Source organism: Dendrobates tinctorius, unplaced genomic scaffold (genome assembly GCF_039654945.1).
Source record: "Dendrobates tinctorius isolate UK_male_01 unplaced genomic scaffold, ASM3965494v1 ptg000237l, whole genome shotgun sequence".
Classification (NCBI taxonomy): domain Eukaryota; kingdom Metazoa; phylum Chordata; class Amphibia; order Anura; family Dendrobatidae; genus Dendrobates; species Dendrobates tinctorius.
In genome coordinates, this window is record NW_027361904.1 from 8,587,862 (window position 1) to 8,732,040 (window position 144,179).

At 47.2% G+C, this 144,179-nt stretch overlaps 1 protein-coding gene across 1 annotated transcript; it reads left to right on the plus strand.

Annotated features, from left to right (window-relative positions):
* The first annotated feature begins 33,959 nt into the window (after positions 1–33,959).
* PRAP1 (proline rich acidic protein 1) lies at positions 33,960–97,230 on the plus strand. Its single transcript, XM_073556644.1, has 5 exons — positions 33,960–34,041; positions 67,562–67,622; positions 81,819–81,862; positions 95,041–95,123; positions 96,973–97,230. Exons 1-5 carry the CDS (start codon positions 34,034–34,036, stop codon positions 97,110–97,112), a joined length of 336 nt encoding a protein of 111 aa, XP_073412745.1. The 5' UTR covers positions 33,960–34,033; the 3' UTR covers positions 97,113–97,230.
* The last annotated feature ends 46,949 nt before the right edge of the window (positions 97,231–144,179 follow it).

Genomic DNA, 144,179 nt, shown 5'->3' on the forward strand with positions numbered 1-144,179 from the left:
GCCTGCCTCCTGAGACATATATTTTGAATGTGTACGCTATCCATACATGTTACCCGGGGATACGGTACCCTTTCTCACCTTTGTGCAATCACGTGTAATCCATACTGGGCGTGAGAACGGCTGGCGAGCTGTTAAGCAAGCTACAGCACCTGTGGTTTGCGCACGTAAGTTTTTCATTTTTTCAGGAATGACGGTTAGGCCTAATTCCGGAACTGCGGTTGACCTGCACTTACTGGGAAATCATTGTTCGCGGGTAATAATTGTAATCAGTGATCCCCATCACTAACGTTGTTCAGCGGGTTATCTGCACCTGTAAGCGACAAACGCTGGCCTTTTCAGTGTAGCGCACATGCAGCCACGGACATGTAAGGGCATGACACACCAGTTATTGGCCAATCTCATGTGCCAGAGCCTCACGTGTCCCTCTAGTAAGCCAGACTCGGACCGCGGGGCATGACGGAGTCTCGTTCGTTAACGGAATTAAGCTTGCAATGTGTGCATCTGTTCTGTAGCTGGCATGGTTGAGGTTTCCCAGGTGGAGTCGAATTTAACCGTAGGCTCCACTCCTGGTGGTGCCCTTCTGGACATTCCTTTAAGGTTCAGCTTTGCAACCATACTGCCCACGTAAAACAAACACTTTGCCTTCATGAACGCTGTTTGGAGGGTCATGACTCGTGGGAATAACGCCGCCCAATCAGTTAACCTGCTAGAGAGATCCTTCGTTGCTCCCAAGCATGACATCACACTCCCTAGGAAGAAGGTAATGCCACTGTGGCGACCGTACTCCTGGGGGCGACACAGGTGCACTGATGCCCAGCCACTGCTCGATGAATCTGCTGGTACATTGACCCAGACCACTACATTCCCCTCGCACGCTACACGACCTGAATCTGACCCTGATGAAACTCAGGTTACCCTTCCCATATACAGTTCCATCTTACACGGTGACAAAGAGGAAGCTGCAGATGAAAGTGCAGGTTCGGCCCACCCGCCATCAGACACACCACCGTACTATCAGGGGCCCTGTGCCAGTGCCGTCGCCAACGAGTGGGCCCCCCCTGCTTGCTCAGGATCACAGCACTTGCAAAGTTGAAATACTGTGCAGTGAGATGGAAGATGGGGACGACGAGGAGTCCAGACAAGTACAGGGATTCCCTAGCGAGGAGACTTATTTGATTGTTTTCAATGTTGGGACAGCAATTTTTGGGGAGCACTATACTCTGGAGAATGATAGATGGGGCCCACCATACACTGGAACATTCCAAAGGTGGACATCAGACACTGGAGCAGCATTTACAGGGCCCATTATACACTAGAGCATTAGAAATGGGGCCCATTATGTTTGGAGCATTATTTGGGCCCATAAGACAGTGGAGCTTCATCCATGGGGACCAACATATACTGTAGCATTATGTGGAGCTCATCATATACTGTTTCAAACATTATATGGGACCAATGATTCTGTATGGAGAAATAGATGGGCCTCGTCATGAGATGTAAAAAGTGAGGTATTTTTCATTGTACTATACCGCTATTTCTCTGCCGTATCGGAGCATGATGAGTTGTGGTATGTGTTAAAGGGGCGCTCTTTCGCCCAGGGCACATGAAAACCTGCAGCCAGCCCTCCCCCCCCACAACTTTAGCCAAATAACCCCCATTTTTCAGTGCGTAACTTGTATTATGAAGTTAATTAAGGTTGACAAGTTTAAGTAAGAAGAATTGATGCTTTTGGCATTCAAATGAGCACTGTAGGTGTGTTTCCTGTCCTCCTCTCACTGCCGACTTTTATTCCCCATTGACTTACATTGGGTTTCGTGTTTCGGGACGACCCCGACTTTTCCCTATAATCGGACGATCTTGCTCGACCCGACTTTTGGAAAAGTCGGGTTTCACGAAACGAAACACGACCCTAAAAAACCAAAAGTCGCTCAACTCTAGTGGTGAGCACTTTGAACCCCCCAGTGCTTCACAGAAGTTTATAACGCCCGGGCGTGAAAATAAAAAATTTGTATTTTTTCCACAAACATGATCAATTAGTCCCCAATTTTTTCATTTTCCCAAGGGTAACAGGAGAAATTGGACCCCAAAAGTTGTTGTCCAATTTGTCATGAGTACGCTGACACCCCATATGTGGGAGAAAACTACTGTATGGACACACGTCGGGGCTCGGAAGGGAAGCAGTGACATTTTGGAATGCAGACTTTGATGGAATGGTCTGCGGGTGTCATGTGCGTTTGGAGAGCCCCTGATGTACCTAAACTATTGAAACTCCCCACAAGTGACCCATTTTGGACACTAGACCCCCCACGGAACATATCTAGATGTGTGGTGAGCACTTTGAACCTCCAAGTGCTTCACAGAAGTTTATAACGCTCGGACGTGAAAATAAAAAAATCATTTTTTTGCACAAAAATGATATTTTTGCCCCCAATTTTTTATTTTCCTAAGGGTAACAGGAGAAATTGGACCCCAAAAATTGTTTTTCAATTTTACCTGAGTACGCTGGTACCCTACATGTGGGGGGTGAAACACTGTTTGGGCGCATGGCAGAGCTTGGAAGGGAAGGAGCACCATTTGACTTTTTCAACTCAGAATTGGCTGGAATTGAGATCAGATGCCATGTTGCATTTGGAGAGCCCCTGATGTGCCCAAACAGTGGAAACCCCCAATTCTAACTCCAACCCTAACCCCAACACACCCCTAACCCTAACCCTAACCCTAACCCTAGCCCTAACCCTAACCCTAACCCTAGCCCTAACCCTAGCCCTAACCCTAATGGAAAAATGGAAATAAATACATTTTTTTAATTTTATTATTTTTCCCTAACTAAGGGGGTGATAACGGGGGGTTTGATTTACTATTTATGGCGGTTTTTATATTTGGCAGCTGTCGCACGCTAAAAGACGCTTTTTTTTGTAAAAATAGTTTTTGCATCACCACATATTGAGAGCTATAATTTTTCCGTATTTTGACCCACCGAGTCATGTGAGGTCTTATTTTTTGCGGGACGAGTTGACGTTTTTATTGGTGCCATTTTTGGGCACGTGACATTTTTTGATCGCTTTTTATTCCGATTTTTGGGACGCAGAATGAACAAAAGCCAGCGTTTCATGAATTTCTTTTGGGGGGGTGCGTTTACACCGTTCCACGTGCGGTAAAATTGATAAAGCGGTTTTATTCTTCGGGTCAGTATGATTACAACGATACCTCATTTAGGTCGTTTTTTTATGTTTTGTCGGTTTTATGCAATGAAAACTATTTTATATAAAAAATAATTATTTTTGCATCACTTTATTCTGCGAGCTATAACTTTTTTATTTTTTTGCTGATGATGCTGTGTGGCAGCTCGTTTTTTGCAGGACAAGATGACGTTTTCAGCGGTACCATGGATATTTATATGCGTCTTTTTGATCGCGCGTTATTACACTTTTTGTTTGGCGGTATGATAATAAATCATTATTTTTTGCTTCGTTTTTTATTATTTTTTAAGGGGTTCGCTAAAGGGGTTAACTAATGGGATAGTTTTATAGGGCAGGTTGTTACGGACGCGGCGATACCTAATATGTGTACCTTTATTGTTTTTGTTTTTTTTTTGTTTCCAAAAAAAAAGGATTTATTTGGGGAATATTTTTTTTTTTTTCTAATTTATTTGGCGATTTTTTTAAATTTATTTTAACACATTTTTTTATTTTTTTTTTAACTTTATTAAATAGTCCCAGGTGGGACATCACTGTCCTGTGACAGATCGCTGATCTGTCACATCACAGATCACTGTGACAGATCAGCGATCTGTCACAGGCAGTGCCGAAGGCTTCCTCATGCCGGCGCTTTGCAGGCACTGAGGAAGCCAGCTTCCTGTAGGCCCCCGAAGGCCCCCGTCGCCATCTTGGATTCGGGGGCCTGCAGGAAAGGAGTCCCCCGCAGCAGCGCTGCACATTGCGCTGCCGTGGGGGGCACAGGGAAGCACGGAGGGAGCCCCCTCCCTGCCGATGCTTCCCAATAACCCCCGGTACACCGCGATCGTGTTTGATCGCGGTGTGCAAGGGGTTAACGTGTCGGGGGCAGTCCGTGATAGCTGACACCCGGCCGCGATCAGCGGCGCTCACCACGTGGGCGCCGCTGATCGCGGTAGACGTACTATCCCGTCCATGGGCATAGGGGCCCGGGTCCCATGGACGGGATAGTACGTCTGATGTCAGAAAGGGGTTATGGACATTACATTCCACTTTAATTTTGTGTGGGACTCCAAATCCAGGCCTCCATTGGTTAATAAATTTGATTTCCATTGATGATTTTTGTGTGATTTTGTTGTCAGCACATTAAACTTTGTACAGAACAAAGTATTCAATGAGAATATTTCATTCATTTAGATCTATGTAATATACTAAAGGAACAGAAAAGCACAATAGGGTCTTATCCGAGTTAATATTAAAAGATTAAAAGAAATTCACTCACCTATTTGTAGGAGAGATCAAGCACATAGGATTCGTGGTGAGCTGCTGCACATCCAAAGGTCAAACCGAGTGACCGCTGATACATCAATTCTTATGGAAATAATTTATGGACTTCCATGCGCTGCTTGACAAAATACAGAATCCCACTTATGGTGAAAGATTAATCATTTATTCCCCAATAATAAGGGAATAAATGATTAATCTTTCACCGTAAGTGGGATTCTGTATTTTGTGAAGCAGCGCATGGAAGTCCATAAATTATTTCCATAAGAATTGATTCATTCAGATCTAGGATGTGTTATTTGAGTGTTCCCTTTATTTTTTTGAGCAGTGTATATGGCAATGCAATAAATCCAAAACACATTTTATTATTTACAGATGGAGCCATTCTTAAATCTACAAAGTTGTCCCGATATTGGAGGAATTTACTCAACAGCTAACAACACAGCAAAGGCCATCGAACTTGTATTAGGTGTTAATTGTGAATTCTCAATGTTGTGATATCTTCATGTATAAAGAGGTTGTCCACCCTATCCTTAGGATAGGGCATCAATGTCTGATCATCCGGCGGCCACCAGCCGGAAGTACTTACGGTACTTGTGGAGCTTGGCTTTCTACTTATTAGTGCACATCCTCCTCCTATTGAATAAGAGGCGTATGTGTCTTACCCAGCGACGGCCACTACAAGTAGTGTACAACCTGTTTAGGAAAGGCTTCACCCGCACATCTAGTTACCCATCTCTATCTGATCTTTCTTTAAGGACATTATAATTATATGTGAAAATCCCAAAAGATCACCTGAAAATGAATCATTTTATAGCTTATTAACTGTCACATACATAAAATCGCTTCGTTCTGCCTGGTAATCAGGGCTCAAAATAGAGCTTAAGGGGTTAAGTGATTAATATTTTCATGTGCAACTTTGATCATGACATATCGTCTGTAAGTTTAATGACTACAATGGTTAAACCTTTAACAGACGACCTTGGGTTTACTTTACATTAAATCTTTATTCTGCTAATCTCTACCGTCCTAGGAATGGATTAGGGCGGACTTTCTCGTTAAATACAAGAGATTATCGGTGTAATATAGGAAATCAATTGTGCATTTATGATAATAAAGTGTGCAACAATGTTGTCTAAGGAAAAGGTCTCTTTGCCCCAGTGTCAGGCGCGTTTGTATCTCGTATATTGTCACAGCCCTGCGCCACTACTGCTCAGAATCCCTGCAATCACTGAAAAACAATGTCAGGTATTAGGCCTGAGGTCGGGGTGTGATATCAAATGCAAAACCTAAGATTTGCTCCTAAATGCTCCAGTGTTTCAGAAAGAAAACATTCTTTAGCCCCTTAGAGACAGAGGACAGTAACCTAATGCACTGCAATACTGCAGAACGCAGTGTAATCAAGAACTTGTAAGTTCAAGTGGACTCAGAGCAGTATAGGTTTTAGTAACTCACTGTTTACCCCAAATGTAATAGCAAAATGTAAAAAGGACACATTTTGGTACTGTTGAATTAGTAATTGTCCAAATCAGTAAAATATAAAAATAGTTATCCTATACAACTTGGACCCTGCAACAAAGAGAAAAATGAATCTCCAGAACTGTAATTTTTGGTTCCTGCAAATACCCCAAAATTGCAGTAAATAGTGATAAAAATGTCATATCTACCCAAATTTATGTGAATTAAATCATGAAAACGTTAGATCGCCAAGCAAAAAAACAAGCCTTGAAACACCTCCATTGAAGGAAAAAAGCAACAATTTTTTTTTTTCTTTTTTTACAAATTTCTCAATATTTATTTTTTAATCACTAAAATATATCAGAAAACATTGTTTGGTATTGCTGTGTAATGACCTGGCGAATCATGTCACCAATTAATATTTACTACATAATAAACATAAAAAAAAAAACAGTAAAAAAAATTGCACTTTTGTATTGTTTTTTCACCATTTCACGACACTTGGAACATTTTTTTTCCCATTTTTCATTACATGATATGGTAACAATAAAGCAGCGACATCATCATGCAGAACAATATACTCTCACAACTTTATCGATGGTAAAATAAAAAGGTAACCGGTCTCAAAAAAATAATAAAGAAACCAATTAATAAAAAATAAACTTCTGAACTTTTTATTCACCACTTAAATAAAAAAAACTATGTAAATTTGGTATAGCTGTAATCAAACTTGCAAGGGTGTTAGCAGGTCACTTTTACTGTGTAATGAACAGTATAAATATGAAACTCAAAAAACTATAGAAGGATCGCATTTTTTTTTACCATTTTATCACACTTGCAGGTTTTTCCCATTTTTGATACATTATATGGTAAAACATCCAACGTAGAAACAACCCCTTGTAACAAAGCCACACAGGCTAGGGTTAAATCCTAGCACTGCAGGTGTTAGGGCTGGCGGAACGCCCCAAATAATAAACAGATGGTAACAAGGTGCGTTTGCAGCTCAGGGTCCACCGTGCAGAGATGACAACTGCTGCTCTGTAATGGCAGACGCTATATGGCAGTTGTAACGGGGTCTTCCTATGTCGGGTGCCTCTTTCAGTACCACCCCGTGTTTCCGGAGGTCCACTCTGCTTTGGCTGGAGTCTGAATGAATGACGCTGGCTGGAATTCCTTGGTTACATGGGCGCATATAACAGATCACTGCTTCTCCACGTATTTCCAGTCTGACAACACTTTACTCACAGGACACAGAATATATCACACAGACACAGAGGGCAGGCCAATAGAAAAGCGGCAGGCCAGACATACATTACAATAGCCGCAGGTGGCTGGAGCCTGCCGATATTTACTGTGGGAATTACTAAGGTGGGGGGGCGGACAAAAGGGGAATATCGTGTCCCCTCTGCCCAGGGGCGCAGCCTGTGGGCTGATCCATTAGGGACATGCATCTCCCATGGAACCTATTATACATACATATAACTGCACAACATATTCTGGGTGCTTAGTGGTTCCGTAACACGGCTCTATGTGCTGGAATTCCGGGACCGCCTACAGGAGAACATGCAGGCGACCCAGCGGCACCAGTGCGTATGGTACGATCGGAGGGCCAGAGAGCGCACCTTGGAAACAGGACAGAAGGTCCTGGTGTTAGAGCCCACTAAACAGAACAAGTTCCAAGCTGCATGGCAGGGGCCCTACCAGGTAGTGGGGAAAATAGCCGACACAACCTATAATGTCGCCGATTGTCACGACCCCAGGGTTATCCGCATGTTCCAACTGAATATGCTGAAGCCCTACCGGGAGCGCCCTAAAGAGGTAGTGGCCATCTGTGCACCTAAAGCAGAGGATTTAGCCAGACTTCCCTTGCCGGATGTCTTAGGGGAAAGGACTCAGTCGAAAACATGGGACCAAGTACACTTGGGTGAAGACCTAGGCTTCCCATGGGGACGCAGAACAGTCCCCTCATTGTGCAACGGTGCACTGCAGTCCCGGTAGTCCATTGTATAGGTGCTCCAGGCCACCTCCTGGTGGCCGATTTTTCACCAAAACAGGGGACTCCACAGCCGTAGAGTCTCTGGAATGCCAGCAGTAGCTCTGGGCCTCGAGTGTCCCTGATGCTCAAGACCCAGGAGTCCTCGTTTCTTTATGGAGGCTTGTACCCCTCAGGGTAGGCGATGACGGCCACAGCATAGTAACCGCGGGGACAACCGCGGGGTAGCTATCCCAGGAGACCAGGAGAGGTTGTATTTTATATCCACTCATAATTTTTTACACTTTTTCACATTGGTTCTCTTTTCCTGGTCCAAAGGCATTGTCGTTTTATGGTGATACACATTATGTTTCCCTTTTTTTTATATTATATGGATGCACTATATGGGCATACTGTGATATATACTGGCTCATTGTGGTAGTGGTTCACACTTAAGCTTATGGTCACACACTGTTGTTATTTTATTTTTTTGCATGTGTATTATATGCACTGTATTATTGTTTTTTTATTATTATAAACAATAACATTTGAGTTTTGTTATCACTTTTTTATGATTTTATATTAATCTACACATATTGTATGCCTTATATCTGGGTGGCATGACCTCCCCTTTTTTTGGAATAATGGTTCAGTGTATGTATCATACATTTATTTTAATGGAATGTTTTTAATAATTATTTCAATAATAAATAATATTTTCTTGGGACTTATGGTCGTTTGTGCTTTCGTAAGGTTGTTTGTTTCTAACACGACTGTCCTATAAACAGTCCAATATTGGTCAGCGATATATTATTACTTATTATTGCTTATTAACATTATTACAAAAACATAAGAAAATTTCGCTGTCTCTCCTTATCTTTTTCTTTTTTCCTTTTATGTTTTTTTCTTTTTATGTTTATAATAGGAGACTAAGTCTCCCACCCACGGAACCCGGCCGTGTTTCATGGAGGCCACACTTAAATAAATTTTATAGCCGGTGGTGAGATCTCTAATAAAACCGTAGCCTTTGCAGGTATCCATATACACCAGCCGCCCGTATGACCGAGGAACAGACATGGCGGCCTCCCCCTTTTCATGGAGTAACGCCCACACCTCCCGTTCCTTGGCCTTATTTTCAATAATTTCTGCAACCCAAGCAGAGGGTCCGGTATAGGCCGCAGAGTCCGGTGGGCGGGCCGCAGCCGAGAGTGGAGTTGAAGCGGCCGCAGACATTGGGTGGCAGGCCGAAATCGGAATAGCAAAGGGGCAGAAACGGCCACAGGTGTCATCGAGCAGGCTGTGTAGTCGGCTGCAGCTGGAATCAAGGCGGCCGTGGGCTCCGATGAGTAGGCCGCAGCCATGGCCGCGGATGGGACAGCGGCGGTCGCAGGGGTCGGTAAGTAAGCCGCGGTGACCTGCGGAGGGCCCGAAGTGACAGCAGGCTCTGGTGAATAGGCCGCGGCTGAAAGACAGATCACGGCAGGGGCAGCCGTAGGTTGGCTCCGCACTGGCGTCGCCAGCGGGGCAGATCAGGACGGATATCAAGAGCCGTGAAGTCACCCAGGGCATAGTCACTGAAGAGCGGGAGGTCAGCTGGGGAGATCGAGGGCCGGCGTCAGGGTCTGGGGGCCTATTTTGTGCACTGGGCATGGGGGCGGGTTCTGCTTGCAATGCCGCCGGCTGGGCCGGGGGACCGCTCACCTTCCCCAGCGTCGCGGCTCCCAGCAGGCTTTCCCGCAGCTCCTCCAATCGCCATGGATCTTCATCCTGCCATCCGGCGGGGGCTGGCCTCCAGGCCCGATGGCTCCTTCTTCCACCGGCGGTTGCATCGGGGTACGGGGCACCGAGAATGGCTCCCAGGGGCCGGTCTCCCAGCGGGTTTCAACCTCCTGACGCCATTTCCACTCCAGTCGTCCGAGGCCACGGCAACTGCAGCGTCGCATATCGCCCGAGTTCCCGAGGCTCAATGGCGCCAAGCAGCTACACTCAGTTTCTTCACCAGGGCCACTCCCGCTCAGGGCTGGGGTGTTGGTCAGCCTCTCCACCCATTTTCCAAGGTCCAGCATGGGAGGGCGGCTGTCTCCTGATGTGAGCCGCTCCCCCAGGGGCGAATGCAACACAGTCCTAGATTGTCCGTGACGGCTGCAAACTCCTGTGTCTCTTCCTGACGCTTAAATGCCACAGCCATTTTAACAGTACACTTTTCTGCTCCGGTTTTACTTATTAGCAGCCAGCAATCCGAAGCACAGGCCCAAATTGTAATCCACAGGAAAAGAAGGAGAGAGAAAAACACTAAAATTCTTCATCCCGCACAGCTTGGGGCCTGTGGTACTTGGGAGCAGGCTTGCCACTGAAGGTGTTGTATTTGCGGGAATTATCCTGCCGACTACGCCAAATGTACAGTAGGATAGGCGAGGGTGTGATGATCCAATAGGAATGGGGGGTAACCCACTTCTTGCCGCCGACAGACACGAGACTGAGACACGGGTTATATTCAACAGGTCCGTTTTATTGACCTCCTCTCTGACAACCGATGCAGTTCAACACAGGAATTTCAGTCCTATTGCTCACAGATCCGGGTACCTTCACTTATTTTCACAGTCGTGGCTGTTGTGAGTTCACTTTCCCCTTCACTACTGAGGCCCGATGAACTCCCTCTTCTGGTAAAGAAAGGTAGTGAGCCTGATTATCAAACACCTGAGCCTAATGATGATGACTGGCTGAGTGGAGTGACTGACTGGATATAAGGCCGCCGACGCCCTTCTGCCCTGCGGGTGATTTCTCTGTGGGATCCTTGGAGACCAGTCTGAATTCCTGCTCTTCTAAAGCTAAGGTTTCTGCTCTGCCTTTTGCATTTGTGCTTTGACTTTGTTTTGCTTTGTTTTTCTGGATTTCTGCCATTCCCTGCTGGGGTGAGCTGAATTCCTTTAGCTCTGTCTTCAGAAAGTACCTGAGTGCTGATATAGCTTTTGAAGCCTAGCTGCTTCAGGGTCTTTTTCCATATCAGCCTGTTGGCTTATTTCTTTGATAGGGTTTTGGCAGATTGCAGACAGCAACCTTCCTTTCCTGTCCTGTATTAGTTAGTTTGGGCCCCATCGTTTGCTCAGCCTATCTTTCTGTCTGTGTGAATGTTTTTTCATCTTGCTTCACCGTTATTATATGTTGGGGGCTGCCTTTTACTTTGGGGTCTGCTCTGGGGCAGTTTAGATTTCCTTTTCTGTCTTTAGGCTATTTAGCTCTCCGGCTGTGATCGAGGGGTCTAGGGCACCGTAGGAACCCCCCACGGCTACTGCTAGTTGTGTTGATAGGTTCAGGGGTCTGCAATCTGATAGTTGCCAACTTCTCTGGTTTTCTGGACGTAGCTTCTATTTTTGTGTCTGCCTCCTACGGTGACTCTTTCATAACACGTGGCGTACTTTGTGGCTCTTCTCACTGTGGCTGCCCTAGGCACATCCACCACAGCGCTTCACCATTCAAAATACACCGTCCACTTGGTAACCCCAGACCGTCTCCGTCTGCAGCTACTGTCCTCGGGGTCACCCCCCGTGACCGTCTCAACTGTCAGTTACTCTCTGAAGGCTTTTACTGTCTTTCTCTCTACGGCAGATCCTCCTCTCCCCTGGCTGACTGGATCTTCCAGAACCTTCCCTCAGCCTTTATACTCCTAGTCCTGGTAGCTCCGCCCACAATCACCTGACAGTTACCTTTGACCAACGGCAGTTACACAGTCACTCTCCTGCACTCCCCACTGCCCTCTAATGGTCAAGCTGCAACACGGCACCCCTTTCTCTTCATGTCAGCGCCCCTGTACCTACACTGCGCTGTCCCTCTGCCTCTCACCACAGGCAGACCTGTCCGTCAAATCAACCTCCCCACACATAGACACCCACGGGAACTAGTCAGAGGAAGACTGGTGTGTTTAGTGTCTGTAAAATGGAGGATGGCGTCTAATATATATTCTGCAAATGGTGAAATGGATACTAGTTATATGCACTGAAGCTATATGCACTTGAGCGAATTGGACTTTAATGCTGTGAGGAAACACATTAAAGGGACTTTTGTGTTTGAACTTTGTGGGTCACTGCCTCTTCACTGCGTACGGTGCTACCGCTGCCTTACATATGGTGGAAAGAATGCGGGCAGTGTGAACTGAGGCATACCCCAAAGAGTGCTGCAAATCATTGTGCAGGTCTGCTGGAGAAATGGAGGAACTTTTGGAGCAGTTTGTGCTCAGTCAGCAATGGCTTCAGCAAGAGGCGCTGCAGTTGCAGCAAGAGGTTCTACAGCAGCAGCAAGAGGTTCTGCAGCAGCAGGAGCTGCAGTGGCAGAAGCAGCAACAAGAGGTGCTGCAGTTTCAGCGGTGTAAAGAGGAGACCCTTAAGGTGAGGGACGATCAGCAGAGTCATGCAGAAACTCCAGAGGTAAGGGGTGATCATTTGGTGTACCAGTGGACCTATGTAGAGTCTCAGCCTGCCAGGTCTAAGGCAAATGACGTGTTGCAATTGGTGGAGGAGTGGCTCCAGCTTGAGTTTTTTTCCCTGATCGAGTTGGAGAGAGATGTGGCTGATCGGATGGTGCGGGCTCTTCTGGCCACCATGCAGCGATGGGTCAGGCAAAGGGACCTGGGCAACCTGGACCTGCTTATAGAATTGATTGAGCGGTATAAACCCACTCAGGACATTGTGCCAGAGCCTGGACATGGGGCTAGTAACTGTTCTGTGACATCTGAGCCCATGGACTTCGGATATACTCACCATGAATCTATGTGGGCCCAGCCGGTCTGTACAACCACTATGGGCACTGCTGACAACGAACAGCGATTGCCAGGTACTTATGAACGGGTGCTGCACAGAGACTCTCCTGGACACAGGGAGCAGAGTGACTTTGGTCCATAGGTCCTTTGTTGCCAGGGACAGCCCCAAAGGACGGAAAGTGGAGATGATGGGTATCCATGGGGAAATCCGGGGTACCTGACTGCTGAGGTCAATATTTCTACACCATGTGGGGACTTTAAACATGTGGTGGGAGTGGTGAAGACCCTTCCATATGGGACTGTGTTGGGGAGAGACTTGCTCCTGTTTTGGTCCCTGTGGGAGACCAGGGTCAACCCTCTCATGGTAAAGGTTGTGCCGGGCATAGAACCCAGAGATGTTGAGATACCTGCAATAGGGGTCGCCAACCTAGGGACAGAGTGCAATCCCGATAGGCTCCCCCTAGAGGTGGTGGCAGGAGAGGATGAAAATGTGCCTGGTGCAGAACCCGAAGATGTCAAGTCAGAGATATATGCCACAGGGGTTGCCAACTTAGGGCCAGAGTGTAACCCCGATAGGCTTCCCCTAGAGGTTGTGGCAGTAGAGGTCATGGAGACTCCACTGAACCCAGAGCTGGAAATGTCCCCTGGTAAGTTTGGGACAGCTCAGTTCCAGTGTCCCACACAGAGAAACTGGTGTAAAAATTGCAGGTTTAAAAAGAATGCCGGGAAGAACCGGGAGTGTTATGAATGAGTCACCGATGGAGGTAAAAACAAAAATACAAGCTAAGTCCAGAAAACCGGAGGTTGGTAGCTATCGAATTGCAGACCCCTGATCCTATCCACAACAACTAACAGTAGCCGTGGGGGGTTCCTACGATGCCCTAGACCCCTCGATCACAGCCGGAGAACTAAATAGGCCTAAAGAAAGAAAGGGGAAATCTAAACTGCCCCAGAGCAGACCCCAAAGCAATAGGCAGCCCCCAACATATAATGACGGTGAAGCAAGATGAAAACACTAACACAGATAGAAAGATAGGTTGAGCAAACGATGGGGCCCATGCTGACTAAAAAGGACAGGATAGAAAAGCTGCTGTCTGCAATCCGCAAAAAACCCTACCAAAAAATGTCCCAACCGTCTGATAGGAAAAACAGGCCCTGAAGTCGCTAGGACTATATCAGCACTCAGGTAAATTCTGAAGACAGAGCAAACAGACAAACTGATCAGAGACAAAAATGGAACTCAGCACACCCCCGACCGGGGATGGCTGAACTCCAAAAAACAAGGTAAACAAAACAAAACTAATAAGTTCAATAGCAGAGCAAAAACTTATCTTTGGGAAGCAGGAATCAGACTGGTCTCCAAGAATCCAGCAGAGAAATCACCAGCGACTCAGAAGGGCGTCGGCTGCCTTATATCCAGTCAGCAGTTCCTGTTACCCAGTCATCATCTACCAGATCAGGTGTTTGGTAATCAGCCTCACTACCTTCCTTCACCAGAAGAGGGAGTTCATCAGACATCGATGGTGAAGGGGAAAATGAACTCACAACATGGGAGTGTGTGGTCGCGGAGGCGACTGGGGATGTGCACACAAGGAACCCTCTGGCACTGGCCAAGGATGTGGCCAGGGGTCAGGGTAAAATAGAGCGCTCACTAGACAGCAGTGTCGGGAGGCTCAGGTTTGGGTGCGACGCAATTAAGTTGGATACTCAGAGTTGCCGGCGCGGACCGCGGTGTTTTACTGTGACGTAGTCACCGAGGCACAGGTAAGGGTACGGAGGAGGTACCAGAGGCCCGAAGGCGAGTACTTAGGTGACAGGATGAGATGCGGGGTTACTGAACCCTAAATAAACAAGGTCAAGACCACCCAAAATCGGCCTAAATCTACGGTTAAACGTGAAAGTGAGCGTGGCGTCTGTAATGGAGAATGGCGAGGTGGGTGGTCATGTAATGAAGTAGGGAGGAGAAATGCAAAGGGGAGGGATGCATGCGCCGATCAATGGTTCCGGTCTGTTGTGAGTTCATTTTCCCCTTCACTACTCAGGCCTGATGAACTCCCTCTGCTGGTTAAGAAAGGTAGTGAGCCTGATTATCAAACATCTGAGACTAATGATGATGACTGGCTGAGTGGAGTCACTGACTGGATATAAGGCTGTCGACGCCCTTCTGCCCTGCGGGTGATTTCTCTGTGGGATCCTTGGATACCAGTCTGAATTCCTGCTCTCCTAAAGCTAAGTTTTCTGCTCTGCCTTTTGCATTTGTGCTTTGACTTTTGTTTTGCTGGATTTCTGCCAGTCCCTGCTGGGGTAAGCTGAATTCCTTTAGCTCTGTCTTCAGAAAATACCTGAGTGCTGATATAGTTTTTGATGCCTAGCTGCTTCAGGGCCTTTTTCCATATCAGCCTGTTGGCTTATGTATTTCATAGGGTTTTTGCAGATTGCAGACAGCAGCTCTCCTATCCTGTCCTATTTTAGTGAGTTTGGGCCCCATCGTTTGCTCAGCCTATCTTTCTGTCTGTGTGAGTGTTTTTTCATCTTGCTTCACCGTCATTATATGTTGGGGGCTGCCTTTTACTTTGGGGTCTGCTCTGGGGCAGTTTAGATTTCCTTTTCTGTCTTTAGGCTATTTACCCCTCCGGCTGTGATCGAGGGGTCTAGGGCACCGCAGGAACCCCCCACGGCTACTGCTAGTTGTGTTGATAGGTTCAGGGGTCTGCAATCTGATAGTTGCCAACTTCTCCGGTTTTCTGGACTTAGCTTCTATTTTTGTGTCTGCCTCCTACGGTGACTCGATCATAACAGAATCACCCGCCGAACCGCAGATCCTAGGGTACTCAGTAGCAGGAAAGAATTGTAAAAAAAAAAAAAAAAAAAAAAAAAAAAGTGTGTATATTTTTTCCTCTATATCTCTGAGGCCGTAGGGGGAATTTTTTTTTCTCTCAATGGAGATAAAGCAATTGTCTGATCGCGTGGAGCAGCTCGCTGCGGAAGTGCGGGGAATTTCCGCCTACCTTGCTCATTCACATGCTGCTGAACCAAAGATTCCCACACCTGATGTATTTTTTGGGGATCGGTCTAAATTTTTGAATTTCAAAAATAATTGTAAATTTTCCTCATTACAGGAAAACTACAACTATAAATGGAAAAATATATCCTTGACATACCTGGGGATACAATTAACATCTAAGTATAAGCTATTATACCAGCAGAACTATCCTAGTTTATTTACTGAGATAAAAAAGCTCCTGCTCAATTGGAACAGGCTCCCGTTGTCTCTGTTTGGCAGAATCTCTGCAGTCAAAATGTCTGTTCTGCCAAAGCTACTTTACCTATTTGAGACCCTTCCGGTGTGTGTGCCATACAAAGAGCTGCGCAACATTCAGTCTAGTATACTTCAATTTGTTTGGGCCCACAAGAGACATAGAATCAAGAAAACCACTTTATTTGACAGTAAACTGAGAGGAGGCTTGGGGGTCCCAGATATTACTAGGTACTACTGGGCAGTACACTTACGTCACATCCCTGCATGGTCTAATCGCTGTGCCTTCTCTAGATGGATGGAAATAGAGAAGTTATGGCTTGCACCAATACACCCCAACTCCTACCTCTGGGGCACCTCATCTAACAAGCTTGATCCACATACCCTGGGCCCTATAGCCTTCACTAAGAGGATATGGGACTGTTGTGTCAAAAAGTTTCCACTTAAATCCGAACGTTCTCCCTTGACTTCTTTTCTTTTTAATCCCAGAATGCCAGACGGTATGCAGGGTATAGCGACTAAAACATGGTTTGACAGGAAACTCTTTTGCTTTGCTGACATAGTAGACGCAAGTTCCAGAGTCCTTCTCCCCTACGCCAACATATCTGCTAAATTCAATCTCCCTGGCAATTTCCAGTATCGGTATTTACAAGTAAGACACCTGATGCATTCCCTTTTTGCCTCCTTAGAAGTCTCTATCCCTACACTATTTGAAAGATTATGCAGAGCTGGGGTTTCTACTAAAGGCCTCATCTCAGATATATATCGTATTTTAGTTGCCCCATGCCCAGAAGACAAGCCAAATCACACCTATATGAGGAAATGGGAAGATTTCCTTGGTGAGACCATTCCCTTGTGTACGTGGAAACGGATCTGGGATACTGCCTCAAAGACATCTTCGTGCTATGTTTATAAGGAAAATCAGTATAAATTAATTATGTATTGGTATCACACCCCATCACTACTACATAAACTAAACCCAACTATACCTGACAATTGTTGGAGGTGTGGAGCTACAGGAGGAGACATACCGCACATATTCTGGGTATGCCCCAATATCCAGGGTTTCTGGAGGCTGGTGCAATCTCTTATTTATAAAGTAACTAACCTTCGGTTTCCCCTGGATCCTAAATTCTACATATTAAATATACCACTTGTTCAGCTGGGGAAGAGAGTGAAGCGGTTACTATTGCATATGACCACAGCCGCCAGGTGTCTAATTGCCTGTAACTGGAGGTTAGCCCACCCACCCTCACTTGCCGATCTCCATTCTCGGATCCAAGATGTGAGAAGGATGGAGTATCTATCTGCCTTGTCAAATGACACGGTAGATCTTTTTGAAAGTGTTTGGTCACTCTGGGACACTTATTGGGCCAATAAAGAATAACAGTGAAACTTGGCCTTGATGGAAGCCTGAAATATTCACCTTCCCCGCTCCTTCCCCCCCCCCTTATATTTCCCTGTCTAGTATTGTATTGTTCGTCTTGTCATATTCCCTGTTTTCATTGTATTAGTGGATATTAAGATATGTATACTGATTTCTGGTTTACAGTTATTGCTAACAAGCTTGTGAGACATATCTATACATTCATGTACTTTTTCTGTATCTGTTTAAAAATGTTAATAAAATACACAGTTAAAAAAAAAAAATAATAATTGTAAATTATTTTTTGCCTTGAAGCCTAACTCGTCGGGGAGCTCCGCGCAGCAGGTTAAAATTGTCATCTCTTTGCTGCGTGGCGATCCCCAGGATTGGGCGTTTTCTTTGAAACCTGATGATCCTATTCTGACTAATGTGAACGCATTTTTTCAAGCCTTGGGGTTGTTGTATGACGAACCTAATGCCATTGATCAGGCTGAAAAGACCCTGCTGGCATTGAACCAGGGTCGAGATTCTGCAGAATCGTACTGTCAAAAATTCCGAAAGTGGGCGGTACTTACTACCTGGAATGATAATGCCCTGGCTGCTCTCTTTCGGAAGGGTTTGTCAGAAGCCGTAAAAGATACTATGGTGGGATTTCCTGTTCCCTCTGGTCTTGACGATTCTATGTCATTAGCCATTCAGATTGATCAGCGTTTGCACGAACGCAAAACTGCACGAGAAGTGTTGCCACTTGTTGAACAAATGTCTGAACCTATGCAATGTGATAGAGTTTTTTCCAGTGAGCAGCGTCAGGAGTTCAGAAGGCGTAATAAGCTGTGTTTTTTCTGTGGAGATGCCTCGCATATTATTTCTGTCTGTCCTAAACGAGAGAAACGCTTTGCACACACGTTTTCTGTTGGTGGTGTTCAACCTAAGTTTCTTCTGGCTATTACTCTGATCTGCTCCCTGTCCACATTTTCCGCCAAGGCTTTTGTGGATTCGGGAGCAGCTCTAAACCTAATGGACTTGGATTTTGCTAAACGTTGTGGATTTCCGATGACACCTCTGCAGACGCCTATTCCTTTGAGGGGGATTGATGCTACTCCTTTGGCAAAAAATAAACCTCAGTTTTGGACCCAGGTGGTAATGCGGGTCGCCCCAGACCATCAAGAAAATTGCAGATTTTTGGTGTTGCATAATCTGCATGATACCATTGTTCTGGGGTTTCCCTGGTTGCAAATTCATAATCCAGTTTTGGATTGGAAATCTGTGTCTGTGGTGAGTTGGGGTTGTCGGTGTGCCTTTAGTGAGGCTCTGGTGTTTTCCACCTCTCCTCAGTCGCATGATGTTCCTGACTATTTGGCGGACTTTTATGATGTATTTAGTGAGAATGAGTCTGCGTCTCTGCCTCCTCATAGGAGTTATGACTGTGCAATTGAACTGAGCCCGGGGTGTAAAGACCCCAAGGGTCGGCTCTTCAATTTATCTGTAACTGAGCATGAGGCTATGCGATCCTATATTAAGGAGGCGTTGAAGAAGGGTCATATTAGACCATCCTCGTCACCCTTAGGTGCCGGGTTTTTTTTTGTAGCCAAAAAGGATGGATCATTAAGACCTTGTATTGATTATCGTGCCCTCAAGAAAATTACTGTTAAATATCAGTATCCGTTACCCCTGATTTCGGATCTATTCTCTAGAGTTAAAGGTGCTTGCTGGTTTACCAAGCTTGACCTCAGGGGGACGTATAATCTTATTCGCATTAAGCATGGGGATGAATGGAAGACGGCGTTTAATACTCCAGAGGGACATTTTGAGTACCTGGTGATGCCTTTTGGGCTCACTAATGCCCCTTCTGTCTTCCAGTGCTTCATGAACGATATTTTCTGAGATTTTGTCGATAAATTTTTGATAATCTATCTGGATGATATTTTGATCTTCTCCAAGGATTGGGATTCTCATGTGGAACATATTCGGACTGTGTTCCGGATCTTGAGGGAGAATTCCCTGTATGTCAAAGGATCTAAATGCCTTTTTGGAGTACAGAGGATTTCTTTTTTGGGATTTATTTTGTCTCCGTCAACTATTGAAATGGACCCGGCCAAGGTACAGGCCATTTACGATTGGGTTCAGCCCACTTCTTTGAAGGCCCTTCAGAAGTTTTTGGGTTTTGCTAATTTTTATCGGAAATTTATAGCAAAATTTTCTAGTATTGCCAAGCCATTGACTGATTTGACTAAGAAGGGTGCTGATGTGTTAAATTGGTCTCCTGAGGCTGTTTCTTCCTTTCAGGAGCTGAAGTGAAGATTCACCTCCGCCCCGGTTTTGCGGCAACCTGATGTCTCGCTTCCGTTCCAGGTAGAGGTGGATGCTTCTGAGATTGGTGCAGGAGCTGTTTTGACCCAAAAGGATCCTGTGACATCTAAAATGAATCCCTGTGCTTTCTTTTCCCGAAAGTTCTCTCCATCTGAACGTAACTATGATGTGGGGAATCGGGAACTGTTGGCCATGAAATGGGCATTTGAGGAGTGGAGACATTGGTTGGAGGGAGCTAAGCATCAAGTCGTGGTCCTCACTGACCACAAGAATTTGATTTACCTAGAGTCGGCTGAGCGCTTGAACCCTAGACAGGCTAGGTGGGCCTTGTTTTTTACACGTTTTGATTTTGTGGTTTCTTTTCTTCCTGGAACTAAGAATGTCAAGGCTGACGCCCTCTCTAGGAGCTTCTTTGCTGCTTCTCCTGTGGTGACCAAGCCTGCTACCATCTTAGGCGAAGGGGTAGTTCTTTCTGCCATCTCGCCCGATTTGAGACGTGCTCTGGAGGAGTTCCAGGAGGACAAGCCTGAGCGTTATCCCAGTGGAAAGTTGTATGTTCCTGACCAGTGGAAGAAGAGAGTGATGTCTGAAGTTCTTTGCTCTGCTTTGGCTGGTCATCCAGGTATTTTTGGTACTAGAGATCTGGTGAGTCGGTCTTTTTGGTGGCCCTCCTTGTCTCGTGATGTCAGGAATTTTGTGCAGTCCTGTGGGACTTGCTCCCGGTCTAAATCGTGTTCTCGCTCTAGTGGGTTGTTGATGCCTTTGCCTGTCCCCAAGAGGCCATGGACCCATATTTCAATGGATTTTATCTCTGATATGCCTGTCTCTCAGAGAATGACTGTTATTTGGGTGATTTGTGATAGATTCTCTAAGATGGTCCATCTTGTACCACTCCCTAAGTTGCCATCTTCCTCTGAGTTGGTGCCATTGTTTTTGCAACAGGTGGTTCGCTTGCACGGGATTCCCGAGAACATTGTATCTGACAGAGGAGTTCAGTTTGTGTCTAGATTTTGGAGAACTTTCTGTTCCAAGCTGGGAATTCAGTTGTCCTTCTCCTCTGCTTTTCACCCTCAGACCAATGGGCAGACAGAGAGAACAAACCAGACCTTGGAGTCATATTTGAGATGTTTTTTTTCCGCTGATCAGGATGATTGGGTTTCATTCTTGCCCTTGGCCGAATTTGCTTTAAATAATAGAGCTAGTTCTGCCACTTTGATGTCACCTTTTTTTTGTAACTTTGGGTTTCATCCTCGATTTTCTTCAGGGCAGGTGGAGCCCTCTGCCTGCCCAGGTGTTGACACTGTGGTGGAGAGAATGCACCAGATCTGGGACCAAGTGGTGGATAAGTTATCTCTCTCCCAGGAAAAGGCCCTGCGGTTTTCCAACCGACATAGGACCATGGGTCCCCAGTTTAAGGTTGGTGATATGGTGTGGTTATCGTCAAAAAATATTGCTATGAAGGTGGCTTCTCCTAAGTTTAAGCCTAGATTTATTGGACCTTACAAGATTTTGGAGATTATTAATCCGGTCTCTTTTCGTTTGGCTCTTCCTGTCACATTTAAAATCCATAATGTGTTCCATAAGTCTTTGTTGAAGAGGTTTGTTGAGCCTGTTGTTCCGGGGGTGGCACCTCCAGACCCTGTATTGGTGGAAGGTAACATGGAATATGAGGTAGAGAAAATACTGGATTCCCGTCTGGCTAGACGGAGACTCCAGTATTTGGTTAAGTGGAAGGGTTATGGTCAGGAGGATAATTCCTGGGTCTCTGCCTCTGATATTCATGCCAAAAGATTGGTGCGTGCCTTTCATCGGGCTCACCCTGATCGCCCTGGTGGCTTGGTTGAGGGTTCGGTGACCCCTCCTCAAGGGGGAGGTACTGTTGTGAGTTCATTTTCCCCTTCACTACTCAGGCCCGATGAACTCCCTCTCCTGGTTAAGAAAAGTAGTGAACCTGATTATCAAACATCTGAGACTAATGATGATGACTGGCTGAGTGGAGTCACTGACTGGATATAAGGCTGTCGACGCCCTTCTGCCCTGCGGGTGATTTCTCTGTGGGATCCTTGGATACCAGTCTGAATTCCTGCTCTCCTAAAGCTAAGTTTTCTGCTCTGCCTTTTGCATTTGTGCTTTGACTTTTGTTTTGCTGGATTTCTGCCAGTCCCTGCTGGGGTAAGCTGAATTCCTTTAGCTCTGTCTTCAGAAAATACCTGAGTGCTGATATAGTTTTTGAAGCCTAGCTGCTTCAGGGCCTTTTTCCATATCAGCCTGTTGGCTTATGTATTTCATAGGGTTTTTGCAGATTGCAGACAGCAGCTCTCCTATCCTGTCCTATTTTAGTGAGTTTGGGCCCCATCGTTTGCTCAGCCTATCTTTCTGTCTGTGTGAGTGTTTTTTCATCTTGCTTCACCGTCATTATATGTTGGGGGCTGCCTTTTACTTTGGGGTCTGCTCTGGGGCAGTTTAGATTTCCTTTTCTGTCTTTAGGCTATTTAGCCCTCCGGCTGTGATCGAGGGGTCTAGGGCACCGTAGGAACCCCCCACGGCTACTGCTAGTTGTGTTGATAGGTTCAGGGGTCGGCAATCTGATAGTTGCCAACTTCTCCGGTTTTCTGGACTTAGCTTCTATTTTTGTGTCTGCCTCCTACGGTGACTCGATCATAACACTGGTCCCTACTTTGCTTGCATAGTGTGGGGATGTCACAGGGGCATGCGAATGCCCTGTATCGTGCCCGTGTGGGGTGTCAAGTGTTCAACCCCACAGGTTTGAACGAGGAGGGGGATATGTGAGGCAGTGACCCCTGTTACAGCTAGGGGGGGCTGTGTGTTCTCCCAAGGATACGCTCAAAGGCATATTCAGGCTATGGGAATGCATTGCGGTCACAGGCGTATCTGGGATTGCAATGTTGAAGCAGTGACAGATGTCACTAGTAGGGGTCGCTCTGTAGTCTCCCCAGGATATGCATGGAGGTGTATGAAGGTCATAGGTGTGCATAGCAGTCACGGGCGTAGCTGTGACTGCAATGCAGACTGATAATAAAAGTAAGTGTTAGTCTTGGACATGTTAGTGTCCAAGACAGAGTTAGGGGAAACCTGCTCTGGATATTGTGTTTGAAACAGATTGCAGTATGATAAAGTTGCAATCTGTTCCATTCCGGATCCAGGCTTTCCAGTGGCTGAAAGCCACAGGTTTCTGTGATAAAAGCCCTGCAGGAAAGGGTTAGAAAAAACTGAGTGAGTGCTTACTGAGTCTCAGGTGTGTCAGGACCAGAGTGAGGCCTGGCAACCTGCAGCGTACACAGAGATGCAATTCATCCATGGTGACTGGTCTCGGATGTGGACAGTCCTGTGCCCGGAGGTGGATGTCCTATGCCCGAAAGAAGACTGGCGTGTGTAACGATTGCAAAACAGGTGGATATGGTGTCCGGCTGCGATCCGGAGGATATCCTGGACTGTGTATGGCTGTGTGAGTAAAGAGACTGTGATGCAGCAGTGCAAGACACCCACGGGAACTAGTCAGAGGAGGACTAGTGTGTGTAGTTCCTGCAACATGTAATGCTGTGTGAATAGAGTCTTTGATATAGCGCATAGATACCCACGGGAATTAGTCAGAGGAAGACTGGCGTGTTTCTTGTCTGTAAAATGAAGGCTGCCGTATAATATATATTCTGCAAATGGTGAAATGGATACTAATTATATGCACTGAAGTTATATGCACTTGTGTGAATTGGACTTTAATGCTGTTAGGAAACACATTAAAGGGACTTTTGTTTTTGAACTTTGTGGGTCACTGCCTCTTCACTTCGTAGGGCGCTACTGCTGCCTTACAGGCACCTCCTGGAAAATTTATGAAGGAGCGACTCTGAGACTCACAAAGCCTATGTGGACAATGTAAGAACTTCCAAACATTAGAAGGACGAGGGACTCCGATACACCCAGTATTAGACATAAAGGAAGCCTCATACACATTATGTTATAATTGTTAGGTAGTGGGACTCCTAGACTCATAAAGGCTATGCACTAAGTGCAAGAACTGCCAAAAATTAGGAGCGACTGCAATACACCCTGAAAGAAACGTAGAGAAGGGCCTCAGAAAACATTGTTTTCCCATTTTTAAGGAGTGGGACTCCCAGACTGGGAAAGCTTATGCACTAAGTGCAAGGGCTGAAAAACATTTACACCTGTGGGTGTGTATATTATATATATATATATATATATATATATATATATATATATATATATACAGCATATATTAAGAGCAAGGGTCGCATGATGACCTTGTAAAAGTCTGTAGCAAGGGCCGCCTGATGACCCTGTGGATATGGTGGAGAGGACGTGGTCCCTCGCCTGTGCACTGCAGTATTCTGCTCTGCCCTCAGCTGGAGCTGCGACGGGAAGCAAAGAAGAGGACGTCATCGCTAGAAGATCGGAGGCGTTGGACCCGGACCGCGGCACCTATCAGACCCGGAACGTCCCTGGGTGAGTATAATATAACTCGTTTTTCTTATCTTTCAGGTTACATCGGGGGCTTATCTACAGCATTACAGAATGCTGTAGATAAGCCCATGATGGCGGTGGCTGCATCTTATAAGCCAAAATATAGGTGACAGATTCCCTTTAACCAAGGGTATACTGTTTATGGTTTCTTCTTTTTCTTGACCTCTTCCTCCACCATATCCACAGGGTCATCTTATATGCCAAAAAATAGGTGACAGATTCCCTTTAAGTAGGAAGGAGTGCATGGGTATAGGCCAGAAAAAAAGGAACATTTGAGTTGGCTTCATGTTCCTCTGCTGTCATCCTGAGGGGCTCAGAAGTCTGGGCCAATCCAGGCCTTTTTTATTTTGATAAGTCAGCCTGTGAGAATTTCCAGTTGACAGGCAGATTCATCTATCAGATATAGCACTAAATTCCTGCTTGTCCCTTTTCGTCAGACTTTCCCATGCATCACGACCTGGGCACTGAGAGGGTCTAATGAGACTGTCCTCTGCCTCTGTTGGACCTAATGCGTGATTCCCTCATCTCTTCTCCTTGGTTGCCCAAGGATCTATGACCTCTGCCGCCAGCGTTGTATTGCACATTTTACTAGCCCTCTCCGCCACAGGAAGGAGAGATGTAAAGTTCTCCATGTACTGTAGCATGGGTCGAGAATGGTGAACAACCAATAATCAGTTCTGACCAAAATGCATATAATGCGAGGTTGACAGGAAAAGCAGCGGGACATAAAGTCAGCCATGTATGCCAGACTCCCAACAAGCAAGACTCCCTGACCCCACTAGAAGGATAACTCTCCAACTCCCTCTCCTCATATTGAGCATGTTCATGCTGATGGGATTAAGCTGGTGTGGGTAGTTCCCTCTGTAGTTAACGCAACCATCTCCTGTTCCTCCTCCTCCTCATGATCACCCAATCGGCGCTGAGAAGATGAGATGAGGTTGGGCTGTGTATTATCACCCTGTGTACCTTCTTCCTCCATCCTCCACATGCAAAGCTTCACATTTAATTGTGAGCAGCGAGCGTTTGAGTAGACATAGGAGCAGGATGATTATGGCATGATCGCTGCTCACCATATTATTTGATTCCTCAAAGTTTTGTAGAATCTCACACGTCAGGCACCCATGCCACTGGTCGGTTGTTATGTGCAGAGGCTGACCGGAATACAGATGGGCATGTTGTAGCTGGTATTCAACTATTGCTCTCTGTGGCTCACAAAGCCTTGCCACCATGTGAAATGTGAAGTTCCAGCAAGTGGTTACATCACACACCAGTCAGTGAGCTGGCACTTGCAAGCGCTGCTGCAGCACTGCCAATTCGGCGGCAGCTGAAGCTGACTTTCGGAAATGAGCGCATGCATACACAGCATTCCTTAGCAAGTAGCTCAGGTAAATCTGGGTAGGTTTTCAGAATCGTTGAACCACTAAGCTGAGCATGTGGGCCAGGCGTACCATGCCTGGCCCACATGCTCAACTTAGTGGTTCAACGATTGCGAGCTTGCCAAGCTTTAGAGCCACCATCAATTTACGGCTGTTATCACACACGGCCATGCCTGCTTGTATGTTCAGCGGCGGGAGCCACATACAGTTGTGGCCAAAAGTATTGACACCCCTGCAATTCTGTCAGATAATACTCAGTTTCTTCCTGAAAATGATTGCAAACACAAATTCTTTGGTATTATTATCTTCATTTAATTTGTCTTAAATGAAAAAACACAAAAGAGAATGAAGCAAAAAGCAAAACATTGATCATTTCACACAAAACTCCAAAAATGGGCCAGACAAAAGTATTGGCACCCTCAGCCTAATACTTGGTTGCACAACCTTTAGCCAAAATAACTGCGACCAACCGCTTCCGGTAACCATCAATGAGTTTCTTACAATGCTCTGCTGGAATTTTAGACCATTCTTCTTTGGCAAACTGCTCCAGGTCCCTGATATTTGAAGGGTGCCTTCTCCAAACTGCCATTTTTAGATCTCTCCACAGGTGTTCTATGGGATTCAGGTCTGGACTCATTGCTGGCCACCTTAGAAGTCTCCAGTGCTTTCTCTCAAACCATTTTCTAGCGCTTTTTGAAGTGTTTTGGGTCATTGTCCTGCTGGAAGACCCATGACCTCTGAAGGAGACCCAGCTTTCTCACACTGGGCCCTACATTATGCTGCAAAATTTGTTGGTAGTCTTCAGACTTCATAATGCCATGCACACGATCAAACAGTCCAGTGCCAGAGGCAGCAGGTTCCTAAGAGCACAGTGGCCTCCATAATCCTTAAATGGAAGAAGTTTGGGACCACCAGAAGTCTTCCTAGACCTGGCCATCCAGCCAAACTGAGCAATCGTGGGAGAAGAGCCTTGGTGAGAGAGGTAAAGAAGAACCCCAAGATCACTGTGGCTGAGCTCTACAGATGCAGTAGGGAGATGTCAGAAAGTTCCACAAAGTCAACTATCACTGCAGCCCTCTATCTTTCGGGCCTCTATGACAGAGTGGCCCGACGGAAGCCTCTCCTCAGTGCCAGACATATGAAAGCCGCACAGAGTTTGCTAAAAAAAGACATGAAGGACTCCCAGACTATGAGAAATAAGATTCTCTTAGAAAAAAAAAAATCGAACTTTAGTCAGCTCACCCTTCTGTCCTTCTGTGAAGTCTTCATTAGGCAGCTGGCACTCAGCACGGTTCCCTAGAGCAAACGTACTTGGGAAAAAAAAAAAAACAGCGAGTAGATCGCAGACTAAAATATAACCTTTAATCCATTAGGTTAAAACATGAATGGCACAGGACTGCCATCAAGATCTTGATGAAGACTGTTATTTCGAAACGCGTCATCTGTTTCTGAAGTGTTTTTCTACATGCCCGGCAATCCTGTGCCATTCATGTTTTAACCTAATGGATTAAAGGTTATATTTTAGTCTGCGATCTACTCGCTGTTTTTTTTTTTTCTTGCAAAAATCAATGTCAAATTTCAAGGGTCTCAAACCAAAAATCATAAGAAAAACCCTAAATACAATACTTTATTAATAAAAGACCCAAAGGTCACACCACAAAGTGAACAAGACTAAACAACACCGTGTCCAATGACATCCAATTACATAAAAACATGTAATGGGGAAATTCTAGGAGTCCCTAATACAGTCTAACGCTCAATCCTTCCTTGCCGCGGAGGTTGGCACCCTAGGGCGCCCCCGCTCAACGATGGCTGTCCCTAGGGACCCTATTGAACCCTGCAACCACTATGGGATCCCTTCCCCGATGCTAAAGGGACCCCTATCATTAGACAAAGATCAACTACAATAAGGAGGACCCTAATCCCCAAGAGGATTAAAAGCAAAAGGAACACATTAATATGATGGCATTATAGTGATGGCATTATAGTGACACGAGTCAAACAGATAAAGGCAAAGAGGTCCACAGCGTATAATGTATCAAATTTCATTTACATGAAGTAAAATCCAATGGCACCAAAATGCAAACATCAAGATAGATCCACAATTGGTAATAATTATATGATAAGTCACTAGATAACCAAAAACTTGCATGAAAGGTGACAATAATCATGCCACTAGATTAAATATCAGGTACCATTAAAGACATAATTCAACACTCAGTAATCAATGCTGCAGATACTCATCATGTCACACGCCATCTGCCATATACGTGAAGCGCCTCAACGCGTTTCGCCCCATCTGGGCTCATCAGGAGGGCCGATCTCAACAACAATTGTGTCCTGATGTGGTATAGTAGATGTGCTGGCATGATACCCCTTATTTTATAATTACCGCCACAGCGTTCGCCAGCTCCGGACGCTATGTAGGGACACACCCCCTTAACCCTACTGCGCATGTCCAATCTCGAAAGGACTCACCCATTTGTTATACAGAGTGTCTCATTTACTTCCTCTCATCGAGTACGCATATCATTCTTTGATTAACGCCCCTGTCACGGGGGTATAACCAATCCCACCCAAACCCCGTCATTATACTGCGTTTAATGATAAAGAAAAACGCGCCAATTCTCGGGGGATGCATATGTATTAACTGGAACATATATTAGTGTTTCCGGGTCAGTTTGCCCTAGTTCTTACTGCGCATGTCGCTCACCAATAATACACATAATGCCAATGCACGGGGCTCACGTATGTACAACCCGGAACTAATTGTATTATTTCCGGGTGAGTCAAAGGTGGGTCTCACCGTGCAGACTCACGGCCTCTCGAAAGCACAATCACTGCATCTATGACACACAAGTGTCTACCGTGCAGGCTCCGGCTGGAAGGCACCACCATTATGAATCCCTATTGCTGCGCATGTCCCCCACCGGCCATTCAATGCCCGTGTTCAGAACGTGTGCACAGCACCCAGTGGAAACCGGCAGGATGCATCCATAACCAAGCACAATTTCAATAGGTGAACCCAATCTTTTATTTTTAATTAGCAAAACAAGGACAATATATACTACCAGCCCCATAAACAACATACATTTGATGCCCGTGTTCGTCTCTTATATACAGTGCCAAATGGGACACACACAGGATAAATCCATGATCAAGGCATCATGTTGATAGGTGCATTATATCCTTTATTTATGTATATTTGGCTAATACATACATCTATGATCGGCCATTATCAGACCTCAAAACATCTTGATCATCTGGGTGGTCCCATAAAGCGGGGTGTCAAGTCCCTCATGATATAAGGGAACAATAATCGTCAAAAGAATTTGTCATGGTAGATCCATGAGGGTCTTTGTCCTAGACCTTAACAAGAATTTGGAAAACAGTCCAGTCTCACATATTGGTCCTCATAGGAACTATATCTGGGTTTAGTATAAAAAATAATATAGAGAAAACCCATGAAAAAGGATGAAAGATCACAAGAAACAGGCAAAGGACAGTTGTTCATTTAATCCCCTTGGTTCAAGACTCTCCATCCTAAAGATCCATTCACACTCTCTTTTCAGGATGGTTTTATCCGTATTGCCTCCTCTGGGGTTAATATTCACTACCTCAATAATCGTGAACCTGACCTCAGCAAGGGAATTATTATGGAATAAATGCATGCGCTTAGCCAAGGGGGTGTCCCTCCCATTCCTGATGTCCCCCATGTGCTCACCTACTCTACGTCTGAATTCCCTCTTCGTCTTCCCAATATAATCCTTAGGGCAAGAGCAAGTGGCCAGATAGACCACTCCAGTGGTCTTACAATTTGAGAAATTGCGTTGGTAGAAGGTCTTCCCCGTGGCAGCACTACAAAAGAACTTATTGGGCTTCATCCATCTACAAAGGCTACAGTCCCCACACTTGAAAAAACCAATAGGTTTCCTCTCAAGCCAAGTACCCTTCGGTTCCGGTCTCTTGTATTGACTATGCACTAACATGTCTCTAATGGACTTCCCTTTCCTGAATGTAATATTGGGGCGTTCGCCTATCAGACTTCCAATATCCGGATCTAATCTCAGAATATCCCAATGTCTTGCAATAATTCTCCTAACTTCTTGATGTTTATCATCAAATGTGCCTATAATTCTCACTATTTCAGATGTATCCCGTTCAGTACGTTTCTGTAGGAGTTGCTGCCTATCCGCTCTTTCGGCAAAGTTTAATGCTGTATCCAAGACATGTGTCGGATATCCCTTTTCCCTGAATCTATTATACATATCCCCAGCCTGACTATAGAAGAGGTCATTCCTCGAACAATTTCTCCTCAATCTGAGGAACTGGCCTTTAGGGATTCCTCTCTTGAGAGGGACAGGGTGGTGACTCTGCCAATGAAGCAGACTGTTAGTACTTGTAGGTTTACGATGAATTCTCGTTGAAATATTCCCGAAAGATTCTCTCCTGATTTTAATATCCAGAAAGGCCAATTCTTGCTTCTCAATTTCAAAAGTAAATCTGAGATTAATAACATTGTGGTTAAGCTCATTGACAAACATCTCAAATTGTTCTTTAGATCCTGACCATACAACAAAAACATCATCTATATAGCGATACCACATAGAGATGTGTTGCTGCCACCACTTAGTGTCACTTCCGAACACAATAGTCTCCTCCCACCAGCCCAGGAACAAATTAGCATACGACGGGGCACAGGGACTCCCCATCGCGGTGCCCCTGAGCTGGTGGAAAAACCTACCGTCGAAGGTGAAAACATTATGTGTAAGAGTGAAATTGAGAAGAGATGATACGAAGCTATTGTGCTTTCTACAAGCAATTGACCTTTGCTGTAAATAGTGTTCAACACTGCTGTTCCCTTCCTGGTGTGGGATACTACTGTATAATGCTTCTATATCAATAGACCCCAGCCAAGTACCTTCCTCAAGATGAATAACTTCCAATTTTAGTAATAGGTCCGACATATCCCTCAAATAGGAGGGAAGAGAAGTAACAAATGGACGCAGGATTTGGTCTACATAAATCCCACAATTTTGTATCAGGGAATCCACCCCTGAGACAATTGGGCGTCCTTTCAAAGGATCTATACCTTTATGCACTTTTGGAAGTGCATAAAAGGTCGCCATTGGAAACTTAGGTACAAGGAAATCAGATTCAGTTTTCGAGATTAATTTATTCAAGAGAGCCTCATCAACTAGAGTTCTAAGTTCTGCCTTATAGTCCATTAGTGGACTCACCTTCAGGACCTCATAGGTGAAGGTGTCCTGCAGAATATTTAGGCACATCTTGCGATATTCTAGATGATTCATAATCACAAGGTTACCACCTTTGTCAGATGATTTAATAATCAAATGATCATTTCTCTTCAGACCCATGAGGGCATCCCATTCCCCCATCGCCAGATTCTCCTCATCATCCCAGTTAGTTCTTTTCATAATAATTTTGAGATCTCTCTCAACTAGTGATGCAAAAATGTCAATGTTCTTAGTATCCCCTTGGGGTGGCATCTTTTCACTCTTATTTTTAAGTTTAGTAAAGGGACCTTTTCCATCCTCTGGGAGATTCTCATTCTCTCTGAGGAGACCCATGAGTGCTTGATAACTCTCAATGTCCTCATCACTGAGGCCTTGTCTATGGCACTCCTCCCGGTCATTATGTCTAAAAAATTTTTCCCATTTTAGTTTTCTGCAGAACAGATTGAGGTCCTTAACCCACTCAAAACAGTTGTAACTATTAGTGGGGACAAAATTCAGCCCTCTTGATAGCACATTAGATTCTTCTTTACTTAAGGTGTGCGAGGACAGATTTATAATTTGACCCTTAATTAGTTGAACCGGGTTCTTAGATGATAACCTGCCCTCGCACCCCGCTCCAAAAAAGAGGAAGAAGAGGATAAGGGTGTAATGGAGGAGGGGGCAGTCAAAGAAGACGGTCCTGCAGGTACCGATGACATATTTACTTTTGAGTAAGATACTTCTTGTCTCATACTGCCCCTGTATGACCCCCTTCCCTTTCTCCTCCCCCTTCCACCCTGCCATCTTTGTTTCGGGAAAGTACCTCTGAATGATGGTACACTCTCTGCTCTCTCTGTATCTGAGGCTTCCAAGTCAGACGACGATGCCTCTGACTGTCTTTCTGTTTGAAAATTGAAAACTTGGTTCTCACTGAAATCCCTCAGATCCCTTTGAAACTGAAGGTGTTTTCTTTCCTTCAGAAGGGCCTGATATCTTTCCACAGAGGTTTGTAACAATCCTTCCCTCCTGGCAAAATCAGAGTCTGTTTTATGCTTGAGAGTTTGCTCAATTAGTGTATTGAGTTGGCTATTAGACCTCCTTATTGTAGTTGATCTTTGTCTAATGATAGGGGTCCCTTTAGCATCGGGGAAGGGATCCCATAGTGGTTGCAGGGTTCAATAGGGTCCCTAGGGACAGCCATCGTTGAGCGGGGGCGCCACAACGTCCCCCCTAGGGTGCCAACCTCCGTGGCAAGGAAGGATTGAGCGTTAGACTGTATTAGGGACTCCTAGAATTTCCCCATTACATGTTTTTATGTAATTGGATGTCATTGGACACGGTGTTGTTTAGTCTTGTTCACTTTGTGGTGTGACCTTTGGGTCTTTTATTAATAAAGTATTGTATTTAGGGTTTTTCTTATGATTTTTTTTTTTTTTTTTTTTTCTTCCCAAATAAGATTCTCTGGTCTGATGAGCTGAAGATACAGCTTTGATAATTCTAAGGGGTATGAGTGGAGAAAACCAGGCACTGCTCATCACCTGCCCAATATAAACCCAACAGTGAAACATGGTGGTGGCAGCATCATGCTATGGGGGTGCTTTTCAGCTGCAGGGACAGGACGACTGGTTGCTATTGAAGGAGATATGAATGCGACCAAGTACAGAGGTATCCTGGATGAAAACCTCTTCCAGAGTGCTCTGGACCTCAGACTTGGCCGAAGGTTCACCTTCCAAGAAGACATGACCCTAAGCACACGGCTAAAATAACAAAGGAGTGGCTTCAGAACAACTCTGTGACCATTCTTGACTCCCATCCAGAGCCCTGACCTAAACCCAACTGAGCATCTCTGGAGAGACCTGAAAATGGCTGTCCACCAACGTTCACCATCCAACCTGACGGAACTGGAGAGGATCTGCAAGGAAGAATGGCCGAGGATCCCCAAATCCAGGTGTGACAAACTTGTTGCATCATTCCCAAAAAGACTCATGGCTGTACTAGCTCAAAAGGTGTGTCTACTCAACACTGAGGAAAGGGTCTGAATACTTATGACCATGGGATATTTCAGTTTTTCTTTTTTAATACGTTTCCAAAAATGTCTACATTTTTTTTAGTCAAGATGGGATGCAGAGTGTACATTAATGAGAAAAAAATGAACTTTTTTGAATTTACCAAATGGCATTTACCAATGGCATTTTGCTAGGTGAGGCAGGACTCCAGGAGTGGACCCTCTGGACCGCGGCATGGAGGAGCCCCGGGCGAGCAACCAGGTGGAGCCGACCCCTATACAGGGACCGTTAGGAGCAGGCCCAGGGGTTCGAATACCACGGCAACCGGTACCAAGAGGGGCGGCTCGGGATGGACTGGAGTAGGACAGAGTACCTGGTACCACAAGCACGAAGAAGGCGTAGGGCTCGGGTGGAGAGACTGGAGTAGGGCAGCAGAAGACAGAGAGGGACAGGCAGGACGGAGCAAGGACACAGGACCGGAGTAGGACGTCAGGAATCAGGAACGGGCAGGCAGGACCGGAGTAGGACAGCAGGAATCAGGCACTGGCAGGAAGGACTGGAGCAGGACGACAGGAATCAGGCACAGGCAGGACCGGAGCAGGACGGCAGGAATCAGGCACGGGCAGGACCGGAGTAGGACAGCTGAAATAGGAAGCACAGGGAGAGGTGAGGACATGGCACAATGCACAGAGCAAGGGCACGGGGGCCTAGCGTGCGGAAACTAGCACGTAGATCAGGCACCTCGATTACAGGAGGGAGGCATGAAATACCCTGTAAGTGGCCCCCATTGGTCCGGCAAAGCTTCCGGGTCAGGGCACCGCCAGAGCATAAGAGGAGAAGGCAGGATGCGGCCGCGGTCTACGGCGCATGCGCAAAGCATGCAAGGACGTCGCAGGCCGCGGGCCGGTCACAGAACGCTGTGGCTGACGGGAGAAGACAGGCTGCGGCGCGGGAGCGGGCAGGTGAGTACAGCGGGGCGCGACGGGGGCCGTGACAGGTTGCAATGGAACAAAAAGTGAAACATTTAAAGGGGTCTGAATACTTTCCGTAAACACTGTACATGTTCTTTCCATGCTGAGAAGTGATTAAGAAAGCATTTATTGACACAAACATAAAATACTGTAAAAACTAGTAATTGTTAGATCAGTTATGTATACAGTGCAATAAAACTGCAGCATTCAACCACTTTTCCCAGAAATCAATAGAGCGGTCACCTGATGACTTCTTATCAAGTCAAGTTCAAAGTTCCTTATATTAAGTTAGTGTTGAACTTTGTCTTCAAGTTAAAGCTGAATCTTCTGTCTCCGAGCTCTTACCGGCAAGTTTGCTCCCAGTCTGACACAACATGAGGAGGTGAATATACAGATAACACACTTAGAATGTTAGATTGTAACGATCTGTGATTTATGGGGCATCTGTACAATGATGGGAATATTACTTATTACTATTTTACTGAACAAATTCTTTCATAAACATAAAGTAGATGGAGATGAGGATGGGATCATTTAAGGTGGATACCATAAAACGATATGTCTTGTAGTTTAACTTAGAAAATAGGTGACGTGTTCAAAACTTATTTGATCCACTGTGTGTGTGTATATATATATATATATATATATATAGTATATACATTGATCTACTGCATATTATATACTGTATGATACGTACACACAAACATGTATACATACTGAATAGTTAGTTATATGTTTATTATTTTCTATGTTGAGATAATCTATCATGTAGGAAAGCATTTTTCTATGTAAATCTATTTGTAAATGTCCGGTTGACATGAAATTCTCACCAGATGTCGGTAACAATCCATCCAATCCACAGAAATCACCAGAGATGTCCATAAATTATGTGTAATTATGAGTAGTGATGAGCGAGTATACTCGTTGCTCGGGTGTCCTCTGAGTGTTAGGGTTCTAGGTAGAAACCCGAGAGTGGACCCTCTGAGTCGTGGCTCCAGAGCCCCCGAGGGCGAGCGGCCCAGGTGATGACCACCCCCTATACAGGGAGTGTTAGGGGCAGGCCCAAAGGGGATGGGACCACGACAGCCGGAACCAAAGGGACGACCCGGGGAGTATACAGAAGAGCAGATCAGAGAATGAGAGGGTATATGAGGAATTGAGTGGACCCGGGACGGGAGGAGACAGGCTGCGGAAACCGGGCAGGATCAGGACGGAGCCGCGACCAAAAGCTGGAATGGGAGGACACAAGGAGATTAGGAGACACTGACCTAGGGGTTCGGACAGAACACCAGATAGGGGAAGGAAGCGAATTATGCCGGAGACAGACCGTTACTGAGACAGAGGACCAGGCGGGGAACAGGCACCGGGGAATACAGGATAGCGAAACAGAGGACCCGGGGAGAGAAGTAGGAGGACAGAACGAAGAGGAAGGCAACTGCAGGGAGAACTGGAGAGAGATCCCAGATGGAAAACCGGGCAGAGAGCAGAGCGCAGCAGGGGGTGCGCAGGGACCTGAGAGTCGGGGGTGACGCTGTGCAGGAAAGCTAAGCGCCACGGATCATGACAAACAGGCGTCTTACCTGTCAAGACGCCACGCAGAAATACCCGGTGGGCGCCGCCATGATGGGGCGGAGCCACCGGGTCACGTGCTCCCAGGATGCCCAGCGGTCGGTGACAGGCGAGCGCGCATGCGCGGGCCTCTGACGCGCCGTGACCCTGCAAAGCCAGACAGGGGACGGCGCGAGACTGAAGAGGGAGGGCGCCGGGAGGAGGAGGACCCAAGGTGAGCGTCGGGGAGTGTAACACTGAGTATTTTGGCGTGCTCGGAGATTTAGTTTTCGTCGTCTCAGCTGCATGATTTGCGGCTGCTGGACAGCCTGAATACATGTGAGGAATGCCTGTTTGTTAGGGAATCTCCACATTCCGAGCACGTCAGAATACTCGACGGACACCCGAGCAATGAGTATACTCGCTCATCACTAATTATGAGTATTTACTTGTACTTTGTCATATTGCAAAGTTTTAACACTAATTTATAGGTCATCTACCTCCAATAGTAAAGATGAGACAATCTTCACGGGGAGTGCACCTCACCTAAAATTAGTAAAAAATTAAAATTTGTAAGAATTCAGTTTTATGAGCTTTGCTTCATGCAAATTCAGCAAAATTGGCGACCAGATGGCCATTATTTGCTTAACCCCTTCACAAAGGCTGTTTGCACATTCATGATCAGGCCAAATTTTACAATTATGACCAGTGTCACATTATGTGGTAATAACTTTGGGGTTTTAATGGATCCCACTTATGAGGTTGTTTTCTCATGATAGTGGTAAAACTTATGTGATATGACTTGTGTTTATTTGTGAAAAAAAATGGAAGTTTGGCAAAATTGAGTAATTTTCATACTTTGAATTCTTATGGCCTTAAATCAGAATCATGTCAAACAAAATAGTTAATAAATAACATGTCCGACATGTCTACTTTACATCACCGCAATTTTTTTTAAATATAATTTATTTTTGTTAGGAAGTTATAAGGGTTAAAAGTTGACCAGTGATTTCACATTTTTCTAACAAAATTTACAAAACCATTTTCTTTTAGGGACCACATCACACTTGAAGTCACTTTGAGGGGTCTATATGACAGAAAATACCATAAAGTGACACCTTTCTAAAAACTGCACCCCTCAAGGTGCTCAAAACCACATTCAAGAAGTTTATTATTCAGGTGCTTCACAGGAATTTTTGCAAAGTGGAAAAAAATGAACATTTAACTTTTTATTATTATTTATTTATAAAGCACCATTGGTTCCATGGTGCTGTACATGAGAAGGGGTTACATACAAATTACCGACATCAGGCTGGTTTCACACTTGCGTTTTTTTTTGCGGGATTTTAGTGCTAAAAAACGCATGCGTTTTTTTTTCCTATACTTTGCATGGGATGCGCTTATGTGCGCATACACATGCGTTTGTATGCGTTTTTCCGCGCATGCGTTTTTTTGCGGTATGCGCTCGGGCGCACAAAATGCATCCTGTTGCATTTTTTGTGCGTCCGACTTGCCTCAAAAAACCGCATGCGCGCGCAATGCGTTTTTTTACAGCAAGACACCCATTATAAGTCTATGGGTGCGCATATGTGAGCATTGGCATGCTTATGTATGCGTTTTTTTGCGCATGCGTTTTTTTTTTACCATTAGTTGGACAATGGAATTTAGGGGTTTGGGTTAGAGTTAGGGTTAGTTAAGGGGGTTTAGGGCTAGGGTTAGGGTTAGCTAGGGTTTAGAGTCAGGGTTAGGGTTAGGGTTAGTATGGTTTGGTTAAGGGTTAGGGTTAGGGTCAGGGTTAGGGTTAGGGTTAGGGTCAGGGTTAGGGTTAGGGTCAGGGTCAGGGTTAGGGTCAGGGTTAGGGTTAGGGTCAGGGTTAGGGTTAGGGTCAGGGTCAGGGTTAGGGTCAGGGTTAGGGTTAGGGTCAGGGTCAGGGTTAGGGTTAGGGTTAGGGTCAGGGTTAGGGTTAGGGTTAGTAAAGTCATGGTTTGGGTTAGTGTGAGGGGCCACCTAATGTTGGAAAAAAACGCAAACGCGGTAAAAACGCACTAAAAACGCATACAAACGCATAAAAACGCTGTGTTTTTTTCATGCATGCTCATAAAAATGCTTGAAAAAAACGCAGCAGTTGTATGCTTTTGTATGTGTTTTTTCAATGCGTTTTTTTGTGGGAAAAACATGCTGCAAAAAAAAGCAAGTGTGAAACTAGCCTAACTTACAGTAAACAAACTAACAGTCACAGACTGATACAGAGGGGAGAGAGGACCCTGCCCTTTCTGGCTTACATGCTACAGGATGGTGGGAAGGAGACAGTAGGTTGGGGGGTTGCAGCAGCTCCAGTGATGGTGAGGCGGTGGCTCCAGTAGTGGTGAGGAGGCAGCGGGGTCATTGCAGGCTGTATACTTTCTTGAAGAGGTGGGTTTTCAGGTTCCGTCTGAAGTGTGGTTGATAGTCAGACGTGTTGGGGCAAAGAATTCCAGAGGATAGGGGCAAATCTGGAGAAGTCTTGGAGGCGGTTGGGTGAGGAGTGAGTAAGTGTGAAGGAGAGAAGGAGGTCTTGGGATGACCGGAGATTACGTGAGGGAAGATATCGGGAGATTAATTCAGAGATATATGGAGGAGACAGGTTATAGATGGCCTTGTAGGTCAGTATTAGTAATTTGAACTGGATGCGCTGAGGGAATGGGAGCCAGTGAAGAGATATGCAGAGGGAAGAAGCGGAGGAGTAGCGAGGAGAGAGATGAATTAGTCAGGCAGCAGAGTTAAGGATGGCCTGGAGAGGTGTGAGGGTGTTAACAGGAAGGCCACAGAAAAGGATGTTGCAGTAGTTGAGGTGGGAGATGATGAGGGCATGCACAAGCATTTTAGTAGATTAAGGGTTGAGGAAGGGACGGATTCTGGAAATATTTCTGAGCTGGAGGCGACAGGAGGTGGAAAGAGCTTGGATGTGTGGTGACAGGGCAGAGTCAAGAGTTACTCCGAGGCAGCGGACTGGGGGAAAGCGTGATGCCGTTAATTGTGATAGATAGGTTGGGTAAGGAAGATCTTGTTAGGCGTCGGATTTCTGAATTTGCTCTGCAGGGATCCAGACACTCACATTCTGCAGTCTCCTGCTGTTTATCTACTGCAGAGTAGATTGCCTTGCAACAAATCTTTCCTGAGGCTAAGTCCTTCTGTCCTCCTACTGAGCATGCTCATGGGACGATCTCCCATTGGAGATCGGGAGTCATGTGCTCAGGTCCCGCTCCAGATCTCATTGGTCCATCTCAGAGATCTGGAAGTTTGCGGAAGGTCCCGGCTGCTATAAAAGGCACGCATGGTTGTTCTGCCATGCACTAGTATAGACTTACTTGCTGCTGTATGTATGAGGACGGATGTATGATTCTGGTGAATGACTCATTATAAAACCCCTTCCCTCTGATATTACGTATGTGGTTAGGGACTGAGTTTAGAATCAGCGCCAGCGCTCCTCTGCTGCAACATCCACAGCTGCTAGCGTCCGACATTGCGCTTGCACCTTGTCGTTTAGCAGCAGTGTCCACGCCGCTCTGCAGTATCGGCCCCTTTGCGTCCGCAGCTGCGACGCCGCACACACGGTAGGTCTAGACGGACGTAGTGCCGCCGTCTTGGGCTACTCCTGTGACCTGATACCGTGTGTGTACTTATACTGAGTACTGTGACCTCAACAGGCTCAGTCTTTTGTATTTGTATTTATTTGGCATTCATGTGACTTAACAGAGATTGCTCTGCGCACCTGAGTGACGTTTAACCTTGTGCGCATTACCGCCATGTTGCTCCTGCCACCACTTAGCAGCAGTTATATCACCTACTGCACGGTGGACCCCGAGCGGCGAACGCACTTTATCATTATTTTTATTTAGTGCGTTCCGCCGTTCCTAACAAATTTGTGAGATGGAGGAAAGATGATGAGTTCAGATTTGTCACCATTGAGTTTGAGGAAGCGAGAGGAGAAGGAGAATATGGCTGATAGACACTCCGGGATTCTGGACAGCAGAGAGGTGACATCTGGGCCAGAGAGGTAGATCTGAGTGTCGTCAGCATACAGGTGGTACTGGAATCCATGGAACTTTGAGTTTTTTCACAAAAATTTTAGTTTAGACCCCAATTTTTTTATTTTTACAAGGGTAACAGGGAAAAATGGACACCAAAATCTGTTGTGCATGCCTATACCCCATATGTGGGCGCCTCAGAAGGGAAGGAGCGCCATTACAAAATTTGCTGGAACAATTAGCGAAAACCATTTCATGTTTGGAAAGCCCCTGATGTGCCTAAACATAGGAAACCCCCTACAAGTGACACAATTTTGGTAACTAGACCCCTCAGGGAACTTATTAAATACAAACACATGGGCCATGCACACAGTGAATGAGTCTGTAGGACAGTGTTCACACCACCAAAAGACTGAAACACAGAAAAACACAGTATAACAAACATATAAAAATACTCTGTTGTAATGAAGTAATAGTAAACAGCAAGTGCTAGTAAAAAGATGATAAAAAACAGGGTATCTGGTTGATACGTTTTTTGCAAAAAATGTATATTAAGCCGCTCTACCAAACGTCAAGATAACCCATATCAGAGCAGTCCTCAGGGAACTTATCTAGATGTGTATTGATTACCTTGATCCCCCAGGTGCTTCACAGAAGTTTATAGCTGCCGTGAAAATAAAAAAAATCGTATTTTCCCCACAAAAATTATTTTTAGCTTTTGCATTTTCATAAGGGTAACAGGAGAAATTGCCCAGTACAATTGGATGTGCGACTTCTCCTAAGTACGCCGATACCCCACATGCAGGAGAAAATGACTGTTTGGGCACACAGCAGGGCTCCGAAAGGAAGGAGAATCATTTGACTTTTTGAATGTAAAACTTCCTGGAATCATTAGCGGATGTCATGTCCCATTTGGAGAGCCCCTGATGTGCCTAAACAGTGGAAACCCCCCACAAGTGACTGCATTTTGGAAACTAGACCTCTCAAGGAATATATTTAGATGTGTGGTGAGCACCTTGAAGCGACAGGTGTTTCACAGACGTTTAGAACGTTGAGCTGTTAAAATAAATAAAAATCACATTTTCCCCACAAAAATGTTACTTTAGCCATTTTGCTTCTGGAGACACGCACCTGTAAGTTAGCCGAATTTAAAACGCTACAGAAATGCCAAATGTGGACGCTAATTGTGAATTAGGTACACAAGGAGGCTCAGAAGGGAGGGGTGGCATTTGGATTTGGGAGCGCACGATTTTCTTAATTTCTGTTTGCGGGTGAGGAGCCATTTCGCTTTTCCAGATCCTTTGTGCTACCAGTAAGGTGAAAGCCCCTATATTTCCGTTAACAAATGATGGACCTGTGTAGGGACTTGTTTTTTTGTGGAATGAGTGGAAGCTTTTATTGGGAATATTTTACATAACGTTTGGGATCACAGTTATCTTGCTCTCTACATTGACCACTTACTTTGGTGTTTCCATTTAAATCTCTGAGCGACGTGACAGATGAAACCCCCGAGGGATCCATTCACTATAATGAGGCAGCATGAGTTACTGAATTACTCTCGACTCAGTCTGGCCTCTGTTCAGCGTTGTCCTTTTCAGAAGTGCACAAAACAGTGGCTGATGGCACTTTTATGTTCATCTATAAGGACGGGCAGCATCCACAGTGCCTCCATCTTCCTCATTATAGGGAATTTTCCACCAGAGTAGTCTGAATCACGTATTTCCGATATTTACATGGAAATCCCTGTGTAAGCTCTCAGTGAAGAGTGCAGGATAAATGTGTACCGAGCCTTACTGCGATCTTTGGGAGGCAGAATGAACAAATCATCAGCAGGTTAAGAATTGGTTTTGTTTATTTTTTTATGCTGTTCGTTGTGCAGTATAAGTAATATGATATTTTTATTTTCCGGGTGGGTGCGATAACAGCAATACCAGATTTATATTGCGTTTTTATGTTTGGCTGCTGTCATACACTAAAGATGCTATTTTTTAATCAAAAACTTATTTTTGCATCAACAAATATTTTGGGAGTTAACATTTTTCCATATTTTGGCCCACAGAGTCATGTGAGGGCTTGTTTTTGGTGGGACAAGTTGATGCTTTCATTAGTATAATTTTCAGGAAACATGACATTTTTGATTGCTTTCGATTCCAATTATTGAGAGACAGAATGCTAGGCGCCGGGATTCTCCTGTTGCACAGGATAGATCCCAAGCTTTGTTTGGTGCAGTGGTCTCCCATTCAGGCTCAGCCACTGGGATGACTGCTCAGCACAGACTCTGGACCCAGTGCCTGGCCCAGGCTTGTGCTGCATGTGTAGTTACTGCTAGCCCTCCAGCTAAGCCTATGGTGACTACTGGTATACACGTGCAGCGTTATACTTTTGAGCCTGAGTCCAGATTTTACCCTACTGAGCATGTCCATGATGTGGCACCTTCTCATTGGTGCTCGGACGTCAGCTGCTCTGGTGATGTGGCAGCTTCAGATTGGTCCACAGGAAATTAGTGCTCCCGCTCCTCGATGGCTATCCCAAACAAAAGCCCTATTGGAGTAACTATGGAAGAGATACTGCGATCTGTAAAGTGCTGGAGTGCTTTAAGGTAGCATAGCAAGATAATAGAGACCATGGGCTCTAACAGATATAATATATAGCTTAAAAAGAGCTCAAACATTAGGAAGCATATGGATCATAATGATATACAGGTGTAGTAGATATAATGCGAGGAGGAAAGGTCCCCCAAATTAGTCCCCACACAGCTTCCCTAAATCACACCTCCATGATTGGAGCCAGAGCCAAAATATACTGTAGAAATCAAAAAATGAAGAGCACCTTATATCCAAAAGCCACATAGCATGTATATAAGAAAAACTAAACTCAAACTCGACACGTTTCCCCTCTCACATGAGGTACATCAGGAGTAATATACAGTATACATGTTAGGAATGCTACTTAGCTTGGTCATGGCGAATTGTCAGTAGCGATATGATCCTCAGCACATAGGGTGAATCCCCTCTAGATGCCATGCTAGAGGTGAAGTGCCCAGTTCCACCAAAATACAGACTCTTTAATTGCTAGAAGTTGGAAACACATGGGTGGCTCTGCGCGTGTACCAAAATAGCGGAAACACGCTGGGTATTATCCCGTCTGCGTTCCAAGGAGTGCGCAGAAGCGGAAGTGTGTGATGAAAACTTCCGGATCACACGTATTTCAAATGCGTTCCACCGTGTATGCTGGCTAAGGCTTTCAGTGGATGCGCAGACGCAGAAGTGTAACAATGGCTTCCGGTATACGTGCGTCTCAAGAGCGTTCCACCATGTGCACAAGTGCAGCAAATCTGCACTAAATAAGATGCCATTGGGGACGTATAGGTGTAGGTAACAGCAGGTACGCAGGATGCAGTGATGAGACGCGAGACTGAGCTGAACTTTGGGAAGAAAACTTTTATAAATTTAATCCGCTAGGGCTATGCTAAGCAACCAAAACACAATAACAGCTATTGTCCTCGTAGGGACCCTGCACAAACACTTTCAAAGAGAACACGACTAACCCGGCAAAGGCCGGTTGCTATAGGGCCGCGATATGGCCGACTACGGGTCCTTATTTCCTATAGTGTCACTTATCCGTCCTGACGTCCCTCGGCGTCTCTGATGAGGCTGCTTTGGTGTCGCAGCCGCTGGGCTCAGCTGCTGAAGATCTGTCGTAGTCTTCGGGCACCCCAGCGCCCAGGAGGAGTTGGGGCACAACAGGCCCTGAGGGAGTCCTTTGATGAGGTAACCCCCTGTAGAAACAGCTGGGTTCCGCTCGTAAGCGAGTTCGATGAGACTCCAGTCCCCAAGCAGGGTTGTGTCTCAGTTACCAGGAGTGGCGGTTAGCAGACCACGTGCACGGCCTGGGCCTAGGCAAAGAGTTTCTCTGTAGGCGAGGAGTAGGCCCCAACTGCCGACTGCAGCGGGGTGACGGCAACTGCGGGCGATGAACAGGCCGCAGCCGCGGGCTGAAGCGGGGCGGTAGCGGGCAGGCCTCAGCCTGGAGTGAAGCGGCAGTGGCTGCGAGAGGTGGCGGACAGGCCGCAACAGTCTGGAGCACAGTGGTAACAGCTGCAGACGACCATGGGCAGGTAGTGACCCCGGATGGGAGTGAAGCGGCAGTATCTTGTTGGTAAATTCGGCGCTTACTCTCCGCAGGCCACTGTATGTCTCCCCTCTGCCGCTGGTCTCCTCTCTGGTCACCATCTGTCACTCTGGCTCTCTCAAACTCCCAGTCTCTTGCTTCGTGTCTGCCGTTCCGCCAACTTACTCCCCTGTGCGCTCCCTGTCCCTTTTATACTTGCCCCTCCCCTTGCTGTCCTGTCACTCCCAGCAGTCCACTCTCCTCCTCCGTTCCCCGGGTACAGTTCCCTTAGGAACCTAGATGGCGGTCCCCTTGGTTCCGGCCCGGACACTCTGTGGGGGCCCATCTCCCTACACTCCCCCATCCTGTATGCTCGCCAGTCCTCGGGCGAGGGCCTCAGTATACTTGGGTTGGTCTGCAGAGATGTCAGTTTTTGTTGCCATATGAACTGGTCCTGTTCATATCGTTCGGGGGGTTTGCCAGCTGTTGACCGCTCGGAGCGTCTTAGTTCGACTGTGGTGGTGGGCTAGCTGGTTCGGGCAGGCTAATTGTGTCAGTTGGTTTGTCATTGAGTGGAGAGCCCCTGGATATTGGGGGGAAGTCTTCTTCGTCGTCCAGGTCCCAGAACACTGGCAATGGTTCAGAGACCTGAGAAGTAGGTTCAGGTTGTATCGGGTCGGTGGAAGTACATGGGCATAACATATTACTGTGCACAATGCGAGTAGGCAGTGTTCCGTCTTTCTCGGGTCGTATTTCGTACACAGGTCCTTCAGGGTTTATACAGCGTAGGACCCGATAGGGACTCTCTTCCCAGCGTGGCTCTAATTTGTTCTGGGGGCATTGGTCTAGTACGAGTACTCCGCTTTGGAGGTTGGGAGGTGATAAATGGAGGTGTTGGGATAAATTCTTTCCTGGGTGTTCTAAGTCTTGGAGTTTGGTATGTACAATTCGATGGAGAGTTCGCAGCCGGTGCCGGTGATTTCGCACCCATGATGATATTCCGGTCCAGGGCTGAGGTTCCTCTGGGTCCAACTCTACCTCCGTGATCCCTTTGCCTTCTCGTCCGAATAGCAGGGAGTAGGGGGTATTGCCGGTAACTCGGTGTACCCGGTTGTTATAAACCCATACTAATTCAGAGACATATTCGGGCCAACGGGCCTTCTTGTCTCTCTCCAGAGTACGCAACATTTCGATTAATGTCCGATTAAATCGTTCGCAGGCCCCGTTTCCCTGCGGGTGGTATGGCGTGGTCTGGGATTTGTCAATACCGTAGAGATGGTGTAGTTCCTCCATAATTTTTCCCAAAAAACATGCTCCTTGGTTGGAATGTATCCATTGAGGGCAGCCGTATACTTGAATGAAGTTTCTACAAATTGTGGAGGCGGCCAACTCCACGATCTGGTCTCGATTGGGAGTGACCACTTAGTGAAATGGTCTACCATGACGAGGCACTGTTCATACCCCTGGAATGCGGGACCAATGGTCAGGTAATCCACCGTCAGAAGTTCGAGGGGCGCTGAGATCACAATTGTTTGTACTGAGGCTCGGCAAGTCTCGTCCACAACAGCATGTAAGCATGGATGGTAAATTATCTGTTGTAACCATTGCAAGGTCTTTTGAGCTCCGAAATGAGCCCCTTGTTCGTGGGCTTCTCGAGCCAGTTCGTTAAGTTGGGCTCCAGGCGCAACTACCTGCCAAATCGTCATAGATGTTGTCCTTGATGTCATTTTACGATACAATAGTCCCTTTCTGATAACCAGCCTCTCCCATTGTCGTAACATCAGCGACATGTCCTGAGTCAAAGTCTGTCTTTGGGAGTCAGTGGGCAGTTTGCCAGCGGCTACCCATTTCCGGAGAAGCCCAATTTCTTCGTCTTTTTGCTGCTGTTGGATCCATTTATCACGGGATTGCCCAGCATGCCCCTTAGGGTCTCCGAGGGGAGTACTTTCTGGGTGGCAGCTGTGAGCTCGGCAGCGGTGAGGGCGAACGGTATCACTTCCCCTTCCAGTTTGTCGTCTCGACTCGTCCCTGGGATTGTATGTCGAATCCTGGAGACGGCGTCAGCGTGTACATTCTCGGCCCCTCTTTTATAGATGATTTTATAGTTGAATTTCTTCATCCGGGCCACCCACCTTTGTTCCAGAGCTCCCAGTTTGGCGTTCTCCAAATGGGCCAGCAGGTTATTGTCGGTCCGCACCACTACTTTGCAGCCCGCCAGGTACTCTGCGAACCGCTCCGTCATGGCCCACACTACTGCGAGGAGCTCGAGCTTAAAGTAGCTGTAATTGTCAGGGTTGCGCTCGGAATCATGGAGTGAGCGGCTTCCATACGCAATCACTCTCTCCCGGCAGTCTTGAACTTGTGACAACACAGCCCCCAGACCGTGAAGACTCCCGTCAGTGTGCAGGATGAACGGTTGCGAGAAATCCGCATAAGCTAACACTGGGGCACCCGAGAGCGCAGCCTTAAGGTCTTTGAAGGCCTCTTCTGGGGGTTGTAGCCACTGGATTTTTCGTCCATTTGCCCCAGCGGGAGCCCCCTTCAGCAGGTCGTGCAGGGCTCGAGCTCGACATGCAAAATTCCTTACGAAATGACGGTAGTATCCGGCCAACCCCAGGAAGGCCCGCACATCTTTTATCGTCTCGGGGGTAGGCCATCCCTGAATGGCAGCAACCTTTTCCCGGGACGGCCTTATGCCCTCTGCCGAGAAGATATGGCCCAGATATTTGATCTGGGTGCGAAATAGGTGGCATTTTTGGGGTTTTAACTTCAACCCGTACTTTTGCAGCCAGCCGAGTACCTGCCCCAACCGCTTCAGGTGGCCCTCAAACGTGGCAGCATATATGATGATATCGTCTAGGTATATCAACGTGGCCTCGAAATTGAGATTTCCCAGACACCGCTCCATCAACCGCTGAAAGGTCCCCTGGGCGTTGGCCAGTCCGAACGGCATTCGATTGAACTCAAATAGTCCCATAGGAAGTATGAACACCGTCTTAGCCCTGTCTTCTTCTGACAAGGGCACCTGCCAGTACCCACTGGCCAGGTCCAAAGTCGAAAAATACGTCGCCTTCCCCAAGGCGGACAAGGATTCTTCTATACGGGGTAGTGGGTACGAGTCTTTGATGGTGCAAGCATTCAGCTTTCGCTAGTCCATGCAGAACCGTAGGGTGCCATCCTTTTGGTGGACCAATACAATGGGAGCCACCCAGGGGCTTTGGCTTTCTCAAATAACTCCCTTCCGTAGCATTTGGGCCAGCAAAGTTTTCACCTCTTGGTAGAGCTGTGGAGGAATCTGTCGATATCGTTCGCGGATGGGGGCCGCTCCTGCCATGGGAATTCCATGGGTGATGGCGGTGGTACATCCAAAATCTTTCTCATGACTAGCAAATACCTCGTGGTACTGTCCGAACAGTGTTTTTATCTGGGAAAGCTGAGCTGAAGTTAGTCCGCAGAGCTTGGCCCGCATTTGTTCCAGGATGTTTCGACCCTTCTCCTGAGTCGAGATTTCGGTAGCCTGTAGAGTCCGGAGAGTTACTTCCCAATGGTCCTCGGATTGCACTCTCAATTGAACCGCAGGGGCCGGCAGCACTTCTTCTAAAGGCCTTACTAGCTTGGCCAGTTCGGTCCCGGGCTTCAGGACAATGTCTTGGTCTTCAAAGTTGACGCAGCGCACCAGGACGGTCCCCTTTTGCACTGTGGTCAGGGAGCGGGCCACCAGTATGCCAGGAGGCAAGCGCTCCGAGTAGCATGGCTCCACCTGCATCTCTACGCCCTCCAAGGGTATCAAGGCTCGAATTGGCAGGGCCATCACCGTCTGCCCAGGGGGCAGTACAAGCAGGGGAGCCGCTGGCGCGATGACTTTGCCCAGAGCCTCGCCCTCTCGGCAGTCCTGATGTACTCGCGCTTCCCGCACCAAATGCTGGAATACCTGTCCTTGGGCTGTGCAGGAACCCCACTGCTTCAGGATCTTGTGCGTGGGATCATTGAGGAGCAGATTGCCGAACTCCCGTAGTATGCTCATGCCCAGAATGACTGGATGCTGCTTTTCGGTTTCCCCTTGGGTCAGAACTAGAGTTGAGCGATACCGTCCGATACTTCAAAGTATCGTATCGGATGGTATCGGCCGATCTTTAAAAAAAGTATCGGTATCACCGATTCCGATACCGGAAGTCCCATTCAAGTCTATGGGACTTCCGGTATCGGAATAAGAAAAACCCTTTCCTGCCCTTGTACAGCCTCTCTGGGGTCTGTACGGGCCTTTCGGGGGGCTGTGCCGGCCTGCCAGGGGGTCTGTGCAGGCTCCGGTGGTCTGTGCCGGCCTGCCGGTGGTCTGTGCAGGCTCCGGGGGGCTGTGCCGGCCTGCCGGGGGGCTGTGCCGGCCTGCCGGGGGGCTGTGCAGGCTCCGGGGGGCTGTGCCGGCCTGCCGGGGGGCTGTGCCGGCCTGCCGGTGGTCTGTGCAGGCTCCGGGGGTCTGTGCAGGCATCGTCCGATGGGACTACAAGTCCCATCGGGCGATGCCTGCTACCATGACAGTGATTGACACATTAGCCAATGATGGGACAGTAGTAGTCCCATCATCCGGCTAATGTGTTAAATGTAAAAAAAAAAAAAAAAAAAAAATTACATGCTACATACATACAACATGCATACTACATACATGCTACATTCATACTACATACTACATACATGCTACATACATACTACATATATACTACATGCATGCTACATACATACTACATGCTACATACTACATGCATGCTACATACATACTACATGCTACATACTACATATATACTACATGCATGCTACATACATACTACATACATACTACATATATACTACATGCATGCTACATACATACTACATGCTACATACTACATATATACTACATGCATGCTACATACATACTACATACATACTACATATATACTACATGCATGCTACATACATACTACATGCTACATACTACATATATACTACATGCATGCTACATACATACTACATGCTACATACATACTACATATATACTACATGCATGCTACATACATACTACATGCTACATACATACTACATATATACTACATGCATGCTACATACTACATGCTACATACATACTACATATATACTACATGCATGCTACATACTACATGCTACATACATACTACATTCATACTACATACTACATATATACTACATACATACTACATACATACTACATACATACTACATACATACTACATGCATGCTACATACATACTACATGCATGCTACATACATACTACATACATACTACATGCATACCACATATATACTACATACATACAATACATTCATACAATACATACATAGACATACAGTACATATAACATAGAGTAACATACTTACCAATACTTGTCACATTGTTCCCCGAAGCCATTGTCTTTTCCGGGATAAATATTAACATAACAAACCACAAAAATACTCACCCACGATCCGAAGCAGTCCACGAGTGTGTCCCACGACGATCTTGGGTAGAGAACTGCAGCATCAGATGATGCTGCCGTTCTCTACGGGCTGCAGGAATCCAATGACGGAAGGTAGGTATCCTTCCGCACTGTATTCCTCCGCCACTTAAAAAAAAAAAGTCCCTAGTCTCACTTTATGCCATTGCTGTGTGGGAAATTCCCACACAGCAATGGCATAAAGTGAGACTAGGGACTTTTTTTTTTTAAGTGGCGGAGGAATACAGTGCGGAAGGATACCTACCTTCCGTCATTGGATTCCTGCAGCCCGTAGAGAACGGCAGCATCATCTGATGCTGCAGTTCTCTACCCAAGATCGTCGTGGGACACACTCGTGGACTGCTTCGGATCGTGGGTGAGTATTTTTGTGGTTTGTTATGTTAATATTTATCCCGGAATAGACAATGGCTTCGGGGAACAATGTGACAAGTATTGGTAAGTATGTTACTCTATGTTATATGTACTGTATGTCTATGTATGTATTGTATGAATGTATTGTATGTATGTAGTATATATGTGGTATGTATGTAGCATGTAGTATGTATGTGGTATGTATGTAGCATGCATGTAGTATGTATGTAGCATGCATGTAGTATGTATGTAGCATGAATGTAGTATGTATGTAGTATGTATGTAGCATGTATGTAGCATGTATGTAGCATGCAGTATGTATGTAGCATGTATGTAGTATGTATGTAGTATATATGTAGTATGTATGTAGCATGTAGTATGTATGTAGCATGCATGTAGTATATATGTAGTATGTATGTAGCATGCATGTAGCATGTATGTAGTATGTATGTAGCATGCAGCATGTATGTAGTATATATGTAGTATGTATGTAGCATGCATGTAGTATGTATGTAGTATGTATGTATGTAGCATGCAGTATGTATGTAGCATGTATGTAGTATGTATGTAGTATATATGTAGTATGTATGTAGCATGCATGTAGTATGTATGTAGTATGTATGTAGCATGCAGTATGTATGTAGCATGTATGTAGTATGTATGTAGTATATATGTAGTATGTATGTAGCATGTAGTATGTATGTAGCATGCATGTAGTATATATGTAGTATGTATGTAGCATGCATGTAGCATGTATGTAGTATGTATGTAGTATGTATGTAGCATGCAGCATGTATGTAGTATATATGTAGTATGTATGTAGCATGCATGTAGTATGTATGTAGTATGTATGTATGTAGCATGCAGTATGTATGTAGCATGTATGTAGTATGTATGTAGTATATATGTAGTATGTATGTAGCATGCATGTAGTATGTATGTAGTATGTATGTAGCATGCAGTATGTATGTAGCATGTATGTAGTATGTATGTAGTATATATGTAGTATGTATGTAGCATGCATGTAGTATGTATGTAGCATGCATGTAGTATGCATGTAGTATTTTTTTTTTTTTTTTTATTTTTTTTTTTAACATTTAACACATTAGCCGGATGATGGGACTACTACTGTCCCATCATTGGCTAATGTGTCAATCACTGTCATGGTAGCAGGCATCGCCCGATGGGACTTGTAGTCCCATCGGACGATGCTTGCACAGACCCCCGGACATCAGCACAGCCCCCCGGCAGGCCGGCACAGCCCCCCGGCAGGCCGGTACAGACCCCCACAGGGTGCACAGACCACCGGCAGGCCGGCACAGCCCCCCGGCAGTCCGGTACAGACCCCGGGCAGTCCACACAGCCCCCCGGCAGGCCGGCAGAGACCCCCGGAAGGCCCGAAATGACGGCGCATCATGATGCGCACACACCGCGCATCATGATGACGTCAGGCCGTCAATCAACTGAACTTCCGATTCCGATGCCGAATTCCGATATTGAAAAAATATCGGAAGTCGGTATCGGAATTCCGATACAGCAAGTATCGGCCGATACCCGATACTTGCGGTATCGGAATGCTCAACACTAGTCAGAACCACTTCTCTGCGGCCGAGGGATATACCGCACAGCGTCACCTGTACCCACACCACCCCGGCAACAGGGACCGGTAGTTGATTGGCAGCTACTAGTCTGATCATGGGTCCCCACTGGGGTCTCGCTGCCTCAGGGAAATTCTGCCGGAAATAAGTTGCAGGCATAGTTGTAACTTGTGACCCCTTGTCCACTAGGCACTGGACGGCACAGCCCTCTACTTCTGCCCATACCACTGGACATTTTGCGACCAAATCTTCGGGACTTCCACCACCCCTAATCGTGGTTTCTGGCTCCGAGCGGCATCCCCCCCCAGCCCGGAGCCCTCTAGCTTAATGGCCGCCGAGGTGGGTATCTCCCATGCCGCTGACACTCTCGGGCGAAGTGGCCCGGCTCCCCGCACTCATAGCACCGGGTCTGCGAAGACCGACCGCTCCAGGTGGAGCGAGGCCCCCAGGGGCCGGGATTGAAACTAGGCCGTCCAGTCCCGGACTCAGTCCTTCTCTTCGGCCAACTCGCCCTTGATGTTCTTCAATTCTTGTTTCATCTCCTCCACCCACTGAGGCTGCGTTCACGGATCCTCCACACTCCGGACCTTCCCCACGGGGACCGCCATCCCCTGCTTCTGCTCTCGAGTGCGTGCTTGACTTCCCACCTCTGAAAAGTCCATACAGGGATTCATTCTGACCTGCTCCCATAATGCCTGCTTTATTAACTGGTCCCACAGTCCAGTCACCAACAGGTCGCGTAGTGTAATGTCAATAGGTCCTACCCCTACGCCGTCCTTCCTTTCGATGGCAGTATGCAACTCTTGGAGGACATTCATATACTGGGCGATGGTCTCCCCCTCTCCCTGCATTCGACTGAACAACCAGGTCAGGAGTCATCGGGTGCATCTGAAAGAGCCCCCACATCCGTTCTGTCCAGCTCCATAGCATGGTATTAGAGCCGGAAAACCTAGGCAGGTTGCTCAGCATAGCCCCCGACGAAATGCTGGACCGGGGGCCCTCACTATCTGTCGAGTTCACGGCCCTGCCCTGGGGCATCGTTGTCCGCGCTCGGAGACTGCATCCTGCCGACTACGCCAAATGTAGGTAACAGCAGGTACGCAGGATGCAGTGACGAGACGCGAGATTGAGCTGAACTTTGGGAAGAAAACATTTATAAATTTAAGCTGCTAAGGCTATGCTATGCAACCAAAACACAATAACAGCTATTGTCCTCGCAGGGACTTCTGCACAAACAAACACTTTCAAAGAGAACACGACTAACCCGGCAAAAGCCGGTTCTATAGGGCCGCGATATGGCCGACTTCGGGTCCTTATTTCGTATAGTGTCACTTATCTGTCCTGACGTCCCTCTGCGCCTCTGATGAGGCTGCTTTGGTGTCGCTGCTGAAGATCTGTTGTAGTCTTTGGGCACCCCAGCGCCCAGGAGGAGTTGGGGCACAACAGGCCCTGAGGGAGTCCTTTGATGTGTACTCTGAATTGCGAAGCGCTGTGGTGGAAGTGCCTAGGGCAGCCACAGTGAGGAGAGCCGCAGAGGACACCAAGACGGTGACACAGAGAACGCAAAGGTACCCGGGTGTGTGTAAAGAGGTAATGTAAACAGTCCTGCATTGAAGTGTCGGCACAAAGTTGGTGAATAAATCTGGACCTGTTGAACCCCAGTACTGTCAGTCTTCAGTCTGTTTGCGCTAAGGAGTGGGTCACCCCCCCAGTTCGGTTGGATCAGCACACCTCCCCCGCCTATCAGCAGCACCACCTAAATTACCTTCCCTCGCCACCCCTACACTTGGCGTAGTTGGCAGGATCGTTGCTGCCAATACAACATCTTCAGCGGCAAGCCTGCCACAAAGTAACAAAGGCCCCTCAAACTGTGTGGGGTGAAGAATTTTTTTAGTTTCCTGTGGATTACAATTTGAAACTGGACTGTGGATTACTGGCTGCCAATAAGTACACGAAATGGCTATGGTGATTTGGCATCCAAAGAGAGAGATACAGACATTGCTGATTGTACTGGATTATCCAGGGCTTTATCCAATCCGCCCCTGGGGGGAGTGGTGTTCGTCTGAAGAGAACTGTTCCCTCATGTTGGACCCTGGAAGATGGGTGGAGAGGCCCACCGCCGCACCCCCCAAGAACGGGAGTGGCCCGGGTGGAGAGACTTGCTGCAGCGGTTTGGCGCCATTCAGCTACTGGACCTCGGACGGCATGAGACGCTGTAGCTGTCGGGGTATCAGACGCCAGGAATGATGGTGGCGCCAAGAATCGGAGACACGTCGGGAGACCTGCCCAGGGAGCCACCTCGCGGAGCTGTCGGGCCTGGAGGCCGGCCCTGTCGGACGGTGGGGTGAAAATCAACGGCCGAAAGAGGAGCGGTGGAAGAGCCTGCTGTGAGCCGAGGCGGCTGGGAAGGTGAGTGTGTCCCCTGCCCCGCTGGCGACACCCCAGGCGAACCCCGTCCCCACGCACCATGCAGAGGACAGACCACGGGGCCTTGACACCGGTCCTCGGCCTCCCCGCCCACCTCTTTATGTTGTGGTGCCTCCCACTCTGCGTGACGGCGTGGCCCCCGTCAAGCTGACTGCCACCGCATCAGTCCCACTCCCGGTCACTGCTGAAATTGGGCCATCGGCTGTAGGGCCTGCCTCACCGACAACTGCGGCCGCTGCTTCATCTGCGGCCCTACCTGTGTTTGCTCTCCCGGAGCCCGTAGACACCTTGGTACCAGCTGCGGCCTCGCCGATGTCGCTGTCAAAGCCGGCTGCGGCCTACTTATCAACCGAGACTGCGGCCGCTTCTGTCCCCCCCCGACCTCGGCCTGCCCATCAGACTCTGCGGCCTATACCGGACCCTCAGCCTGGGTTGCGGAGGTCATCGAAGGAAAGAAGGCCAGAGAGTGAGAGATCTGGGGGCTACTCCATGAAAAAGGAGAGGCTGGCATGGCGGCTCCACATTCTATCGAGAGGCTGGTGCACGCAAACCGGGAGAAAGGGTATGGTTTTATCCGGGATCGCGCCACTGGAGAAAAAGTTTTTTTAAATGTGGCGTCCATCCGTCACAGCCGGGCTCTACAGGAAGGAGACTGGGTCTCTTATTATAAGCAGTACTGCCCCCGAGGCTACTACGCTGTGGCAGTAATTGTGTGTCCTGAAGATTACGTGCCCCCGTAAATGGAACTCTCAGAGACACCCCAAAAGTCCCAGGACTTTAACCCCTTAAGCCCCAAGGGTGGTTTGCACGTTCATGACCGGGACAATTTTTACAATTCTGACCACTATTCCTTTATGAGGTAATAACTCTGAAATGCTTGCATGGATCCCGGTGATTCTGACAATGTTTTCTCGAGACATATTGTACTTCATGTTAGTGGTAAAATTTCATTCAAATAACTTGCGTTTATTTGTGAAAAAAATGGAAATTTGGCGAAAATTTTTAAAATTTCGCAATTTTCCAACTTTTAATTTTTATGCCCTTAAATCACAGAGATACGGCACAGAAAAAAACTTGATAAGTAACATTTCCCACATGTTTACTTTACATCAGCACAATTTTGGAACCAAAATTTTTTTTTGTTAGGAAGTTATAAGGGTTAAAAATTGACCAGCGATTTCTCATTTTTGCAACACCATTTTATTTTTACGGACCACATCACATTTGAAGCCACTTTGAGGGGTCTATATGATAGAAAATACCCAAAAGTGACACCATTCTAAAAACTGCACCCCTAAAGGAGCTCAAAACCACATTCAAGAAGTTTATTAACCCTTTAGGTGTGTCACAGGAATTTTTTGAATATTTAAAAAAAAATGAACATCTAACTTTTTTTCACAAAGAAATACTTCAGGTTCAATTTTTTTTATTTTACCAAGGGTAACAGGAGAAATTGGACTGCAAATGTATTGTGCAATTTGTCCTGAGTACGCTGATACCTGATATGTGGGGGGAATCACTGTTTCGGCGCATGGCAGAGCTCAGAAGGGAGGGAGCGCCGTTTGACTTTTTCAATGCAAAATTGGCTGGAATTCAGATCGGACGCCATGTCATGTTTGGAGAGCCCTTGATGTACCTAAACAGTGGAAACCCCCCACAAGTGACCCCATTTTGGAAACTAGACCCCCCAAGGAACTTATCTAGATATGTGGTGAGAATTTTGAACCCACAAGGGCTTCACAGAAGTTTATAACGTACAGCGGTACAATTAAAAAATCATTTTTTCCACAAAAATGATCTTTTCACCCCCAATTTTTATTTTCCCAAGGGTAACAGGACCCTAAAAGTTATTGTGCAATTTGTCCTGAGTACGCTGATACCCCACATGTGGGGGTAAACCACTATTTGGGCGCATGGCAGAGCTCGGAAGGGAAGCAGTGCCATTTGATGTTTTTGGCTGGAATTCAGATCGGACACCATGTCGCGATTGGAAAACCCCTGATGTACCAAAACAGTGGAAACCCCCCACAAATGACCCCATTTTGGAAACTAGACCCCCCAAGGAACTTATCTAGATGTGTGGTGAGAACTTTGAACCCCCAAGGGCTTCACAGAAGTTTATAACGTACAGCCGTACAATTAAAAAATCATATTTTTTCCACAAAAATGATCTTTTCACCCTCAATTCTTATTTTTCCAATGGTAACAAGACCCTAAAAGTTATTGTGCAATTTGTCCTGAGTACGCTGATACCCCATATGTGGGGGTAAACCACTATTTGGGCGCATGGCAGAGCTCGGAAGGGAAGCAGCGCCATTTGACGTTTTTGGCTGGAATTGAGATCGGACACCATGTCGCGTTTGGAGAGCCCCTGATGTACCAAAACAGTGGAAACCCCCCACAAATGACACCATTTTGGAAACTAGACCCCCCAAGGAACTTATCTAGATGTGTGGTGAGCACTTTGACCCCTCCAGTGCTTCACAGAAGTTTATAACGCTCGGGCGTGAAAATAAAATCATATTTTTTCCACAAACATGATCTTCTAGTCCCCATTTTTTTTATTTTCCCAAGGGTAACAGGCGAAAATGGACCCAAAAAGTTGTTGTTCAATTTGTCCTGAGTCCGCTGACACCCCATATGTGGGAGAAAACTACTGTATGGCCACACGTCGGGGCTCGGAAGGGAAGTAGTGACTTTTGGAATGCAGACTTTGATGGAATGGTCTGCGGGTGTCATGTTGCCTTTGGAGAGCCCCTAATGTACCTAAACAGTGGAAACCCCCCACAAATGACCCCATTTTGGAAACTAGACCCCTAAGGAACTTATCTAGATGTGTGGTGAGCACTTTGAACCCCCAAGGGCTTCACAGAAGTTTTTAATGCCCGGGCATGAAAATAAAAAAATCGCATTTTTTCCACAAACATGATCAATTAGTCCCCAATTTTTTATTTTCCCAAGGGTAACAGGAGAAATTGGACCCCAAAAGTTGTTGTCCAATTTGCCCTGAGTATGCTGATACCCCATATGTAGGAGAAAACTACTGTATGGGCACACGTCGGGTCTCGGAAGGGAAGTAGTGACGTTGAGGAATGCAGACTTTGATGGAATGGTCTGCGGGTGTCATGTGTGTTTGGAGAGCCCCTGATGTACCTAAACTATTGAAACTCCCCACAAGTGACCCCATTTTGGAAACTAGACCCCCCACGGAACTTATCTAGATGTGTGGTGAGCACTTTGAACCCCCCAAGTGCTTCACAGAAGTTTATAACGCCCGGGCGTGAAAATAATAAAATCTTTTTTTCCACAAAAATATTTTTGCCCCCAATTTTTTATTTTCCTAAGGGCAACAGGAGAAATTGGACCCCAAAAGTTGTTTTGCAATTTGTCCTGAGTAGGCTGATACCCCATATGTGGGGGTAAAACACTGTTTGGGCGCAAGGCAGAGCTTGGAAGGGTAGGAGCACCATTTGACTTTTTCAACTCAGAATTGGCCGGAATTGAGATCAGACGCCATGTTGCATTTGGAGAGCCCCTGATGTGCCCAAACTGTGGAAACCCCCCAATTCTAACTCCAACCCTAACCCCAACACACCCCTAACCCTAATGGGAAAATGGAAATAAATACATTTTCTTTTAATTTTATTATTTTTTCCTAACGAAGGGGGTGATAACGGGGGGTTTGATTTACTATTTATGGCGGTTTTTATGTTTGGCGGCTGTCACGCTAAAAGACGCTTTTTATTGTAAAAATAGTTTTTGCATCACCACATATTGAAAGCTATAATTTTTCCGTATTTTGACCCACCGAGTCATGTGAGGTCTTATTTTTTGCGGGACGAGTTGACATTTTTATTGGTGCCATTTTCGGGCACATTACATTTTTTGATCGCTTTTTATTCTGATTTTTGGGACGCAGAATGATCAAAAACCAGCATTTCGTGAATTTCTTTTGGGGGGTGTGTTTACACCGTTCCGAGTGCGGTAAATTGATAAAGCGGTTTTATTCTTCGGGTCAGTACGGTTACAGAGATACCTCATTTAGGTCGCTTTTTTATGTTTTGTCGGTTTTGTGCAATGAAAACTATTTTATATAAAAAATAATTATTTTTGCATCGCTTTATTCTGTGAGCTATAACTTTTTTATTTTTTTGCGGATGATGCTGTGTGGTGGCTCGTTTTTTGCGGGACAAGATGACGTTTTCAGCGGTACCATGGATATTTATATGCGTCTTTTTAATCGCGCGTTATTGCGCTTTTTGTTCGGCGGTATGATAAATCAATATTTTTTGCTTCGTTTTTTATTTTTATTTTTTAAGGGGTTCGCTAAAGGGGTTAACTAATGGGACAGTTTTACAGGGCAGGTTGTTACGGATGCGGCGATACCAAATATGTGCACTTTTATTGTTTGTTTGTTTTTTTATTTCCAAAAAATGAATTTATTGGGGGAATTTTTTTTTTTTCTAATTTATTTGGCGACTTTTTTTTAAATTATTAACACTTTTTTTTTTTTTTAAACTTTATTACATTGTCCCAGGTGGGACATCACTGTCCTGTGACAGATCGCTGATCTGTCACATCACAGATCACTGTGACAGATCAGCGATCTGTCACAGGCAGTGTGCAGGTTTCCTCCTTGCCTGCGCTTTGCAGGCACTGAGGAAGCCGGCTCCCTACAGGCCCCCGTCGCCATCTTGGATTTGGGGGCCTGCAGGGAAGGAGCCCCCTGCAGCAGCGGTGCACATTGCACTGCCATGAGAGGCTCAGGGAAGCACGGAGGAGCCCCCTCCCTGCCGATGCTTCCCTTTAACCCCCGGTACACCGCGATCGTGTTTGATCGCGGTGTGCAAGGGGTTAACGTGTCGGGGGCGGTCCGTGACCACCCCTGACACATTGTGCCAGGTGTCAGCTGTGATAATCAGCTGACACCCTGCTGCAATCAGCGGCGCTCACCACGTGGGCGCCGCTGATCGCTATGACGTACTATCACGTCCCTGGTAATTAAGTCCCAGGGCACATGGACGGAATAGTACGTCATATGGGATTAAGGGGTTTAGCCCCATTGCTGAGTTGGCGAAACACTGGCCTCAGGAGATGGCCCGGAGTACCGGGAATTTGATGCACCGTTGTGCAATTCATCAGACAGTTTCACGTCCGGGTTAATAGAAACGTTTTTGTTGCTGTTCATCTCCTGACATAGTAATGGCGTATATGGGGGATGCTCAGGTCAAAGGAAGGGGGAGTATGTTAGTATGACAGTTCTTGATGTTTGAAAAAGAAAAGGGTAAAAGAAAAATATATATGTATCTGTTTTGATAAAGACGTATTGCAACAAATATGAAAAAGTGTGGAGAGAAGTTGAAATGTTAAAGTGTTATTTAAAAAAAAAAGTGTATTCAGCAAGTCCCAGGTACGTGGAGTATGCCGACCCTGACTCAGTTAAGTTGACAGGACGACGGGACAAGAAGACAGACGGACCGGGTACCTGAGCAAGAGTCTGTGTGACAAAGGGTCTGTGTGACCGAGAGTGTGTGACAAAGGGGTCTGTGTGACCGAGAGTCTGTGTGACAAAGGGGTCTGTGTGACTCAGATACAGACCTTGATTTGTTGTTAAAGTGCCAGGCCCCTGACACCACTTATACCCCAGGACGAGATTGTCGAGGACGACAGTGGTTAAAGGAAGGAGGAATGTGGGGAGGTTGGCCTGACCGATGAATCTGCTTTCAGTGAGAGGCAGAGGGAATAGCTCAGTGTAGGAATAGAAGCACTGAGATGAAGAATAGGGTGCCGTACTGAGTGTGACCATTAGAGGGCAGTGGGGAGCACAGAAGAGAGTAGTTATGTAACTGCCACAGGTTAAGGTCACTCTCATTGGTCAAAGGTGACTGTCAGGTGACAGTGGATGGGGCTATCTAGGTTGGTAGTATAAAGGCTGAGGGAAGGTTTCAGAAGTCAGCCACTGGAAAGGAGGGTCTACTGTTAGGAGAAAGGCAGTGGAGAGCCCTCAGAGAGAACCTGACAGTGGAGACGGTCATGGGGGTGACCAAAAGCACAGTAGCGTCAGACGGAGACGGTCTGAGTGGAATAAGTAACTGTACTCTGAAAGGCGAAGTGCTGTGGTGGAAGTGCCTAGGGCAGCCACAGTGAGGAGAGCCGCAGAGGACACCACGACGGTGTCACAGAGAACGCAAAGGTACCCGGGTCTGTGTAAAGAGGAAATGTGAACAGTCCTGTATTGAAGTGTGGACGTCGGCACAAAGTTGGTGAATAAATCTGGACGTGTTGAACCCCAGTACTGTCTCAGTCTTCAGTCTGTTTGCGCTAAGGAGTGGGTCACCCCCCCCAGTTCGGTTGGATCAGCACACCTCCCCTGCCTATCAGCATCACCACCTAAATTACCTTCCCTCGCCACCCCTACATACACTAGTTTCCTTAATATTGCGCTGATGCAGGGAGCTAGTCTGATTGCCGTACGTGGAGTCAGGAAGGGATTTTTTTCCCCAATGTGAAGCTCATTAGTTTGCAAAAGAGAAGACTGAGAGGAGACTTAATAGCTGTCTACAAATATCTAAAGGGCTGTCACATTGTCGAAGGATCAACTTTATTCTCATTTGCACAAGGAAAGACTAGAAGCAATGGGATGAAACTGAATGGGAGGAAACACAGATTAGATATTAGAAAAAACTTTTTGACAGTTAGAGTGATCAATGAGTGGAACAGGCTGCCACGAGAAGTGGTGAGTTCTCCTTCAATGGAAGTCTTCAAACAGAGGCTGGACAGACATCTGACTGGGATGATTTAGCGAATCCTGCTTTGAGCAGGGGGTTGGACCAGATGGCCCAGGAGGTCCCTTCCAACTCTACCATTCTATGATTCTCACTGTTTGCCACATGGGTTTTTTTTCCATCCTCTGGATCAACATGTTTGGGCAAGTTAGGACAGGATATGGGTTGAACTAGATGGACTTAAAGTCTTTCTTCAACCTTAATAACTATATTACTATGTTACTATGTTTGTATGCATGGCTCCTTATCCCCAGCCCTGTCTGCATGGCGCCTCATTCCTATACTTGTATGTATGGCCCCCATAAGAAAAACATTCTTTGATTGCTGAACTTACCCTCCAAAAATGCAATAAAATGTCATATCGAGTCGACCCCAAAATGTTATCAATAACATTACAGCTCAGCACACAAAAATATAGATCTAACACAACTCCATAGAAGGAAAATTAGAAAAGCTACAGGTCTCAGACATTTGGGACACAAAGCAAATATTTTAATTTTCACAGTTCAAAATTTTTGGTAACCGCTAAATTATGAAAACAAAGGAAAAAAAAAACAGATTGGGATTGTGGTAGCGGCATAATCATACTGACCTGGAGAATCATTGCACCAGGTCATCTTGTTTAATGAATACCGTAAAAACAAAACTGCCCCAAAAAATAGCAGAATTGTATTTTTTCATAATTTCACTGCACTTGGAACTTTTTTCAGTACTTTATATGTTAAAATGAAAGGTGTCATTCAAAACTACAACTCGGCCTCAATAAAAGTTTACATTTGGCGATGATTACGGAAAAATGAAAAAAGTTCTGAATCTTGGAATAAGAGGAGGAAAAGATATAGAGTAAAAAATTCAAAAAGAGGAAAAAATCCTCCAAAAAAAATACCCTGTGTGGGTATTACTTGGGTCCGCTGCACCCTGGTTAGTGCAGATGCATTTAGGCCTGTCTGGTTTTCTCTGGATTTTTTGGGAGGATTTTTTCCTCTTTCTGAGGTTTTCATGTTAGAGTAGGACTGGCAAGTGTAAGGAGCTTTGACACGGTTTGCCAGATTCCGTATTATGGCCATAATATCAACCAATACCTTACATATATTGATATGTTTTTGTGCACTGTATATTTTTTCAGGGTGCAGTTGGGCCCGAATGGTTCTGCTTACTGTGGCCTCTGTTCACATGGGATGCATTCTAGTTAGCACTGGGCAGCCCCCCTATATGGTGTTACTAAGAGGTTGTGAACCAGAAGCTCTGCATACCCTGTGTGAACACTGCCACATGCGGATTATTTTTTTTTGCAGTGGTGTACCACATGGCCAATCCCAGATTGTAGGCTGGCTGTTTCATTTGGTATTATTGCACCTGTGCAGCTGCCATTTTACTTGGGTCCGCTGCACCCTGGTGAGTGCAGATGTATTTAGGCCTGTCTGGTTTTCTCTTTATGTTCTGGGGTCTCTCCAGATACCAGAGCATAATAAACGTAAGATGTAGAAAATGAAAAAATAACTACTTACACTGACTTTACCACTTCGATCTCCGATAGCTTATGGTACCGCTTACATCTCCAGCACCTTCAGGTGCCGCTTACATCTCCGGCAGCTTCAGGTGCCGCTTACATCTCCTGCACCTTCAGGTGCCGCTTACATCTCCTGCAGCTTCAGGTGCCGCTTACATCTCCTGCAGCTTCAGGTGCCGCTTACATCTCCTGCAGCTTCAGGTACCGCTTACATCTCCGGCAGCTTCAGGTGCCGCTTACATCTCCTGCACCTTCAGGTGCCGCTTACATCTCCTGCAGCTTCAGGTGCCGCTTACATCTCCTGCAGCTTCAGGTGCCGCTTACATCTCCTGCAGCTTCAGGTGCCGCTTACATCTCCTGCAGCTTCAGGTGCCGCTTACATCTCCTGCAGCTTCAGGTGCCGCTTACATCTCCTGCAGCTTCAGGTGCCGCTTACATCTCCTGCACCTTCAGGTACCGCTTACATCTCCTGCAGCTTCAGGTGCCGCTTACATCTCCTGCACCTTCAGGTGCCGCTTACATCTCCTGCAGCTTCAGGTGCCACTTACATCTCCAGCAGCTTCAGGTACCGCTTACATCTCCTGCACCTTCAGGTACCGCTTACATCTCCTGCACCTTCAGGTACCGCTTACATCTCCTGCACCTTCAGGTGCCACTTACATCTCCAGCAGCTTCAGGTACCGCTTACATCTCCTGCAGCTTCAGGTGCCGCTTACATCTCCAGCAGCTTCAGGTACCACTTACATCTCCAGCAGCTTCAGGTACCACTTACATCTCCTGCAGCTTCAGGTGCCGCTTACATCTCCTGCACCTTCAGGTACCGCTTACATCTCCAGCACCTTCAGGTACCGCTTACATCTCCTGCACCTTCAGGTACCGCTTACATCTCCTGCACCTTCAGGTACCGCTTACATCTCCAGCACCTTCAGGTACCACTTACATCTCCTGCAGCTTCAGGTACCGCTTACATCTCCTGCACCTTCAGGTACCGCTTACATCTCCAGCACCTTCAGGTACCGCTTACATCTCCTGCACCTTCAGGTACCGCTTACATCTCCTGCACCTTCAGGTACCGCTTACATCTCCTGCACCTTCAGGTACCGCTTACATCTCCTGCAGCTTCAGGTGCCGCTTACATCTCCAGCAGCTTCAGGTGCCGCTTACATCTCCAGCAGCTTCAGGTACCACTTACATCTCCTGCAGCTTCAGGTGCCGCTTACATCTCCTGCAGCTTCAGGTACCGCTTACATCTCCTGCACCTTCAGGTACCGCTTACATCTCCAGCACCTTCAGGTACCGCTTACATCTCCTGCACCTTCAGGTACCGCTTACATCTCCTGCACCTTCAGGTACCGCTTACATCTCCTGCACCTTCAGGTACCGCTTACATCTCCTGCAGCTTCAGGTGCCGCTTACATCTCCTGCAGCTTCAGGTGCCGCTTACATCTCCTGCAGCTTCAGGTGCCGCTTACATCTCCTGCAGCTTCAGGTGCCGCTTACATCTCCTGCAGCTTCAGGTGCCGCTTACATCTCCTGCACCTTCAGGTACCGCTTACATCTCCTGCAGCTTCAGGTGCCGCTTACATCTCCTGCACCTTCAGGTGCCGCTTACATCTCCTGCAGCTTCAGGTGCCACTTACATCTCCAGCAGCTTCAGGTACCGCTTACATCTCCTGCACCTTCAGGTACCGCTTACATCTCCTGCACCTTCAGGTACCGCTTACATCTCCTGCACCTTCAGGTGCCACTTACATCTCCAGCAGCTTCAGGTACCGCTTACATCTCCTGCAGCTTCAGGTGCCGCTTACATCTCCAGCAGCTTCAGGTACCACTTACATCTCCAGCAGCTTCAGGTACCACTTACATCTCCTGCAGCTTCAGGTGCCGCTTACATCTCCTGCAGCTTCAGGTGCCGCTTACATCTCCTGCACCTTCAGGTACCGCTTACATCTCCTGCAGCTTCAGGTGCCGCTTACATCTCCTGCACCTTCAGGTGCCGCTTACATCTCCTGCAGCTTCAGGTGCCACTTACATCTCCAGCAGCTTCAGGTACCGCTTACATCTCCTGCACCTTCAGGTACCGCTTACATCTCCTGCACCTTCAGGTACCGCTTACATCTCCTGCACCTTCAGGTGCCACTTACATCTCCAGCAGCTTCAGGTACCGCTTACATCTCCTGCAGCTTCAGGTGCCGCTTACATCTCCAGCAGCTTCAGGTACCACTTACATCTCCAGCAGCTTCAGGTACCACTTACATCTCCTGCAGCTTCAGGTGCCGCTTACATCTCCTGCAGCTTCAGGTACCGCTTACATCTCCTGCACCTTCAGGTACCGCTTACATCTCCAGCACCTTCAGGTACCGCTTACATCTCCTGCACCTTCAGGTACCGCTTACATCTCCTGCACCTTCAGGTACCGCTTACATCTCCTGCACCTTCAGGTACCGCTTACATCTCCTGCAGCTTCAGGTGCCGCTTACATCTCCAGCAGCTTCAGGTGCCGCTTACATCTCCAGCAGCTTCAGGTACCACTTACATCTCCTGCAGCTTCAGGTGCCGCTTACATCTCCTGCAGCTTCAGGTACCGCTTACATCTCCTGCACCTTCAGGTACCGCTTACATCTCCAGCACCTTCAGGTACCGCTTACATCTCCTGCACCTTCAGGTACCGCTTACATCTCCTGCACCTTCAGGTACCGCTTACATCTCCTGCACCTTCAGGTACCGCTTACATCTCCTGCAGCTTCAGGTGCCGCTTACATCTCCTGCAGCTTCAGGTGCCGCTTACATCTCCTGCAGCTTCAGGTGCCGCTTACATCTCCTGCAGCTTCAGGTGCCGCTTACATCTCCTGCAGCTTCAGGTGCCGCTTACATCTCCTGCACCTTCAGGTATCGCTTACATCTCCTGCAGCTTCAGGTGCCGCTTACATCTCCTGCACCTTCAGGTGCCGCTTACATCTCCTGCAGCTTCAGGTGCCACTTACATCTCCAGCAGCTTCAGGTACCGCTTACATCTCCTGCACCTTCAGGTACCGCTTACATCTCCTGCACCTTCAGGTACCGCTTACATCTCCTGCACCTTCAGGTGCCACTTACATCTCCAGCAGCTTCAGGTACCGCTTACATCTCCTGCAGCTTCAGGTGCCGCTTACATCTCCAGCAGCTTCAGGTACCACTTACATCTCCAGCAGCTTCAGGTACCACTTACATCTCCTGCAGCTTCAGGTGCCGCTTACATCTCCTGCAGCTTCAGGTACCGCTTACATCTCCTGCACCTTCAGGTACCGCTTACATCTCCAGCACCTTCAGGTACCGCTTACATCTCCTGCACCTTCAGGTACCGCTTACATCTCCTGCACCTTCAGGTACCGCTTACATCTCCTGCACCTTCAGGTACCGCTTACATCTCCTGCAGCTTCAGGTGCCGCTTACATCTCCAGCAGCTTCAGGTGCCGCTTACATCTCCAGCAGCTTCAGGTACCACTTACATCTCCTGCAGCTTCAGGTGCCGCTTACATCTCCTGCAGCTTCAGGTACCGCTTACATCTCCTGCACCTTCAGGTACCGCTTACATCTCCAGCACCTTCAGGTACCGCTTACATCTCCTGCACCTTCAGGTACCGCTTACATCTCCTGCACCTTCAGGTACCGCTTACATCTCCTGCACCTTCAGGTACCGCTTACATCTCCTGCACCTTCAGGTGCCACTTACATCTCCAGCAGCTTCAGGTACCGCTTACATCTCCTGCAGCTTCAGGTGCCGCTTACATCTCCTGCAGCTTCAGGTGCCACTTACATCTCCAGCAGCTTCAGGTGCCGCTTACATCTCCTGCAGCTTCAGGTGCCGCTTACATCTCCAGCAGCTTCAGGTGCCGCTTACATCTCCTGCAGCTTCAGGTACCGCTTACATCTCCAGCAGCTTCATGTGCCACTTACATCTCCTGCAGCTTCAGGTGCCGCTTACATCTCCAGCAGCTTCAGGTTCCGCTTACATCTCCTGCACCTTCAGGTACCACTTACATCTCCTGCACCTTCAGGTACCGCTTAGATCTCTGGCACCTTCAGGTACTGCTTACATCTCCTGCACCTTCAGGTACCACTTACATCTCCAGCAGCTTCATGTGCCACTTACATCTCCTGCAGCTTCAGGTACCGCTTACATCTCCTGCAGCTTCAGGTACCGCTTACATCTCCTGCACCTTCAGGTACCACTTACATCTCCTGCACCTTCAGGTACCGCTTAGATCTCTGGCACCTTCAGGTGCCACTTACATCTCCTGCAGCTTCAGGTACCGCTTACATCTCCAGCAGCTTCAGGTACCGCTTACATCTCCTGCACCTTCAGGTACCACTTACATCTCCTGCACCTTCAGGTACCGCTTAGATTTCTGGCACCTTCAGGTGCCACTTACATCTCCTGCAGCTTCAGGTACCGCTTACATCTCCAGCACCTTCAGGTACCGCTTACATCTCCTGCACCTTCAGGTACCACTTACATCACCTGCAGCTTCAGGTACCGCTTAGATCTCTGACACTTCAGGTGCCACTTACATCTGCAGCAGTTTAAGGTGTAGCTTAGATCTCCAGCACCTTCTGGTGCAGCTTACATCTCTGGCACCTTCAGGTACCACTTACATCTCCAGCAGCTTCAGGTACCGCTTAGATTTCTGGCACCTTCAGGTACCGCTTAGATCTCTGGCACCTTCAGGTGCCACTTACATCTCCTGCAGCTTCAGGTACCGCTTAGATCTCTGGCACTTCAGGTGCCACTTACATCTCCTGCAGCTTCAGGTACCGCTTAGATCTCTGGCACTTCAGGTACCACTTACATCTCCAGCAGCTTCAGGTACCGCTTAGATTTCTGGCACCTTCAGGTACCGCTTAGATCTCTGGCACCTTCAGGTGCCACTTACATCTCCTGCAGCTTCAGGTACCGCTTAGATCTCTGGCACTTCAGGTGCCACTTACATCTCCTGCACCTTCAGGTGCCACTTACATCTCCTGCAGCTTCAGGTACCGCTTAGATCTCTGGCACTTCAGGTGCCACTTACATCTTGAGCAGTTTAAGGTGCAGCTTAGATCTCCAGCACCTTCAGGTGCAGCTTACATCTCCGGCACCTTCAGGTACCGCTTACATCTCCAGCAGCTTCAGGTACCGCTTACATCTCCTGCACTTTTGCTCTTCACTGTCTCCTGTGGGGTCCTCGGCACATTTTTGTAACGCCGCTACTGAGTGCCGAAATCTCGGTTCTCTTCATGTGTGACGAGCAAGGTCTCAGTGCACATTTTGATGTCATGACGTTGTGACCTTACGTGCTCTTGGACATCCCTGGTCTCCTCAGGGCAAGAAGTCCCAGCCCAGCATGAATAGGCGTGGGGTTTCAGTGCTTGGTGGTGGTGATAAGAAGATGCACGAGGATCAGCCAGGGCACAGTGAAGAGCGAAGTGGAAGAGAGGTGAATGGTAAACTGAGCATAAGGGTTTTTTCCTTTCCACATCTTATATTTATTATTCTGTGAGGTCTAAGAAGACTCCGGAGCTTAATAAGGGACATTCAGATAGAAAAGAATCGAAATTCACAGGAAAAAATGCGCGATATGGAAATATTATAGCGGTAAGATAATACTCTATCTGTTTGTAACTTTATGACTCTTCATAGTTCAGCAAAATGGCAGCCGGGGCAAAACTTTTCTGAATCCATGGAGATTTTTGTAATATTGGAGTAGAATTCAATTCCCCTGGAATATATTTGCCCATCTCTACTTGTCACCGGGGTGGATCTCTGCCAGCTCTGGATGGTTGACAGGTCTCTCGCTGTACATAAACAGGCAGGGACCCTCCACTAGTACAGAGCTGAGTGCGGAGAAGCTGGTGGGTACCACCTCGGAGATCCCATCTCGGGGACTAATAATCTTTCACGTTGCTCCCGGTCTCCTGTTTTATGAAACGCACATTGGTAATAAGGGAACCTGTTCCTGCTTTGTGCTCCATGATTTTTTCTGAGCAGGTAGAAGTCTTCATACGACCTGTAGGATTCACTCATCTTCTCTCTTGTGTTGCAGACTCCCGCTCTTACTGTCCTGTGTTCTGCTGTTATTAGCAGTGATCTCATCCACGTCTAAGGTAGGCTTCATGCTGCAAAGTCAGAGTAAACTAATGATTAACTGCTGCTTTAATGTTTTTCCATAAATCAATAGAAATGAAAATAAGAAACTGTCTAATAGATCTGATCAGAGAAATCTGCTCTTTCCTGCTCCTCCTCTGAACCTTCACTTTGTGAACTCTGTATTCAGTGTAAACAGGTTTTTGCCATTACTGAGATAGGAAAAATGACAGTTGGTGCTTTTAAAGTTTTATGGAGGAGGGAAGAACTAGGGACAGACACAGGAGGAGCTATAGACAAACAGACAGAGGAGGTGCTAGAGGCAGACACAGACATAGAGGAGGTGCTAGAGGCAGACACAGACATAGAGGAGGTGCTAGAGGCAGACACAAACATAGAGGAGATAGAGGCAACAGACATAGAGGAGGTGCTAGAGGCAGACACAAACATAGAGGAGATAGAGGCAACAGACATAGAAGAGGAGGAGATAGAGGCAACAGACATAGAGGAGATAGAGGCAACAGACATAGAAGAGGAGGAGCTAGAGACAAACATAGACATAGAGGAGGTGCTAAAGGCAGACACAGACATAGAGGAGGTGCTAGAGGCAGACACAGACATAGAGGAGGTGCTAGAGGCAGACACAGACATAGAGGAGGTGCTAGAGGCAGACACAGACATAGAGGAGGTGCTAGAGGCAGACACAGACATAGAGGAGGTGCTAGAGGCAGACACAGACATAGAGGAGGTGCTAGAGGCAGACACAAACATAGAGGAGGTGCTAGAGGCAGACACAGACATAGAGGAGGTGCTAGAGGCAGACACAGACATAGAGGAGGTGCTAGAGGCAGACACAGACATAGAGGAGGTGCTAGAGGCAGACACAGACATAGAGGAGGTGCTAGAGGCAGACACAGACATAGAGGAGGTGCTAGAGGCAGACACAGACATAGAGGAGGTGCTAGAGGCAGACACAAACATAGAGGAGATAGAGGCAACAGACATAGAAGAGGAGGAGATAGAGGCAACAGACATAGAAGAGGAGGAGCTAGAGACAAACATAGACATAGAGGAGGTGCTAAAGGCAGACAGGAGAGAGGAACTAGAGGCAGAAATAGAAGTGGAAGAGCTGGAAGCAGACACAATGAAAGTAGAGGTAGAAGTAGACACAGATATATGGTGAGGAGCTAGGGTCAGGCAGACAGAGGAGGAGCTTCAGACAGGAGGGAGGAGCAAGATGCAGACATACAGGGGGAGGAGCTAAAGGCAGGCACAGAGAGGGGAGGAGCTATAGGCAGGCACAGAGAGGGGAGGAGCTAGAAGCAGACACAGACATTCTGCTTCAGGTTCTCCTGAAATGATTTACATTTTGACTGTATAAAGAAGCAAAAAGATGGCTGACACCGTCTGACATTGCTATTATGTTTAGATATTGCAATGTGATATTCTAGTGTATTCTTGTATGTTGTTTTATGTATGGTTAATCTATATGACTAGATGGAGGCCGGATGTTATCGCATCAGGAGGGCGGTAATGTCACGATGGGGGCCGGCTTTGCAGTGTTGAGAATCTCTCCCCCCATGTGCTCACCCACCTATCCACTCTCTCTTTCCCCATGTGCTGACTTCTCCCATCAGTGCTCTCTTCTTTGACATGTCTACCCCATGTGCTATCCCCCTTGTCTGCTGTCTCTCTCCTTCGTGTGCTGTGTTCTCCCCTCATGTGCTGTCCCATTTGAGCTGTCTCCCCCCTGTGCTCTGTCTCTCTCACCCCTGTGTCTGGCTGTGTACAGAACATACCACAGCTCCTGGGCAGGGGAGGAAGCAAAAGCCAATACTGACATTACAGCAGGAGATCGCGGAGGATACATTTTGTGAGATAAAATATTGTTTAAAAACAGTCGGTGAAATATTTTACCTCACACAATGAATCCTCTGTGATCCCCTGCGGTAATGTCAGTATTGTCGTTTGCTTCCTCCCCTGCCCAGGAGATGTGGTATGCTCCGTACACGGTCAGAGACAATTTTTAAAATGAACTTTAGTTTGTGGGAAAACCACTTTAATGTGACCGGCTTCCTCTGCCTGTAGACATGTTGTGCATTTACCGCCGGGATCAGCCGAATGATTCACTGTGCCTGTGTGGAATACACACAGGCGCAGTGCGACGGTGTTCCGCTGGTGGTACCGCGCAAGAAGCTGCGTGAGTGTGTGTGGTGCGTACGGCGTATAGTGTGTGTGTGTGTGGTACTGCGCAATAGCTTGGTACCAGCAGCAGTTTCCATATTGAGACACCCATCACTGACATTACAAGTCAATTATATAAATAAATTACTGCCTCTTATGGAATTGTACTGGGGGAGAAATGAAGGTAACATTGAAAGACAAGGAAGAGTTAATCAGCCCTGCGCTGGAAAGGAGTTTTGGGGAGTAAGAAGAGAGTGACTTCCTAATTAGAGTGTGAGCAGTTAGTAGTGATGCCAGTCACAGAGGTAGCGAGTCCTGTAACTGCATTAGTTAAAGTTGCCGACTCAATATGACAGAATATCCTGGAGCAGAGGGCTCATCTGCACTGGGTATGGCCAGGAGTCTAAGCATGTGTAGCTGGGGTTGTGGGTAAGCCTGAGACAGCTCAGGCGAAGAAGTGCGGCAGAGGCAACGTGTAGGCCGGACCTGGGAGTTTTAGTGAAGAAATTCCGGACTTGCCAGGCTGGGGCATAGTTACCACAGAAAGTGGTCTGTGTTCAGAGAAGGGTCAAAAAGTAAAAATGAAGTATTCAACTCCAGTGTGCGATTTGCTGAAATGCTGCCAAAAAGACTGGTTTGTTTCTTGCTTCTGCTTTACATTGGGGAATCCTGTGTCATCTGAGGGTTTACGACCTGACTGAGAAGTATGGACAGCAAATAACACAAACCCAGAGGAACCGCACTTACTGATGCCGAGGGCCAGGACTGGAGATCAGCAATTGTACAAAGATCCGAATTCTGGAAGATACAGATTTTTTATTAGCTGCACGTTCACACTAGGCTGGGATTCCTGGCCACAGGTAGGCTCCAGAGTTCACAGCAAATGTTCATGGCTGGAAGCCTCAACACATGATCATGGCTGGAAGCCTCAACACATGATCATGGCTGGAAGCCTCAACACATGATCATGGCTGGAAGCCTCAACACATGATCATGGCTGGAAGCCTCAACACATGATCATGGCTGGAAGCATCAACACATGATCATGGCTGGAAGCCTCAACACATGATCATGGCTGGAAGCCTGAACACATGATCATGGCTGGAAGCCTCAACACATGATCATGGCTGGAAGCCTCAACACATGATCATGGCTGGAAGCCTCAACACATGATCATGGCTGGAAGCCTCAACACATGATCATGGCTGGAAGCCTCAACACATGATCATGGCTGGAAGCCTCAACACATGATCATGGCTGGAAGCCTCAACACATGATCATGGCTGGAAGCCTCAGCCTAGATTGAACACCGGGCGGGAGATGCAGAGCGACCGAGGATCCGACATAGGGTAGACAGCACTGAGGGCGGCCATAGAGGTGAGTGGCCAAGTATAAGTTGTTTTTTTCTTGTTACATCTTAAGTTTATTATGTTCCGAGGTGTGGAGAGAACAACAGTATTGTAGGTAACATTCAATTCATGGAGAATAACAGCAAATCAAAATTCCTTGGAAACTCCTCAGCCGGTGTAATCCTTACAACTGAAGCAATCTTCTGCAATGTGGTGATGGGAATTGTTTGGGTGGTTTATGAAAATTGAATTAAAAAATTGCTTTGAATTCCCTGGGTCCAGTGAATATCCTAAAATTCGGCACGAGTTTGATCCTTGTCGAACAACACTGGGGTTGTACTCCACTCTCTTTAGCAGTCATAACAGAAACACACGAGCAGCCACCGCTCCAACCCTACAGGGAGAGTTAGAGCCCGACTAGTAGGATCGGTGGGGGAGCAGCATTTGAGCCTTCACTGATCAGCAGCGATGGATGATAACTTGCAATGTTGGGAGTAACCCTGTAAAATGAAGAGTTCACTGCACATGGAGTCCTATATAACAGATTCATTCAGGATTCAGACAAAGGTCACAAGCTGCACATAGTCTAAAAAGATGGACGACACTACTCTAGTTTTTCATTATTCCATACAGAATATAGAAATGGCTACAAATCTTCAATTATAGAAAACAAAGGAAAAAATTCATTCCCTGTTAAAGGGAACCTGACTGCTAAGAACCACGGGGACATGAGTAAGACACTGGCTTTATAATTGTAGCCAGGCATGTTTTACTCTGACTTTGGGGTATTTCATAGATGATAAAACACATCCATTTAAAAGCGGTCTGAGGAGCATGCCAATCAGGTGACCAGTCCATGAGGCCTGACCCAGCACTTCTCCCCTTGAGTGACAAATTTCTCTATATACGGTATCTTGAAAAATTCTTCATACCATGTTAACTTTACCACATTTTTTCATATTACACCCTCAAACTTAAATTAATTTTATTGGAATTTTATGTGATACAACACAAAGTAGAGAGATTTTCTAAATATGTGAAAAATAAAAATTTGAATATTGTGAGATGTGTTTGTATACAGCCTCCTGTAGTCTGATGCTCCTAAATAACATCATTAGTAACCAATCACCTCCAGAAGTAACATAATTAGTACATTGTGTCCACCTGGGTGTGATTTATTCTCAGTATAACTACAGCTGTTCTGTGAAGGCCTCAGAGGTTTGTGTGAGGACATTAGGGATCAAACAGCAACATGAAAACCAAGGAGCCCACCAGACAGGTCAAGGATAAAGCTGTGAAGAAGAGTAAAGCAGGGTTAGGTTATGAAATATAACCCAAGCTCTGGATATCTCATGGAGCACTGTGCAATCCATCATTCAAAAGTGGAAGGAGTATGGCACAAGTGCAAACCTACCAAGACATGGCCGTCCACTTAAAATGACATACCAAGGAAGGAGAAAACTAATTAGAGAAGCAGCCGAGAGGACCCTGGTCACTGGAGGAGCTGCAGATATCCACAGCTGAGGGAGGAGAATCTGTCCACAGGACAATGTTAGTTGCATTCTCCACAAATTTGGCCTTTATGCAATAGTGGCAAGAAGAATTACATTTGTGAAAGCCAGAAAAAGTCCTGCTTGAAGTTAGCAATAAGGCATGTAGGGGAAACAACGAGGATGTGAAGGAAGGGGATCTGGTCAGATGAGACCAAAGGAAAACTGTTGTGAGCTCATTTTCGGGTTTGCCTCTGGCTTCTGGTGAGGGTTATGGAGCTGGCTGTGCTGACAGAGGAGTAGTGAGTTCTCTATCTGGACTCCTTCTGTTGGTGAAGGGAGGTAATGAAGCTGATCTAAATGGTAGAGACCGGCCACCTGAGGAAGAGGACTGTGATTGGACATCAGGAATTTCTGATTGGATTTAAGGCAGCCGGCTCCCTAGTTTCTTGTTTGTGATTTTTCCTGACTGTGGCTCCTGGTTTCCAGTTTGGTTCCTGCCTTCCTAAAGCTAAGTTTTCTCTGCTATTGTTCATATGAGTTTTCGTCTGGTTTGCTTAGTTTTTGTGTTCAGCCAGCCCTGGCTGGGACTGGGCTGAATCCCCATTTTGTCTCTGATTAGTTGATCTCTTTTGCTCTGTCTTCAGAATATACCTGAGTGCTGATATAGGGAATTGAAGTCTAGCGACTTCAGGGCCTTTTTCTATCAGACGTGTTGGACATTTTTTGGCAGGGTTTTTTGCGTGATTGCAGACAGCAGCTTTTCTTTCCTGTCCTTTCTAGTTAGTGAGGGCCCCATCGTTTGCTCAGCCTATCTTTCTGTGATTGTTTTTTCATCTTGTTTCACCGACAATACATGTTGGGGGCTGTCTATTGCTTTGGGGTCTGCTCTAGGGCAGGTTAGATTTTCCTTTTCTTTCTTTAGGCTTATTTAGTTCTCCGGCCGTGACGAGGCGTCTAGGACCACCGTAGGCACGCTCCACGGCTACTGCTAGTTGTGTGTATAGGATCAGGGGTCTGCAATCCGCTAGTTACCAACCTCTCCGGTTTTCTGGGCTTGGCTTGCTTTTTGTTTTTTCCTCCTCGGTGACTCATTCATAACAGAAAACTTTGTGGGCTAAATGGAAAACGCTATGCGTGATGGACAACTAACCCTGCACATCACTGTTAAAACACCATCCCCACTGTCACACATGGTGGTGGCTGTGATCCGCCAGCGGCTGTTAACATTTTAAATGCTGCTGTCAATCTCCGACAGTGGCATTTAACAAAGTACGTCAAAGGACCCGCCCATCGTCATATGATCCCGGAGGACTGATGAGTTGGCATGACAAGGCAGGGTCTGCAGAAGACCCCTGCGGTTGTCATTGTTGTGGAAGGTGCTCATAGCAAATGAGCATTTCTAGTACACATAGCAGGGCTGTAGCTGAAGCTCTGTTAAGTGTATCACATGTTATTGGATAATTGCCGCTTCTATTCTTCCATGAAGCAAGTGAAAAGTGTAAAAAAAAAATTGAAGTCTAAATTTCTACCCTTTACCCCATTCAAAATAAAACAATACATTTTTTTAAAAAATACACATATTTGGTATTGTTGCGTTCAGAAACACCTCATCTATCTAAATATGAAAATAAGTTGTCATGGTGTCCTCCTCCGGCATCACACAATCAACAGAGCAAGGGAAGAGTGAACAATCCCAAGATCTTTATTTTAGGCAAAAATATGAAAGGTCCATATACAATCCACCACACAAAGGATAAAATAATCCAGAAATCGAATGCAGTTCAGTAACAGGGTAAAAGCCCTAGGAAAAATAAATGGGAGTCCAACAATTGAGCAGAAGATAAAATAGTCCATATACTCTCTGAGGTGCTGTGTTCACATCATCATCCCACACAGGATCTCTTCTCTCACCTCCCTGATATTTTAAAGGTCCCTCTCCTCATTCACAGGTCGGGGGGGGGGAGGTCGCAGGAGCTCATTGTTTCAACAAGCTAGTTCAATATGTCATTAGCATATTAGCAAACAGCATTATCCACTGACCCTGTGGAAATATAAGAGTACAGTACTGTCTGGGCTGATATCAGATGGCAACAACAGCCATTCAACAATTAGCAAATAACTCGCCCTACAAGAGAACACCATGAAAATCATTAAAATATTAATACAAACAAAATGATACCCACATACCATATACCACCATCACAATCTCTCCCCCCTCTTAATAAGTGAGGACGCATGAGGTCTTACAATCAGGGGCAGCCAAGACTTGAGCAGTGATGAAGGTGGTCTTTAATGCTGGAAAAGCATCCTCGCATTCGGTCGTCCACGTCACAGTCCTAGGGATGTCCTTGCGGGTCAGTTCGGTTAGGGACTGGTCCAAGGTGCTGAAATTAGAAACAAATTTTTCTATAGTATTCAGCAGTTCCTAAAAATGCAAGTACCTGCTTCTTAGTCTGGGGTCTACGCCAGTTGCTGATGGCTTCCACCTTAGCAGGCTCGGGCCTTAGGGTCCCACCCTGTACTCTATGCCCGAGGTACTGCACCTCAGCCATCCCTGTTATGAATGAGTCACCGGAGGAAAAAACAAAAATGCAAGCTAAGTCCAGAAAACCAGAGAGGTTGGTAGCTAGCGGATTGCAGACCCCTGATCCTATTCACAACAACTAACAGTAGCCGTGGAGTGTTCCTACGGCGGTCCTAGACGCCTCTTCACAGCCGGAGAACTAAATAAGCCTAAAGAAAGAAAGGGGAAATCTAAACTGCCCCAGAGCAGACCCCAAAGCAATAGACAGCCCCCAACAAGTATTGTCAGTGAAAACAGATGAAACCACAAACACAGACAGAAAGACAGGCAGAGCAAACGATGGGGCCCAACTAACTAGATAGGAAAGGACAGAAAAGATGCTGGCTGCAATCCACAAAAACCCTACCAAAAATGTCCCAACACGTCTGATAGGAAAAACGGCCCTGAAGTCACTAGACTTCAAAATCCCTATATCAGCACTCCGATATATTCTGAAGACAGAGCAAAAGAGATTTAACCGATCAGGGACAAAAATGGAAATTCAGCAGAGCCCCAGCCGAGGCTGGCTGAACACAAAACTAAGCAAATCAGACAAAATCTCATGGAACAATAACAGAGCAAAACTTAGCTTTAGAAGACAGGAACTGAACTGGAGGCCAGAGCTCAGAGCAGAGAAATCACCAGCAACCCTACAGGGCGTCGGCTGCCTTATATCCACTCAGAGATTCCGGATGTCCAATCGCAATCCACCTGTTCAGGTGACAGGTCTCTCCCATCCAAATCAGTTTCACCACCTCCTTTCACCAGCAGAGGGAGTTCATCGGACATCAAAGGTGAATGAGAAAATGAGCTCACAACACATCCCCAACTGGCATTTATCAAGGAAAATGCAGTAAGGATATGGTCCTGCACTATACCCAAGTGTTTAAGATATTCTTCCCAGCCAGATTGTTTTAAAAATGGCAATGTCATCACAAGATCTCCTTCTCTACTCCCCTCTTATCTCCTCTTCCCACAATTGCATACAAGATTTCTCTCGCGCATCACCCCTACTCTGGAACTCTCTACCACAACATATCAGACTCTCACCTACCATCGAAACCTTCAAAAAGAGCCCGAAGACCCACCTCTTCCAACAAGCCTATAACCTGCAGTAACCACCGATCGACCAAACCGCTGCACGACCAGCTCTACCCTCGCCTACTGTATTCTCACCCATCCCTTGAAGATTGTGAGCCCTCGCGGGCAGGGTCCTCTCTCCTCCTGTACCAGTTATGACTTGTATTGTTTAACATTATTGTACTTGTTTTTATGTATACCCCTCCCTACATGTAAAGCGCCATGGAATAAATGGCGCTATAGCAATAAATAATAATAATAATAATAATAATAAGTAAGCCCAGGCAAAGTCCTGACATTGTTCTACCAGTCTCTGGAAAATAGAGGGGGAATTTTTTATCCCAAAGGGCATTCTCAGGAACTCAAAAAGCCAAATGGAGTAAAGAAGGCCAAGCGCTCCTGAGCGTCCTCTGTTAAGGGTATCTGCCAGTACCACTTGCTCAAGTCTAACGTGGTCACAAATTGGGCACTGGCCAGACGATCCAATAGATCATCAATCCTGGTCATGGGATAAGCATTACTCTTGGTGGCATCATTTAATCATCTGTAATCAACGCAGAACCGCGTTGTACCATCCTTCTTGGGGACCAGAACCTACAGGAGAGGCCCAGGAGGTGTGAGATGGCTGGATAACTCCCAGTTGTTTTATCTCCTACAGTTCGCTCTTTATCATGCCTTGAACAGCCTCTGGAACCCGGTAGGCATCCTGCTGGATTGGGCAATGTCCGGAGGTTTCCACATTGTGGCTGGTGAGAGTAGTATGACCTGGCCTTAAGGAGAAAGCAGCAACCCTCGGTCTTAGGACAGAGAAGACATCGTCCTTTTGTATATCCGATAAATGAGAGCCCAGAGACACTTGTTCCAGGGATCCTCCCTCTTTGGTAACCTGGAGAAGATCAGGGAGACACTCGTCGTCGGCGGTATCACTAGGGGGTGGCAGACGGCTAGAACAGGCAGAGATTGGTCATGATATTCTTTCAGCATGTTGATGTAGACGTTCTTCTATCGCTGACGACTAGGGTCCAAGGCAATATCGTAGTTAGTGTCATTAATTTTCTTGACAACCTGATAAGGGCCTTCCCATGTTGCTTGAAGCATTTTGGCAGGAGAAGCAGTAATCATGAGCACTTGTCTTTCCATAAATTCCTGGGTCCTGGGGTTACGGTCATACCAGGTTTTTTGTCTGGACTGGGCCATTCGCTGATGTTCATTAGCCAAGGTAGGTAGATGGGCGAGAGCGTCTCTGAACTCTGAACATAGGGAATGATGGGCGTTCAGGTGTCTGCAATATCTCCCTCCAAGTGTTCTTTCAGAAGAGCGAGAGGCCCACGAACCTTCCGGCCAAACAGTAGTTCGAAGGGAGAGAACCCTGTGGACTCTTAGGGTACCTTCCGATATGCAAAGAGGAGATGTGGCCAGTATTTTTCCCAGTCTTTTTCAACGTCAGCAAAAGTCCGCAGCATATTTTTAGGGTTCCATTAAAGTGTTCACATAGTCCATTGGTCTGTGGGTGGTATGGGGTAGTGCGAATAGCTCGAACACCACAGGTATGCCATAGAGACTGGACCAGATCTGAAATGTTAGGGCTAGCGGAACACACCAAGAAATAAAGGAAGATAATGAGGTGCATTCGCAGCCCGGGGTCCACCGTGCAGAGATGTTTCCTGCTGCTTGGTAATGGCGGAGGCTGACGGCAAAATAATTGAAGAACACACGCGGGTTAGCGTCACCCGATGTTTACAGGAGCGAGATCTGTTGCTTCACAGAACCGCCTTGCCGGAGAGAATAAATACCAAAGCCTGTTAAGCTCACAGGGCTTGGCAGGGTGAGCGCTAAACAGTCACAGGACTCTGCCCCAGAGACAAATGGCTAGAGTCCCAGTCCCAGTCCCAGCAAGAAGGTAACTTATATGCACCAAGTGCGCACTGCACCGCTCTGGCGGACGCAACTAACCACCCAGACTAGGGAGGAAAGCACTTGAATTGCGCACGGCGCCGCACTGGCAGATGCTGCTACTTAATGCGGTACTGAGGTGCCTTGTACTCAACAGCATGATATGGCGCTAAGTAAGGTGCTGTGACTAGGAAGCACAGTGGCGCAAGACAATGCCACTAGTAGGAGCTAAACCCTATAAACAAGCACCACCAGAGGGAGGGAGTCATAATGAGTCAGTCACCAGTCTCAAGCATCCATCATCAGACACACAAATAGCTATGAGTCTATACTAGCGCATGGCCGAGCAGCCATGCGACTCTTTTATAGTGGCGTCCTTCCGGAATCTTTCCAGTGGTTCAATCAGAGCAGCAACAGGACCGGCGCATGTGACCTCCGACCTCTAATGAGAGGTCGTCTCACGGGCATGCTCAGTAGGAGAAAGACAGGACTTAGTCCCAGGAGCGTCTGCTCGCTGCTGACTCAAGCATGGTACTATAGCTTAGCCTGGAGTAGCAACCAGACGCCTAGCATTAGCTTATGAAGGCAAGACGCTGGGACTGATGTCTCCGTTGAGCAGGAATCTCTGCGGCCACAGAAGAATGGAAGACCGCAGAGGATTTGGCCCGAGATTCCCCCTGTGCAGTGGGGGAAACTGGATGCCTAACACTTAATCTGAGTCCCTTGATCTGATAATATTTATCTAGGAAACCCTACCCGGGTAAAGATGGTAACAAGGGCCTCGGCTACCTTTACTGCTGTAATACTGGAAGAGGCCACGGCTTCAGGATATCACGTGGCATAGTCCACCACTGTCAGGATATATTTTTTCTCTGACCGGCTGGGGTGGGCCAGAGGTCTACAGCTACACGCTGAAATGGTTCTCTAATTATGGGCAGCGATTGCAGGAGCACCATATATCGAGCTCCTGGATGCTGCTGGCACACATCGCAGGTGCAGCAATAATGGGCTAGCGACTGTGAGATGCCAGGCCAGTAAAAATTTTGGGTGATGTTATGGGCCATTTGGAGTAGCTGTGCCCTGTACTTCTATGGGACAATGAGTTGCCTGGTAGCTGCATCAGGGTTGCCCTTGTTACCGACTTTTGTTACGTGATAATACAGTCCGTTTTCTCGAGTGAAGCCATCCTCATTATCTCCCACGAGCCCAGTTTCTGCCTTTCGACTAAGGGCTGCTAAGGTAGTGTCACCCTCTATTTCTCTCATAAACTCCCCTCTGTCCCAAGACTCTCCCAATGCTGTAGCAGGGAACGTATTGCTTACCAATTCTGATGCAGTTTGTGGTGGTTGTTCCATGGCAAGGTCCGCATGTTGTGATAATGTAAGGGGACGCCAGGACTGTAGTCATGGCCAGAGACACTGAAGCATCTGTGTGCCGACCTTCCCTCACAGAAAACTGTATTCCACTTCTCAGCGTACCTGCGTCTCCAGTTTCAGGTCCCCTGGGCACTTCCGAGGCGGAGATAGCCCCTCTTCCAGGCGACCCCCAGTAATGGAGACACAGTCCAGGATAACTTGAACATTATCTTTACTTAGCACTTCACACGTTACATCCACAGTTGGCACATCATGGAATTCCCTTGTTTCCTCATCTTTCCCAACTTCGCTGATGCTTCTGTGCGGCGTCGGGTTCCTGCCTCTGCACAGCAGAAATCCCGAGCCTTGCTGTCTGCAGCGGAGCCTGCTCAGCAAAGACGTCATTCTCGGCGTCTTGCTCAGTCTACTACTGTTGGCTTGGTTACTGCTGCTAATCAGGGTAAAGCTATAGTAACTTGCAATAGCCAGCAGCGAGCAGCTCCTGGGACGAAATCCTTCTTTCGGTCCACTGAGCATGCCGGTGGGAAGTCCTCTCATTGGACATCTGAGGTCACATGCTCAGGTCCTATTGCTGCTCCCACTGGACCACTAGGAAGGTCCAAGAAGGACGCTGCTATAAAAGAGTCGCATGGCCGCACGGCCATGCGCTAGTATAGACTCAAATGCTTATGGTGTGTATGATGATGGATGCATGTATCTGGTGACTAATTGGAAATCCCCACCCTTGGTTGCGTCTGTTGTTAGGGTCTTGTGGTTAGAGTCAGCGCCTGTCAGTGGTTAGGCTATACACCACAGTGCCTCCAGGTCAGCACCTCACTTAGAGCCATATTGTGCCATCCAGCAAAAGGCACATAAGTACCACATCTACTGCAGCATCTGTCAGAGCGGCGCCGTGCGCACTTCTGTAGTGTTAAAGTGCACTTTCCAGTCCTAAGTCTAGGCTGATTAGTGGCATCCGCTAGTGCGGCACTGTATGCACTTTAGTGCGGCACTTCCTTATCTAGTCCTCCCTGGCACCGCAGCTGCGGCGCCGAGTGCTGGTGAGTCTAGAGGGACTCCGACCCTGTGTCTTGGGGCAGAGTCCTGTAACTTTACACCAGCACTCACTTCGCCGAGCTCTGTGAGCTTAACAGGCTTCAGCATTTATATTCAGCGGTAGTGCGGCACTGTGAGGCAACAGAGTCCGCCTTGTACATACCGAGTGACGTTAACCCGCGTGTGTTCATTTATTATACCGCCATATAGTGTCTGCCATTTCCGAGCAGCAGTTACCATCTCTGCACAGTGGACCCCGGGCTGCAAACGCACCTAAATACCTTATATATTATTTGGTGCGTTCCGCCAGCCCCTAACACATGTCCGGACTGGACCATCTTAGACTGCTCCCCAGATCCTTCCTAGCCTAACCTCGCTATGATGACAATTCCTTCTGCCTGTTTTTCCCCAGACTAGAAGTCATCAGCCACCGGTTTTGGTTGCCTCTGGAAAAGCATCCGGCCCATCTGAACAGTTCCCTTTGAAGCTCGAACTTCCTTCAACTCCTAACTCCAACCGACTTCCGCCCTAAAGGCATCTGCCCAGGTTGAGTCGCCACATCTTCCTACTCCTGTACTGGCCCACTGCGATAATGCCCAGTGGCTGTGGATAATGTGGGCTGCAGCTACCTAACGTTGTGTTGCTGCCGAGCAGTCCTGGGCCTGCAACCCATGCGGACACTTCGGGCACCCTGTCCCTGTCTCTCTTAACTTCCTAAAACTCCTTACTTAACACCCGGCAGCCCATCCTATTTGAACCCCATACAAACTAGCTATAACCTATTCTAACCGTGCACACTAGTATGCCCCTATCTAGTAGCCCCCCAAAGGAAATAGACTTATCCTTAGCTATGAGAACTATAACACTAAGGTGCCCCCCTCTAATGTCCGAAGGGTGCACTTTACTTTCCCTAACTTAAGAGTATTACATTACAGGAACGCATATACAACATTGTACATAAAATGCTAACACTGAAAAGATTATATCCAAGAAGTATCATTTCTCCTTGCGGAGAACAACAGTTTTTCTCAAAAACCATAATCCAAATGCACAGAAACTCGCAGTATATATTTGAGGGCACCTATACATGTTTGATATCTACGGAGCTCATAATGACCTGGAGAATCATAATGGCAGGTCAAGTTATAACTCTGGGAAGGGGAACAAAAAACGAGAATGCAAAATCCCAAGATATTGAAGGTGTTAATATTGTTACGGTAACAGAATGACTTTTTCTTTCCAGGCTCTGACAGAAGAAGAGAAGCAGAGAGCCATGAAACGTGACATGTAAGTCTACAGGACACCTTTTATCGTTTTAGTATTCATTACTAGACTATAATAGTGGAATTGCCTTATCGAGACAACTGGGGTCACCTGTCAGGACGTCCAACCATGATCGAGGACAGACAGACACAATTTTACTATATGAAGGCAAACCAGGAACTCTATATACAGACACTCGTTTTGGTGCATTTGCCCCTCATCAGTGCACAGCAGTGGGTGAGAGGCCAGAAATATGTCTGTGAATTGAGTTTCTGGTTTAGCTTCCTATCTTCAATTCTGTGGAAAGGCCTTTTATAGGGCCAATATTGACTTTTAGGATCGTTATTTCCAACAAGTGGCGCTAGAGTTGCTGTCGTCTTCTTTCCCATGTAGCGGCAGTTCCAGTGTCTCACCGCTCCGATAGTCAAGTATTCATAGTAACCTACAAATGATAATACAACTAGTGTAGATACTCAGTGGATATCCCAATAATAATAACAACCTGAAGAAAATCCAATAACCAAAAATCAACTATGAGAGTATTCATTCTCACTACTTGTACAGTAAATAATCCATAGTCTTACTGCTCTTACAGGAAGGAATCCACTGTTAATATTGTTGAAATCGGATTTTCTTTAGATGATTTACAAGCCCAGTTCCAAAAAGTTGAGATGCTGTATAAAATGTAAAGAAAACAAGAATGTGACGATGTGGAAATGTCTTATAGCTTTATTTTACTGACAACAGAACATAGAATGAGTCAGAAGTTGAACGTTGGACATTTTTATATTTTAATTGATAAAATTATCTCATTTAGAAATTGGAGGTAGAAAAAAAGTCAAAAAAGTTGTGTTGGACCATGTCCACCATTGTGCAGCACCCCCTCTTCTTACAACAGTCTGTAAATATATGGGAAGTGCGGAGACAATTTCTTAAGTTCTGTGTGACAAACATTGTCCCTTTTTTGTCTGATGACAGATTTTCATTGCTCCTCAGTTTGGGATCTTTCCCAGAATTTTCATGTCATAAAGCGCCAATTGTTTTCTATTGGTGAAAGGTCTGGAATTCAGGCGACCGATTCACATCCCTGGACTTTTCTCCTGTCCTGCTGAAATATATCAAGTTTTCCCTGAATTAGATGTCTGGATGGAGCAGATGTTGTTCTATCACCTCTTTATAACGCTTAGCATTGATGGCACTTCTCGTGTGTGCTGCACATGCCATAGGCACTAATGCCCCCTATACATCAGAGATGCACAATTCTGTGCTGATAACCAGCGGGACGGCCTTCTCCTTAATAACAAACTGGATGATCCCTGTCCTCGATAATAAACTGAGTGATCCCTGTCTATGATAACAAGCTAGACGGTCCCTCTCCTCGATAATAAACTGAATGATCCCTGTCTACGATAACATGCTGGATTATCCCTGTCTATGATAACAAGCTGGATAGTCCCTCTCCTCAATAAACTGGATGATCCCTCTCCTCGATAATAAACTGAGTGATCCCTGTCTACAATAACATGCTGGATTATCCCTGTCTATGATAAGCTGGATGGTCCCTCTCCTTGATAATAAACTGAATGATCCCTGTCTACGATAACATGCTGGATTATCCCTGTCTATGATAACAAACTGGATGTTCCCTCTCCTCGATAAACTGGATGATCCCTGTCTATAATAACATGCTGGATTATCCCTGTCTATGATAACAAGCTGGATGGTCCCTCTCCTCGATAATAAACTGGATTATCCCTGTCTATGATAACAAGCTGGATAGTCCCTCTACTCAATAAACTGGATGATCCCTCTCCTCGATAATAAACTGAGTGATCCCTGTCTACAATAACGACCTGGAAACCATCTGCAGAGACTTTGAAGACTTAGGCAAGAAAGTGAAAGAACTGGGAGCGCAGGTGGTCTTCTCTTCCATCCTCCCAGTGGATGGCCATGGAACAAGGAGGTGGAATAAGATTCTGCAGGTGAACAACTGGCTACGTCGATGGTGCCGTCAGCAACGATTTGGATTTCTGGATCACGGAGTGAACTACTTATACGATGGACTACTTGCTAGAGATGGGGTGCACCTTACGAAGACTGGAAAGCATGTATTTGGAAGTCGCCTTGCTACACTTGTAAGGAGAGCTTTAAACTAGAACAACATGGGAAGGGAAGCAAAAGACCAGAAAAAGCCATACACCTGACAAATGCTACTGAGAACTCTGCTATTAGAAGTGGAAAGGAAGAACAAAGACGAAAGAATCTAATTAATAAAAATATTGGAGAAAGAGAAACCAATCACAAACTAAAATGTTTCTATACTAATGCACAAAGCATGGGCAACAAACAAGGAGAATTGGAACTACTAACACAGGAAAAGAAATATGATGTCATTGGAATCACTGAAACTTGGTGGGACAATACACATGATTGGAATACAAGACTAGAAGGATACAACTTATTTGCAAGAAACAGACTTGATAAACGAGGAGGGGGTGTCGCATTGTATGTTAGAAACGCGTATATCTGCACAGAGATTGAAGCTTCAGAGACTGGGAGTTCTGTGGAAACTGTTTGGGTAAGAATACAAGGACAGAACAATGGAAAGGACACCATTGTAGGCATTTACTACAGGCCGCCTGTGCAAGCTGAAGCTATGGATGAACTCTTTATGCATCAAATGGCCAAGTTCTCCAAAAAATATGACATAGTTGTCATGGGAGATTTCAACTATCCAGACATTTGTTGGGAACCTCTCTCAGGCAAAACTAACAGGTCAAGGAAATTCTTATCCTCTCTTGCTGACAACTTTATCTTCCAAAAGGTAAGGGAGAAAACAAGGGGAACTGCTACTTTGGATCTAATCCTTATAAACAGGGAGGAAATGGTTGAGGAGGTAAAAGTGGCTGGGACCCTAGGAGGTAGCGACCATGCTATTTTAGAATTTTGGATAACTAGAGGCGGAAGACCTGTGAAGACTCAGACTTCAAGGTTAGATTTCAGAAAGGCAGATTTTAAGGGATTCAGAAAGAGAATTGGAGGGATCCAATGGCTGGATATCCTTAAAGACAAAAATGTCCAGGAAGGATGGGAAATCTTGAAAAATGAAATTCTCAAAGCACAGTTGTTAACAATTCCGAAAAGAGGGAAGAATAGGAAGCAGTTAAGGAAACCAGGATGGATGAACACAGAACTTAAGCACATGCTAAAAAGGAAGAAAAAAATGTTTATAAAATGGAAAGAGGGAGGCATATCTAAAGAGGAATATAATGCTGTCTGCAGAACCTGCAGGGCACAAATCAGATTAGCTAAAGCTGAAAATGAATTGAGGCTTGCAAGAGATGTCAAAAGCAATAATAAAGGATTTTGGGGATATGTCAAAAGTAAAAGAAAAGTCAAAGATGCCATAGGATTTTTACAGGATGAAAATGATGAAATGGTAAGACAGGATGTTGAGAAGGCTGAACTTTTAAATTCCTATTTTGCATCTGTTTTCTCTCAGAAAGGAAATGTAACATCAACTGTTATTCACTGTCCTATTAAGGGAATAGAAGAATCCAGGATATCTATAAACAGAAAGATAGTGAGGAAACACTTAGCTAGCCTAAATGAATTCAAGTCTCCAGGTCCAGATGAATTACACCCCAGAGTACTGAAGGAGATAGCAGAAGAAATTTTTGAACCCCTCTCTATAATCTTTGAAAATTCTTGGAGAACAGGAGAAGTGCCAGAAGACTGGAGAAGAGCAAATGTTGTTCCAATCTTCAAAAAGGGGAAGAAGGTGGACCCAGGTAACTATAGGCCAGTGAGTCTGACTTCTATACCAGGAAAGATCTTTGAACAAATTATTAAACAACATGTATGTCAATACCTGGATAAGAATGAAGTGATTAAACATAGTCAGCATGGGTTTGTAACTAATAAGTCATGTCAGACTAACTTAATTTCCTTCTATGACGGTATCACTGATTGGGTGGATCAAGGAAATGCTGTAGATATAGTATATCTTGACTTCAGCAAAGCATTTGACAAAGTCTCTCATACAATCCTTATTGAAAAAATGATTAAGTATGGAATGGACAAGGCAACTGTTAGGTGGATTCATAACTGGCTTAGTGATCGGACCCAAAGAGTGGTCGTAAATGGCTGCACATCCAGTTGGAAGAATGTCTCAAGTGGGGTACCACAGGGCTCTGTCCTGGGCCCTGTATTGTTCAACATCTTTATCAACGATTTAGATGAAGGAATTGAGGGTAAACTGATTAAATTTGCTGATGACACAAAGCTAGGAGGGATAGCTAATACTAGAGAAGAGAGAGAGAGGATTCAAAAAGATTTAAATAAACTGGAGAAGTGGGCAGCAACTAACAGAATGGTTTTTAACAGGGAGAAATGCAAAGTACTACATCTGGGCAATAAAAATGGAAAAAGCATATATAGAATGGGAGGAATAGGGCTAAGTGACAGCACATGTGAAAAAGACTTGGGTATACTAATAGATCACAGACTGAATATGAGTCAACAGTGTGATGCAGCAGCAAAAAAGGCAAATGCAATTCTAGGATGTATTAACAGAAGCATACAGTCTAGATCACGTGAAGTCATTATTTCCCTCTACTTATCTTTGGTCAGACCTCATCTGGAATATTGTGTCCAGTTTTGGGCACCACATTTTAAAAAAGACATCAACAAACTGGAGCAAGTTCAGAAAAGAGCGACCAGAATGGTGACCGGTCTGCAAACCCTGTCTTATGAGGAAAGGTTGCAGGATTTGGGAATGTTTAGTTTGCAAAAGAGAAGACTGAGAGGAGACTTAATAGCTGTCTACAAATATCTAAAGGGCTGTCACATTGTAGAAGGATCAACTTTATTCTCATTTGCACAAGGAAAGACTAGAAGCAATGGGATGAAACTGAATGGGAGGAGACACAGATTAGATATTAGAAAAAACTTTTTGACAGTTAGAGTGATCAATGAGTGGAACAGGCTGCCACGAGAAGTGGTGAGTTCTCCTTCAATGGAAGTCTTCAAACAGAGGCTGGACAGACATCTGACTGGGATGATTTAGCGAATCCTGCTTTGAGCAGGGGGTTGGACCAGATGGCCCAGGAGGTCCCTTCCAACTCTACGATTCTATGATTCTATGATTCTATGCTGGATTATCCCTGTCTATGATAAGCTGGATGGTCCCTCTCCTTGATAATAAACTGAATGATCCCTGTCTACGATAACATGCTGGATTATCCCTGTCTATGATAACAAACTGGATGTTCCCTCTCCTCGATAAACTGGATGATCCCTGTCTATAATAACATGCTGGATTATCCCTGTCTATGATAACAAGCTGGATGGTCCCTCTCCTCGATAATAAACTGGATTATCCCTGTCTATGATAACAAGCTGGATAGTCCCTCTACTCAATAAACTGGATGATCCCTCTCCTCGATAAACTGGATGATCTCTGTCTATAATAACATGCTGGATTATCCCTGTCTATGATAACAAGCTGGATAGTCCCTCTCCTTAATAACAAACTGGATGGTCCCTCTCCTTGATAATAAACTGAGTGATCCCTGTCTACGATAACATGCTGGATTATCACTGTCTATGATAACAAGCTGGATGGTCCCTCTCCTCAATTACAAATTGGTTGCTCCCTGTCTACGAAAACAAGCTGGATGGTCCCTCTCCTCAATAACAAATTGGCTGCTCCCTGTCTACGATAACAAGCTGGATGGTCTTGTTCCTTTTTAGTTCACAGGGCACGATATTCATGGTTTATATATGAAATCTCATATTTTGATTCATCCAACCACAGAATAGTTTTCCATTTTGACAATGATTTCTGTAAGTGGTTTACAGTTCATACAGTGATTTCTATGACTGAATCATGCCTGTATTTAAGGCAGTGGAGCCAGAAGGCCCGTAGATGACAAGCATCCGATATTGAATGTCAGCCTTGTGTACATAGATTTCTCCAGAATTTCTGCCTTTTTTGATGATATCATGGGCTGCAGATCATGGGATAGTCCAGCTCATTAATATTTTACATTGAGGAACATTTTTCAGAAATAGCTCCCCAATTTTTAGACAGTGTTCACAAATTGGTGACAATCTTTGGCTTCTGAGAGACTCTGCCGCTTTAAATTAATTGAAAATTGACCCTCTGGGTGTTTTTCATTAGGACCTCTTACTTTTTCAGACTTTTATTAACTCTGTACCAACTCTGATCAATTTCTAAATGAAGTAATTTTCACATCCCCAACTATAAATTACTAAATATTTTTAAAAAAATGTTAAAATATAAACATTAAATCGACACCCTTTATCAAATTAGAAAAAAAATAAAGGAAATATTTTGTATTTTTGCAAATTTCAAAAATAAAAATTAAAAATGCCAGAATTGCCATCTTTCTGGTTCCCTCACTAAAAAGTGATGAAGGAGTCATATGTGCCCCAAAATGGACTAAATAAAGCCTAAAGCTCACCATGTAACAAACAAGTCCTCACACAGCTCTATTGACGGTAATAAAAGAAAAGTCAGAGGTTTCATGAAATGGCGACACAATTTTTTTTATATTATTCAATTTTTTTTAAAATTTCTAAAATAATAAAAAAATACCTCTACAAGCTTGGTATCACCATACTCATATTGTGATCGAGAATCATATTGCCAGGTAATTTTTGCCACACATTAAACACGTAAAAAGGAAATCCACAAAACAAAGGTGGAAGTGAGCTTTTTTTCCTCCATTTCACTCCACTTGTTTTTTTTTCCCAATTTTTAAGTACCTTATATGGTACAATGAAAGGTGCTGCTTAAACTTACAACTCGCTCCACAAAAAGAAGCCCTCACATGGCTGTAATGAAGGAAAAAGAAAAAGTGATGGCTCATCGAGGTGGACCCCAACATCACTTCATTGCCTAGTTGTGTATTAATGGCAGGTCTGTCCTTCTTTATAAGAGACTACCGGCGAGGAGAAGCCTCGTGACCGGTACAAAAAGGAAGCCGTGTCCTGGTTCCTGCTGGTCATGGTTCCTTCAGCATAAAACCCTTGAAAAACTCTTCTTTTTCATTTCTGTTGGAAAACCACCTTGCTGATCATACCTTTGGTCTGTTGAATATTTTTATTCCACTTCAAATTTTGAAAAACACCAAGTGGTAGAAAAGAAAGTAGACGTCACTTCTCTGAAGCATCTACTGATTAAAAAGGCTCCAAACCAGGCAATGGCCATTCAAAAGCCAGGAAAAAAAAACTACAAAAATGTTTGAAAAACGCTTCAAAATGCTTCAGGAAACAAAAAAACAACGCTCCTAAAAACTCCTTATATAAGGAGAATTTTATGATGTGGTTTCCACTAAAAAACATGTCATTTTTAAATGCCTAAAAAAACTCTGTGCACAAAAGATTTTTTTCAGTGACTATAAACAGAGATGTTAAAAATTTTGTAACATTGATATAGAAAGTACAGTCCTGGCCAAAAGATTTTAGACTAATAGAAATTTTGCTTTTCAATAAAATTTGCTGAGTCCTTGTTTTTTTTTAATCTTTTAATCGGATTTCTCTGGTTACAGACAGACAATTATAAACATTTCGGAAGTTTTTACACTTTTATTGACAAAGCCATGAAGCTTATGTAAAGCCTCAATATTTCCAGCGCTGACTAGAGATGAGTGGATCATTTTTCGTAGCCATGGTCCACGGTAAAGGTCAATGCTCTAGGGTTGTGGACAGGAACTCCGCAAATTTTCTTACCCTCTGGGAAACCAGGATCGGCTTATGATTAGCTGGGCTGACAAGATGTCACCTATGTACCGCACAGATGACATCACACCAGGCCTGGAAATTAAACATAGCGCTGGGGAACCAAGAAACTCAGGAAGATTGCACAGCTCCTGTCCACAGCCAGAGAGCATTGACCTTGACCGTGGACCATGGTTGCACAAAGCGATCTGCTCACCTCTAGTGCTGACCCTTATTTTTCCAGACTTCTGCCCCTTGCCCCAGCAGCTGGATATCAGGTGTTGGGCCAAATCCTGACTGATAACTGCTCATTCTTGTGTAATCAGTGCTTGGGGTTTATCACAATTTCTAGGTTTTAGCTTCTCCACCTAGTTTTAGAAGATTCAGCACAAGTTCACAACGGCATTAACATCTGTAGTTTCCTGGTCATGGAGCCAAAACTTCAATGTTCTAGTTCACCGAGCCACTTAGTTATTAGTTTTGCCTTGTGAATTGGTCTCTGTCATTATTCATCATCACATTGCTCCTGGATCATTGGAAGAAGTTGCTCTTGGAAGATGCTTAGATCCAATTCCTTATTCATGGCAGTGTTTCTCAGCAAAATAGTGAGTGAGGCCACTTGGATGAAAAGCAACTCTACACATGAAGGGTCTCAGGATGTGTTACTGTTGGCATGACATAGAACTCACGATAAACCCAAACATCGTGAAGTGGCTCCATTAGGGAATATTGCACTGCATTGTATAACAGTCCAGTCCCTGCAGAATATTAGTCTGTCCTTGAGGTTTTCCTTAGAGAGAGCTGGCTTTTTTGCTGCCCTTCTTGCCATCAGACCAGCCTCGAAAAGCCTTCTCCTCACTGTACGTACAGATGCCCTAGTTTCCTGCTGCCATTCCTGTGCAAGCTTGGCGATTGTGTTGAACTGATCCAGTAGCTGAATCCTAAAAAAAAAGGATTCAGCTACGGGATCCGGGCGATCATCTTATCCCCAGCACCAACACATAGAATCTGATTCTCAAACTCACGGAGACCGCAGCTAGAAGTTGGAGGTCGGTAGCACCTCTTCTCGCCCCATCCCCTTCCCCATTAAATAGAGCCTCAGATATTATAACCCAAGACTTGATGGAACTCAAACTCTTGGACACATCCCCACATCTAGATCAGTTAAGCAAATGTGGTGCTTTTGAGTCTTACTAGGAGTTAAGAGCACTCCCCACAATGTCACACTGCACCTTCATTCATTATGAATCCCTCAAGAAGAATATATGCCACCTAATAACCACTGGGGATTTAACAAGAACACTTACTATTTATGAAACCTTGTGCTCCCAACAAAAAACACAGAAAAAAGTAGTCAACACTATACAACATCTTACAAACAGGAGGAACCTCTTTAAAAAGGGCTTTTCTGTTGAGGTGGGAAAAAGATCTGGGCCTTACTTTTACTGAACACCAAGTTAAACTCATCTATAAATACTCACACGGACCCTCACAATGCGTAAGGGCACAATAAAATAATTATAAAACAATTACTCTCTGGTACACGTCTCCCTCCCAATTGCATAAATGGTTCCCTACTATGTCAGATGAGTGTTGGAGGAGCGGAGAAAGGGAAGGCTCATACATTCATATATGGTGGTACTGCCAGAGTATACAAAAATTTTGGGACGAGGTGACCCTCATTTTGAATGAAGTACTACAATCTAATTTTACATTGAAACCTGAGCACATCTTCTTGAATTTCCCTATTGCCCGAGATAAGAAAGATGTTTCTAGATTGGCTTCCTTTATCCTAACAGCCGGTAAACTTCTCATACCTACTCTATGGCGCTCAACTGACATCCCAAGTAAACAACAATTGATCCTGAAAATAGACCAACTATACCATATAGAAGAGATAGTAGCCCTCTCCACACATAATCTTGTTTCTTTTTCAAATATCTGGAAACCTTGGACTTGATATTGCCGATAATTATAATGTTATACCACAGATTGCATAGCTCCTTCTCCAAGACTGGTGGATACACCTTGACGCTTCTGGTGTAGACATGTTTTAGATGATGTTCGCTGTTGTGTTGAACTAGCCTAGCTTTATATTTGTATTATACAGTCAGATGCCATGTAATATGCTGTTTGTTAATAAATAAAACATTAAAAACAAACAGCTACGGGATCAATTCAACAAAGATTGCCAGGAGACAGTCTTGGCACTTGCTGGAATTTCTTGGATTCCTTGAAGATGTCTTCACAGCAAATGAACCTCTCTCTCTGAAGTTCTTGATTATCTGAAAAAAATGGTTAATTTAGGGACAATCTTACAAAGCAGCAATGTCCTTACCTGTAAAGACTGTTGATGCAAAGTAATGACGACAGCCATGTTTATCTTCAAGGAAACACGTGCAAACAGATGAAGACCATGATTTCAAGAACCAGACACCCTTTAAAGGGAATCTATCACCCCATTTTAGCCCGATCAGCTGCCGGCACCGCCATCAGGGACTTATCTACAACATTCTGTAATGCTGTAGATAAGCCCCCGATGTAACCTGAAAGAGAAGAAAAACAAATTAGATTATACTCACAGGTGTGCGCGGTCTGGTGCGGTGGGTGTTGCGGTCTGGTCCAGTGCCTCCCATCTTCTAGAGATGCCGTCCTCCTTCTTACTTCTGCCGCGGCTCCGGCGTACGTTATCTGCCCTGTTGAGGGCAGAGTAAAGTACTGCATTGCACAAGCGCCGGGAAAGGTCAGAGAGGTCCGGCGCCTGCACATTGCATTACTTTACTCTGCCCTCAACAGGGCAGATAACGTACGCCGGAGCCGCGGCAGAAGTAAGAAGGAGCACACCATCGTATGAAGATTGGAGGCGCCGGACCGGACCGGACACCAGGGTGAGTATAATCTAACTTGTTTTTCTTATCTTTCAGGTTTCATCGGGGGCTTATCTACAACATTACAGAATGCATTACAGAATGCTGTAGATAAGCCCCTGATGGCTAAAATGGGGTGACAGATTCCTTTTAAGGCATCTAGATAAATACAGACCAAATGAGGAACCATTGATGCAAGGACGCTCCAAATTTGAGTATGTTTAAACAGGAGAAAAATATGGAGCTTAAGTCCAAAAATAGTAAAAGAGTTATAGATTTATTCCATAGAATTTCATAACATACATTTTAATACATATGACATATAGTAGAACAGTACAAGAGATATGTTCAGCAGAGAAATCAGGTAGATAAAGACATGTAAACCAAATTGTACCACATCATTTATATAATAAAGTGCTTATTGCAGTCCCATCATGTCAAGCAAAAGAAGCAAGGCAGTAGGGTGGTGAGTAGCGATAATAATAGTGACTAGAGCAGAAGTGCCCTGTATATATCAGACCATCCCATATCCTATGGTTCCTTACCCATCATGTGGTATATCGAGACCCACACCTTGCAGCCCCAACGCGCGTTTCGCGTTGGCTTCGTCAGGCGGCTATGCTGCATTGTGTCAGGCTTGGTCTTAAATGGACCCTTCATTAGACCTAACGAATCACCGGTGTCAGCGCATGTGTCCCATCATCTGTGCCAGGAGGTGCATCGCTTCCGGCTGTCAAACATGGTGCTGTGGGTCACAGCACTGTGGCGCTGACGTCACTGGCCCGCATGCGTCACTTCCTGGCGCAGTCAGCGATGCTCTGAATTGCGGTCTGCCAGAGACATGCGCACAGTGGACTCATGGAGATGTAAGCATGTAGTGCAAATCGTCACGAGGAGACTATATTAACCCCTACCATCCCTGCAAAGAAGGAGGTCACGTGAAAACCAAATGTGATGTGGACAGCCAGTCCTATATACTGTGCGGCTCACTGTGCAATTAAATTAATCCCCATCTGGTGAGGATACTATTTATCTGACATCAGTTAATTCCAAAACATTAAAGTGAGACCCAAAGTGTCATAAAATACACATGAAATATATAAAGAGATAAAGAATATAATTATACAAATAGAAGATAGACATACAGTATACAATACAAATATATTAATAATCTAATTCATATAAAGAGATAAGGGAAACAGACACCCACATCGCTAATCCGTAATTCAATTTTCCAGAGAGGGCGATGCAGGGGAGAGTATTCATTTTAGTTAGAAGCCAGATGATTCATTTCTCAGAATGACACATTGCATAATCCATGCAGCACTTGATCAGACTAGAACAACTAGAGAATACAAAAAGAAAAAAAAATACACATTAAAACACACAATACAGAGATAATAAAAATTAAATCCCAAGACACATATTATAGAAAGGAGATAAAGCTCAACTGCTCATTGAGACCTGTCGGAGCCAGTTTCATCCCATTACTTCTAGTCTTTCCTTGTGCAAATGAGAATAAAGTTGATCCTTCTACAATGTGACAGCCCTTTAGATATTTGTAGACAGCTATTAAGTCTCCTCTCAGTCTTCTCTTCTGCAATCTAAACATTACCAAATCCTGCAACCTTTCCTCATAAGACAGGGTTTGCAGACCGGTCACCATTCTGGTCGCTCTTTTCTGAACTTGCTCCAGTTTGTTGAAGTCTTTTTTAAAATGTGGTGCCCAAAACTGGACACAGTATTCCAGATGAGGTCTGACCAAAGAGGAGTAGAGGGCAATAATGACTTCCCGTGATCTAGACTGTATGCTTCTGATAATACATCCTAGAATTGCATTTGTCTTTTTTGCTGCTGCATCACACTGTTGACTCATATTCAGTCTGTGATCTATTAGTATACCCAAGTCTTTTTCACATGTGCTGTTGCTTAGGCCTATTCCTCCCATTCTATATATGCTTTTTTCATTTTTATTGCCCAGATGTAGCACTTTGCATTTTTCCCTGTTAAAAACCATTCTGTTAGTTGCTGCCCACTTCTCCAGTTTATTTAAATCTTTTTGAATCCTCTCTCTCTCTTCTCTAGTATTAGCTATCCCTCCTAGCTTTGTGTCATCAGCAAATTTAATCAGTTTACCCTCAATTCCTTCATCTAAATCGTTGATAAAGATGTTGAACAATACAGGGCCCAGGACAGAGCCCTGTGGTACCCCACTTGAGACATTCTTCCAACTGGGTGTTGGAAAAATGTTGTATACAATCTCCCAAAATAAAAATTGTAGCAGCAAACTGTAAAAAAAAAAATAAATGTGTCTGAAATCAATACTTTTGGCCACAATTGTAAACTGTAACAATATAAAACCTGAAAACTAATTTTCTAAAGCCAGATTATTCTCAGAAATCCATATCATGACAATAATAATTGTTTGGTTGTCCATATAATGAATGGATGTGCCAGGTCAGAGCTCACCGACAAGGTATCAAGCAACGGAACCGATAAGACACCTATGTCCGTACATGTTACTTGTAGCCGTCACCTCACATAGAAAAGTCCAGATGATTGTAAAAATGTCTGTTTGTCCACTTCCAGTGAGCGAGGCTTATTGGCAATCGAGCCGCCTGTGAAGGACGACACCGCAGTGGCCTTCGATACCGACATCAGAATGCCAAAAGGTAACAGAAGCCAAATGTGGGAGAAGATACTTTGCTTTGTAGATGCCGTTTGTGAATAACTTCTTATCTCCATGGCGGAAATTCAAAAACAGATTTTAATATCCTGAGAAACAGCGGAGAAAACTGTATCTAGAACTAATATGAGGAAATCATTTGTACTAGAGAAATCTTGATAATTTGTTACGGAGATTTGATTTGCATCAAAATTATTAGAAGCAAATTGAATGTTCCTTATCACAGACCCCAGATTATAATAAATGGAGGGTGTAAAAAACAATGTAATACATCACTGTTCTTCTGTCTCGCCACCCCCGTGTGGTCTTTTGCGGCTCTTCGTTTTTCTTTCCCCTGATTCGCGCATTTCTTCGGCCTTTTTCACTCAGAGTCGTGGCTCCTGCCAAGAGAAAAACTTTGTCACTGCGCGCGACGTTTTGAAGTGCGTCACCTCAAGACGTTGTGGGCGCCTCATGGCGCACGTTGCAATGTTTCCCGGAACAGCATGGTGCACAGTGACATAGGAGGCCTTATTCCCACCAAAAGCTACGGCGCTGATTCCAAAAGACTGACGACGTGTGTGATGGGGGAAAATGAAAAGAAGAGTCGGGAAGGACCGGACAGCGGCCAACTCTCTGTTTCCATATAATGACCACCAGTTGTCAGCCATTTTACTGAAGTGGATGGCAAAAAAATTAATAGTACAGCGCTGTGCACTTGCAATTGCTCATTTGCCCTTCTACCCAGAAAATTCTTCTCTTTTCCACTAGGTCTATGACATCATTTTTAATAACTGATGAGCTGAATCCTTCTTAGCTCCATGTACAAACAGGAGGTCAATTTTCTGTATGAATTCTTCTCTTTTCTCTGCTTTATGGAAAAAAAAACAGGAAGTCTCTTTTTCCTGATTCAGCTTTGCAATGATGACTCATACAGAAAATTGAGCTCCTGTTTGTACATCGAGCTTAGAAGGATTCAGCTTGTCAGTTATTAATCACGTGATGTCATAGTCCTAATGGAAAAGAGAAGAATTATCAGGGTAAAAGGGCAAAATGAGCAATTGTAAGTGCACAGTGCTGTATAATATGATGATTGCAATACATCAAGAGAATAAAAGCTGTGATGGGAGGAGGAGGATGATAATGAGGAGGATGTTGTGATATGACGACGTGCACGCTAGTCTGCGACAGCCAGCTGAGATATCCCTGCACATGCCCGGGGTTTCAGCATGAAGATTCCTGGGATTTTAGTGCGGCAGCAGTAAGACAAGGCACCGAGGACCGCATGGGGGAGAGAAAGCTATGGGGATGGTCACAGAGGGGAGCATTGTAGTTTTGGCCTTGTTTGATTCAGCAAAATGGTGGCCAACGGGTGTAAGTGAAAATGATGCGTTCTTGTTTAGGAGTACCATGACTGCAGATATGAAGGCCTTCGTCAAGTCCCTGGCTGCCATTAATAACTCGTTGGCAGCTCGTGATGCCGATTCTTACTAGCTGCAGCTCCTGAGAGCTCTCCATGCAGGGGGATCCCCGCGAGGATGTTTAGCATTTGTGCAGAGATAAGTGAAGTCAGATCTACAGTATGGCCACATTTTTTTTTTTTTACGCAGCAAAATTTTTGTGACAACATACTGTCTCCCAACAGCTGCCAATAGAGGGCGCTCTCTATACATTCAGCTCCCCCTAGTGGCAGCCACTGGCAGAAAAACTGCAAAAGTGCTATGCAAATACTGAGGAGATGAAGAAATGCAGGTATTACATTACGTGTCCCCCATCTTTTGGTAACTTCTCGTTTAGAAGTAAAATGTGCATCACTGCTGGTGAGAACACCCAAATTTAATGTTGCTGTCTTTCAGCTGAAGAGGACCGGGACCACCTCCATCATGCACGGGGCCACGACCAGCAAAATTTACCTAGACAGAAACTAAGAATGCAGGCGAAGCAAGTCCTCAAGGGACCAGAAGAAGATCGAGACCACCTGTACCACCCGCACTAGCTTACATAAACCAGGAGGCCGACATGTAAAGAAACTGCTCCATTATCTGCCTATGTGGATGTGATGAGTCCTTTCCTGCTCTTGTACTTTATAACTGCATAAAAAAATCAGAATTAAACACATTGGCTCCATGTATGTGATCTGTCACTCGGCGAAGTGATAATAATGATATTCAGCAACATTATTACCAACAGGTCCTCAGCAGTGAGGTGTATAGTGTGGTCTGGGAACAGGAATGTTAATCGGTGCAGAATCTATGTCATGCTGTGATGGTCTTCGGTAAGGAAAGGGGGGCCTCAAACTGTCTCTGGTACTGGGACCCTAGCTATCCCTGTTCCCAGAGGTGCTCTTGAAGATAAAGAGGCCCGAGTCTCCGACCTTACTATGCTCCGGTTAATGTCCTAAGCTGTCCCATCTCCCTACCCCAGGAGGCCTGGGACAGACATGTTAGAGTATATACACGTAAGACACACAGGGATAACAAAAAGCAACTTACATATAATAACACTCACCTTGAGTAAATTGAGAGGAATAAAGAGAGGAGAGGAAGGTACAATCCAAATGAGAATAGGATAATGGCGAAAGCATACACCCAAAAACAGCAAACCTCAATCTCCAGCAGCAACTACGATCTACAACTCCAGAAAACCAACTCCAGCAAGCCAGGAAGCAAATTTGCACAGGCTGAGATGAGAAGGTCTGGCCAGTTTTTAAAGAAAGAGAAAACCAGAAGTTCAGGAGCAACTGTGAGATGGAGCTGCATGTTTCTAATGGATCGGGGAATAGGGCATGCCCAACTACAGCGTGGTTATTGGATCAGGTTAGCCCGGCAGGGGCTAAGAAGCATTGGCGGTAGCGGCTGCAGGAAGTGAGTCGGGGAAAGGAGAGGTATTGGTGTCAGTTCAAACAGGAAAAAACAGATACGATAAAACTAGATGATAGAGCAAAGTGGAGGTATAAGTGTGTTTTGAGGGGCCACTGGGGGCTCATTTAAAAAAAGGAGGTAAAAAAATTTGGAGGGATGAGTATGTGAAAGATATTTTCCTTGTTACCATTAGAGAAGTTTAATCTGGGAAGGGGGAAAATGGACAACAGCAAAAAAAGAGGAAGAAAAACAGATGGCATTTGATACCGCATACTTTTATAAACTGGCTTCAGGCGCTTGCAATTTTAGCAAGTGTAATCGGTGAGAAGGCTCCTGAGAACTGTTTCCCCCATTATTGCTATATGGATGCTCTAGGGGAGGCACACAGGACATATGGGGGACAAGTCTGGGTGGTTTTAGGCAAAGGAAGGCAGTATGCCCTAGTATTAGGTGAAACCAAAGGATATTGGACTATGGTTAAAGGTTATGGTTCCGTATAGATGTAAGGGCCCGCGGAACCCACCAATAATATAAGAGGAAATATGAGGTGCGTTCGCAGCCCAGGGTCCACCGTGCAGAGATGGAAACTGCTGCTGAGTAATGGCGGAACAAGATGGTGGATGAACGCTTGCTCACACGTGGGTTAACTTCAACAGCTTCTAATTTCTGACATGGAAAAAATGTCCGAAAAAAAAAAGTGTGCGGGAGCGTGTTTTAGGTCTGTATTGACCATATGAGCATAAAAGTTTTGTATGGGAAATTGCGCAGCGATAGCGAGCGATCCATTCTGGGTGCCGCTGACGGCACCCAGTGAAACACGAAGTAAAAAACTAAGCGACGCCCGACCAATTTTTTTTAGCCGAAGTTGAAACTTAACGGTGTTGCCATGAACACTGTGTGATTTCGGATCGTTTCTCGTGTCCGTTTTTTGGCGCCAAAGCTTGCCAAATGCTTGTCCAAAATTCCGATCATTGTTCGAATGCCGCCCGTGCGTCCGATCGACTCGATCCTGGTGTCATTTCGTCCGTCTTGGCGAGCCGATCGATTTGAGTACTGACTCACACCTGATATCTTAACGGGAATCCCAGAAACATTAAAAAAAAAAACAGGCAGCCATTTTGGATTTTGATCAAAAATTGGCTTTTTCTGCATCAATTTCTCCAAAACCACCACACTACTTGTAGCTGTGAGTCTGACATATGTTGTAGAGTTTCATGTCCTGAGTCTCTGAATCCAAAACTCACCTCTTTGCGTCAAATGGTTTGTCCATAATGGGCGCTGATCCATTTTTCTCATTGTAATACCCTTTTATTCCATATAAAAATTATTTTCTCAAATACCTTGTGTGCCAAATCCATAAAATTTAACAAACACCAAGATGTATATATTATCATTTTTTTTCTGAAAATTTAAAACCACAACGACAAATATTGCCCGTGCTGTGCCATTTTAAACATTGCCTTTTTCTCTTATTTACGTAAAAACCATAACCTTAAAAAATTAATTTCTCAAAAAACTTGCGTCCTAAAACTATAAAATTTGACATTCACCAAAATGGATATATTAAGAAAATTGTCTAAAAATATGAAATCAAAACGACAACTATAGCCCATGCTGCGCCATTTTAAACATTGCCTTTTTCTCTCATTCAGGTAAAAATCATAATATTAAAATATTAATATCTCAAAAACCTTCCCCAGGCTCCCACAGGTCCCTGAAGCCTTCCCCAGGCTCCCACAGGCCCCTGCAGCCTTCCTCAGGTCCCTGCAGCCTTCCCCAGGCTCCCACAGGCCCCTGCACCCTTCTACCAAGATTCCACAGGCCCCAACACCCTTCCCCCGGACCCTTCCACCAAGATTCCACAGGCCCCAGCACCCTTCACCCGGCTCTCACAGGTCCCTGCAGCCTCCCATAGGCCCTTGCAGCCTTCTCCAGGCCCCTGCAGTCTCCCACACGCCCCTGCAGCCTTCCCCAGTCACCCACAGGCCCCTGCAGCCTTCCACAGGCTCCCACAGGCCTCTGCAGCCTTCCACAGCTTACCCCAGGCTCCTGCAGCCTTCCCCAGAATCCCACAGGCCCCTTCAGCCTTCCCCAGGCTCCCATAGGCCCCTGCAGCCTTCCCCAGGCCCTTGCAGCCTTCCCCAGGTCCCTGCAGCCTTCCCCAGGTCCCTGCAGCCTTCTCCAGGTCTCTGCAGCCTTCTCCAGGCTCCCACAGCCTTCCCCAGGCTCCCACAGCCTTCCCCAGGCTCCCACAGGTCCCTGCAGCCTTTCACAGGCTCCCACAGGTCCCTGCAGCCTTCCCCAGGCTCCCACAGGTCCCTGCAGCCTTCCCCAGGCTCCCACAGGCCTCTGCAGCCTTCCCCAGGTCCTTGCAGTGTTGTCCAGGCCCTTGCATCCTTCCCCAGGTCCCTGCAGCCTTCCCCAGGCTCTAAGGGGCCCTGCGGGTCTCTCTAGGGCTATGTAGGAGGCTGGCAGGGGCTCTAGGGGGCCATGTGTCTCTCTGGGGCCCTGTGGGAGGATCTAGGGCCCTGATGGCGAACCTATGACACGCGTGTCAGTGCTGACACTCGTAGCCATTTTCGCTGACACGTGGCCGCATACAGAGAAGTATGGGGCTGCATGCCAAGAAGGAGGTTTTCGTCCTCGGCTCCTGCGTGGCCGCGTGTAGTGTAGAAACTTTGTGCCGGAGGTCTGTAGGCCAAAACAACAGAACACCGGCAGAGAGCGTTTAGTTCTGCTACTTCTGGTTAGGCCACTAGGGGCCCTCACTTCCGGCCGGCGGAGCACAGCAGGGAGAAGCGGATTACCGCAGATCGCATCTCTGGGGGCCCCTTGTGATTACCAGCAACTGCATAATGGTTAAAACCAGCAACATCATCCAATCTACAGGGTATCGTGGATTGTTAAATAAACAAGCATTACTGAGATAAGTGAGGGGGAGGCTGGGAGAGGCGAGGGCCTGTGAGATGGGTGCCATTTACCGCCATTAGAAATAGCAGCAGCCATCTTAATTTACATAAGGAACACCATCAGCATAGTGCAGACTCCATTTCACCACTATTACTGCTTTGCATCCTTATTAACCCCTATCTCTGCTTATTAACCCAGCCCTGTTGTGAGTTCATTTTTCCCTTCACCGTTGAGGTCTGATGAACTCCCTCCTCTGGTGAAGGAAGGTAGTGAGGCTGATTACCAAACACCTGGGCAGCTAGATGATGACTGGGTGGCTGGAGTTGAGGACTGGATATAAGGCAGCCGACGCCCTTCTGCCTCGCTGGTGATCCTGCTGGATTCTTGGAGACCAGTCTGATTCCTGCGTCTCAAAGCTAAGTTTTTCTGCTCTGCTTTGTACACTTCAGTTTTGTTTTTGTTTTGCCTTGTTTTTTGGGAGTCCTGCCATCCCCGGCCGGGGGTGAGCTGAATTCCATTTTTGTCTCTGATCTGTTGTTCTTTTGCTCTGTCTTCAGAATATACCTGAGTGCTGATTTAGTCTTTTGAAGACTAGCGACTTCAGGGCCTGTTTTTCCTATCAGTCGGTTGGCACATTTTGGATAGGGTTTTTGCGGATGGCAGACAGCAGCTTTCCTATTCTGTCCTATTTTAGTTAGCTTGGGCTCCATCATTTGCTCAACCTATCTTTCTATCTATGTTAGTGTTTTCATCTTGCTTCACCGTCATTATATGTTGGGGGCTGCCTATTGCTTTGGGGTCTGCTCTGGGGCAGTTTAGTTTTTCCCCTTTCTGTCTTTAGGCTATGTAGTTCTCCGGCTGTGATCGAGGGGTCTAGGGCACCGTAGGAACCCCCCACGGCTACTGCCAGTTGTTGTGGATAGGTTCAGGGGTCTGCAATCCGATAGCTGCCAACCTCTCTGGTTTTTCTGGACTTAGCTAGTATTTTGTTTTTTCCTCCTTCGGTGACTCATCATAACACTGCCCTTTCCTAAAAGACAGTTACATGTGCCATGTGTCTTGTGGTCAGTTAGGCTAGTTAACCTCTAATTGCCTGCAGGGCTAACAGGCTATCTATAATTCTATCTTCTGTCACTGCCACCCTGATGGACCCAAAAAATAAAAAACCAAGGTTAAGTAAAGGAAGTGGTAGTAGCAGTAGCCGACCCTTTCAAGAGACATGGACCGAGATGTATGGCATTATAGAAAAAAATGGCAGATCATTTTGCGTTCTATGTTCAGAAACAGTAGTAAGCAGAACGTGGAATATAAATAGACATTTTGAAACTAATCATTCCCAGCTCCTGAAAAAAAGTGAGGATGAAAGGAAGGAATACATTTCCAGGCAGCTACACCTTTACAAGAGCCAATCTAATTCCATGCCTAAATTTATAAAAGACTCTACAAATTCAACGTCTGCAAGTTTGAGCATTGCTCACTCCATAGCTCAGCATGGAAAAGCACTCAGTGAGGGAGAATCTATTAAAGAAACTCTCCTAAGATGTGCACCAGTTCTATTTGACGATATGCAGAATAAAGATGCAATTATTAAGAGAATATCTGAGTTACCACTCAGTAGAAATATCATAAAAGACCGAATAATGAGACTGAACACAAATGTACAACATCAATTAAAGAGAAATATAAGTGAATGTAAATATTTTTCGATCTCTCTTGATGAAACTACTGGTCACATAACGTGCTCAGTTGGCCATTATTGGTCGATATTCTGATGGTCTCACAATGAGAGAAGAGTTGATAAAGTTAGTATCAGTGCCAACAAGTACATCAGGAAGCGAAATATGTAAGGTTGTTATTCAAACATTCCGTGACCTAAACATTGATATCTCTAAAGTTGTGTCAGTGATGACAGATGGGGCACCAAACATGGGGAAAAAAGTCGGATTTGTCAAATTGTTGTCGGATGCTATTGGCCATCCGATTGTGCCTTTCCATTGTATTATCCATCAGGCGTCGGGTTCCTGACGCTGCACAGCAGGAATCCAGAGCCTTGCACCCAGCGGTCTCCCATTCTTCTTCAGCCGCAGTGGAGCCTGCTCAGCAGATCCATTGGTCTGCCCAGGCCAACTCCGTGGTTTTGCTTGCTGCTGCCACCTCTGGCACAGCTATGACAATGCATTCTGATCAGCAGCGAGATTCTCCAGGGACTAAGTCCTCATGTCGGGCCACTGAGCATGCCCGTGGAATGATCTCCCGTTGGAGATCGAGGGTCACATGCTCAGGTCCTGCGCGTGTTCGGATTGGCCCATCCGAGAAGCCAGGAAGGTCCCGGACGCCCGTGGCTATAAAAGGTTCGCATGGCCGCTCGCCCATGCGCTAGGATAGACTGTATTTACAGACTATGTGGAGTGAGTGATGCATGCACGTATGAATGTCTCTGGTGAATGACTCATTATGAAACCCCTACCCTTGGTACGCATGTGTTATGCAGCCTAGCCTGCTAGCGCCCAGGCTTAGGTAGATCTGAGGTTGAGTCAGGCATCAGGCCTCACCAGGTACTCGGCACGCCTCAGTGCACCTGCTCCATAGCCAGCGTCTATAGCGGCACTCGCGGCAGTGCCGCCGCATGTTCAGTGGGCCTAGAAGGACTCTAACCCCGTGTCCTTGGGTAGAGTTCTGTGGCCGTACACTGTGCGCTCTTTTAGCCGAGCTCTGTGAGCACAAATAGGCTCCGGCGTTTATGTTCAGCGGTAGTGCGGCTCTGTGAAGCAACAGAGTCCGCCCCTGTACACACCGGGTGACGCTAACCCGCGTGTGTTCTTATAGTATACCGCCATATAGCATCCGCCATTACTGAGCAGCAGGTTACCACCCCTGCACGGTATTACCATCTTTATCATTTGGTGCTGTGAGAATCATGTGGGAATAATGGATGAGGGCAGGTATATCTCGCCCAGATTCCTTTCCTATGTGGCCTAGTCTGGTCAGTATCGCACCTGCTTGCTAATGAATAATGGGAGGCGGATATAAAAGGATGCCAGGTGGTTGTGTGAGTGTCTCAGCCTGGGAACACAGAGAGCCTGTCTGTGTGAGAGACACACGTGAGTGAAAGCAGTGCCCACTGCAACTGTGGTTTGGCTGGACGGGAGAAGCCCGCCAGTTGGTAGTTAGGTTGTCCATTGTTTAGTTAGTGCCGGACAGGCAAGGATTTGGTTTATGTTTTATTTCCTTTTGCATTGCTTTCACCGTTAATAAACCTGACCCAGGGTCAGTTATGCACGAATCCCAGCTCTGCGCCTGAGTTTCATGCTGAACGCACGTGACCTTTGACCCCAGCAAAGGCGATCCCGGAGTGTTTTATCACATTGTGGTGGAGAACGCGGGCATCACGTTGCAAGCATGAGCATGGAGGATGTGGTGAAAGCGCTGGTACAGTCCACCGCCGTCCAGCAAGAAGCTAATCGGGTGATGATGGCCCAGCTGAAGGAGTTACCGATCGTTCGCTTCTCCAGCAGGTGGCGCAGCGCTTGGCAAGCTTACCTGAGCTTAACCTGGAAGCCGAGTCGAGAGTGATTCACGTGAGTCGGTACTGGCAGAAAATGACGACCGAAAAATGGCCGAAGGCACGATGGACCGGCCTGATTGCCCAGTTTCTTTCCGGTGAGGCCCAAAAGGCTTATTATGACTTAGAGCCTGAAGCCGCGCAGGACTTTGACAAATTGAAAGCCGAGATCTTGGCCCGGCTGGGAGTGACGACCGCTGTCTGTGCACAGAGAGTGCATCAATGGACTTATCAGCTGGATAAACCACCGCGGTCCCAAATGTTCGACCTGATCCACGTGACGAAGAAGTAATCCAGAGAGTCGTCATGGACAAGTACCTGAGAGCTCTACCGCCAGCCCTGAGGAAGTGGGTAAGCCATGGAAATCCTACGACGGCAGATCAACTGGTGGATCTGGTTGAACGTTACTCCGTGGCGGAAGGACTCCGAGACGACGCTACCCCACCTCGTTCTTCATCATCTCCACGTGGAACCGGTAAGACTGTTCCAGGGAGTAGGGGAGATGGAAAAATCCCTAAGACAGTGGGGGAGGAAAACGGGACTGCCCGCACTGCGAGGCCAAGAGTAACGAACTATGGTCTAAGCAAGGGGCCCGTTAGGTGTTTCCGCTGCCAAGAGATGGGACATATTGCTGCGAACTGTCCGGTCACTACTGAACCCATGCAGTGCGACGTCACAGACTCTAAAAACCGCATGTCTATGGTTGCACGGGTGGTGAGTGTGAATGCCGGTCAAAAGGATGTGGAAAAACACTTGTGTGATTTAACTGTTGATGGCAAAAATGTGGTGGCATTGTTAGACTCGGGAAGTGTGGTGACTCTGGTGAAGGCCAGTCTGGTGTCAGCCCCGACTGGACCATCAGACAAATTTTCTGTAACATGTGTGCATGGAGACACCTGTTCGTACCTCACCACAGTCATATGCATTACTACTTCCTATGGGTCTGTGCAACATAAAGTGGGACTCGTCCCGGCGTTATTGCATGATGTTATCCTGGGCCGGGATTTTCCCCACTTCTGGCAATTGTGGGAGAATCAGTTGATACCCCAGGGTAATAGTGTACATGATTCTTCTCCCAGGGCGTGTGTGGGTCCCGAACCCCTGGAAGAGGTCTCCCCGGAAGACTCTGGGGAAGAGTCTGCGGGAAATGACCTGCCGTTCCCGTTTTCAGTCATGGCGGGTGATACGGAGGAGACCGGGGAAGAGGAGGAGGCCGACAGCCGTCCACCTCCCCGTTTGCCGGATTTAGAAGTTCAGAAAGATGACTTCCAAAGCGAGCAAATAAAGGATCCTACCCTTTCTCAGGCTAGGACAAATGTAAAAGTGATAAATGGGGTACCCGTAGAACCTGGCTCTAGGCTGGCATATCCTTACATGGTTCTGGAGAATGATTTACTCTATCAGATAGAGAAAAAGGGGGAAGATACAGTGCAACTATTAGTCGTGCCAAAACCCTACCGGCGGCAGGTGCTGGACCTGGCCCACGGACATGTGATGGGAGGGCACCTGGGAGTCCAGAAAACCACCGAAAGGATATTACACTGTTTTGTTTGGCCAGGCATGCATCACGATATTCGTGTATATTGTGAGTCTTGTCCTGACTGCCAAGCCTCTGCACCTAAGCCCCGGTTCTGTAGCCCTTTGGTACCCCTACCTATTATTGAAGTCCCGTTTGAGAGGATTGGGATGGATTTAGTTGGGCCCCTTCCACGGTCTGCACGTGGACACCAACATATCCTGGTCATCTTGGATTATGCCACTCGTTACCCGGAGGCCATCCCTTTGCGTAACACGGCCACCAAGACGATTGCCAAGGAACTGGTGCATGTGTTTAGTCGGGTCGGTATACCAAAACAGATACTCACCGACCAGGGGACCCCCTTTATGTCCAGGATAATGAAGGAGCTCTGCCGATTGTTACAAATTGAACCGTTACGCACATCCGTGTATCACCCTCAAACAGACGGGTTGGTTGAACGGTTCAATAAAACTCTGAAGCAAATGCTGAGAAAGGTGATAGACAAGGATGGGAAGAACTGGGACTATTTACTTCCGTATTTGCTTTTTTCCATCAGGGAAGTACCCCAGTCTTCCACGGGATTCTCGCCTTTCGAGTTATTGTACGCCCGACGTCCTCGCGGACTGTTAGACGTTGCAAAAGAAACCTGGGAGGGTCAGGTCACTCCATTTAAAACAGTGATAGATCACGTCACACAAATGCAGGACCGTATTGCGGCTGTTATGCCTATCGTCAAATAACACATGATGCAGGCTCAAGGAGCCCAAAAAAGAATCTATGATAGGGGCGCCAAGATCCGTACGTTTGCACCCGGAGATAGGGTGTTGACCCTGGTCCCCACGGTGGACAGTAAGTTCCTGGCAAAGTGGCAGGGCCCCTTTGAGATCAAGGAAAGAGTTGGCGAAGTAAACTACAAAGTATACCAGGCAGGTAAATGGAAACCTGAACAGATTTATCATGTAAATCTGATAAAGCCCTGGAAGGATCGGTCTGCCTTGTCAGCGGAGCTGGCCCGTCCTGTCTGCCCGCATACCGTGCCGGAGGTACGGGTTGCAGAGACTCTCTCGGAGCGGCAAAAGACTGAGGTCAGGCAGTTTCTACTTCACAACCAAAAGTTTTTCTCAGAAAAACCCGGGCAGACTACGCTAATAAAACATGACATCGTAACGGAACCTGGTGTCACAGTTCACGTAAAGCCCTACCGAATCCCGGAAGCGCGCCGTGAAGCCGTTTCCCGAGAAGTGAAGGCAATGTTAGAGTTAGGTGTCACTGAGGAATCGCACAGTGCTTGGTCCAGCCCGATTGTGCTAATTCCTAAACCGGACGGCACCATCCGGTTCTGCAATGACTTCAGGAAACTGAATGCGGTCTCAAAATTTGATGCCTATCCTATGCCCCGGGTCGACGAGTTAATAGATCGGTTAGGAAAAGCCCGGTATATTACGACCCTAGATCTAACAAAGGGGTATTGGCAGATCCCTCTGGCTGAGGCTGCCAGAGAAAAGACGGCATTTGCCACGCCGGAAGGTTTATTTCAGTATGTGTATATGCCGTTTGGACTGCACGGGGCACCGGCGACCTTCCAGAGACTGATGGATCGAGTCTTGAGGCCACATAGGCGGTACGCTTCGGCCTATTTGGATGACATTGTCATTTACAGCTTGGACTGGGAGACTCATCTCCAGAAAGTACAAGCTGTGATTGACGACCTGTGGGAGGCAGGTCTAACCGCGAACCCCAAGAAATGTCACATCGGGCTAGAAGAAGCCCGGTATTTGGGGTATGTAATTGGGAGGGGTATTGTTAAACCCCAGGTTGATAAGATTCAGGCGGTTCAGGACTGGCCACAACCTGTCAACAAGAAGCAGGTGCAAGCCTTCATGGGGATCGCCGGTTATTATCGCCGGTTCATACCCAATTTTGCAGCCATCGCTACCCCCCTGACGGATCTTACAAAAGGGAAAGACTCCGTCATGATTAAATGGAGTTTAGTGGCTGAAAAAGCCTTCCATAGCCTAAAACGGGCACTTTGCTCTCAGCCCGTACTGGTGACTCCGGACTTCCGCAGTGAGTTTGTGGTACAAACGGATGCCTCTGATACCGGTATCGGGGCCGTACTCTCACAAGTGAGGGACGGAGTGGAACACCCAGTCCTCTATCTCAGCAGGAAGCTGAATAAACACGAGCAAAGGTATGCAGTCGTAGAATAAGAGTGCCTCGCCATTAAGTGGGCTCTAGAGGCCCTCAAATATTACCTGGTGGGCCGAAGGTTCAGGCTGATCACTGACCATGCCCCTCTCAAGTGGATGCACTTGAACAAGGAACGGAATAGCCGGGTGACCCGGTGGTTCCTTGCCCTGCAGGCCTACACTTTTACGGTGGAGCACCGCAAAGGGGTACAGATGGGGAATGCAGATGCCCTGTCCCGAGTGCACTGTTTGGCGGGTGTCATTGCTCGACCGGAGTGGTCTGAGCAGAAGGGGGGGATATGTGAGAATGATGTGGGAATAGTGGATGAGGGCAGGTATATCTCGCCCAGATTCCTTTCCTATGTGGCCTAGTCTGGTCAGTATCGCACCTGCTTGCTAATGAATAATGGGAGGTGGATATAAAAGGATGCCAGGTGGTTGTGTGAGTGTCTCAGCCTGGGAACACAGAGAGCCTGTCTGTGTGAGAGACACACGTGAGTGGAAGCAGTGCCCACTGCAACTGTGGTTTGGCTGGACGGGAGAAGCCCGCCAGTTGGTAGTTAGGTTGTCCATTGTTTAGTTAGTGCCGGACAGGCAAGGATTTGTTTTATGTTTTATTTCCTTTTGCATTGCTTTCACTGGTAATAAACCTGACCCAGGGTCAGTTATACACGAATCCCAGCTCTGCGCCTGAGTTTAATGCTGAACGCACGTGACCTTTGACCCCAGCAAAGGCGATCCCAGAGTGTTTTATCACATTGCGTTCCGCCAGCCCTAACATTATCCTAGCGCCAGGGTCTGGCTATTAATGGAGGACGAACAGCGACTGCTGCAGTACATCCGGCAGCTGCAGGGCAGGTTGGCGGCTCTCGAGCGTCCAGCCTCAGCTGCGGATGTTACTGCGGTCGCTGTTCAGGCAGCCACAGAGGCTGTCTCCCGTGTGACCTCAGCCATCCCTGCCGCGACTTTGTCCCGCCTCCCGCTGCCCGAGAAGTTCTCTGGTGATAGTGCTTCTTGTAGGGGTTTCGTAAGCCAGTGCTCTATACAGCTGGAGCTGCTGGCCGCACGATTCCTCTCTGAGCGGGCTAAAGTGGGATTTATTTCCCTCTTGTCGGGCAGGGCTTTGGAGTGGGCCACACCGCTGTGGGAGCGTGGTGATCATGTGGTGCAGAGTGTCTCGCGGTTCTAGGTCTTCCTGGGACCACGAGTCACCCATGACACCACGCTCCGGCTGCTGGCATTGTCACAGGGCTCGTCCATGGTCAGCCACTTTGCCATCCAGTTCCGGACGCTGGCCTCTGAGTTAGAGTGGCCAGATAAGGTCCTCATTCCGGCATTCTGGAGAGGTTTGGCTGGCCATGTGAAGGACGCTCTGGCCACCAGGGAGATTCCCGCTACACTGGAGGAGCTTATCACTGTCTCCACCCGTATAGATCTTCCTTTCGCCGAGCGAAGGTTGGAGCGGGACCAGTGTAGGCAGAGGTTTAGGTTGGCACCTAGTTTTGCTAAACCTCTGGAATCTTCCGATCGGGCGTCCGAGCGTCAGGGGGTTTCCCGTGAGGGATCCAGGCCCCGGTCCGCTGTCATGTTTGCCGGCAGTCCGGTCACCTTGCCAACCTGTGCCCACAGCAACTGGAAGAACGCTTGCGTCTAGTGGCCGTAGGAGGCTAGAATCAGCGACGTTTTCCTCCAAGCTGTCCTTTAAGGGGAAACTTGAGTTTGATTATTCCACTCTGGCGGTGGAGGTTTGCGTGGATTCCGGGGCAGAGGGCAATTTTATGTCGTCAGACTTCGCTCAACGGCACGCTATACCCCTGGTTAAGATGTCTACACCAGTCACCGTCAGAGTGGTGAACGGCGCCACTCTACCTTCACAGATAACCCACCAGACCATCCCCTTGTTACTCTCAGTGGCTCCATCTCATCAGGAGACGATATCCCTCCTCGTCATGCCCGAGGGTATTGACCAGGTACTTCTAGGGGTCCCCTGATTGCGGTACCACTCCCCCCATATAGAGTGGTCCTCAGGGAGGATTATTGGGTGGAGTAAATCATGTGAGGGTAGATGTCTGAGGGAGTGCGTTCAGGTTGCCTCCAACGAGGTTCCCGCCGATCTCTCCTTGCTCCCCAAACAATCGAAAGTATGTGGACGTGTTCTCCAAAAAGGCGGCGGAGACCCTTCCACCGCATCGCCGCTATGACTGTCCTATTGACCTCTTGCCTGATGCTGAGCCTCCCAGGGGTCGAGTCTATCCCCTATCTCTCCCGGAGACAGAGGCCATGTCTCAATACATCAGGGAGAATCTGGCAAGAGGATTCATTAGGAAGTCAGTGTCACCAGCGGGGGTGGGATTCTTCTTCGTCCAGAAGAGTGGGGAACTACGTCCTTGCATTGATTACAGGGGTCTTAACGCCATAACTGTTAAGAATAAGTATCCTCTGCCCCTGATATCAGAGCTGTTTGATAGGCTACGGGGAGCGAGGGTGTTTTCCAAACTTGATCTGCGGGGGGCTTACAACCTGATTCGCATCCGTGATGGGGACGAATGGAAGACGGCATTTAACACCAGGCATGGGCACTATGAATACCTGGTGATGCCCTTCAGCCTCTGTAATGCCCCGGCCGTCTTCCAAGACTTTGTGAACAATATCTTCCGGGATATTCTTACCACCTCGGTTGTAGTCTATCTGGATGATATTCTCATCTACTCTCCAGATATTGACTCCCACCGGAGAGATGTTTGCAAAGTTTTGATCGCCTGCGGGCAAACTCCCTCTATGCCAAGTTGGAGAAGTGTGTGTTTGAGCAGGAGTGCTTGCCTTTCCTGGGCTATATCATCTCCGCCCGGGGATTGGCCATGGATCCTGCCAAGCTACAGGCGGTGATGGATTGGCAGGAACCTCATTCTCTCAAAGCGGTGCAGCGCTTTATGGGGTTCATAAATTACTATCGCCAGTTCATCCCTCACTTCTCGACTTTGGTAGCACCCTTGGTAGCCCTCACCAAGAAGGGTGCAAATCCCAAGTTGTGGTCAGAACCGGTCTCCAAGGCCTTCTCGCCCATTAAGTCCCATTTCGCTAGCGCTCCCATTCTACATCGCTCCGATGTAGATAAGCCCTTCATTCTGGAAGTGGATGCCTCTTCCGTCGGTGCTGGAGCGGTCCTGTTTCAGAAGGACACGCAAGGTCGGAAGCACCCATGCTTCTTTTTCTCCAAGACCTTCACACGGGCGGAGAGGAATTATGCCATCGGGGACAGGGAGTTGCTAGCAATGAAGTTGGCCTTCTCGGAGTGGAGACACCTCCTGGAGGGGGCTCGCCACCCTTTCCAGGTGTTCACCGACCACAAAAACTTGGTGTATTTGCAAACAGCCCAGTGGCTAAACTTTCGCCAGGCCAGATGGTCTTTGTTCTTTTCCTGGTTCCACTTCACCCTCCATTTTCTCTCCAGGGAGAAGAACGTCCGGGCCGATGCTCTCTCCCTCTCCGTGGTGTCATCGGAGGAAGAGGAGGAGCAGCCTCGGCTGATCGTCCCGTCCGAGAGCCTGAGTACTGTGGCTCCGGTTGCCTTGAGTCAGTACCTCCGGGCAAGACATTTGTCCCTGCCCGTCTGCGACCGGAGGTCCTCTCTTGGGCTCATTCGTCCAGGGTGGGTGGACATTTCGGCACAAAACGGACCTCTGAGCTTTTGGCGAGAACATACTGGTGGCTGCATATGACCCGCAACGTCAGGGACTATATTCAGGCATGCGTCTCTTGCGCCCAGAATAGGTCCTCTCGGCAGCGGCCCGCTGGGCTTCTTTTTCCTCTGCCCGTAGCGGACAGGCCCTGGGAGATGGTCGGTATGGACTTTGTGGTGGGGCTACCCAAGTCCAGTGGCAGCACGGTCATTTGGGTTGTCACCGACCAGTTCTCTAAGATGGTGCACTTGGTACCTCTATCCCAGTTACCTTCTGCGCGGGGCCTGGCAGTGTTGTTCATTAAGCACGTTTTCCACCTGCATGGCATGCCGGAGAAGATTGTCAGTGACCGGGGTCCTCAGTTTGCTTCCCGGTTTTGGAGAGAGCTTTGTTCCCTGCTCAGCATTGAGCTGAATCTCTCCTCGGCCTATCATCCCAAGACGAACGGGTTGGTAGAGAGAGCCAACCAGACCCTGGTCACATATCTTCGACATTTTGTCTCGGCCGTGGGCAGAGTTCGCTTTGAGCAATGCTGTGGCCGACTTCACCAGTCAGACCCCATTCCTCCTAAATTACGGTCAGCATCCATGCATCCCTGTGCCCATGCCCGTGTCATCCACCGACTTCCGGGTGGTAGACTGGGCGGTGGAGGCACGCAACATTTGGGATCGCACCCAGGATGCTATCCGGGCTTCCAAGGAGAGAATGAGGACCTCTGCTGACGCACACCGGCGCCCTGCTCCGACTTTTGCCCCTGGTGACTTGGTGTGGCTCTCCGTCCGAAACATCAGGCTGCGGGTAGAGTCCGCTAAGTTCGCACCGCGCTACATTGACCCCTTCAAGGTCCTCGAGCGGATCAGCTCTGTGGTCTATTGTCTGGCCCTTCCACCACACTTGGCTATCTCTGATACATTCCACGTGTCCCTCCTTAAGACTGTTCACTTGTCCCGGTTCTCCGAGTCATCTGCCGGGACATCAGACTTGTCTTCGGACGACTTTGAGGTCAATGCCATCATGGGATGCAAGGTGATTCGGGGCAAAAAGTTTTATTTGGTGGATTGGAAGGGTCATGGTCCAGAGGCTCAGACCTGGGAGCCAGTGGAGAACATCCACTCCTCATTGCAGCGTTTGAGCATAGCAAGGCTCAGAGGGGAGGGGGCCCTAGGAGGGGGGGTAATGTTAGGCGTCGAGTTCCTGCCACTGCACAGCAGGAATCGAGAGCCTTGCACCCAGCGGTCTCCCATTCTTCTTCAGCCACAATGGAGCCTGCTCAGCAGATTCATCGGTCCCGGCGCTCTGTCCAGGCCAACTCCGTGGGTTTGCTTGCTGCTGCCACCTCTGGCACAGCTATGACAATGCATTTTGCTCAGCAGCGAGATTCTCCAGGGATTAAGTCCTCATATCGGGCCACTGAGCATGCCCGTGGAGTGATCTCCCATTGGAGATCGAGGGTCACGTGCTCAGGACCTGCTCGTGTTCGGATTGGCCCATCCGAGAAGCCAGGAAGGTCCCGGACGCCCGTGGCTATAAAAGGTTCGCATGGACGCTCGCCCATGCGCTAGGATAGACTGTTTTTACAGACTATGTGGAGTGAGTGATGTATGCACGTATGAATGTCTCTGGTGAATGACTCATTAAGAAACCCCTACCCTTGGTACGCATGTGTTGTGCAGCCTAGCCTGCTAATGCCCAGGCTTAGATGTAGGTAGGTCTGAGGTTGAGTCAGGCATCTGGCCTCACCAGGGACTCGGCACTGCTCAGTGCACGTGCTCCATAGCCAGCGTCTATAGCGGCGCTCGCGGCAGCGATGCCGCGCGTTCAGTGGGCCTAGAAGGACTCAAACCCAGTATCCTTGGGGTAGAGTTCTGTGGCCGTACACTGTGCGCTCTTTTAGCCGAGCTCTGTGAGCACAAACAGGCTCCGGCGTTTATGTTCAGCGGTAGTGCAGCTCTGTGAAGCAACAGAGTCCACCCCTGTACACACCGGGTGACGTTAACCCGCGTGTGTTCTTATAGTATACTGCCATATATTATCCGCCATTACTGAGCAGCAGGTTACCACCCCTGCACGGTGGACCCCGGGCTGCGAACGCACCTTATTACCATCTTTATTATTTGGTGCGTTCCGCCAGCCCTAACAGGAGGCTTTATGTGCCAAGGCAGGATTCACCGACTTAAAACGACTTAATGTCAGTTTTTACAAAAATAGTTAATTTAATAGCAGCTCGCCCCCTTCACAAGCGAGAATTTTTTGCACTTTGGTGGAGGTTGATTCCACCTACAGTGGACTGCTGATGTACAATAATGTAAGATGGCTGAGCCGAGGCAAAGTTCTTGAGCGCTTTGTGGAGTGCCTTGAAGAAATTAAGGTATTTCTTGAGGATAAGGATCTGGGAATCTTTCCTCAGCTCAATGATGATAAGTGGGTCAGCACCCTGATGTTTTTTACAGATCTCTCTGTTTATATTAATGAACTGAACTTAAAGTTACAAGGTTTTGGCAAAAGTATTGACGTTATGCTTGGATACATAAAAGCTTTTGAAAGTAAACTTAAAATTTTCAAGCGAGATGTAGAAACTAAAACTTATAAGTATTTTCCTCGAGTAACAAAGTATTTTGAGAAGGCCAGTGCAGGTGTACAAAATGAAATGGAACCCTTGCATATAAAGTACCAGCATGTTTTAGACTCGTTACTTGACCAGTTCAGTGATAGATTTAATCAATTTAGAAGCCTAGAACAGACCATGAAAATAAATAAGTATCCTGACTAGAGTTGAGCGACTTTGGTCGGATCGGGTTTCGTGAAACCCGAATGAAACAAAATAAGTTTCAGATGAAACTCGTCCGACTAGAGCAAAACAAAGTCGGAGTTTCGTCCGAAACCCGACCCCAATGCAAGTCAATGGGAAATAAAAGTCGGACGAAACTCCGACTTTGTTTTGCTCTAGTCGGACGAGTTTCATCTGAAACTTATTTTGTTTCATTCGGGTTTCACGAAACCCGTTCCGACCAAAGTCGCTCAACTCTAATCCTGACGCAGTAGTCTACAGTAGTTTGGAATTAAATGGTTTCCAATGGATGCAAATTGATGATTTGGAGATGCAACTTGCAGAATTTCAAGACAGCATCTGGTATCAGGTGTTTGTCGACTTGAGAAGCTTGAGAATCTGGAAAGGTGTCGCCTGGAGAATCAAGAGGAGTGCCACTACGAACAAGAAATTTGGAGTGCCTGGAACCGATTACCAGACACTTTTAGCACCCTGAAAAATCTAGCAATGGCTTTACTCACAATTTTTCCCTCTACGTACTTTTGTGAGACTTTATTCTCAGCGTTAAATATTATCAAAACCAACAAAAGAAACAGATTGACAGATGAAGTTAGTAGTGCTTGCTTGGGCTTGAAGTGTACTAAATACCAACCTTCAATTGAAGGTTTAGCCAATGAAATTCAGCAACAAAAAAGTCACTAATAGGCAGGTTAGTTAAAGATTTCCCCCTCCCCCTCACTTATCTTAGTTCACGGCACCCCACACAAGTTAAATAATATCAAGAGCAACAAAAGAAACCGACTGACAGATGAACAAAAAAAGTCACTAAGCAGGTAAGGTAAAGAATTAGTTTTTGGTTTATTAAACACAGTTATACATTTTTGTTATTTAAACTATAAATATCGCAAAATTATGGGTTTTTTTCACGAAGTGACACACCACCCAAGTTATGCTTGGCTTTTTGGCGAATTTTGACACACCAAGGTCAAAAGGTTGCCCATCACTGATCTAGGGGGACGTGCGTCTCTCTAGGGGGCTCTGTGAGAGGCACTAGGGGGCCGTGGATCTCTCTAGGGTTCTGCATCCTTCTAGAGCCCTGTGTGAGGCTCTATGGGTCCGTGCGTCTTTAGGACACTGCATCCTTCTAGGGCCCTGTGGGAGGCTCGAGGGGGCTGTGCATCTCTCTAGGGCCCTGTGGGAGACTCTAGGGGGGCATGCATCTCTCTATTCCCCTGTGGGAGGCTCTAGTGGGTCATGCATCTCTATAGGGCTGTCATGTCGGACGCTGTTCACACCACAGCATCCAGCAGGCAGAGGTAGTTCCACCTCCAGCCACTATAGCCTCAGTGGCGCCGGTTTGATCTTCAGGCTCTCGGGGGTTAATCCTGCTGGAGACCAGGTTGGAAGGTTAGTCACGCCCACGGTCTTTAAATAGTCATACTGGCATATGGGCGTCGCCGATTATAGCTTGTGTTTCATACCAAGTGGTTCCGGTCTGGAGTGGAGGTGTTGCAGAGAGAGAGATTCGTATCTGGTGTCGTATGATCCGTCGTTATCCTTTCTCCTTCCCATATTTGTGTTTAGTTGTGCCCTGTTCACATTACTGTTTATTCCTGTGTGTGTGCGGCGCAGTGCAGTTTAAGTTCTCCCTGTCTGTCATTACTGTGTGGGAGCTTTGGTGGTGTGTCTCCTCACTGGGTGGAGGGTGGAGGGTTAAGTGCAGGGCTGAGCAGGAGATAAGGAAAGGTCAGAGGCTCAGGCATTTGCACCTTCAGCAAAAACCCTGGGTTGAGGGTCAGACAGGGTTTCCCCTAGTAAAAGGGACACCACAGGGGCCCCGGGTATTTCAGCCTTAGTTGAACTAAGCCCCGCGTGACATTATAATCGGCCCACATTTTTTCAGGAGTCCATGGATCCATTAGATTCCATAACCCGCCAGTTGGCGGCGCTGTCCTTACAGGTCTCCGAGTTGAATGGGGCAGTTCAGCAGCAGGGCCTGGTAGTAGCAAAGGTGCAAACGGCATCTGCAGGTATCGGTGCAGAGCCGAAGTTTCCGCTGCCAGAACGATTTTCAGGCGATCGCAGCAAATTTGTCGTATTTCGGGAGGCCTGCAAATTATACTTCCGCATGCGGCCAATATCCTCAGGTAATGAGGCCCAGCGAGTAGGGCTGGTGTTGTCATTACTGAGTGGTGACCCCCAAGCATGGGCATTTTCCTTACCACCTGACTCTGCTACATTTCATTTGGTCGATAATGTTTTTTCTGCCCTCGGGCTCATTTACGATGACCCTGACCGACTGGCTCTAGCGGAATCTAAAATCCGCGCCCTCCGCCAGGGGGAGCGCTTGGCAGAAGACTAATGTTCGGAATTTCGCCGCTGGGCTGTAGACACACAGTGGAATGACCCAGCACTGCGGAGCCAGTTTATTCATGGGGTATCAGGGAGGGTGAAACAAGCCCTCCTGATGTATGAGACTCCGGCATCATTGGAGTCTGCCATGAGTTTGGTGATACGTATTGATCGCCGTTTTCGTCAGGGGGCACAGGAGACGCTACCTCTGGGGGAAAACAGAGGTGCAGGTGTGGTTGAAGTAGATGAGTCCCCTGAACCTATGCAGATTGCTGGCGTGGCACAGGTTCAGCCTCGCGCTCCGGGATTCCGGAAGCCCGGAGCATGTTTCTACTGTGGTAAAGGAGGTCATTATGTTAACGTTTGCCCGGTACTACCTAAGAGGGTCACACCGGCGGAAAACTGTTAAGCTCAGAGGGTATGGAGGAGACCCAACTGAGCGTATGCATATCCTCCATGATGGTATCTCAATGTATGCTCCCTGCCAAGGTTATTATCGCCGGCAGAGAGCTACCTATATCAGTGTTTGTGGATAGCGGTTCCGCCACCAATCTCATAGATGAGGAGTTTGCACACACCGCCTGGTTTAAGATCGAAAAACTTCCTCACCCCATACAGGTGGTGACCATTAATGCTGTTCCCCTCCCTCAAGGGGAGATTACTGAGTTTGTGGCAGAGGTGAAACTCCACATTGGGGTCCTACATTCTGAGTCGGTTACATGTAGGGTCCTCCGTAATCTCCCAGCTCAAATGGTCCTGGGTTTTCCATGGCTGTCCAGGCACAACCCGGTAATTGATTGGAAAACTCAGGACATAGTACAATGGAGTGGTTTCTGCCAAGACAATTGCTTGGCCACATGTGTGTCCGCCGTGACGCCCAGCCTGCCGGAGGCTTTGCAGGATTTCGCGGATGTTTTCTCTGAGAAGGGTTGCTCAGAACTGCCTCCACATAGAGCCTATGACTGTGCGATTAGGTTAAAACCCGGGGCCAAATTACCTAAGGCCAGGATGTTTAATATTTCTGGTCCTGAGAGACAAGCTCTGAAAGACTACATCGCGGAGAGTCTGAGCAAAGGTCACATCCGGCCTTCGTCCTCGCCTGTAGCCGCGGGGTTTTTCTTCATTAAGAAGAAAGATGGGGGGTTACGCCTGTGTCTGGATTTCCGAGAGTTAAACCAGATTACTATCCGTGATCCCTACCCAATGCCGTTGATCCCGGATTTGTTCAACCAGGTAGCGGGGGCGAAATGGTTTTCCAAGCTGGTCCTCAGGGGGGCGTATAACCTCATAAGGGTCCGTCAGGGGGATGAGTGGAAGACGGCGTTTAACACTCCTGAGGGTCATTTTGAGAGTCTGGTTATGCCGTTTGGGTTGACCACCGCGCCTGCCGTTTTCCAACATTTTATTAATGATGTATTTGCTCATGTCCTGGGGAGATTTGTGATTGTATACCTGGATGATATCCTCATTTATTCTAGCGATCGGGACACTCATTTGGAGCATGTTAGGCAGGTGTTACAGTTGCTCCGGGAGAACCAGCTCTATGCTAAGCTGGAAAAATGTTTATTTTTTGTCCAGGAGTTGCCCTTTTTGGGATATATTGTGTCCGCAGCCGGTTTTAAAATGGACACCGCTAAGGTGCAAGCGGTGTTGCAATGGGAGAGGCCGGAGAGTCTGAAAGCACTCCAGTGGTTCCTTGGGTTTGCGAATTATTATAGGAAATTTATAAAACACTTTTCGACTGTCGCCAAACCGCTCACGGACATGACAAAGAAGGGTGCCGATCTGGCGAACTGGCCTGAGGTGGCTATACGTGCATTTGAGCGTCTGAAGAATAGTTTTGCTTCAGCCCCCATTCTGGTGCAACCAGACGTGTCTAAACCTTTTGTGGTAGAGGTTGATGCGTCGGAGGTGGGAGTGGGGGCAGTACTGTCTCAAGGCTCGTCCTTGAGCGAGATGCATCCATGCGCCTACTTCTCCAAGAAGCTGTCGCCGGCCGAACGGAATTATGATATCGGCAACAGGGAGTTGTTGGCCATCAAACTGGCTTTTGAGGAATGGCGACACTTCTTGGAGGGGGCGGCTCACCAGGTCACAGTTATCACCGACCATAAGAATCTGCTCTACCTGGAGTCGGCCAAGCGTCTGTCTCCTAGGCAGGCTCGCTGGGCATTGTTTTTTACTCGTTTCAATTTTCTTGTGACGTACCGTCCCGGGGCTAAAAACACCAAGGCGGATGCTTTGTCTAGGTGTTTTCCGGGGGGAGAACCTCGGGAAGAGCCGGTACCCATCCTCCAGAAAGGGGTAGTGGTCTCGGCTCTCACGACTGAGGTAGAGGCGGAGATTGCCGAGGCCCAAGAGGAGGTACCACCAGGACTTCCCGCCAACAAATCATTTGTACCCCTGCATCTTCGGCCTAAGGTGTTGAAGGAACACCACGATTCGGTACTGGCTGGTCACCCAGGGGTGAAGGGCACCTTAGAGCTGGTATCGCGTCATTTCTGGTGGCCCAAAATCCGGCAGGACGTGGTCTCGTACGTGGCAGCTTGCATCACGTGCGCTAGGGCTAAGTCACCCCGAACCCGTCCTGCTGGCACGCTACAGCCTCTGGGGGTACCCAATAGGCCATGGACAGAAATCTCCATGGATTTTATCACTGACTTGCCAGCCTCGGCAGGGAACACGGTCATCCTGGTGGTGGTTGACCGTTTTTCAAAGATGGCGCATTTTGTGGCGTTGTCCTCTTTGCCCAATGCTAAGATGTTGGCTCAGGTATTTGTGAAGGAGGTGGTCAGACTCCACGGAGTACCGTCTGACATAGTATCTGATAGGGGTACGCAATTTGTGGCGAGGTTTTAGAAAGCTTTTTGCTCTAGGTTGGGGATCAAGTTGTCACATTCATCGGCGTTTCATCCACAGTCTAATGGACAAACTGAGCGCATGAACCAAAATCTAGAACAGTATTTACGATGCTTTGTGTCCGACAACCAGGAGGAGTGGTCTACTTTCCTTCCCCTGGCCGAATTCGCATTAAATAATCACCGCCAAGAGTCATCAGGAGAGTCTCCATTCTTTTGTGTGTACGGTCAACATCCTCAGTTTTGTACCTTACGTCAGGGTGACTCCGGGGGTGTCCCGGAGGAGGATCAGCTAGGAGCCCAATTGTCATCAGTCTGGAGGCGGGTGAAACAGCGTTTGTTGAGCATGAGTGCCAGGTACAAACGGGTGGCTGACAGTAGACGCGTGCCAGGTCCGGACCTGTGTGTGGGTGAATGGGTGTGGTTAGCTACGAAGAACATAAAACTCAAAATCCCATCTTTAAAACTGGGTCCAAGGTTTATTGGGCCTTTTAGGATTTCTGCCATCATTAACCCAGTGGCTTATCGGTTGGAACTTCCTGCGGTGTACAGAATACATAACGTTTTTCACAGGGCTTTATTGAAAAAGGTGGTAGGCTTGGTGGACACGACGCCGATGCCACCTCCAGTCATGGTGGATGGCGAGTTAGAGTTCGAGGTCGCCAAGGTGGTGGACTCTCGAGTAGTACGCCGTACTCTTCAGTATTTGGTGCACTGGCGGGGGTATGGTCCAGAGGAGAGGTCTTGGGTTCCAGCCTCAGACATACATGCGGATCGGCTGGTCAGTTCTTTTCACCGTCGTCATCCGGACAAGCCGGGTCCTATGAGTCTTGAGGGCCCTGGGGTCCCTCGTAGAAGACGGGGTACTGTCATGTCGGACGCTGTTCACACCACAGCATCCGGCAGGCAGAGGTAGTTCCACCTCCAGCCACTATAGCCTCAGTGGCGCCGGTTTGATCTTCAGGCTCTCGGGGGTTAATCCTGCTGGAGACCAGGTTGGAAGGTTAGTCACGCCCACGGTCTTTAAATAGTCATACTGGCATATGGGCGTCGCCGATTATAGCTTGTGTTTCATACCAAGTGGTTCCGGTCTGGAGTGGAGGTGTTCAAGAGAGAGAGATTCATATCTGGTGTCGTATGATCCGTCGTTATCCTTTCTCCTTCCCATATTTGTGTTTAGTTGTGCCCTGTTCACATTACTGTTTATTCCTCTGTGTGTGCGGCGCAGTGCAGTTTAAGTTCTCCCTGTCTGTCATTATTTGTGTGGGAGCTTTGGTGGTGTGACTCCTCACTGGGTGGAGGGTGGAGGGTTAAGTGCAGGGCTGAGCAGGAGATAAGGAAAGGTCAGAGGCTCAGGCATTTGCACCTTCAGCAAAAACCCTGGGTTGAGGGTCAGACAGGGTTTCCCCTAGTAAAAGGGACACCACAGGGGCCCCGGGTATTTCAGCCTTAGTTGAACTAAGCCCCCGTGACAAGGGCCCTGTGGGAGGCTCTAGAGGGCCGTGGATCTCTCTAGGGTTCTGCATCCTTCTAGAGCCCTGTGTGAGGCTCTATGGGTCCGTGCGTCTTTAGGGCACTGCATCCTTCTAGGGCCCTGTGGGAGGCTCTAGGGGGCTGTGCATCTCTCTAGGGCCCTGTGGGAGGCTCTAGGGGGGCATGCATCTCTCTATTCCCTTGTGGGAGGCTCTAGTGGGTCATGCATCTCTATAGGGCCCTGTGGGAGGCTCTAGAGGGCCGTGCATTTCTCAAGGGCCTTGTGGGAGGATCTAAGGGGCCATGCGTCTCTCTAGGGCCCTGTGGAATGTTCTTGGGGGCTGTGCGTCTTTCTCGGGGCCTGTGGGAGGCTCTACGTGGCCGTGCGTCTCTCTAGGGCCCTGTGGGAGGCTCTACGTGGCCGTGCGTCTCTCTAGGGCCCTGTGGGAGGCTTTAGGGGCCGTGCGTCTCTCTAGGACCCTGTGGGAGGCTTTAGGGGCCGTGCTTCTCTCTAGGACCCTGTGGGAAGCTCTATTGGGCCCCGGAGGTCTGTCTAAATCACACTGTATTACAGCATTCACTCTCACAGTCTTACAAGTAGCATTGGCAGGGTAGGGTTGCCTCGCTTCTTGGGGCACTGCTCCTCAGGGAAATGGCATACATACACATGTGCATTGTACCTGGAAAGGGGAGAGAGTGCTACAAAGTGTATATCTCCGATTTTCAATTGGGCCTTCGGAACAGGAAAAAATGGTACCGGATTTTGGAAATGTCTGGTACTAAAACCGCTTTGACTATTAAATTCAATCCCTCATTGTGTAGGTCTACTTGAGCTCTGTACACACTGCAAGTTTGAGGAATCTGGGATCTTCACTAGCTGAGATATCAGCACCAGAATGTGGGAAACGTCATTTAGTAGACATGGGCCAGCTGGTCAGAGGGAGTCACGGCTCTCGGGGCGCTACTCCTCGGTACAAGGTGCCTCTCACTCAGGGGACAAGCACCTAGAAAGCTGATGGTCCAATATACAGAACATATATATCGGATTGTTTATCAGACCCATGGTTCCGGAGAAATCCAGGTTAAAGCTAAATAGGGAAATGCCATTCATTCCTCCCAGAGACATAACATGGTTCAGAGGGTGCCCTCACCCCCGAGCCCCCAGAAACCGCAGGAGGGTTCAATGAAAAAGCTGCATGGTGCGTAATGAAGCCAAGAGGATTATCTAAAAACATCTCTGTTTGCAGCCTGTTCACCCAGAGGCTGAGCTCTGAGCCCACAAAGGAGCATTTTCAAATGCAGATCTTTAGTGTGAGACTGGGAGTATGTAGGGAAGTGGACTGACCTATGGACCTGTCTGCAGCAGGAAGGTAAATGTACAATGTGCTTGATGTGAGCTGCTGTATATGAATGTGGGAGACAGCTGGAGACAGTAGAGGATGATGAGATACTGGGTATGGCCACTAGGGGGAGACCAAGAACAGCAAGAAAACAAGATTGTGTAGTACTGTAGTTTGGCCACAAGATGGAAGCAGGGAGCCGTGAGGAAAGGGCTTACCAACAGCTTAAAGCTACGAAACCAGAGAGTCATGGGGGGCGGAGTTACAGGAGCTCTAGAGGGGAATTCCCGGGGAGGGGAATAAATAGTTGCAGAGAGTTCCAGAAGAGGGCAGTCCAGGGAGAGGAGCTCAGGAGGAGACGGACAGGGGGTTGGCCCTGACAGGAGAGTTGCAGGACAGAGAAAGCCCGGGGGTACCAGACGGATGGACTCAGACAGGGGAAGCGCTGTGGCCGTGGGCCTAATGGCAGCCACGGTGAAAGAACCGCGAGGGACATCACTGTAGAAGAAAGAAGTGAAGGGTACCCAGGCCTGTGCGTAGAGGTTGTCGAACAGCTGCTGAGTGGTGCTGCGGTCGCCGAGAGGACGGCCAATAAAGAGGACCTGTTGAGCGCACATCGGTTTCTGTCTCCAGTCTGTTTGCGGCGAAAAAGGGACCACCCCCCAGTCGGCGCAGGTACCTACAATAGTATGCGCCGCATTACGGCATTCACTTTCCTAGTCTCACACTTAGCATTGGCAGGGTAGGGTTGCCTCACTTCTTGGGGCGCTGCGCCTCAGGGAAATGGCGTACATACACATGTGCAGTGTCCCTGGAAAGGGGAGAGCGAGTGCTACAAAGTGTATATCTCCAATATTTGACTGCACCTTCGGAACCGGAGCAAATGGTACCGATTTTAGAAATTTGTGGTACTGGAACCACTTTGAATATTAACAAGTGTCCATTTGCAGGCTGCTCCCCCAAAGGCTGAGATCTGAGCCCGCAACGTCAGAGGAGCATTTTCAGGTGCAGATCTTTAGTGTGAGACTGGGATAGTATGCACCGTATTACGGCATTCATTATCCCAGTCTCACACACAGCACTGGCAGGGTAGGGTTGCCTCGCTTCTTGGGGCACTACTCCTTAGGATACACATGTGAGGAGTCCCTTGAAAGGGGAGAGCGAGTACTACAAAGTGTATATCTCCGATTTTCAATTGGACCTTCGGAACGGAAGCAAATGGTACCGATTTTACACATTTCTGGTACTGAAACAACTTTGACTATTAACAAGTTCCAACCATCCTTTGGTAGGTCTTCTTGAGCTCTGTACACACTGTAAGATTGGACCATCTGGGATCTTCAGAAGCTGAGATATCAGCACCGGAAAGAGGGTAACCTCATTTATTAGACATGGGCCGCCTGATCAGAGGGGGGTCGCGGCTCTTGGGGCGCTGGTCCTTGGTACAAGGTGCCTCACACGCAGGATATGGGTCCCTGGAAATATCACGGTGCAATCTACAGAACGTATATCTCGGATTGTTTATCGGACACGCGGTTCCTGAGAAATTCAAGTTAAAGTGAGATAGCAAAATGCCATTCATTCCTCCCATAGACGTAACATGGTTTTGGGGGTGCCCTCTTCCCCGAGCCACCAGAAACCGCGTGAAGAGTCAATGAAAAAGCTGCATAGTGTGTAATGAAGCCAAGAGGACTATCTAAAAACACTCTTTCCATTTGCAGCCTGCTCCCCCAGAGGCTGAGATCTGAGCCCGCAAAGTCAGAGAAGCGTTTTCAGATTCAGATCTTTAGTGTGACACTGAGATAGTATGCACTGTCTTACGGCATTCACTCAACTCCATACAGTCGAATGCAGTCCCCATCGGCCTCCATACCGTAGAATGCACTCCCCATTGGCCTCCATGCAGTAGAATGCACTCCCCATCGGCCTCCATTCAGTAGAATGCACTCCCCATCGGCCTCCATTCAGTAGAATGCACTCCCCATCGGACTACATGCAGTAGAATTCACTCCCCATCGGCCTCCATTCAGTAGAATGCACTCCCCATCGGCCTCCATACAGTTGAATGCACTCCCCATTAGCCTCCAAACAGTAGAATGCACTTCCCATTGGCCTCCAAACAGTAGAATGCACTCCCCATTGGCCTCCAAACAGTAGAATGCACTCCCCATCGTACTACATACAGTGGAATGAAATACCCATCAGACTCCATACAGTCGAATTGCACTCCCCATTGGCCTTCATGCAGTCGAATGCACTCCCCATCAGCCTCCGCACAGTAGAAAGCATTCTCCTTTGGACAGCATACAGTAGAATGCACTCCTGATGGGACTCAATGTTACGGGCTGGCGGAACGCACCAAATAATAAAGGTGGTATTCAGGTGCGTTCGCAACCCGGGGTCCACCGTGTAGAGGTGTTAACTGCTGCTTGGTAATGGCGGACGCGATATGGCGGTAAAACGAAACACACGGGTTAACCTCACCCAATGTGAACAGAGGCGGACTCTTATCTCACAGAGCCGCACAACGGCCAAATAATAAATGCCGTAGCCTGTTATTGCTCACAGAGCTCGGCAGGGTGAGCGCTAGCGTATAGTCACAGAACTCAGCCCTTAGACCGCAGGACTGAAGTCCCTCTAGACCGCAAGGGTTAATTAAATAACGCGTGCCAGTGTGCACAGTGCCGCTCAGGTGGACGCCACTAATCGCCCTGGGTTGGGCAAGATAAGTGCACAGGTGTGCAAGGCATTGCACCGGCGTGGCTGTCACTTGCCGTGGGCGCTAGTGTGCAGACGGCTGGTATGCACTGTGGCCTATAGACTAGCCACTGACAGGCGCTGGCTCGGACTCTAAACCCTACCAACATACGTATCAAAGGGGAAGGGGTTTCATAATGAGTCACCAGATACATGCATCCATCATCATACACTCCACACTATTTGAGTCTATTCTGCGGCCATGCGGCTCTTTTATAGCAGCGTCCTTCCTGGTGGTCCAATCCAAGCTGGAGAAGGACCTGAGCATGTGACCTCCGATCTCCAATGAGAGATCGTCCCACGGGCATGCTCAGTGGACCGAAAGGAGGACTTAGTCCCTGGAGTAGCTCGCTGCTGACCAGCATGTGTTGCTATAGCTGGACCAGAGGTGACAGCAGCAACCAAACCAACAGAGCTAGTCTGGGCAGAGCGCTGGGACCGACGAGTCTGCTGAGCAGCCTCCTGCACGGCCGGAGAGGAGTGGGAGACCACCAAATGCAAGGCTCAGGATTCCTGCTGTGCAGCGGCCAGAACCCGACGCCGAACACTCAATACAGTAGATTGCACAAACCCATCGGAATGCATACAGACAAATGCACTCTCCATCAGATGGCATGCAGTAGAATGCACTCCCCATAGGGCTCAATACAGTACATTGCACTCTCCATTGGACTCCATACAGTAGAATGCACTACCCATCAGGCCGCATGCAGTACCCATAAGACTCCTTACAGTAGAATGCACTCCCCAACAAACTCCATACAATTGCATGCAATCCTTATCGGCCTCCATACAGTCCCCATCCAACTGCATACAGTAGAATGCACGCCCCATCATACTGTATACATAGAATTGGAAGGGGCCATCTTGTCCAACCCCCTGCTCAAAGCAGGATTTGCTAAATCATCCCAGTCAGATGTCAGTCCAGCCTCTGTTTGCATACAGTGAAATGCACTCCCCATCGGCCTCCTTACAGTAGATTCCACTCCCCATCGGACTCAATACAATAGACTCAACTCCCCATCGGACTCAATACAGTAGATTGCATTTCCAACCAGCCTCCATACTGTTAGGCATCGAGTTTCCCCCACTGCACAGGGGGAATCTCAAGCCATGTCCTCTGTGGTCTCCCATTCCTCTGCAGCCACAGAGATTCCTGCTCAGCAAAGACGTCTTGCCCAGGCTGATGCTAGGCTTCTGGTTGCTCCTTCAGGCTCTTCTGTAACACCATGCTCAAGTCAGCAGCAAACAGACGCTCCAGGGACTAAGTCTTGTGTTTTGCCTACTGAGCATGCCCGTGGGGCGACCTCTCATTGGAGGTCGGCGGTCACATACGCAGGTCCCATTCCTGCTCTGATTGGGAAGGTCCCGGAAAGATGCTGCTATTAAAGAGCCGCACGGCCATGCGCTAGTATAGACTCTTATGGTATTGTGTGTGAGTGATGATGGATGCATGTATCTGGTGACTGACTCATTAAGGCCGGAGTCACACTACAGCGAGATACGGCCGAGTCTCACAGGTTAAAACCAAGCTCTGGCACCAGGACTCCGGAGCGGAGCGTGCAGCTCCATGTATTGCTGTGCGGCTGCACACTCCGCTCCGGAGTGCCGGCGCCAGAGCTTGGTTTTAACCTGCGAGACTCGGCTGTATTACGCTGTGTGTGATCCCGGCCTAAGACTCCCCTCCCTTAGATACATATGGTTTAGGGTTTTTAGAGTCAGCGCCTTGCAGTGGCTGAGTTTATTGCCACAGTGCTCCCACTTCACAGCACCTCTCTGAGCGCCATCTTGTGCCATCCAGCTAGGCACATAAGTACCGCATCTACTGTGGTGCCGAGTGCTGGTGAGTCTAGAGGGACTCCGACCCTGTGTCTTGGGGCAGAGTCCTGTGACGTTACACCTGCGCTCACTTCTCCGAGCTCTGTGAGCTTAACAGGCTTCGGCATTTATATTTAGTGGTACTGTGGCTCTGTGAGGCAACAGAGTCCGCCTTGTACACACGGGTGACGTTAACCCGCGTGTGTTCACTTATTATACCGCCTTATAGTGTCTGCCATTACTTAGCAGCAGTATTCCATCTCTGCACGGTGGACCCCGTGCTGTGAACGCACCTCATTATCATTTTACTATTTGGTGCGTTCCGCCAACCTAACACCATACAGTCAAATGCACTCCCCATTAGCCTCCATACAGTCGAATGCACTCCCCATCGCGTCCAGTCAGTAGAATGCAATCCTCATCGTACTGCATACAGTAGACCGCACTCCTCATTGGACTCAATACAGTAGAATGCACTCCCCATCTATCTCCATACAGTCGAATGCACTGCCCATCGGCCTTCATACAGTCAAATGCACTCCCCATCGGCCTCCATACAGCAGAATGCATTCCCCATCATACTCAACACAGTAGATTGCACTCTCCATCGAACTCCATACAGTAGAATGCCTTCCCCTTTGGACAGCATACAATAGAATGCACTCCTGATCGGACTCAATACAGTAGATTTCACTCCCCATCGAACTCCATAGAGTCAAATGCACTCCCCATCGGACTACATACAGTCGAATGCACTCCCCATCGGACTCAATACAGTACATTGCACTCTCCATCGGAATCCATACAGTAGAATGCACTCCCCATCGGACTCAATACACTAGACTGTACTCTCCATCGGACTCCATACAGTAGAATGCACTCCCCATTGGCCTCCATACAGTAGAATGCTGTCCCCATCGGACTGCATACAGTGGAATGCACTACCCATCGGCCTTCATTCAGTAGAATGCACTCCACATTGGCCTTCATACAGTTGAATGCACTTCCTGTTGTACATAATACAGTAGAATGAAGTCCCCATCAGACTCAATACAGTAGATTGCACTCCTCATCGGAATCCATACAGTAGAATGCACTCCCCATCGGCCTCCATTCAGTAGAATGCACTCCCCATCGTACTACAGACAGTAGAATGAAGTCCCCATCAGACTCAATACAGTAGATTGCACTCCCCATCGGACTCCATACAGTAGAATGCACTCCCTATCGGCCTCCATACAGTCGAGTGCACTCCCCATCGGCATCCAATCAGTAGAATGAACTCCATAGGCCTTCAGTCAGTAGAATGCACTTGCCATCAGACTCAATACAGAAGATTGCACTCCCCATCGGACTCCATACAGTAGAATGCATTACCCTTTGGACTGAATGCAGTAGAATGCACTCCCCATCACCATATACAGTAGAATGCACTCCCCATCCCCATATACAGTAGAATGTACTCCCCATCCCCATATACAGTAGAATGCACTCCCCATCCCCATATAGAGTGTACAAATGTGCATCAGGTGTAATAAAAACATGCATAAAGACAATCCTTAAATATACATAATTGCTCAGTAGTGTGATAAGAATAATATATCAGCTTCCAAAAAGGGGCAAAATTTATTGTCGGGAGTAGAATGGTGGGCACTGATCTTTCTAAGGAAAGTGCCACTGACTGGGTGTGCCTTTCCTACCCTCCCCTTACCCCTGTTTGGTTCAGGCATTGTAGCTGCCCTACCCACGTGTTAGTGGGGTGGGGTTTATGTATGGGGGCCAATGGGATGAGGAAGGGGATAGCACAACCCCTTCCTCTGTATATAAAGCTCCTGGGTTTAGGCAGCCCTTCCTCTTCCCCGTTTTACTGCGGTCCTGGAGGTGCTTTTTTAGCACTGTCTGGTAGGAAGATGGCAGACCCTCTAATAGAGGCCCTGCAAGCTCGCACTCAACAGGAGGGTGAGCCCTGGTTTCGGGCTCTGGTGGCAGGGATCAGCGCTCACCTCTCCTCGGCGCCGTTGTCTCCTCCGGCGGTCGTGCCCCATGTCACGGTCCAAGCGGCGGTTGCCCCGGCCGCCGCTGCTGTGTCTCAGTGTGGGCAGTCATCGTCGGCGGGGCAGGGAGGAGGCTGGCAGTCCGAGCGCCGAACCCGCCCTCCTCTGCGTCTCCGGGATGCCTCGCCGGTACCCGTCGGGGTTCCTAGGCGGTGCGCAGCGAGGCGGAAGTCACCGCCCCCTCACTTCCGGTCCAACGCCGCTGCACATGAGGCGGCGGCTGCACCGAGGAGTGTGTCACCCCGGCCTTCAGCAGCATCATGCCAGTGCCTCAGCTCACTTGTGCGCTCCTCTCAGGCGCCATCTCCAGAGTCGAGTATCGGGAGGGAGGTGTGGGCACAGCGCTGAGCTGCTTGTTAGTGCGGCGGGGCCCAATATGGGGGGTAGGCATAGTACCTCCTCTGCCGGGTCAGTGGAGGAGATGAATAGGGAGCAAGTCACGGTGCTCCTGGGGGGGGGTCAGAGTCAGGCCCCCATTTTGCAGGCGCCTGCATCAGGAGCCATCCAGCTGCCCTTGCCCACGGCTGGCAATGCCATAGGGGTAATATGGGAATAGTGGCAGCCCTGGCTCCTTATAATGGTGCCCAGTCCCAAGTAGCCCAGGCTCCTAATGTTGCCGCTGCAGAGGGAGTTGCAGGGGCAGCTGCAAGGGGTGGGGGTTCTCCAGGTAGGAGGGTGGACAGGCGTAGGCGCCGGAGGTCCTCGTCCTCTTATTCTTCATCCCCTCATTCGCGGTGGGAGTGTCGCACATCTCGGAGGAGTCGGAAGAAGTCTCGACGTGCGGGACGTAAGGATCTATCTCGCGGACGTCATCATTGTCAGTCCTCGAGGCGTGGCTCCCCATCTTCTAACGGAGATGTCCAGCACGTCTGCGAGTCCTGAGGATGCCCATGTCCCTTCTTCTAATCATCGGGAGTCGAGGGCGCAGTCCAGGACTTCCAGCCTGGTTGAGACGGCCGTATTTCCCGGGGCTACAAGTCGCAGCATGTTCATCCAGGGGGTGTGTCCAGGAGCGGAGTACCTCCATCGCTGGGAGTCCCTCCTCCATCAGTGGACTCAGGTGAGTGTTCCCTGTTGGGACTGCAAAGTGTGGATAATGCCGCTATTATTTCGGCTCTGAAGGCGTTGGTTGGGCAATTGCCCTTAACATCTGGTGTTGAAAAGGAAAAAGCTAAAATCGATTTAGCACCAGCGGGAGTGTATAAAGATACCATGTTCTGCGGGGTTAGTGCGCTTGGGTCGCATATAGACGAGGAAACTAAAACAAAAATCTGGAACAATGGTTATATAGATATTTGGTCGCTGATCTCAGTGGATCAGCATACGGTGGATAAGGAAAGGAGAATGGTTGAGAGATTTTCGGACAGGGGGCACCAGAAGGTGGCGAAAACCATGAACAATTGGTTACAGGCTTTTGCAGTGCTGGGATGCATTATGGGGCAGAGGCATCTGGGACGTTGCTCGGTGCTTTTTATCTACCAAGATATGATTTACAATTCTTATAAGGCTCATAGTGGGTCGGCATGGTGGCGATATGATGAAGAATTCAGGAGGAGATTGGCTCTCTTTTACTATGACATGTGTCTCCCCATGGGCTGTTCTATTTCTTGTTATTATTTTGAGCTTTTTAGTTCGTTTTTGGAGTGGGTGGTGAGATGGGAATCGGGGAGCAGGTCCGTTACCCACTATCTGGATGATTTCCTTTTTGTCGGCCCGAAGGACTCGGATTTATGTCATAGGTTGCTTACAACGTTTACGTCAATTGCAGAGATATTTGGTGTGCCGTTGTCCCCAGAAAAGACCGTCGGCCCAGTTCAAGTTTTGTCGTTTCTAGGTATTGAGATTGATACGGTCGCAATGGTGTATCGTCTTCCCAGTGAGAAGGTTCAAAAATTGGTGTCGCTGATTGAGGGCTTCATGTCAGTCAAAAAGGTTACCCTCTTACAGATGCAATCACTGTTAGGTCTCTTGGTTTTTGCCAGTAGAGTCATGCCTGTGGGCAGGGTTTTTTCACGACGGCTGTCATTGGCTACTAAAGGTGCCTCTAGCTCCCATCACCGGGTGCGGGTCACAAGGACCATGAAATCAGATTTGGAAGTGTGGCGGTTGTTCTTGGAAAATTTTAATGGTCATACTTGTTTCATGTTGCCTCGCCGCACGGCACGGGATTTGCGGTTATTTTTCACAGGAGATGCAGCTAATGGTTTTTTGGCGGTTTTCGAGAACAGAAGGTGTAGGGAGCCGTGGCCGGATTTTTGGTTGAGTTTGGAGTTGGGTCAGGAGGGGACCTTGTGTGAGATTTTTCCGATTGTCGTTTCAATTGAGCTTTGGGGTGATTTGCTCTGTAACCAAGAAATTCTTTTCCAGACTGCCGAGTTGCTTGTGGCTAGATGTATCAACCATGTCGTCAAAGTCACAGCCGTGTTGAGCCTGCTGCGCAGGTTGGCATTGGCGTGTCTGAAATTTAATATCTGGCTTCGGGCTCAAATGGTACAAGAAATTGATCATTGCATGTCTAATTTTTCTATTCATCCTGATTTACAGGTGCTCACAGATACTTGCCCCAATGCTCTCCCGGAGGTTTTCCGATGCCCGATGCATCTGTGGGAGGTGGTCGCGAACAGCTGATGTCGCTGGTTCGCTCGTCGGTGACTTCGTCTACGTGGCAAGCCTATGGTAAGGCGTGGACGGAATGGTGCTTACTGGCAGGTTCCAGGCCGGTTCAAGTTTGAGGGGATGCGAGATTACAAGTTACGATAGAGTACCTATGTCAATTGAGGGATAAGGGTTTGTCGGGTACATCAGCACAGCAGCGGTTGGCTGGTGTCGCTTTTCATTTTCAGTTGTTAGGTTGGTTGGACGTTACAAAATCCTTTATTATATGGCAGGCCATAAAAGGGTGGAGGAGGATTCACCCTACTAGCGAGTGCCGGCGCCCTATTTCCCTAGTTTTACTGGGCCAACTTATAGAAATTTCTGGAAAGGCCTGTAGTTCTTCGTTTGAATCGGCTCTCATATCTGCAGCGTTTGGTTTAGCATTTTTTGGTGCTTTAAGGGTTGGGGAATTGGTTCCGCAGGCGAAACATGGTTCGTGGTGTGGTTTGCTTTTGGGGGATGTGGTTTTCTTAGAAACAGCTGTTTGGGTCCGTATGCCGAAGTCGAAAACTGATCCATTGGGCTGTGGTTCTTGGGTTTTGCTGAATGCTTCAGACTCCCCCAACGTGCCCGGTCGCTTTGCTTACTGTGTACGCGGCTATTAGATGTGGTGGTGAATTTTTCTTCACGCACGTAGATTCTTCACCTTTGACTAGGTATCAGTTTCAGGCTGTGTTCAATAAATGTTTGACAGGGGTGGGAGTGTCGGTGCGTGATTATGACACGCATTCTTTTCGCATTGGGGCTGCTAAGGAGGCTGCTAGGGAAGGTTTACCTGATGCTGAAGTGCAGCGGATTGGGAGGTGGCGTTCAGCGTGTTTTGCTAGGTATATTCGTCCGGATTTATTGTACTAACGTTTCAATTTTTTTTTCCTACAGACGCAGTTAGACCGACGGTCTGGTTACTAGGACACTCATACATATTTTGGGCAGCGCAGCGAGCTGAGTGCCGCCCTGGTGGGAGGCATTTAGGTTTTCGTGACGTGTCCTTCATGTGGAGAGGCATCAGGGGTTTGCAATGGCCGCAAGTTCTCCCAGAAGTGGTGTCGATTGCAAGAGGAGCCAGGGGTCCGACAATTTTGGTGCTGCATGCGGGGGGAATGATTTATGTTCATACAAGATAGCAGAGCTTCTTACGATGATACGAGCTGACATGGAACGATTCCATGGCTTTTTCAGGAATTGGTGTTCGTCTGGTCAGAGATTGTTCCAAGGGCGGTGTGGCAAGGAGCGAGGGATGATATTGCAGTTGAGCGCACCAGGAGGAACATAAATGCTCGTATTTCTAAGTTCGTTCGTTTGGGGTGCTTGTTAGACATAGGCAGCTGGAAGGGGACAATGCTGCTTTGTTGAGACCCGACGGGGTACACTTGAATGATATCGGGCTCGATATCTTCCTCTCTGGTCTCCAAGATGGCACTGAGCAGGCATTGCTTTTGATGGGTGGGGGTCGGAGTCCTGTTTGAGGACAGGATCCTCCGTGGCGGTGGAGAAGTTATGGCACAAAGCTACGGCTTGCTGACTGACTTGCCTGCGACTATGGAGCAGGGCATTTAGCGCCTAGCGCGTGTTTAAGAAAGCTAAGTGCCTGTTTTCAAATGGTTGTTAAGAAAAATTTTAAATAAAGCTGTGACCGACCTTCACCCATCATTTGGTCTCTGTGTCTGATTAGTAGTGGTTAAGAGGGGCTGAGGAAATGCGCCAAGGGGTTCCTCCCCTTCCTTAGGTCAACACAGTCTAGAACATGGTATTCATGGAATAATGCACAGACAGTGCAGCAACACATCTCTGACACAGGATGCCATGTGTGCGAATATTCATTCTCATGGAGGATATATCCTTTATATAACTGAATAAATATTATCAAATGTTAAAAATTATTGGTCATAAAATAGGCTTCAGCTAAACCATTGATTGTGGTAAATTTCCATGAGAGTGGACATCTAGTGATTTTGGTGTAATTGTGGACTTTCATAAGATGCTTCACTTATGGATCAGCTTTGGACCTTCAGAAATGGAGCATTTAATAACTAACACCTCGGCCTTTTTAACAGTCACAACCCAACTCCGAAGACTTGCCCATTATGCTTCAAGTCACCGAAAATCCTCTCTACCCATTTAAAGCGGACATGTATGAGAGTGAGTAGTGAAGATGACAGAAAAGCCTCTCTGGAATCAGCCAGACTCTGGTCAATAGTGCATTCAAGGGAACAGCTATCAATTATGAAGAGATCCTGTCTCTTGGATCTCTGGAGAATGTGGTCTCCATCTTGAAAGAGGGTTTGTAATATTCAACAAACCATCTACCTCTGCATGACCTTCTGCTGGGGCTTCATCCGAGCAAACAACCACTGCTCAAACTGAGGTTCTAAAAGAGAAGGTTGCAGGTGTCCTGGTCCCAGAGGAGACACAAGAAGACATGAAGGTTACACCGGCAGCACATGAAGAGCGTGAAGATGATGTAGAACATGTACCCACCCTACTGGAGCCTGGAGAAGCCTACAGAAGACTGGCATGTTGATGATGTTGAAGAAGAAAGGAAGGAGAAGAAGGTCACAGAGATGTTGAACTTACAGTGCCACATGAGGAAGGTCACGATGAAGAATATGTGGAGGAAGAGGGTTTTGATCAAACCACACAGAGGCCAATATGTCTAGATGGCCCATATCCTCTTAGCACTGATAAAGTCTACTTTTTCTGACATAGGATCTTCACCCTTCTGTACAAATGCCACTCTTTGCAGGAGCCACTGCTGGTGGGCTTCGCCAACTATTTACAGCACACCTTGGGGGGGTTGAGACACTTCAGACAGGATGTTGAGGATGTAGCCAGGTTCCTCTATTACACGAACCCCCAAGTTGCCAATCTGGACTTTTGTAAAAGATGTAGAAAAAGTCAACTCCTTCTTTACAAAGCTGCGGCCCCTGAATCTGGCAAATCAGACCATATTCAACCACCTGAACCATGTGCGTAGGGTCATGACCTACAGTGTGAGAGCCTCCAGCCTCTTTGAAAGAAATCGCGCGCTGTTTAGCTCATGTGAGTTTTTTTATGACCGTGACTGAGGATATACAAAAGAGGTTGTCAAAGCAAATATCATGAGAAGTTGTCAGCAAAAGGTGGGTTATGAGCTAATATATATATTTAGATTTTATATTATCCAGAATTTCATATTTTCTCCTCCATAAAATTTCCCCCAACCCTAAAACATTGCTTGGTAATTACCAAGGAATGCAATATTGACACCGTGTAGATTATTTCCTCCCATTTTTTGCTCTCTCTCATTACACCATATTCGTCATGTATGTTTTTAATTGATGTTCATGGTTTGGTTTGTGCCTATTTGTAGCATAATCCTCTCTGATTTCCTAGGTTTGTGTTGTGTGCGCTCCATTGTACCATGCAGCCTTCTCTCTCCCTCTGTAACTCATTGTTTGCATAGTGAGCAGCGTCCCTTGTTTTTGGTCCCCGTCATTACCTTATTACTTTTACTTTGTGCTGCCCATTACACTTTTTTCTTAGAAGATCTCACAACCCTCACACACTTAGTATTGGAGGAGATATTTTTTATATATTTGTGCCGTGTTGCTTGTATATACCGTAATATTCCATCATATTATTTTTAGGTACCTGGCACTGACAACATCGCAACGTACACCTCAGGAGGGCCGGAAGATCCTGGATGTGGCAAAACAATCATTTTTAAAGTGTGTTCAAGCCGCCAAAGATGGATGTGTGCTTCACAGCACGGAGCTGGAGATGATTTAGTATGTGCCGCCCCTGCTGGTGCTGAAGCATCTGCAGCGACCGGGGTTTCTACAGAACATGACTGTAAAGGTCCCGTCACACATCGCGAAATCACTAGCGAGATCGCTGATGAGTCTCCCGATTTTGTGACGTCACAGCGAGATCGCTGTGTGTGGCACGCATCAGCAACTGGCTCCCCCCCGCTGGGTATCGCTGATCGTGCAGCAATGTCCTGGGCCATTTTTTTGACCAGCGAGATCCCAGCGCTGTAAGCAGACACTGGGAGCCGGTATCCAAGGTAAATATCGGGTAACTAAGCGCGCGTGTTGCTTAGTTACACGCTGTGTACCTTGGATACCAGTGTGCTCGCGCTGGGAGCCGGTATCCAAGGTACACAGCGGGTAACTAAGCAACGCGTGCCCTTAGTTACCAGATATTTACCTTGGATACCAGTGCTCGCTGGTCCTGATCACTGGTGACGCTGCCTGTTAGACAGCTCCCCAGCGATCCTGACCAGGTCGTATCGTTGTCGGGATCGCTGGTACGTCCTTTAGTGTGACGGGACCCTAAGTCCCTCTCTTCTAGTTTTTTCAGTACTGATACTAATTTTTGGCTTACTTTTCTTTATGTCTAACCTTCAGTCTCTGCATCCTTAGGTGTCTGAGTGGAAGGAGAGGATTAGCCGCACATATGATGGGGAAGACCTTGTTGTTATCGGTGTAAAGTTACACAAGACCGCCACACATCAAGTGGAGGAAGAAATGGTGAGACTTAGTTATGCTCCTTATTAATTTATGATTTAACACATGAAGACATATTTCTATTATTTTACTATATTATTTATTAATATTTCCATTTGTCTTATTTCTAGCGGTTCAGAGTCTACTATGAAAGAGTCAGACCGAAGCCTGTGAGGAAGAACTCGCCACAAGAGACATTTTTCCTCTCAACCTCGGGGAAGGAGATCTTCAATGTCTCAGATGACATTGCACGGTCCCATAACATGTAAGATTTACAACAATGACCAATTCTTCTTGAATAAAAAGCACGGTGCCATGACTTATCATTCTTCAATAGTAAATTTAGTGCGGTGTATTTTTTTCTGCATTCCTTTCTCGGTAGGTTGGCGGTGGTAGCAAACTGTTTTGGGGTAATCTGATTGATCTGCTATTAATCACTGATCAGTTGTGTGCCAATCAGATGTGCAGCACCCAAAATATGCAACGAATGGCGCTCAGAAGTAGCGATGGGCGAAACACTGACTGTTCCGGTCTCGGGGGTTCAGCCAAACGCCAAACATTTTATTAAAAGTTCAAGCACGGGTACCAGAACAGTACCACAACCGGAACATGGAACCTATTCATGTGAATGCGGGACCCCGACACCCCTGGTTTGTATCATTCTTCAATAATAAAGAGTGCAATGCATTTTATTTTTTCTGTATTCCTTTCTAGGTACAAACTTCCGGTTATCTCAAGTCAACTTGTAAGGAGGGTATGTGAGACATGGACTCCCCCAAACTCTTCTGATTCAGAGAAGGGTCTCTTTGCGAAATATCTTGCGCACACTAATATGACTGCTGAAAGAACGTACAGAGAGAAGACCCTGACTGACATATGCCATGCATACAAACTGGTGGCACAGGCAGGGGAAGAAACCAGTGATGAGCCTCAAGCCAGCACTTCACGGTAATATATTGTGCGTAGAAAATTCATATACGCTCTGTAACATCACATTTTTTTTTTATCTGTGTCCCAGCTATGAAAGGCTATTTTAGGTCTTCATATGTTATGGGCTGGCAGAATGCACCCAATAAATAAAGATGAAATAATATAAGAGGTGCGTTCGCAGCCCGGGCCCACCGTGCAGAGGTGACCAACTGCTGCTTAACAATGAGGGAAGGCGTGTACACTGGCTACCCATCCACTCCAGAATCCAGTACAAACTTATTACCCTCACCCACAAATCCCTCCATGGCTCAGCACCACCCTACATCTCCTCCCTTGTTTCAGTATACCACCCTACCCGCGCCCTCCGTTCTGCTGATGACCTGAGGTTAGCATCCTCAATAATCAGAACCTCCCACTCCCATCTCCAAGACTATACATGTGCTGCGCCAATTCTTTGGAATGCACTCCCCAGGTCAATACGATTAGTCCCCAATCCCTACAATTTCAAGCGTGCCCTGATAATCAGTATAAAACAAATATGAGTATATATGGAAAATTCAAATAAATTAATTGTATCAAATAGACGCTCAAAAATTAAGTAAAAAACGTTGTTTTTCAGAAAATGTGTCTTTCTGATTGTTATCTAAGGGATTGGAGGTTACGGGAGAGAGGAGTTGTACAACGGGAGGCTCCTTTCCTTCCGGTTAAACTGGAACCCTCACAATCTTTTGAGCCCATGGAAGTGGGGGACATAACCTTCAAGGAAAGGGAGAGAAGATGGTGACAGGAAGGCAAAGTTTGCATTTACTGCGGTGCTCCAGGAAATTGGAAGAACTGTTCCTAATGTCCTCCTACTCCCAAGGTGTCGGGAAAACACCTAAGTCTGGGTAACTACCTAGGAGGTTGTCCAGACTCACAGGTACCTTTTTCCTCATTCCTTAAAGTACTGTTAAAAGTGGAACGTGGGGTTCAGAACTGCTTCACTCCTGCTTCGGCCTTTGTAGACTGTGGGTTATCCATGAACCTAATTGACTCTAAACTGGTGGCCAGCTGTAAGTTAGGTACAGCTAAGTTGGGGACTCCTATTAAAATTGTGGCCATTGACTCTACACCTCTCACCAAGGGTGGGGTTAATTTAATTTCTGAAGAATTCATCCTCAAGGTGGGGGCACTACAAAAGGAACGTATTTCATATTTTGCCTTGGATAATCTCCCTGCTAGCCTGTTGTTGGTGTTTCCTTGGTTGCAGCTTCATAACCCGGTTATTGATTTGGGATCCCGAGATATTGTGAAGTGGGGACCTAATTGTTCTAAAGGTGGCCTTGCTATTATGTCTATGTCATCAGTCAGTCTCGAGGGTATTCCGGAGTACCTGAAGGACTTTGCGGATGTGTTCTCCGAAAAAGAGGCTGAGGATTTACCACCACACCGCTAATTCGATTGTACCATTGAACATGTTCCTGATGCTATATTGCCCAAGGCCGGTTTGTATAATTTATCCGGTCCTGTGCGAACAGCCATGAAAGAATAAATCTGAGTCTTCGCGAGGGGCACATTCGCCCATCTGTGTCCCCTGTGGTGGTGGGGTTCTTTTTTGTTAAAAAAAGATGGTGGTTTGCGCCCATGCCTTGATTTTTGAGAGTTGAATAAGACCACTGTGAGAAATATGTACCCCCTCCCACTTATCCCTGATTTATACAACCAACTGCCTGGGGCTAAGTGGTTTTCTAAATTGGATCTCCGGGGGGCATACAATCTTATCCGAATACGGGAGGGGGATGAGTGGAAAACTGTGTTTCTCACCTCTGAGGGGCTGTTCAAAAATTTGGTTATGCCTTTCGGTTTGACTAATGTGCCGGCTGTTTTCCAAAATGTCATCAACCGTGTCTTTTCTGACTTTATTGGGCATTTCATGGTAGTATATCTTGATGATATTCAGGTGTACTCTGTAGAGAAGCAGTCCCACATAGATCATCTTCATGCGGTTCTACAGAGGCTGCGGGAGAACTGTCTCTTTGCTAGACAAGAGAAATTTCTGTTTTTGGTCCAGGAGTTGTCCTTTCTGGGATTCATCTAGTCAGCTGAAGGATTTCGTATGGCCCCAGAAAGGTTCAGGCCATTGTGTAAGGAGTTCAACCTAGAGATCTTAAAGGTCTTTAGCATTTCTTTGGGTTTGCTAATTATTATAGGAAACTTATAAGGGGGTTTTCTCAAATTGTTAAGCCTCTCACTGATTTAACTCGAAAGGGGTCTGATATCAACAATTGGCCTGCTCATCCGCAGCGGCATTTTCAGCGTTAAAGAAACGTTTCATGTCTGCCTCTGTATTGATTCAACCGGATCCATCTGAACCGTTTATTGTAGAGGTGGACGCCTCGGAGGTGGGGGCAGTATTGTCCCAGGGACCTGCCACTTTAACCAAATTAAGACCTTGTGCCACCTTCTCGAAGAAATTCTCTTCTGCAGAAAAGAATTATGATATAGGTAACAGAGTTGTTGGCCATTAAACTGGCATTTGAAAAATGGAGGCATTTTTTGGAGGGGGCGGTCCACCGAATCACTGTGAGTGCAGATCATAAGAATCTGGCTTACATTGAGTCTGCCAAGAGGTTGACACCGAGACAGGCGAGATGGTCACTTTTTTCTCACAGTTTCAATTCTCTATTACTTTTCAGCCCGGTTCTAAAAATGTCAAGGCCGATGCCTTTTCTCGTAGTATGGACCCGATATCACCTCCTGAACCTCCTTCCTCCATTCTTCTGCATGGTGTGGTTGTTGCTGGGGTATCCTCACTGTTGGAGTGGGAGATTCGTGAGGCCCAGTCCCTGGCCCCTACGTCATTGCCTGTTAATAAGCTCTTTGTGCCCATTCAATTTCGTCTCAACTTCGGGAGTCTCATGATTCAGCCCTAAGCGGGCATCCTGGAGAATTGCGGCTACCCATAAAGCTGTCTCTAGGTTGTTTTGTTCGTCCTTGTTGGCCTCGGATGTGGTTAAGTTCATATCGTCCTGTGATGTATGTGCTCATGCCAAAATCTCCCATTACCAGCCGGTCGGGAAATTGGTGCCATTGCCAAATCCTGTCACCGATGTTCCTCCTTCTAGTGGTAAAACGGTCATTTGGGTGGTGGTGGACAGATTTAGTAAGCAGGCGCATTTTGTACCTTTGACAGGTCTGCCTAATGCTGAGACGTTAGCTAAATTGTTTGTTGAACATGTGGTACGACTACATGGTTTGCTGTGAGTGTGTATTCGGACAGGGGAGTGCAATTTGTATCCAGGTTTTGGAGGGCTTTATGTAAGAGGTTGGGTATCTTTTTGACCTTTGCTTGAGCATATCATCCTGAGACTAATGGTCAGACAGAGAGGACAAATCAGTTCTTGGAACAAATCTTGCGATGTCTGACCACAGCTCAGCAGGACGATTGATGCTTTTCTTTGCCTGTGACTGAATTTGCTTTTAATAATCCCATTTGTCCATGTGCACCTCCCCTTTTTCTGTAATTATGGGTTTCACCCTCATTTTGGGGAAGTTTGCCGGCTGGATTCAGGATGTCCTGGGGCTGATCTGGCTGTTCAACGGTTGGGGGAGGTGTAGCAGGAGGTTCAGAGGAACATTGGGGAGGCTCAGGGGAGGTATAAATTCTTTGCTGACAAGAGACGATCTGTGAGGTCAGTATTCCGGGTTGGGGATAAGGTATTGTCCACCAGGAATATTAAGCTTAAGGTTCCTTCTGCAAAGTTGGGGCCCAAGTTCATTGGCCCTTATGAGATTGTGGAGGTAGTCAATCCTGTGGCCTTCCGTTTGCGCCTTCCCCCATCTCTACGGATCCTCAACGTGTTCCATAAAGCTCCTTTGAAGCCATTGGGGTCTTCCTCTGGGGAGTCTCCATCTCCTCCATCACCTATTTCGGTGGATGGCCAGAATGAGTATGAGGTAGAGCGGATTGTGGACTCTTGCATGGTCCGTCGTTCACTCCAATATCTGGTCCATTGTAAGGGTTTCGGTCCTGAGGACCGGTCGTGGTTGCCGGCACGCTCGGTCCATGCAGTTTGGTTGGTTCTGACCTTTCACGCTTGTTATCCAGGGAAACCTGGAGGTCCTGTCGCCCCCCCATTGAGCGGGGGGGTACTGTCATGATCCAGTCCGAGGTTTGTTTTCTGCTATCCTCTCTCTGGACTGGTCATGCCTGGGTTAATCCCCTCCGCCTTATTTAGGATCTGTTTTTGCTATTTCAGTTCGCTGTAGTCAACAGGTGACGTCAGTGACAGTTCATGCTTCCAGGCTAGAGCAGCTGACCCGTATACCTTAGCGATCCTTCTGCCTCTGACTACCCGTATTAGTGTCTGACCCATTCCCTATCCCTGACTTTGTGTATGTTTGGTGGTTTCCCTACAGTGTATGACTCGGCTTCAACTCTGAACCTCGCTTCCTATTTTTCTGTTTCTGATACCATGTATCCGCACGGCTATTGACTCACTGGCTTGTAACCTGACCCCCCTTTCCGTCTCACATCTTGGATACCGCGTTCCTGTCTGGCTCTGACTTCTGGCTTGTCTCTGACAACGGGCATTGCTGTGACCTCTGGTACTTCGTCTTCCTGTTCGTTGCTGACCCGGCCTGTCTGACTACTCTGAAGCCTCCTAGTGGCGGCCTGCACGTCTGTGCTGTGGTGCTACATGGTGAGTGCAACCTTTTTCCCTTACCAGCGCCCCCTGGTGAAGGTTGTGCACAACTGCTCTGCAGTTGCATTACATCCAATTACCGTATTTTCCGCTTTGTAAGACGCACTTTTATTTCCCCCAAATTGGGGGGGAAATGGGGGTGCGTCTTACAACCGGAATATTGAAAAAAAAAAAAAGGGATTTTTCTTACTTTTACGGCAGCGGCGGCAGAGCGGGCGGGCGGCTGTGGAGCGGGCGGCCTGGGCTGGATTGCTGGAGAAAAGCAGGGCCATCGGTGGGGAAGTGCAGGACCTGGGGGAGGCAGCGCGGCTTCTCCAGTGTTCGGGCGGTACAGTGCAGGCCGGCGCCATTGCACTTCCGGCATCCGGAGTTTCTGGAATAAGCGCCAGTGCCTGTGCTGTACCAGGACTTCAAGAAAATGGCTGCCAAGCCAGCGCATGCGCAGATGGAGCTCGGTCAGAGCTCTCGGTCACAGCGCTCGGATCTGCGCATGCGCTGACTATCTCAATGAGCTGGCAGCAGGCAGGATTCTGGGCTCCGCTGCACACGGAGCCCTAAAGCAGAGGAGGGAGAGAAGCATGTTTGGAGCAGGGATGGATAGTGATTGGTGGAGAAAACTGTTGCTGAGCTGCCTCCACCAATCAGTTATCTGTCCCTGCACAAAATAATGTTGCACTCACAGTATTTCCACAAGCACCAGTTCCTTGGGAGAGGTGAGCACACATTGAAGGGCAGCACAACCCCCATCATCCTTCAGAATATACTGTATCAATAGGTGCATTCTGACGGATGATGGGGGTTGTAGTTCGTCACCACAGATCCCCATAACAGTGCGTCATCACAAATCCGCATAACAGTGCGTCACCACAAATCCCCATAACTGCGTCATCACAAATCCCCATAACAGTGCGTCATCACAAATCCCCATAACAGTGCATCACCACAAATCCCCATAACTGCGTCATCACAAATCCCCATAACAGTGCGTCATCACAAATCCCCATAACAGTGCGTCACCACAAATCCCCATAACTGTGTCATCACAAATCCCCATAACAGTGCGTCATCACAAATCCCCATAACTGCGTCATCACAAATCCCCATAACAGTGCGTCATCACAAATCCCCATAACAGTGCATCACCACAAATCCCCATAACAGTGCGTCATCACAAATCCCCATAACAGTGCGTCACCACAAATCCCCATAACAGTGCGTCACCACAAATCCCCATAACAGTGCGTCACCACAAATCCCCATAACAGTGCGTCACCACAAATCCCCATAACAGTGCATCACCACAAATCCCCATAACAGTGCGTCACCACAAATCCCCATAACAGTGCGTCACCACAAATCCGCATAACAGTGCGTCACCACAAATCCCCATAACAGTGCGTCACCACAAATCCCCATAACAGTGCGTCACCACAAATCCCCATAACAGTGCGTCACCACAAATCCCCATAACAGTGCGTCACCACAAATCCCCATAACAGTGCGTCACCACAAATCCCCATAACAGTGCGTCACCACAAATCCCCATAACAGTGCGTCACCACAAATCCCCATAACAGTGCGTCATCACAAATCCCCATAACAGTGCGTCACCACAAATCCCCATAACAGTGCGTCACCACAAATCCCCATAACAGTGCGTCACCACAAATCCCCATAACAGTGCGTCACCACAAATCCCCATAACAGTGCGTCACCACAAATCCCCATAACAGTGCGTCACCACAAATCCCCATAACAGTGCGTCACCACAAATCCCCATAACAGTGCGTCACCACAAATCCCCATAACAGTGCGTCACCACAAATCCCCATAACAGTGCGTCACCACAAATCCCCATAACAGTGCGTCACCACAAATCCCCATAACAGTGCGTCACCACAAATCCCCATAACAGTGCGTCACCACAAATCCCCATAACAGTGCGTCACCACAAATCCCCATAACAGTGCGTCACCACAAATCCCCATAACAGTGCGTCACCACAAATCCCCATAACAGTGCGTCACCACAAATCCTCATAACAGTGCGTCACCACAAATCCCCATAACAGTGCGTCACCACAAACCCCATAACAGTGCGTCATCACAGATCCTCATAACAGTGCGTCATCACAAATCCCCATAACAGTGCGTCACCACAAATCCC

Coding starts and splice junctions, on each gene's coding strand:
- PRAP1 (XM_073556644.1), top strand. Junction 81,863..95,040: donor AGAGCCATGAAACGTGACAT/GTAAGTCTACAG, acceptor GTCCACTTCCAG/TGAGCGAGGCTTATTGGCAA. Junction 95,124..96,972: donor CGACATCAGAATGCCAAAAG/GTAACAGAAGCC, acceptor GCTGTCTTTCAG/CTGAAGAGGACCGGGACCAC.